We start from the raw sequence: 144,179 nt of genomic DNA on the forward strand, positions 1-144,179 counted from the left end.
AAATTATTGGAAATAACTGCAGCCTTGGGACTTGAAGCTTTTATAGATAGCCCTACTCATGTCAAAGGACATATGTTGGATGTACTTTTTTCTACGGCGCCGATAGCAGTTTCTCCGCCGCTTCCAGTCCTTTGGTCTGATCATTTTTTATTAAAATTTGTTATGTCGTATGAGACGAGGTCCAGACAAAGATCACAGAAGGAGGGGTCTCGCCAATCTAGAGCCTTCCACTTAGTGACAGCGGATATGTTATCCGATGCTCTTTGTCAATATCCTTGTAAGCTGACGGGGTCTTTAGAAACGGATCTAACCCTGGTTCAGGAATGGCTGCGATTGAGATTTATGGAGTTAGCTCCTGTGAAGCCCACGAGAATTGCTCCTCGCCACGACTCTGCTCCTTGGTTTACGGCTACACTACACTCCATGCGTCAAGACTGTAAAAAGGCGGAACGTCTTTGGCGCCGTAAATATGATCCACTGGAGAAATCTAAATATCGTGTGGCCATTAAAGGCTACCATAAAAAGATTGCGGAAGCCAAAAAGGAATACCTTGAGCGGAGGATCGATCGTGCGGACAATACTAGCAGGGAACTCTTTAGAATTGTTAAGGAGTTTTCAGATCCTGCTGCAGGAGCTTCTCCTCAATCTCACACCGAAGGGTGGATTCGACAGCTTGCTGACTTTTTTGTCACTAAGATTCAAACCATTCAGGACTCCTTTCCCCCTGGGGATGTATCTGGGGTAGGTGATGCTCTTGTCCAGAATGGACTGGTACCAGCCTCAGAGGCCGAAAGTCAACCCACACTATCGGTCTTTCCGCAAATGACTTGCACAACCTCCCTGGAGCTACTGACACGGCTGCAATCGGGCTCACCGTTGGATGTGTGTCCAGCGAGTTGTCTAGGCAGGGTGGCTCCGGCACTTAACAACTTGCTGAACCCCCTGCTTAATCTATCTTTGAGCTCCGGAGCGGTGCCGCGGGAGTGGAAACATGCACTCATTCTGCCGCTTATCAAAAGCCTCAGTTAGATCCGCTGCAATGGACTAACTATAGACCGATTTCCCTCCTCCCTGCTCTGGCGAAGGTAGTTGAGAAGCATGTACAACTCACTCTTACCACCTTTATTGAGAAGAATAATATTCTGCATGATTCTCAATCTGGTTTCCGTGCGAATTACAGCACGGAGACGGCCCTCGTGGAGGTAACCGACGCCATCAGGGAGACGCTCGACCGGGGGGGGAAGGCTATGTTAGTCCTGTTGGACTTGTCGGCGGCCTTTGACACCGTCCCTCATGCGGGTCTCCTTTTAAGACTCAGGGAGATCGGCCTGCGGGGGACGGTGTTGGACTGGTTTAAGTCTTTCCTATCGGGCCGCCGGCAGGTGATCTGGGCTCCTCCGTTCTCCGCGGAAATGCAAGCGCTAGAGGTTGGGGTTCCTCAAGGGTCCATTCTGAGCCCCACCATATTTAATATCTATATGGCTCCTCTGGCGCTTGTAGCGGAGACTTATGGGGCCCGGGTCATCTCATATGCTGATGACACCCAGCTTTTGTTCACTTGCAGCAAAGGTGAGGCTTTTGATGGCGACAGGATAAAGCGCTGTTTGAGTGCAGTATTCGCGTGGTTTCTGAGGCACAGCCTGAAGTGCAACTCAGATAAGTCTGAGTTGCTTTTCTTCGGCTGTGCTCCTGATCCGGACTGGAAGTCCTGGTGGCCCCAGGACATGTTTCCCCCTGAGCAATCATCTTCCCAAGCAAAAAATCTGGGAGTGCTGCTTGATGATGCGCTCTCGTTTAGTCCCCATGTTATGGGGCTATCTGGGAAATGTTTTGGCATCCTCAAGATGTTGAGGAAGTTTCTTCCTCTGCTGTCCGTACAATATCGGAAGACAGTAGTGCAGGCGTTGGTGGGATCTAGATTAGATTACGCCAATGCACTCTTTGCAGGTCTGCCCAAGTATCTTCTGGCCAGACTGCAAGTTGTGCAAAATTCGGCGGCCAGAGCTATCTTCGGCCTGCCAAGGAGAACAAGCGCACAACTGCTTTTGAATAGGCTGCATTGGCTGCCTATTTCGAAAAGAATTAGATTTAAAATTCTGACGCTGGCCTTCAAAGCCCTTCATTCCATCGGTCCTAATTATATTAGGAAGCGGATTGCTTTCTATGTGCCTCGGAGGGTGTTACGATCTGCCGATCTGGCCAAATTGGAGGTGCCTCTGGCTAAGCGTGTTCGGATGGGAGAACGAGCCTTTCAATTTGTGGCAGCCCGATGTTGGAATGAGCTCCCTCTCCCTCTACGCAAAGCTACGAACCTCCTGGCGTTTAGGAAAGAGTTGAAGACTCTCCTCTTTTCTGCGTAATTCTTTTGACAACTGTGCTGCTCCTCTATGTGTCTGTAGATCTCAGGCCTCTTTGCAAAAGCGCCGGGACGCCCCCTTGGGCAGCCGTGCGCTCAAAAAATAGGCCCTTAACATAACATAACATAACACACAGATATAATCCCCCAAATAACCAGCTGGTCTCCTTGACCTAACTGTCTTGACAACCGACAAACACCACGTCACAGACACTTGCACCCCCTCAAGCTGGTCCACAGTCACCTTTACTTCTCTGGAAATCACAATCCTTCGTGAGCAACCACCCAGAGCTGTGTTCCACTCAAGGGGAATAAGTTCAAATTACCACCCTTCTGATACAACATCATCCATTTCATATTCCATGTTTGACCATTCTCAAACTTATCCCAATTACTTCCCACTTCCATAACCATAATCAGGCCGCGAAACTGGACAAGCCACTTCTAACACCTCCTGGTTTAACTTTCACCCAATCTCCCTTATTCACAAGCCTAGAGGGTTCTTCTTGTGAGACTCTGACTGCCCTCTTGTTAACATCAACCACTCGCATACAGGCGGGAACCAACTTAGAACCAGGTGCAGCATTTTTATACTAATGCTGTGAATTTTGCACTCTGTGAAGTATTACTTCTGTGGAAATATTGTGTATTTGATAATGTGTGAAAATACACTGCTACATATTGAGCATCATATAGTGCTGTTTCATGTTGTAAAGCCGTTGAATTACAACACCAAAGAGACTGTTTTCATTGCCATGCTCTTGATTGTCCCCACTCTGTCTGTCCTGTAACTTTTGGTAGGGTTTTGAGGGATAATGGTAAACGTATAAAACTGTGGAATATTAAGTTCTGTGTGCTGTTGTAAGTGTAGTACCTTACGGTGCAAAATTCCAGTGTAATGCAGCTGTTTGGCAGATTTGGCACGTTACAGTGCAATATTACTGTGCATTTGATGGATATGGCATATAAAAGAGATCTCAGGACATCATGGTAGGTCTAGCATTAGGACTGAGAATTTGTGGCAGTTGTTACATGTTGGAACAGGTACTTTCTGGTTCTTTGAGGCAGTCCCCAAGCCAGGCAGAACCTACCACTCCCGTCAGGGGTGGGAGATTACACTCACTGTATAACCTGTGATAACCCTTGGGTAGCTTGGCACTGAGCAGTCAGGCCTATCACAGAGCCAATGTGTAAAGCATTGGCACAGCACTCTCACACCATCAATCAATATGGTTTCTTATAAAGCGTGACCACTCACCCGTGAGGGTCTCAAGGCGCTGAGTGGGGGGTCGGCAATAAATACATGGAGTGTCACAAAAGAGACTTTACTCGTGCTGTATGTAAATAAAGATTGTATTCAACACACATTAATTCACACAACATGGACATCAAGTACTTCTAGGCATAAATCACACTTAGAAAAATGAGTAGCTTTACTAGGCCCAACAGTGTTAAAAGTAATTCATTAATATGCACACTTGGGAAAAATCTTACTTTACCCCAGCATTCTTATGCGGTTTGATACGTTGCCAGAACTGGGCCTCCATGGTAAATAACACAATTCAAATCCACATTCTAGGGTACATCCTAGGTCACAATGATATCAGGAATGTGTACACACAGGAATTTATAACACTTTTCAGCAGTACTGTAGGCCATAGCTGCACAGGTGAAACCAATGTCAAAATGGAGTATTCGTTAGGTAATTTAAAAAATCAGTAAAACAACACTGCTGCATAGTGCAACTATTAGCAGGTTTCTCTCATGCAGCACACTCGCAATGGTAGACCAGTGAGTGCACACTGGCATCTATTGTGATTAAATGTATGAGCAACCTTCCCTTGCAGGATGCTGTATGTGCTCACCCGCACCTATGGTGCCCGTGCCTATGGTGCCCATGATTGCGTGTGCAGCCTGCTACTGCAGGCCTGTGCATGCATACTGAGCCCCATATTAGTTTAACCCATTTCAAGTCTGCTATTGTAGACTCGGGAGCGCACACTTGCACCCCTGGTGCTGGGGACTATGTGTCCAACCTGCCATTGCAGGTCTGTGTGCGTAATAGCAGACGTGTGCCCAGGTAGTGAGGAATCCTGTGGGTGTTTCCACTACCTATGAGGCTTGCTCTTCCCATAGGTTAACATGGGGATGTGGGTGACATTACTTCAGGTCAGCAATAGTGGATGGATTGTAGCAATGCAGCTTCATGATTCTTCCTATTAATGGATTCTTCATGACAGTGGTCAAGGGGGTTTTGGTATAACTCACTTAGAAATACCACATACAGAATATGGGCATTTCTATCCAATAGAAGTCTTGTGTGCTGCGGTGCCTGGCTCCGGTGCACACCAAGGGTCAGGGAGCACATCTGTGCATCCCCCAAGCGAGAGCCATAAACCATGGGCATACCACCAGAATGACAGACCTCTGCCATCTGAGGGCCGGATGGAATAGATTGGAGAGAGAGGTTTTGGCACTTAGCCTCTCTGGGCCAGATCATGGCCCCCTGAAGATTAAGATCTGGATTCCATGGCCCAATGGCAGACAGGCCTACAATTTACTGGAAACATCTGTGGTTGAAAGGGAAACTCATTAAATCACCCCTAACTTCAAAGACACATGATAGTATAACTACTGGTGCCATCCTTCAGCGCATGGTGAGATACTAATGTGAAACTAATAGTGTGAAAATTGTGATTTCTGCAATATTCTGCCGATCTACCATAGGCTTGCATTTACTGACCGATTTACCTGGTCTCCGCACTCTCTCGCCCCATTGCAGCCGACTAGGAGCTGCCGGGGGGCCTATCCTTGCAGCCACCATCTTGGGTGAGGAGCAGGCGAGCTGACTAGTGCTCGGCCCTCCCGCCCTTGTTGCTATAAAATGGCTCCTCCCACAAGTGAGCGCAGCGATTGGGCGCAGCGGGCGGGCCAACGGGGCGCCGAAGGTGACCCAAAGGTAAGCCCGTCTGCGCCCGTCCTCACCAGTCCACCGCCTCCCGCCAGGGATGCTGCTCCAGGCATCTTGGCGCGGACTACCTACTCGAGAAACCTTTTGCTGAACATTAGCCAGCAAGCCTGCTATTGTGATTCCTCGCCCCTGCACCCGCTATGTGGCCCGTTCAGGTGCCCTTGCGGGAAATTGGTACTTGACTCTCCATTACATATAAATGTACCCCTTGAGTCCCTGCCCCAGCGACATCTTAAGATCCTACAACTTAATGTCAGATCGCTTGTCAAACACCATACCGAAATACGTGACCTCATCTCTGACGAGGCACCGGATATCTTTTTTATGACAGAGACCTGGCTCCACGAAGAAGTAACGGTCGAGCTTAACCTAGCCCTCCCCCAGAATACTCTATTTATACGAGTAACCGTAACAACTGAGGTGGTGGCATAGCTGTAATAGTAAAATCCTGCTATCCGTGTAAATGGAATAGAAGGCTGATAGAAGGCTGTGAAAGCGCTCACTTCAGCATCTCGGTTAGCCATCACTTTACCCTTACAGGGCTACTGATTTACAGACCCCCAGGAAATGACGTTACTTTTAGGAAAGCCCTGCCAGAGGCCGTTGGCTCTCTTGCGATGGGATCGGCTAACTTTAACATCTTCGGCGACCTAAATCTTCATTTTGACCTTTCCCAGACCCCGACCATCGGTAGCCTGCTCGCCGACCTAGCGGCGTTCCAGCTCCGCCAGGTGATTACCAGCTCCACTCATGCGGGAGGCCATATATTGGATCCCATATTCACCAACATAGTAATGGCCACTATCCAGCCGCCGATCCCGGTGGCATGGTCGGATCACTTACTGGTGGAACTATCCCTCCAAGTCCCGGCCCCTTCTAATAAGAATATTGATAGAGTCGTTCTTAAACGTCCCTGGAGGAAGCTGAAGCTCGAGGACTTCCATTGACTCCTCAAAGAAAGCCCCTTTGGCCCTTTCAATGATGTCGAGTCTGGCTATGACTTCTTCTGTGATTGGATCACCCGGGCATTGGACTCACTAGTTCCTGTCACCTGGAGCAAATGCCGCACACTCGAACCCAGTCCTTGGTATAATGACGCCTTGACAGTTTTGAAGAAATCCTATAAAAAGGCTGAGAGAGACTGGAGAAAAAATTATGACTCAGGGAAAAAAAGCACTGTATATAGCCGAGGTAAAAATATATCATAGAGCTATATGCAGGGCACGGGCTGCATATTATTCCAATGAGATCAAATGCAGTTCCAACCCGACTAAGCTGGTCTTTAAGATTCTTAAAGACCTTACTGCCAAAAGAGCCCCATTTTCTGAGGTTTCTTCAAATTCGCACTGTGAGGATCTCGCTACCTTTTTCTTGGACAAGGTACGCGTCATCTATCGTACATTCTCATGTCTAAATCCCCCGAATGAGTCGACATTGGCCAGCCCCATCACCAACATCAGCCTCACTATTCTCCCTGAGATCCCGGAGGACAAATTTAATAAACTAGCGGCCAAAGTTAAATCAGGCTCCCCCGCCGATCCGCTCAGGCCCGCACAGTTCAGAGACTCTGCCTCACTGTGCCTCCCCTCCTTGCGCCAACTTATTAATGCCTCATTCACCCCTGCCATAGTCCCCACCGAATGGAAACAAGCCTTTGTAACCCCGATCCTGAAGAAGCCTTCACTGGTCCCGAGTAAACCGGAGAATTACCGGCCTATCTCCCTGCTCCCTTGGGCTGCTAAGGTGGCTGAAGCTCATGTCAACAGCATACTCACTAAACATCTCCAGACTAACAACTCTCTGGATGCCTCCCAGAACGGGTTCCTGGCAGGCCACAGTACCGAAACCGCCCTCCTTGCCATGACAGAACATCTGCGATCCGTGCTTGACTCCGGTCAAACAGCGGCACTGGTTCTTCTAGATCTTAGTGCCGCCTTTGGCACGGTTTCACACGTGGTCTTGCTTCATCGCTTGGAGGAGGCTGGGATCGCGGGCCTTGCCATTGAATGGTTTAGATCGTTCCTGGCAGGAAGATCATTCCGGGTAGCTACACCTCCCTTCCAGTCCCAGGATTATCCTGTTGAGCAGGGAGTGCCTCAGGGGTCGGCGCTGTGCCCCACGCTCTTCAATCGTTATGTGCAGCCGTTAGCTGCTGTCGCCAAGCAGTGGGGCCTGACTATGGTCTAATATGCTGCTGACATGCAGCTGGTGGTTGCACTCTCTGGGGACTCAGACCATGAGGCCTTAAGGTTCAGGGATGGTTTGGCGGCTGTGGCAGGTTGGATGTCAGCTAATTATCTCGAGCTGAATGCCGACAAAACGGAGATCATGATCGTTGGCAAGAACAGCCAACTGTGGGGAGAACAGTGGTGCCCCTCGATGTTGGGTCCGACACCCATACCGGTGACTGAGGTGAAAAATCTGGGAGTCTGGTTTGACCCCACCCTCAGTTTCTCCAGCCACACTAAAAAAGTGGCAGCAACTTGTTTTGGCATTTTGCGCGGTCTTCGACCAATCTTGAAATTTTTCAATGCGTCCACTAGACAGCTTATAATCCAGGCCACTATAATGTCCCGGCTGGACTATGCCAGCTCCCTCCTGCTGGGGGCTAACCTAGCGGAAGTCACCCGGTTGCAGCGCATACAGAATGCTGCGGCTAGGGCTTTGGTAGGCCTACCCAGGTCCTGCTCCGCGAGGGAGACCATTCGGAAACTTCATTGGCTCCCAATGATCCAAAGGATTCAGTTTAAGACGCTATGCCTGTCCTTCAAAATCCTTAAGCAGGGCACCCCTAAAATCCTTGAGACCCTACTGACCCCTTATGTCCCTTCCCGCTCTTTGAGATCCAAAGGACAAGGCTTGGTTGCGGTGCCATGCTTCAAATTCTGTAGAATAGGAGGGCGGTCCTTCCGCTATTTAGCGGCGAAACTCTGGAACTCACTACCCAGCCACATCCGTGCCTTGAATGACCTTATCTCTTTCAGGAGGTCGATCAAGACCCACCTCTTTCCACCCAGAATCTAGGTTCTGTCACTGCTTTGCAACTTTTTTCAGCTGCCGCCTACTCTCTCTGACAGTTGGTTCTCTGTTGATCACAGCGCCGGGACGCCCCTTTCCTGGGGCAGCTGTGAGCTATAGAAGTCCGATTAACATAACATAACATAACATACTCTTGTGGGGGCGCGGGACTGGAGAACCCGGACTGCGTGGTTCACATTGCCAGAGAACTCTGCTGTGCATATGGAGGATAAATTCCCGGAAAGGGGGCCTTGTGACCTTTCTGAATATTGGCTGGCCTATGCCAAAGACCTGCTGAAGTGTTTCACCCTGAAGTGTGCTCTCCAAGGGCCCTTCTGCAGATCTCCTGTTCTCCTGCAGATCTCAGGGATATCAAGATCTCCCGTGAGGGACCTACACCATCTGCCTGTGACATCTGGAGAGTGGTGCCCTCTCAAGTGCCCATTGGCTTCTGAATCCCAACTGGCAGTGCAGTGTGAGCGTGGAACTAAGACTAGTGCCTGGAGACCGGATTGTCTAGTACGGAGCCCCAGAACAAGACTCTTCCCTTAAAGGGGTCCTACCATGGCTGTATCCATTGCCAGGAGTGAGGACGCCAATGCAGGCAGCAGATAACATGTGCAGTAGAGTTTAGGGTAATGAGGAGTATAATTCTTACCCTTAGCCAGAGTTAATACCCAGAAAGTTGTGCAGACAAAGAAGAACTGCAGCAGGAGAGACCATGGGAAGCAGCCGGTAAGGGAATTTATACAGAATTTCCATGCCTGTTCTCCTGTGCTGCAATGTAGAGAAGTGAAGTGAGAAAGACCTGCTGCTCTCAACTCCTGGAAGACCCCATCCCCCCAGTCAGGCCTTCCATAGGGAGGGGGCTGAAGGTAAGGGGGTAGCAGTCCATTAAGTGAAAACTATTCTCAGGATCTCACAGGGGGAAAACTAATATGCTCGTGCTCTGCTGCCTTCAAGTTCCAAGAGGCGGCCATCTTAAAAGCAAGCACACACCACACAATCTTGTGCAGCTTTTGGCAGGCGCTGCACAGAGTATGGGGTTTTTTGCTGAAAATCTATGCTCAAAGTGGAGCACGGAGTTCAGCAAAGGTCCGTGAAAGCAGCCAGAAAATTGGAGTCCACCACCACCCACTAAGCAGGACCCCACGTGGCCTGTTTTGCCGATAATGCAGCATCTCTTTCGTTCGACACTCCAACTGCATGCTCATTGCATGTGGTGTCCGATTCACAGGGTGAAAACCTGGGGGTCGCCCAGTAGTAGGACATCATTATACCTCATGTGGCTATGCTGAACTTGCGCCTATGTGTGTGACCAGACTGGTCTGGTGCAACCCGTATTATAGTGCACCGAACGCTATGCCTCATTTCCAGGCAGGTGCGGCATTGAAACTCTTTGCTGTGTGTAACCAGAATGGCCTGGTGCAACCCATCGCAACATGCACCTGTCATAGTGCTTCATTTCCTGGGGAAGTACAAGATTTGCAACTCTTCGTATTTGAGACCCGAATTGGCTGCTGTGACCCATACCCTTTGCCTGGGCACGACCCTGAGCAATGTGTTATAGACAGGGTACCTGCTTCCACAGAGAGAATCCTCTGGGTTACTCCCCAATCATCTGCTGTTTCCCTTTGGCCCTCATTGCGGCGGACCAACTGCCCTCTCCACATCTGGCACTCCACAAAGACATCTAGGCACTAGGTAGTAGAGAGATTAACTGGATGGAAGGATCGCTTCAGTTTGGAAGCGAGTCTATTGTGTTTTGAGACCTGTGGGTGAACTTCATTAGTGGCTGCTAATCTCCTCCTGTTTACCTCTGCCTCCTAATTAAAACTTGCTACATATCCCCACCTGCTTCCAGAATACCCAAACTAAGTGGGACTTTGTCCGTGTGCAACCTACTATCCAGCAGGAGGGGCTGGTTATCTTCCATCGGGGGTATAGGACAATCGGGGTGACTTAGAGGGTGGTGGGAGGCTGGGGCCACGGATTCTGCATGGTGTTATCCATTGACATGCTGGGTACCAGTGGCTCTACATTAGGGTGCTGAGTTTGTATGTGTGCAAGAGCATTCCGTACAGACTCGGCTGGTACCGGTTGCTCAGTGTAGTAGTGCTGAGTGGGAGTGATCATCTGTGGAGTGTCTGTGATAAATGACACTGGCCGTCAGTGACGCTTTATACATTGATTTCATGCCAAAAGCACAATACATTTGACATTGGATTGACCCGTGAGGCTCCGGCCCACATTGCTGCTAAAACGTGTTCTAGTTTCATGTATATACATATCTTTTGATATTGTTGTGACCCAGGCTCTACCCTATTACTGTGTGTGATTGTGTTATCAGGAGTGCCAAGGTAGGTCTGCAGTGCACAGCGTGTCGCACTACATAACAGTGCTTTCTCTCTGTAGGGGAGGTGCTTAGATTTGGAATTGCCCACACTGTGCATACTATTGATGTCATAGCAATAGGACTGGGCCTAGTACTGCTAGTAATATTTTCAAACGTGTTTTGTGCCCAAAAGTATATGATTGTCAGCTTATAATGGTTAAATACGTGTTGAATATAAATGTTATTTACATACATCCTGTGTGAAGTCTTTTTTGTTATGCTCAGTATATTTATTGTGAGTAACTGCTGTGCCTTTGCTTTAAACATTGCCTCTGAAATTAGCCTGGCTGCTCAGTGCCAAACTCCCCAAGGGTGAGCACAGAATATACAGCGAGTGTATTCACCCACCCTTGACAGGAGAAGTAGGTTCTGCCTGGCTGGGGGCATCCTTTCAGCCAATCAGAAAGTGCCAGTTCCAACAAAAGGTTATTGGCAAGTCTGTATGAAGCACACTCGCACGCAGATTAGTTGATATTATCCACAATCCCACCCAGTCCTCTCATTTATTGCCCACTACTCTGCCCACAGGTTAGAGTAAATAAAAAACACCCCTTACAATACTGGTTTGAGGCCGGAGTCACACTTAGTCAGGGGCCCAGGGGAGAGGCCTGGAATAACTATCAGGGTACACAGGCAACAGTCGACAATGGGGGGGTCGGCCAGGGAAATTCACCCACCTAATGCATTACAGAAACAGGCTAGAGGCTATCCCAGTTCAATCAAAAGGTCCCTCAATTCACCTTCTGACACCAGGGTGGGGAGTCATGCAGCCTCTTGACCTGCTTTTGATTGCCATCAGACATTTTCCTCAGCCCAGTCACTTACCCTCACCACCAAGGCCCGATATGGGTGATACTACCTCCTGGTAGCAAAAAGTTGTCAGGCAGGGTGAGGAGAGTGCAGCTGATTCGCCATACTGAGGGCAAGACAGAAGACTCTGTGAATGGGGTGGGGGTCAGATGTTCCCCGACCCCACAGGAAGTGATAAAAAATATCTGGTGCACTTCGCAGCAGACACTCCGGTTACAATAAACCACAAGTCAGGTTCTCCGTACTTCCCTGGAAATGAGGCACAACGTCTGATGCGCAATGAAGTAAAGGGATGGTTTAGGGACTGGCAAGTGGGTGCACTTGCCCAGTCAGCATGACAGTACCAGACTGCACGCAGGTTCTGCAATGGCAGACCTTGGACACATTTTACCAGGACGCTTCTGTGGGTGGCACAACCAGTGCTGCAAGCCCATTAGCAGCATTTGGCTTTACAAGCCTGGGGCACTCCTGGTGCACCGTACTGGGGTCTGACAAAAAACCAAATAAGCCAATCATGGAATCCAATCAATATATACATTTTATACAGGGAGCACTTGCACTGTGGCACTGATTGGCAGTGGCACAGTGCTCTGAGCAGCTAACACCGACAAAAACACATGAGGCAACAGCAACAAAATGGAAGGGAGACCCACGCCAATGGTGCCAGGTCAAACAGGCATGCACACTTTCACACTGCATTACAGTGGGAAAGTGTCCATAGTCCTAAGGCCAAAAAATGCAAATCAGCAAAAACCAGGAGGAAAAAGCAAAAGATTTAGGGAAACACTACCTCAAGATTATCAGATCTAACATAGCAAATTAAAGCGAGCTAAGCACATTATGGTGGGCTGGCGTTAATACTGTGCATTTGTGGCAGATGTAGCATATTAAAGAGAACCAGGCACATCATGGAGTGCATTAGTGGTAGATTTGGCATACTGTAACCAATTTCCCTTGGACATTGAAATGTTGCTGGAGCGCTAGAATCCCTGTATATTGGAGTAGATTTCACATGCCCCAGTGCAGTGTGCCTGTGCAATGGGGTGATTGCATCACACTCTATGGAAGATTTCCTAGGGCAGTGCTGCAATATTTCTGAATTCTCATACTGGATAGATGTAATGAGAATGCTCCAATTGTTAGAGGTGTGATGATGCTTGCGAAGCTAGCCACACCTCACCTGCTTGTCTGGTCCTCTCTGTTGACTTCTCAGGCATGATGGTAGCAAGCGCCAGAGACAGCGACCCAACCCTAGCCTCTGGTAGCGAGACTGGGAGGGAACTCCACCCTGCCTGACCCAGATCCCTCTTCCAGTCTGAGCTCACTTGTGTCTACGTCTTTGCAGACTGGAGAGCTTCAACCCTGCACATTATCACCCAAGCCTCAGAGCAACAAGCTGCAGAGGGGAGTGCCTGGAAGATGCCATCGACTGTGGGTCTTCTGTGGACCAGCGTGGTGGTCTTCCTTTGCTGCCTGAGGTCAACAGTAGGCACAGGTAGGACTGTAACGGTGCAGTGGTGAGGTTGTTCTGCTACAATTTCTCCCCCTGGGTGTTTCTCTGGTCCATGCATTAGAATGTCGGCTTTATATCGCTATCCATCATCAATGGTGCTCAAAGGCAAGCGGCGCCCTCCTCTATATGCTATGTCTTGTCTGTGCAGTGTGGAGCAAGCAGTGCTGATCTTCCGCTAGAGTCTGCCTGTGGCCATGGGCTGGAGTGGTGGCCCGCATTGTATAGAAAGGTGTCCTTTGGCATTGCCCTTCAGTGTGTGTGCAGTACACCTTCACAAAAAGATGAAATAGCATCATAATCAAATTTCCAAAGTCCATGTCAAAGACAAAAGTCCTAAAGCAGACTGGGTTCCCACAGTTATGCAGCCAGTGGGCACAGTTTTGCTGGGAATTAGAGTTTTTTGCAGGGTGCTGGACACTGACGTCCGATGGGTTTTGGACTCCACAGGACTTCCGTTGACTTTTGGCTCAAACAACTGAATCAAGGCTAGAGAACAAGTGTCTTTAACAAGTGTCTTTAAATAGATGCTACATTGTGTGGTTATAAATCTTGCTCACGCGGTTAATACGTTTCTCAGAGGTTTGCAAGCAATAGGCCTTCAGCAGGGCTATGCACTCCCTCGGGTCCTTGAGCAGTGAGCAAGCTGGGGGACACGTTGGACTATCGGTTACAGGCAGGGACTTTTATGGGTCATAAGCATTCTGCATTATGCATGGAGGTTCCGCTCTTAAGGCCAGGAGCATTATTTAGGTCAGCAGATGTCACACTGAGCGTCTAGAACAAGCTGTGGCCTTCTAGTGAAGAATCTGAAGTGATTAATGTTCAGAGGAATTTCTTGTTATCCGGTGTGTTTCATAAATGTTCTAGCGAGCATGGAGTCTCCTGCCAGGAGCTGATTATTACCAAGTCTGAGAATTTTTTGTGAAAGTTCCCTTACAGGGCATTACTGGTGATATTCAAGGGCAGTCGTCGTTCTTCTCAGCTGGATCTGGATGGAAATGGGTTCTTCTGAAGCAGTCCAATTCCTTGCTCCTGAATTCATATTTTTTTTCATTTACTTCTGTTTGTCGTGACCCTGGAGTATTGCTAGTTCACAAAGGGTTTTTTATTGGATAAGGTGCATTCCTTCACTACTGATGTCAGGGAACTACTTTTTTCTTTTGAATGTTTCTGGGACAATTGCCTTTTGGCACTCCGTAGGTGTGCACAGGGTACCTCTTTTTCCCTGGTATATTGTCCTCTCCCCCTCCATTTCGGTCATGTCCCACTGCCATCTCCCTGTCACGTTACCCTTCTCACTGCTTTTCCCAGGTACTCCCTCTTCCCATCATTTTCCAGCACGTTGAAGCCCCGGTACAAGATCCGCCACCCGCTGCTACTGGGATAAACCCTGCAAATGCTTGTGGTGCATTGATTGGCAAAACCAATAGCGTCACGAACAACATGGAATGTAATTGGCTGATTTTCTTTACGATAGTCATTCCTATTAATGATGTCTGTCTCATTGGTTCTAGGGGGTAGATTTATAACCCCCATGCAACACTTTTCTGCAGCTGTTGCATCACTTTTGTGACATAGCAGTGGCATAAACAATGCGGCCAACTTACAACGTGATGCATCTAGGTGGATGCCTCACTTTGTAAATCCTTGCGTCAGGTATAATGTTTACAGGGTGGGTGTTCCCACACAGGAAAGCCTTGTAAAAGTGACTCAGTGAAATCTAGATTTCACGGCGCCACTTTTAGGATGCCACTGCGTCAAAAGCTTACACCTGTTCCAGCTGCTCGAGGCAGGCATGTGAAGTGACGCAGTACAATAAGTATAGGCCTCAACATGCATAGCTGGAGTTGCGTTGTGATTGCGACATGACTCGGTACAAAAGGAGGTGGTGATGGACGGAGCATCTGAACCAATCAAACACTCACACCCAGTCAAAAGATCTGGGTGTGATCCAACACCGTTCTTTAGCCCACTCTGCCACCCCAGTTCAGACATGGCTATATGCAAATCAGTCTGACCCTGTGCCTCATGGGAACAGTCCAGCCCGAACTGCGAAGCCATGCCTTCCCTGGACCGGAAACAAGCTTCCGAGAACCGGTTTCTGGCATTACAGCCGTCTTCAGCCCGGCTTGCTTGAATCCAGTGGCAAAGTGAGCAAGGGACTCACATCTGAGCATCCCTGCCACACTTATGGCGGCCAAAGCGATACAAAAGGGGGCGGTGATGGACGGAGCATCTGAACCAATCAAACACTCACACCCAGTCAAAAGATCTGGGTTTGATCCAACACCGACTCTAGCAATGCGTGACTTTTGGGCCAACAGATGCGTCAGAATTTCTGATGCATCTGTCAATCCCTATGCCATGGTGCTCCATATTGTAAATATGGCGCATCCATGTTGGCCCAAGGGTATCGCAGGCTGGCGCAGGGAAACTGACGCATCTCTACAGATGCGTTCGTTTTTTATAAATCTGCTCCAAGATGTCTACGCTCACCATGCGGGTCATCCTAGAATAGCTCTGGATAGGGAGTTTTTTGATAGGCTTCTGACATAGGCCAGTCTTCTTCCTTCTGACTAGTTAACATGATTGTACATGTTATAGCCACAACAGATTATAATGTTTGACATCACAGTGTTTCTGGAGAGCAAGTCCTTCATATGGTGCTCCTGAGGCGTAATCCACTTCCCGCCCCTTGGTGGTCTAGAAATGCCTTGATTTGCCAGCAGGTTGGTCTTCAGTGCCCCTAGATCGTGCCACTGTTGATGTTCAGATCTAAGGTGGCATCAAGGTTAGACTGGGCTACCAGGATGTCCCTTAAACCTCCAAACATGATGCTGTTTATTACATCTATCAAATTACCAACTGCATAAAAATGTGGCTTTTCCGATTAATATAGTTCAGTAATGCTGATGACTAATTAAAAAAAGATGAACATACGTTCCTGCTTCTTCTCTCATACTCTCTGCAACACATCACGCTTACGCAGGGCACACTATGTCTGAAGTATGCATTTAAACCGCACCCAACACCGCCCATGTTGGCTAAACTCCATCCAGCATCCTATTAGCGCCACACTCTGAAAGGACATCAAGAACCTCTTGCAAACTGAGGCACTCAGTGGCATCGTCAGCGGTATTAAAAGGGATATAAACTCTAGAATAGGGAATAAGACAATGGTACCTCTGAGGGATGGAAGACTGAGGTGGTGCCGCTGGGGTCCATGCTCTTGTCCTACAGATCACGGTAGACTTCAGCATCAAACATTAACTCAATGGGCCACTTAAAACGTGTTAAACGACAAGTAATCAACATCCCCACAGCTCACGCTTGGACATTAGATGAAAGAGGAACCTATTGATGAAATTTTTCAGTGTGCCATGCTCTCTCTATTTTTCTGCTTTGAACATCTGATGATTAGAGTCTCTTCAGTGGGCATATCACCTGAAGGAGCTCTGATGCTGGTGCTCTGTTTACTGCTTTTACTCCAAAATTTTGATAAATCAGCTGTGCATAGATGGTTGGTATGCAGTGCAGATGTGTAAGGCACCTTAACCTGTAACATATGATTTTTAAAGCACATGTTTTCTGCAGCCAGGGTGCAGATCAAATCCCCAAAGTGGAAGATAGACATTTGTGGTTCCCTTGCCCCTTCAGCGTGGAGGGTAGAGACAGATCTTCAAATGAGGGAAGGGGTGGAATCAGAGCTGGGCTTGGAGATGTCCTTGGCTGGTGCAGGGTGAGGTCTGACAACTCTAGTCTTTTCCCATGCAGGCTGGATTAACCTTTTAAAATGCCCTCCTTCGCCTATTCCCTGGGGAGATCTGCCTGGAATAGATGAGTAATGGAAAGCCTCCAAGTTTGCAGCAGTGGAGTAATTAAGATCTAGCTCCTAGAGGTCCAAGGGTAAGATCACCCAATGCACTGTCTTAAGTTTGAGACCAGCACCTTAATTCAAGGGCTAGTGGTGATAGTTTCCTAATGACAATATAGGTGTTCAGATCCTGGGGAAGAGAAAAGTTTTGCCTGCCTGGAATGAATCCAGTAAACCAGTTTCAACTAGGCATTTCAGCTGATGTGCAACTTCCTTCAAGCGCCTAGAGATATTTTCGAGATAGAACTGTTGCTGCTTCATAAAGCTGAGCCAAAGACTCGCACGTCAAAGGAGAGCGCCAGAAGGTCAACAGTGAAAAGTCTGAAAATAGTACCCAGGGAAGGGAGATAGTGTGTGTGTGACACTTACAGATAATATAGAGAAATCCAGATATTAGATGGGAGTGCAACAAAAGTCAACGGAGAAAGAGTAAAATGTGGTTAGATGGGGGTGGCAAAACAGTTGAGCGATGGAGTGAAAAGCGAATAAAGACTTAAAGGGCCAATAGGAAGAGGAATAAGTAAGGAACAGCAAGGGCCAACAAGAAGTGGAAGAAGTAAAGAACAGCGAGGGCCAACAGGAAGAGGAAGAAGTAAGGAATAGGAAGGACCAACAGGAAGAGGAAGAAGTAAGTGACAGCAAAGGCCAACATGAAGAGGAAGAAGTAAGGAACAGCAAGGGCCAATAAGAAGAGGAAGAAGTAAAGAACAGCAAGGGCCAACAGGAAGTGGGAGAAGTAAGGAACAGTAAGGGCCAATAGGAAGAAGAAGAAGTAAGGAACAGCAAGATCCAACAAGAAGAGGAAGAAGTAACAAACAGCAAGGGCCAACAGGAAGAGGAAGAAGTAAAGAACAGCAAGGGCTAACAGGAAGAGGAAGAAGTAAGGAACAGTAAAGGCCAAGAGGAAGAATTAAGGACCAGCAAGGACACACAGGAAGTAGAAGGAGTAAGGAATAGCAAGGGCCAACAGGAAGAGGAAGAAGAGAGGAACAGCAAGGGCCAACAAGAAGAGGAAGAAGTAAAGAACAACAAGGGCCAACAGGAAGAGGAAGAAGTAAGGAATAACAAGGGCCAACAGAAAGAGGAAGAAGTAAGGAGAAGCAAGGGGAAACAGGAAGAGGAAGAAGTAAGGAACAACAAGGGCCTACAGGCAGAGGAAGAAGTAAAGAATAGCAGGAGCCAACAGGAAGAGGATGAAGTAAGGAACAGTAAGGGCCAACAAGAAGTGGAAGAAGTAAGGAACAGCTGCGATCAAAGAGTAAAATAAATGTATAATGAGAGCTTTGATCTGCACTCTACGTTTTACCAGCAATCGGAGGAGAGTTCTCCAGGCAGCCGAGGGAGGGGTCCTAGTACTTGTGAATATCTATTTCAGCAGCAAACCCTGCCTGCTTTCACTTCACTGAGGCACTCTGATCTGTTTCACATAATGGAGCCCAGCTCCAAACTTTGTGACCCATTGTCACACGAGAGCATTCATTGAAAAGTGTTTTATCGTGGACTCTCAGAACTCAGGAAGATGAACTGGTCGCGCTTCCAAACCAGATAACAGATTAATTTTCAGAATTGTGCACAGAATTATGTACATCAGAGGCCAGCGACAAGCACCTGGTGCAAAAGGACAGCTTTTTTAAGACTTTACATGTACCCATAATGTGCAGTGAAGTGGCTCTCCAGCTGGAGATGGAAACCACTGCAGCAGAAGGAGCAGAAGCTATGAAATCCATGTCATCAGGGAAAGCCCCCTTGGAGGATGGATTCCTACTGAGTTTTGGGAGTTGAATGTGGAACACATTGACTCATTATTGTGTAAAGTCTTCAAACATGCAGGCAAGCCTTGCGGGCTGCTGCCGGAGTTTAATCAGGCAACAATACTCTTCCTTCAAAAGCCAGATGAAGACCTGTTGAAATGTGGTAGGTACAGGTCAACCTCATATATCCCATCCGCTGAAATCTAAATCCCATGGGGAAAAATCCAGATCAGGCTCTTAGACCAGCACTAATCAACAGGAAGCAAGGTCCTCGAGCCATCATATGAGACTTCCTTTCCATCTCTTTGTCAGATCAGAGATAAGCTTGCCAGCCCTATAGCTGTGTCACTAAATGCAGAAAAGGCCTTTGACTGAGTTAAATGGTCTTATCTCTTCCGTTCCTTAGCTAGAGCTGGCTTTAGAAAGAGGTTTCTACAAAATATCCGATACGTAGCCGATTGCTTTGCTATTGGAGGGGGCACAAGGCAAGGGTGCCCCTATCACTCCTTCTTTTCCGCCTGGCGTTTGAACCATTGGCAGCAAAAATAAGATCATCCTTACAGGTGTGTGCCATAAAAACAGCAGTCGATGAAGTAAAACTGGTTCATTTCCAGCCAGGAATTGCCAGGAGTTCTCTATATTGTGTCCAAATTTAATGGGCTTTCTGGGTATAGAATTAATAAGACAAGAGAGAAGCCTTATCTTTGAAGGCCTATACTGGATGCTCTTCTATAGCAGGCCTACCCTTCAAATGTACTCCACAGCTGGCCAAGTACTTCAGAGTCTATATTGGTACAGATACGTGGGCCGAAGTACTGAAAAATGAGACAGCGCTCATTACTAAGACAGTCTCTGACTTTGCCAGATGGTCAGGCCTTAAGCTGTTGATCTGGGGCAGAGAACAGATTATTAAGAGGTTAACTGTTCTTACTTTTCCCAAATCTTCACTGCAACCTGTTGATAAAATGATTAAAGACTATGGGCCATATGTAGGTAGCCCCACTGCGTTCGCAAATGCTGATGTTGGCAGAACTTCAGCGTTTGCGATTGCAATTTGGGCACACAAAAAGCCACACGCAAAATAAGGAATCGCAAAATTTGCGATTCCTTATTTTTCGATTGCATTTAAGGAATTGCAAATTGCGATTCCTTTAATGCAATGTATGAAGCACCCAAGTTGTGCGAATTGTGGCTTAAGGAATCGCAAAATACCATCAACTTCAGGTTGGTGGTAAAGGGTGATTTCTTTGAAAAATTCACTTTTTGGCATTTTTTCAAAGTGCCTTTAGGGCATGTATGTGAGCCACATGTGCACACATGTAAATTTCAGGGGTGCAGCAGGGTATCTTATTGACACCCTTGCAACCCTGAAATTGCATTCTCAATTTGCGAATCTCTAATTGAGAATCACAAATTGCGAATGTATTCCAATTCATTCCTGTGGGCCCTCTAGCCCATAGGAATGAATGAGAAGGTAGTCCTTATTTGCGAATCTCAATTTGCGATTCGCAAATATGGAATAATTGGGATTCGCAAAAAAATTGCTAATCCTGCCTACATTTTGTTTTTTTCGATTCTCTAATTGCGATTCCCAAAAAATCGCAATTTGAGAATCGCAAAACAAACATTACCTACATATGGCCCTATGCCTGGTGCTCCAAGAGGGCCCATCTTTGGATTTCAAAATTGCAAGCAGCGCCATCATCAAGAGGACTCGGCTTGCCCCACATGGACTTATATTACAAGGCGCATAACCTGGCCCACCCAGCCAATCTTTTCTCTACTATCAAGGAGACACCAGATTGCGTAAAGATGGAGCAGTGTATGATGGAAACTGACTCAAGCTCTGCCTTATTATACAAAGATGCAGCAACCTCAGAAGATCCCTTGAACCCACTGCTACGGAAGACACAAACTCATAACCAGCTGCAAGTTCAAGGGATCCTACAAGCACACCGCTGGATGATGTGCCACTGAGGACAGGACCCCACATGATGCACTGTGCGGAATGGTGCAAAAGTGGGATCAATTGCCCGGATCATGTTTTAGCAGACGGCAGATTAAAGACATTTGAAGAACTATACACAGAATTTAATGTGGACAGAAAAAGGGAGACACTTACGATTCAAACATAGTATCCACTCATGGCTCTCCTCACTTCTGGACCCTGTACCCCTGTACCCCAGTCACCTGTCACTGTCCTTACTGTATATGCACATTTTCAGCAACTCTAAAGGAGTGATCTTTGTCCTGAATACTGAATCTAAGTAGCAGTGGCACCACTTCAGACAATGATGGCAGATAAAACTCGATAAAAAACTACTCAAAAGGGGATTTGACCCTTCTATTGGAGAGACTTCCAGGGGGCTTCGAGAGGCATAGTTGAAATCTAGCTAGTTTAAGTATTGCATGCTTGCCATTGGTCCCTGTAGCATCTGGGGCTCTTTACCTTCTCACAGTCTTCATACTTCTGGAGATGCAGAGACAGAACTTGATATGGCCTTGTGGATCTTTGCAAATCTTTATGGTCTGGTACTCCCTAGGACCCCTCTCAACACTTCAAAACCCCTGGTGCAAGGTAGACCCCTCCCTTCCAGCTTGCCCCAGGTACTTGGACAACCAGACTAAGATTTGGTAGTTATTTGGATTAGGGGGGAGCGACCCCCCCCCCCCCGGCCGTATTTATTAACAAACAAAACAATAATTCAAAACAATTTTTGTTACAGAAAAAATGTAACGCAGAAAGTACAGTTTACATTGATAGACACATGATGTTGCCAAAGCTAACCTTAACACGAGCTAATACAGAAGGCACTCCTATCGTAAATCTAGCAATGGACAATATGACTTTCTGCGTGTCCCTTTGAGCCTGACGGCAAAGTCAACGTCTGGCAAGTTTCTCTCCCCTCCCTCCTTCAGTCCTAGGGGTACTGCCATTATTACTCTTGGAGCAAGGTTGCGCAGGGGGTCCAGCTTATCGGACGGATCTTTTTCCCCCGGGCCCCCCCTTCGCCCGGTCCTTGAACTCCATAAAAGGGGAGCGCAGACTGCTGCACATGCGCGTACAGGGGTGGCCCCAGGCCCATTGGGAAGGATGACTCCCCCGGCCCCCATACCCCGACAGCCTACTTACCGGCTGTCACTACCCCGGAGTTAGATGGTGCTGACCGCTAAGACCGCAGACTATGCTTACCAGTGTTGACCTTACCGCCTGAACAAGGACACCCAAATACGACAATAGAATAGCTGAAAGCATGCAAATTACCGTTCACTTATTTACATCATTACATTTACACAGCACAACTTGTGAACAGACCTTATTTGTTCGAAAATTAGCTATGTACAACTAGGAATAAAACAATTTCCCAAACTTGAATTCCTGCTTTAGGGGATGGTGGGTGGGCAAAAGATTAAAAGGGACGGGTGGGGTGACGGCCAGCCGGCCCACGCGTGGATGAGACGAGGGGGGCAGCCGGGTCACCAAGAGGCTGACTTCTACGCAGGCTCCCTCCTTTAAGGGCTGGGGAGCCAGGGGGCATTTCCGGGGGTTGGTTGTTCTTGAACCGGAAGCATTGAAGTGCTTCCGGTTCGGTAGGACTATGCGCGCACCGATTGGCTGCCGGCCCATGATGCGAGGAAGGTCGAGGGCAGCGTCATGGATGACGCGTTCCCCCACCCACCTCGCAAATCTTCCCGGGGCTAGGGCGACCGCCATAATGGCGGCCCGTCCCATTCTGTTCCTGGCTCGCCTAATATGGTCTGGTACTCCCTAGGACCCCCTCTCAACAGTTCAAAACCCCTGGTGCAAGGTAGACCCCCCCTTCCAGCTTGCCCCAGGTACTTGGACAACCAGACTAAGATTTGGTAGTTATTTGGATTAGGGGGGAGTGACCCCCCCTGGCCGTATTTATTAACAAACAAAACAATAATTCAAAACAATTTTTGTTACAGAAAAAATTTAACGCAGAAAGTACAGTTTACATTGATAGACACATGATGTTGCCAAAGCTAACCTTAACACGTGCTAATACAGAAGGCACTCCTATCATAAATCTAGCAATGGACAATATGACTTTCTGCGTGTCCCTTTGAGCCTGACGGCAAAGTCAACGTCTGGCAAGTTTCTCTCCCCTCACTCCTTCAGTCCCAGGGGTACTGCCATTATTACTCCTGGAGCAAGGTTGCGCAGGGGGTCCAGCTTATCGGACAAATCTTTTTCCCCCGGGCCCCCCCTTCGCCCGGTCCTTGAACTCCATAAAAGGGGAGCGCAGACTGCTGCGCATGCGCGTACAGGGGTGGCCCCAGGCCCATTAGGAAGGATGATTCCCCCGGCCCCCATACCCCGACAGCCTACTTACCGGCTGTCACTACCCCGGAGTTAAATGGTGCTGACCGCTAAGACCACAGACTATGCTTACCAGTGTTGACCTTACCGCCACAGGCCAGCATAGTTGACCGACTATCTGGCCCACCCTTCCTAGCACTAGAAAGGTCCTGTACTTTGTTTCAACACCCTGAACCAGGCTATGATGTCATCCATAAATGCATGATTCCCTTTATGTGAAAGTAGCACCCCGTCCTTAAGAAAAAACTGCTCACCCCGGATATACCTGTGCGATATTGTCTTTAACCTAGGGGTCCTAAACAGTTTGTCAAACTTGTTGTTGAGTCGCTTTACCGCATGATTCAATGCCCTCACTGATTCGCCCCCCCTCCACTGAAACCTAGGTATCATATGGGACCATGCTATTATGGACTGTGGACACTGCTTCGCTAGACACCCCACCTCTTTGAGTAATTCTTCAATCAAGTTCCTCCTACCTAATCTTGCAAGGTCGTTACCCCCCAAGTGCAGGATCCAGATTGCGGGTGGTCCCGAGCTTGTGCATAAAGCATGGTTCACCAGTTCTCTGAATTGTCCCACGCACATCCCCCCCCGCCCAAAAAATAACATCTTTGCCCCTAAACTTGCCACCTCGTCTTTAATGGCTCCTGTAAAGAAAGCATTCAAACGGCGAACATATGAGTATCCTACCACCCAAATTTCTTCGGTCTTCTGGTGCGAAGAGTAAACTTGCGTCACCTCTTTAGTTGCTTCGCTGTGAACAGCCACCATTTGACCCGCCACATATTTCTCCCCTGAGTCACAGGATGAAGAAACTGCAAGTAACGTAAAAAGAGCAAAAGGGTCAGTGCACCGCCACGCCGGCATGTCATGCAAATATACACAGAAACCTCTCGTCCAAACGACCTCCCCTACCTCTTGAGTCACAAGAATAGGGTATGGGGCAAGCGTGTCTAAATGCAAAATTGCTACCTAGATCCAACAGCAAATGCAGCCGCACATATCGCTTATAGCAATTGGAGGACCACCTGCCAATCTTTTTAACGCGCTCTTGTCCCAAGCCGTTCGCTGCCGCCTCTGAGGCTGCGCCTATCCTGAAGGAATGGGTCCCAAAATTGGCTGGATCCACACCCGCTTCCTCAAGTGCTTTGACCATCACTCTTCTAAACTGAAACACTGTGAGGGGTGTTCTATCATCGTGTATAAACAGTGGACCGTCTAATACTAGAGCCCTTTGAGACAAGAATGCCTCCAACCTCGCCACCGGGCAGCATGCCACACTCCCTGCCCAGACTACGGATTCCCCCCTACCCTCTTGATCTGTCTTAGATTTTGGTATAGTAATCATCACCGAGCCTATACCCATATTTACGTGTCCTGCTTGGATCCCTCCCGACCAATCGTGTTTGTTCCTTGCGACTAGCTCACCTACCCTGAAAGCGCCGTAAAATGCTAAGCAGAACGCAGCTTGGAAGAGGACGGCCTCGCTACGTGAGGTACAGACCCTTGGCAAGACCACTACCAGCTTTCCCAGTATCTCTAGGCTAACAGGCCTCCTCACATCGGGCTCCGCCTTTCGCAAGCGTTGCCACCCTTTCAAAACCTGCTGTGCCACAAAGCGTTTCGTGGGGTCACCTCTCCCTTGTAACTTCGCAAAATAAGAAATCGCTGCGACGTGTCTCCTTGCGGCTGCCACTGTGCGCCCCTCTTCCCACATGAAGGAAAGGTAAGCCAATACTGACTCGTGTTCTAGCCAACTGTCGCCCCACTGTTCCCCTAGGAAATAACAAAATTCACCAAACGCCCCTTCGTATGCACCCCTCGTCCTAGGCGCTAGGCTTGCCGCCAAGAGGTGTGGTATTCCAGGGCACCGAGTTGCCATAGACGTTCTGGGAAAGGTGTCTGGTGGGGCGCTGCCTCTGGGATGTTTGCCCTGAACTCCTGCATTTTAAAACGAGACAATGCGTCACCTGCGTGGTTCAACACCCCTGGCACATGTTTCACTCTGAATAGGACATTCAACCTCATGCATTGCAACACAATTTCTTTTAACAGGCGTACCAACATCCCACATTTTGCCGATTGATTATTTATGCATTCAACCACGCCCATGTTGTCCGACTAAAATATGACAGACTGATCTCTCAAGGCGTCCGCCCACACAACCAAAGCTACCAGAATCGGGAAAAGCTCTAGGAAAGTGATGTCGCTGGTGAGCCCCGACTGTTGCCACCATATCGGCCAACGTTCTGCCACCCACTCATGTCCCAGAATTGCTCCAAAGCCCTCGCTGCCTGCCGCGTCGGTCATTAAACCTAGTTCTGGGCTAGACAAGGGCGGGCTAGGCCACACCACCTTGCCATTGAAATCCTGCAGGAAAGTCTTCCATATCTGCATGTCCTGCCTGACTTCTTTCGTAAGCCTGGTGTGGTGATGCTTCTCTTTGAGACCGGATATAGCGTGAGCAATGGTGCGGGAGAAAGGACGCGCCATAGGAATGATGCGCAACGCAAAATTAAGTTGGCCCACCACTTGCTGTAATTGATGTAGTGTAACCTTCTCTCTGCCAATGCAGCACTCCAATGCGCGCCCAAATTCCCTCACCTTGTCACGTGGCAGTCTGGACACCCCTTGGACTGAATCTAACTCGATCCCTAGAAATTCAAGTCTGGTTGCGGGGCCCACTGTTTTATCAGGTGCCAATGGTGCACCAAACTCCTGCATGAGGTCGCAAAATTGCTGCAAGGCTGCCTTGCAGTCCACAGAACCTGGTGCCCCTAGGAAAAGAAAATAGTCCAGGTAATGGAGGACCCACTGATGCCCCGACTTGTCCCTGAATGACCATTCCAAAAAGGAGCTGAATTTCTCAAAATAAGCGCACAACACTGAACATCCCATCGGCATGCACTTGTCCACATAGTACTTGTCCTCAAACTGAAATTCTAGGAGGTGGCAATCAGCGGGGTGAACGGGTAGCAAGCGGAAAGCAGATTGAATGTCAGATTTTGCGAGCAGAGCCCCTCGACCTAAGGTCCTCAACATGGTCACTGCCTGATTAAAAGATGTGTACTTGACACTACATAGTGCATCTGCGATAGCATCATTCACCGAGCAACCCTTGGGTGCGGACAGGTTGTGGATTAATCTGAATTCGCCCGGTGCCTTCTTCAGTACCACCCCTAGGGGTGAGCACACAAAATTCACCATCGGGATCTAACTGACACTTGGTTCTTACAAAATGTCACCCTGCCGTGCCCCTGTGCAGGTATCCTGAAACCCTCCACAAAACCGTCCCTAATGACCCTCGCTGAGGCAGTGCAAGTGTACCGTTCCAACCAAGGAATCATAGCGCCAATGTTCACTGGAGATCTGGCCTTTCCTAACAAGCTTGCCTCATTCCTGTTTCTTGCCCCCTTTGTCTCTAGCTTTTTTGTTGCACTTGGACTCGGGGTGAGAGGTGTTGCCACAATATCCACAGGCGTGCCTGAACTTACACGTGCCTGAGGCCCTAGCACAGGTACGCCTGTTGAAATCGAAGCAAACCCCTTTTTTGTTACTGCCCCCTGACCTGACTGCACTACCCCCCACATTCCCAGCGGGGCTTGTCTTAAAGGGCGTGAAGCGGCCCGTGTCCGGAATAGGAACCCGGGTAGTATCCTGTGATGCCACCACCAAATATTTCAGGTGGAGGAACATATCGGTCTGATCCCACCTCAGGGAAGGGTCCTCGGCCTTTGCTCGCCTAAATGCCTTGTCATAATCTTTCCACCCATCGCCCCCCTTTTCTGATTGGGCGAGGGTGATCCTGTTCTGGTAGATTGCCATCTCTGACCCAACCTCTGGGAATCTTTCAAGCATTACGGACATGTATGTGGAGAAACCCTGTATCCAATTTGCCAAGTTCTCTTCCACCCTGTACTTTAGTAGAATGGTAGACCATTCTCTAGGGTGAGTCCATTCCTTATTTTTTCTAGCCTCTTCCCTGTCCGCTTCGTCAATTAACAGGAAAAACATATTCACATATTCCCCCTTCCAAATCCTCTCTTTCATCTCCTTAGACAGATGCCGACCCAAACGCTCCCTCTCAGAACGCATTTCCCCCACTCCCAGAGGCGTGAAATGTTTTGTACCTGCTGATGCTGCTACATCAGCCTTCTTTGGGATCTCCGTCTCCCCGCCGTTGTTTGTCCCCGGCAGACTGCCGCTACTTGTGCCTGACACCTGTTCCCGTGGCGCCACGGTAGCCTCATTAGGGGTTGGGCCAGCAGGTACCTGCTGTGGGCTCCCTGCCGGTCGTGCCGGCCCCTCCTTTGGTTTGCCAACTCCGAGTTCTGCGATCAACTTTTTTGCCCGCTCCATTGCGTCACCCGCGCCAGCTGATGCCCCCGCTGCATGTGACCAGTTGCCTATTGAATCCAGCCATGGCAGAACCGCCGCCAAACTAGCTGTCATATCGGGCTGACCGGGTATTTCCACTGCTACATTATTCTGAGGTCTGGGCGTGGCCAACGGTACCTCAGGCTGCCCCGTACCCCCCACAGGAACCTCAGGCTCTGGCACTACCACTGGACTCACGGGCTCCCTTGCACCCTGCCCTCTCCCTTTTCCACCCTGTCTGGACCTGTTCCGTTTTGGTGGGGGGGGGGAGTAATTTCTCGGGGGCACAACAGGCCGTCTAGGCCTTCCTCCCACTACAGCTTCTGGGCCCTCCACTTTGTCCTGCAGTCTATTGAGCGTTTGCCCCATGGCCTGTACTTGCTGCACCAATGCTTCCAGCATGACTTATGTGTGAGACCGCTTCTCGGGCCGCCGTGCCTTAGGGGCCATCGTGATAATGTGCCCCCCCTATGTACAACTGCCTGCGGGAATCTATACCACGTGACAGTTCCCCACCAGGGTACCGTGTTCCCTCTCACCGTCTGTTGTAGCGACACCGACCAACCGGCGCAGTCACGCAACCAGAGCCAAGACCTACTGGCTAACCCAGTAAGCTCAGGCGAGCCGCCCGCTAAGCCTTCTATGGCTCCCAGAAGCGATGTACTGCTGGCCGATGCCGCCGCTGCTCCTTCCAGTGCGCGCCAACCGACTGCCGTCCTTGCAGGTGGATGGTTGTCCTCTCAGAGACACGAGCTGGTGCTGTTGATAAAAATCAAAAAATTGCGGTTTTCGCTGCGCTGCACCTGGCTATCCAACTGGGCTCCCTAATTGCAATGAGCCCCCTATTGTAACATATGCCCCTCCAGCCCAGCAGGAAAAAAGGTGAAAAAACCTCGCAAATGTGCCACAAAAAACAGCTCCCTTTCTGACAAAATTAAACACCTGCGCAGAAATACCGGTTGCCACTACCCCCTTGTTTCTTAATTCACTGGGCAAGCACTAAAGAGGCTGAAAATAAACCTTAAAAACGATCCTGGTCAACTATCCAGGCGCGCTGACAAACAAAGCCACCAAACAGCCACGATCCGCCGCCTTCGAGTCCCACTCTCGGTCCGTTACACTCGGAATGCGTGCAGCTAAAAAATGCCCCCAGAAACACTCACCCCAATTCGGGCGTCTATAGCGGTATTCTCCTTTAAACCCCCACTGCGCAAATGTAATGAGGCTGCTACGGGGCCGCACACACACTCGGACGAACTGAGCCCACCGGTCGGCACTTCCCCCCGGGCTCTTCGCTGAGGAAAGAAAAGAGGACCGGTACCACAGCAGCCGCAGCCCTTCGCGCTACCACTCGCCTCTAGGCGCTTACGCTACAGGATGTGGAATCGCCCAGGAATAACACCGCACTCCGTTGCTGCCCCGGCGCCGCTCTTGATGCCGCCGTCGCCGGATGCCGGGAACGCTGCTCTTGCGATGCCGCTTCCCCCGTCTCTACGAACCTGAAAAACAAACAGAACAAAAGATTAAAAGGGACGGGTGGGGTGACGGCCAGCCGGCCCGCGCGTGGATGAGACGAGGGGGGCAGCCGGGTCACCAAGAGGCTGACTTCTACGCAGGCTCCCTCCTTTAAGGGCTGGGGAACCAGGGGGCATTTCCGGGGGTTGGTTGTTCTTGAACCGGAAGCATTGAAGTGCTTCCGGTTCGGTAGGACTATGCGCGGCGCCGATTGGCTGCCGGCCCATGATGCGAGGAAGGTCGAGGGCAGCGTCATGGATGACGCGTTTCCCCCCCCCACCCACCTCGCAAATCTTCCCGGGGCTAGGGCGACCGCCATAATGGCGGCCCGTCCCATTCTGTTCCTGGCTCGCATAATTGGAGAGAGGAAGCCAGCACTATGAATGCCGCATCGAATGTTCCTCTGGGCTTTTCCTCAGCACTGCCATTTTTGCCTTATACAATACAACTTCTGGAACAGGCTTGCCGCAGGAAAGGTGGACAGATACTGCACTGGCCTTGGCAAAGATGTGCACTTTGAAAAGATGAAGAGAAGGTAATTGCCCAACTCATGCCAACTGGCTGCAGGGAATGAAAATGAGAGCGACTCATGGAAAAATAACTGATAGCTTAGGGGATCAGGCTCAAATACATGTATCCATATGGGTTCCTTTCCTGTCTACCTGATTCTAACTGATCCGTAGGTACTGTAATTCGGACATGCTTGCTGTTGAGGTTCGCATTGTGGAGTCTAATTTCTCCTTTTATGCTATCTTTCTGTATTTGCTGCAGTGGTTTCATTATCTTCTGGATGACACATCTCACTCTGGTCTCCTTATGAGAGTGCCAACTTCCACAGCTACAGAATATCATGTAGAGTTTTTATGTAGCAGGTACGATATGAACTAGGCTGCCAGAATATCGCCTGCGTTTGTGACTATTGTACTATGACCTGCCTCTCTTTTAATGTTTGTTTATTTTATTTTAGTTTGTAGACCTGATTCTCTTTTAATGTGTGTTTCTTTTATTTTAGTTTGTACACCTGCTTCTCTTTTAATATTTTTTTCTTTTTTTAGTTTGTAGATCTGTTCTCTTTTAATGTGGGTTTCTTTTTTTTTATTTTGTAGATCTGCTTCTCTTTTAATCTTTGTTTCTATTTTTTAGTCTGTAGATCTGCTTCTCTTTTAATGTGTGTTTCTTTTTTTTTAGGTTGTAGACCTGCCTCTCTTTTAATGTGTGTTTCTTCTTTTTCGTTTATAGACTTGCTCCTCTTTTAATTTTTGTTTCTTTTATTTTAGTTTGTAGGCTTGCGTCTCTTATGTGTGTTTCTTTTTTAGATTGTACATAATAGGAAGTGTTCATGTGCCAGTTTTTGAAAACCTAACCAAGAGATTGTGATATGTTTATTTGCTATGGTCTTATTTCCCCCAAAAAATACACACTACAAACAACTAGAAATAATCCTCTGCTCAAACTCAAGAATCTGTACTCTTGCATCTACCTATGCATAAACCTGCCCTTTAGTGGGTGGCGGTCTGTCCACCGATGTACAGATTAATCCCATCTCTGTTTTAAGACGTCCACATCCCTATAAATACACCACAGGAGTCTGAACAAATGATAAGGCTTTTCTCTCTGCTTAAAAACTATTCTTAAACCCACATGCTAATAATCTAATTAACAAAGACACTACCTGGAACATATTCAGAACTGTAGAATTGTAAAGGAAGTCTTGTATTCTCCCAGCTGTCGGATCTTATCCCAATAGAGAGAAAGAGAGAGTGATAATAGGTCTGCTCATCCTAGCCGTTGGTTGCTGTAATGGTCACTTACATTTCAGCATCAAAACAACCTTATTTACGCGCTAGGCCATAAAAGCAGTATAAATAGCAAAAGTACATACATCATATAAAAGAGAATACAATTTTCGTCTGGAAAAGCTATACATAGATTCTTATGTGAATACATCACAACATACTTACAACTAGAAGTGCTTGATGATGAGCCAAAGTCTATATGCATCACCTGTGATTTATAAAATGCAATCCTATTTTTTAAATCTTGTATCAAACAAACAGAGACCATAAAGAAGCAATCAAAAAAGCTAAAATAAGATATGCTGTAAAACGTCTTGACTATAAAAGATATAAATGTATTCTTGTATGAGAGCCAAGGCGTGGCAGCATACATAGAAATGCAAACTTTAATTATGCTCATAATCAAAATAGGTCTTTCAGGCTCTGTAGTTGAAAAAAAGAAAAAGAAGTAGATCATGTGGTGTACAAACAGAGCATAACAGCGAGACAACCAAATGAAATACAAAAAAACCCATAGAAAATAAGCACAAATAACGAAATGCAGTCAAATTAGTGAAACTTCAATATATGATGGGGCGTTCTTAATAGCTGTGAGTGGCCAAGAAACTTGGCGACGGAGCAGGCATACAGGGGTGGGGGTCCGACCAGAGGATTCTTACTGCTGTAGAGCTGCACCGAGTCCCCAGGAGCTTGCAGTGGGGTTTGATCCATCCCTGGCGTAGGCTGGCAGTGCCCTGGCAGACAATAGGACATGTGCTATAGTTTCTATTGAGGGTTGGCACGCAGAGCCGAACAGGTTTACATTTTATATCAGGCGGTAACACCCTTATTGGATGTTCGAACTCTAACTCGTCCATTATGGAGTTTTCCTCTTTATAGCAGGAATCCCTACAGGGAGGGGAGGCAGAGAGGGTCAAAGCAGTAAGGTTTTGGGGCTGGTTTCGCAGCTGCGGTGAATGCTAATGCATGAGGACAGAAGACACAGTCCTGCAGCCTGAACAGGAGACACCGCTTGAGAACATCTAGACCTTGACCTCCGAACATCACACCACCAAGGTCAACAAGCCTCCCTCCTGGGAAATCATCTTTCTACCAAAAACAATAAGGCTCCCGTGCAGCTATCGTACCACCAAGAGTGGCAAACCTCCTGTGCAGCCATCATACCACAGAGAACAACAAGTCTCCTGTGCAGCCATGATACCACTGAGAACAACAAGCCTCCTGGGCAGCCATCATACCACTGAGAACAACAAGTCTCCTGTGCAGCCATGATACCACTGAGAACAACAAGCCTCCTGGGCAGCCATCATACCACTGAGAGCAACAAGTCTCCCTCCTGGGAAATCATCTTTCTACCAAAAACAATAAGGCTCCCGTGCAGCTATCGTACCACCAAGAGTGGCAAACCTCCTGTGCAGCCATCATACCACAGAGAACAACAAGTCTCCTGTGCAGCCATGATACCACTGAGAACAACAAGCCTCCTGGGCAGCCATCATACCACTGAGAACAACAAGCCTCCTGTGCAACTATCATACCACAGAGAACTACAAGTCTCCTGTGCAGCCATGATACCACTGAGAACAACAAGTCTCCTGGGCAGCCATCATACCACTGAGAACAACAAGCCTCCTGTGCAACTATCATACCACTGAGAACAACAAGTCTCCTGTGCAGCCATGATACCACTGAGAACAACAAGCCTCCTGGGCAGCCATCATACCACTGAGAACAACATGTCTCCTGTGCAGCCATGATACCACTGAGAACAGCAAGCCTCCTGTGCAGCCATGATACCACTGAGAACAACAAGTCTCCTGTGCAGCCATGATACCACTGAGAACAACAAGTCTCCTGTGCAGCCATGATACCACTGAGAACAGCAAGCCTCCTGGGCAGCCATCATACCACTGAGAACAACAAATCTCCTGTGCAGCCATGATACCACTGAGAACAACAAGTCTCCTGTGCAGCCATCATACCACTGAGAACAACAAGTCTCCTGTGCAGCCATGATACCACTGAGAACAACAAGCCTCCTGTGCAGCCATGATACCACTGAGAACAACAAGCCTCCTGGGCAGCCATCATACCACTGAGAACAACAAGTCTCCTGTGCAGCCATGATACCACTGAGAACAGCAAGCCTCCTGTGCAGCCATCATACCACTGAGAACAACAAGCCTCCTGTGCAGCCATCATACCACTGAGAACAACAAGCCTCCTGGGCAGCCAGCATACCACTGAGAACAACAAGTCTCCTGGGCAGCCATGATACCACTGAGAACAACAAGCCTCCTGTGCAGCCATCATACCACTGAGAACAACAAGCCTCCTGGGCAGCCATCATACCACTGAGAACAACAAGTCTCCTGGGCAGCCATCATACCACTGAGAACAACAAGTCTCCTGTGCAGCCATCATACCACTGAGAACAACAAGTCTCCTGGGCAATGACCATAGAGCTGAAAAGAACAAGCCTCTTGTGCAACCATCGTACCACCAAGAGTGACAACCTTCCTGTGGTGCTCTGACAGGAGGTGCTCCCTCTAGCAGCACCCTGAAAGGATGCATTCTCCCTAGCAGTGCACTGACAGGATGTCCTCCCTCTTGCAGTGATAGAGCACGCAGGTCACCCAACCATAATTTTACCATATACGTATTGGGCCCATACAAAAATTCAATTTACCATATTTATTAATCGGGTAACCTTGCACTCTACTATCAGTAACCCTGTTCCTTCCTATTGTATTTCAAATGTACCCGACTTACCATTCCACTGTTACGGGTACCTAATGACCACAATGGATCAGGGAGCTATCTGTAAAAGAAAGGCAGACACCAAAATACTCTATTTTCTCAATTTGCACTCATATAATAACCACAAACTCAGGACGTTTTAAAAACCTTTATCTAAAGTTCATCGTTTTCAAAAAGCATAAGGTTTACAGCAATTAAACTGTCAATAACTAGAATTATAAAGAGCACATATCCATATAGAAAATAAATCAGACCAACCATTTAAAATTCTAAAGGAAGGTAAGAACAGGGAACATGCTATTAAAAATTTCAGGAATTTTGGCTAAACGAAGAGTGACTAAAGGACAGGGGAAAAATAAGGAACATACTAGAATGTATTCTCTAAGTGGGCACAGTATAAGAATTTAGTCAATCTATGGAAACTTGAGGGTACCATATAACTATGGGGAAGGTAAAAGTGGAACACGCTAATATTTCAGAGAAATCAATTCATTTAGCTAAAAGAAGGTAAAGAAAAGGAACATCTATATTTCATGAATTGTATGAAGGTCCGTGCTTAAAGGATAGGGAAAAATTGGAACATGCTAGTATAATAACTATAATGGATGACTTTTTCATTTGGTACTGTAAAAGTGAAAACATGGAAAATCAATATGCAAGAGTACGTCTTTATTAAAGCAAGGGAAAGAATGAAAGATGCAGAATAGATTCCCAGCACTATATTTACCTAGAGCGGTGTGAAGACCAACCCTGGCCACGGGTAAGTTAAGGACAAGAGAAACCCTAAGGAAGGACAGTCGCCAGTAGGCCAGCAGGTGCAGAATGGACACCCCAGGACAGGACAGGAAAACCAGATTAGGATCAGGACAGGACCATCAAGGAAAAGACCAGCACCTGCAGTTCGGAAGCTACGCCTGCGCTACACCCTCTCTGCAGCTAACAGTCAGAACCCCGATTGGGTTATCGAATTCTCCAGCAAAGTGCTCCGCCAGCACTTAAGGTTCTTAAAACCCCTCTTGGGTCTGTGGAAATTACGGACAGAGTGCTCCACAGCTCTCTGTATCAGTCACCTATTGAGTGCGTTGGGTCAGTGACAGGTCAGCTATTCGGACAAGTCGGACAAATTCTCTAGCTAAACCTAGGCTAGTTATACTGTTTTGGGTCAGTGTACCACCCCCCAAATGTTGCAAGTGTAAGAATCCCCAATTTCGACGGGTCAACACACCAACCAGGATTAACTTCTACAAGTCCCAATTTCCATCTTTTGGGACTGCGTATTGAAATTGGGGTTCCCATGACCTATTCTACAAAATACAATGGAGAATACAAAGAGAATACAAAGATTATATACAATTGTGTCAACTGCAGGACAGTTCAGCTTCTTCTACTAGGCGAAGGTGCATCTTCCCAGGCGCATCTTGGCGGGGACCTCTGGGTTGGCGCACGTTCAATGTCACAGAGTTCATCCTCTGGCGGAAGACTGTCATGCGCAGAAAGACTATTCAATATGAAGTATTCCCATCCCTCATGCCCAAGGATTACGATACATGAAAAGTAAAGGAAAACAATTTAGAACATAGAAATAAATGAATACACTGTATACCAGGAATCCCTATATGACTCCCCTTACTTTATATTAACTATAGCATTAAAATTAGTGCAAAACGAACAGCAATGCAGAAAGCGGCAGAGAAAGCTTCAGCATGTGAGAACACAAAGCCGCCATCTTAAAGCTAGTGCGCAAGTGCAAAGATTCCCGCCAGAAGTGCGAGTACGTCACGTCACGTGAGTGTGACCGACGCATGCGCAGACGAGCTCCCGCCAAGCAGCAGCCATTTTAACGGCAAGCGTATTAAGGTTAAAAAACACATAGGCAAGCATCACTGGGACACCCAAAATGTCAGAATAAATGGGAAATTAGTGAGACAAACAGATTGATTTAATTAATTAAGGTTACTCGAGGTTCTTGAATACGAGCAAGTCGCTTTACGTGCGAATCCTTGCTCCATCAGCAGTGGTCTGACAGGATGTGCTCCTTCTAGCAGTGCCCTGACAGGCTATCCTCCCTCTTGCAGTGGTCTGACAGGATGTGCTCCTTCTAGCAGTGCCCTGACAGGCTATGCTCCCTCTTGCAGTGGTCTGGCAGGATGTGCTCCCTCTAGCGGTGCTCTGACAGAATGTGCTCCCTCTAGCAGTGCCCTGACAGAATGTGCTCCCTCTAGCAGTGCTCTGACAGGATGTGCCCCCTCCAGCAGTGCTCTGACAGGATGTGCTGCCTCTAGCGGTGCCCTGACAGGCTGTGTTCCGTCTAGCGGTGCTCTGCCAGGATGTTCTACCTCTAGCAGTGCCCTGACAGGATGTTCTACCTCTAGCAGTGCCCTGACAGGATGTGCTCCCTCTAGCAGTGCTCTGACAGGATGTGCCCCCTCCAGCAGTGCTCTGACAGGATGTGCTGCCTCTAGCGGTGCCCTGACAGGCTGTGTTCCGTCTAGCGGTGCTCTGCCAGGATGTTCTACCTCTAGCAGTGCCCTGACAGGATGTTCTACCTCTAGCAGTGCCCTGACAAGATGTGCCCCCCCTAGCGGTGCTCTCACAGGATGAGCTCCCTTTAGTGGTGCCCTGACAGGCTGTGCTCCCTAGCGGTGCTTTGAAAGGATGTGCCCCCCTCTAGCAGTGCTGTGACATGATGTGCTCGCTGTAGCGGTGCTCTGACAGGATGTGCTCCCTCTAGCAGGGCCCTGACAGGATGTGCTCCCTAGTGGTGCTCTGACAGGATGTGCTCCCTCTAGCAGTGCCCTAACATGCTGTGCTCCCTCTTGCTGTGCTCTGACAGGATGTGCTCCCTCTAGTGGTGCCCTGACAGGATGTGGTCCCCCTAGTGGTGCTCTGACAGGATGTGCTCCCTCTCTAGCGGTGCTCTGATGGGATGTGCCCCCTCTACCAGTGCTCTGACAGAATGTGCTCCCTCTAGCAGTACCCTGACAGGATATGCGCTCTCTAGCGGTGCTCTGACAGCATGTGCCCACTCTAGTGGTGCGTTGATAGGATGTGTCTCCTCTAGCAGTGCCCTGACAGGATGTGCTCTGTCTAGTGGTGCTCTGACAGAATTTACTCCCTCTAGCGGTGCTCTGACAGGATGTGCTCCCTCTAGCAGTGCCCTACCAGGATGTGCTCCCTCTAGCAGCGCCCTGACAGGATGTTCTCTCTCTAGTGGTGCTCTGACGGGATGTGCTTCCTCTAGCAGTGCATTGACAGGATATGCTCTCTCTAGCAGTGCCCTGACAGGCTGTGTTCCGTCTAGCGGTGCTCTGCCAGAATGTTCTACCTCTAGCAGTGCCCTGACAGATGTTCTACCTCTATCAGTACCCTGATAAGATGCGCTTCCCCTAGTGGTGCTCTGACAGGATGAGCTCGCTGTAATGATGCCCTGACAGGCTGTGCTCCCTCTAGTGGTGCTCTGAAAGGATGTGCCCCCTCTAGCAGTGCTGTGACATGATGTGCTCCCTCTAGCAGTACCCTTACAGAATGGGCTCCATCTTGCAGTGCCCTGACAGGATGTGCTACCTCTAGAGGTGCTCTGACAGGCTGTGCTCCTTCTAGCAGTGGTCTGACAGGCTGTGCTCCCTCTTGCAGTGGTCTGGCAGGATGTGCTCCCTCTAGCGGTGCTCTGGCAGAATGTGCTCCCTCTAGCAGTGCTCTGACAGGATGTGCTCCCTCTAGCAGTGCCCTGCCAGGATGTGCTCCCTCTAGCAGTGCCCTGACTGGATGTTCTCTCTCTAGTGGTGCTCTGACAGGAGGTGCCCCCTCTAGCAGTGCCCTGACAGGATGTGCTCTCTCTAGCGGTGCTCTAACAGGATGTGCTCCCTCTATCAGTGCCCTGACAGGATGTGCTCCTTCTAGAGTTGCTCTGACAGGCTGTTCTCCTTCTAGCAGTGCCCTGACAGGCTATGCTCCCTCTTGCAGTGGTCTGACAGGATGTGTTCCCTCTAGCGGCGCTCTGACAGAATGTGCTCCCTCTAGCAGTGCCCTGACAGAATGTGCTATCTCTAGCAGTGCCCTGACAGGATGTGCCCCCTCCAGCAGTGCTCTGACAGGATGTGCTGCCTCTAGCGTTGCCCTGACAAGCTGTGTTCCGTCTAGCGGTGCTCTGCCAGGATGTTCTGCCTCTAGCAGTGCCCTGACAGGATATTCTACCTCTAGCAGTGCCCTGACAAGATGTGCCCCCCCCCCCTAGTGGTGCTCTTACAGGATGAGCTACCTTTAGCGGTGCCCTGACAGGATGTGCTCTCTCTAGCGGTGCTCTGACAGGATTTGCCCCCTCTAGCAGTGCCCTGACAGGATGTGATCTCTCTAGCGGTGCTCTGGCAGGATGTGCCCCCTCTAGCAGTGCCCTGACAGGATGTGATCTCTCTAGCGGTGCTCTAACAGGATGTGCTCCCTCTAGCAGTGCCCTGACAGAATGTGCTCCTTCTAGAGTTGCTCTGACAGGCTGTGCTCCTTCTAGCAGTGCCCTGACAGGCTATGCTCCCTCTTGCAGTGGTCTGACAGGATGTGCTCCCTCTAGCGGTGCTCTGACAGAATGTGCTCCCTCTAGCAGTGCCCTGACAGGATGTGCTATCTCTAGCAGTGCCCTGACAGGATGTGCTCCCTCTAGCAGTGCTCTAACAGGATGTGCCCCCTCCAGCAGTGCTCTGACAGGATGTGCTGCCACTTGCGGTGCCCTGACAAGCTGTGTTCCGTTTAGCGGTGCTCTGCCAGGATGTTCTACCTCTAGCAGTGCCCTGACAGGATGTTCTACCTCTGGCAGTGCCCTGACAAGATGTGCCCCCCCCCCTAGTGGTGCTCTTACAGGATGAGCTCCCTTTAGCGGTGCCCTGACAGGATGTGCTCTCTCTAGTGGTGCTCTGACAGGATGTGTCCCCTCTAGTGGTGCACTGACAGGCTGTGGTCCCTCCAGCAGAGCCCTGACAGGATATGCTCTCTCTAGTGGTGCTCTGACAGGATGTGTCCCCTCTAGTGGTGCACTGACAGGCTGTGGTCCCTCCAGCAGAGCCCTGACAGGATATGCTCTCTCTAGTGGTGCTCTGGCAGGATGTGCCCCCTCTAGCAGTGCCCTGACAGGATGTGATCTCTCTAGCGGTGCTCTGGCAGGATGTGCCCCCTCTAGCAGTGCCCTGACAGGATATGCTCTCTCTAGAGGTGCTCTGACAGGATGTGCCCCCTCTAGCGGTGCCCTGACAGTATGTGCTCCCTCTAGCGGTGCTTTGATGGGATGTGCTCCCTCTAGCAGTGCCCTAACAGGATGTGCTCCCTCTAGCGGTGCCCTGACAGGATGTTCTACCTCTAGTGGTGCTCTCACACGATGTGCCCCCCTCTAACGGTGCACTGACAGGATTTGCTTCCTCCTGCGGTGCACTGACAGGATGTGCTCCCTCCATCAGTGCCCTGACAAGATGTGCTCCCTCTAATGGGGCTCTGACAGGATGTGCTCCCACTAACAGTGCCCTGACAGGATGTGCTCTCTCTAGTGGTGCCCTGACAGGATGTGCTCCCTCTAGCGGTGCTCTGACAGGATGTCCTCCGTACCACAGTTCCCTGACAGGGTATGCCCCCTCTAATTGTGCTCTGACAGGCTGTGCTCCCTCTAGCATTACCCTGACAGGATGTGCTCCCTCTAGCATTACCCTGACAGGATGTGCTCCCTCCAGCAGAGCCCTGACAGTATATGCTCTCTCTAGTGGTGCTCTGACAGGATGTGTCCCCTCTAGTGGTGCACTGACAGGCTGTGGTCCCTCCAGCAGAGCCCTGACAGGATATGCTCTCTCTAGTGGTGCTCTGGCAGGATGTGCCCCCTCTAGCAGTGCCCTGACAGGATGTGATCTCTCTAGTGGTGCTCTGACAGGATGTGTCCCCTCTAGTGGTGCACTGACAGGCTGTGGTCCCTCCAGCAGAGCCCTGACAGGATATGCTCTCTCTAGTGGTGCTCTGAGAGGATGTGTCCCCTCTAGTGGTGCACTGACAGGCTGTGCTCTCTCTAGTGGTGCTCTGACAGGCTGTGCTCCCTCTAGCAGTGCCCTGACAGGCTGTGCTCCCTCTAGTGGTGCTCTGACAGGATGTGCCCCCTCTAGCTGAGCCTGACAGGATGTGCCCCCTCTAGTTGTGCTATGACAGGCTGTGCTCCCTCTAGCAGTGCTCTGTCAGCATAAGGATCCACAGTATAGCCCTATGAATAGGTCCAGCCCAGTCAAATACACAAGATTTCAGGGATTGAAGGTGAACGGCAGGGGCTCCTCGATCCAGCGAGGTGGCTATTGAACAGGTGGCAGGTCTCTTGCTGCAAATGTCAGTTGCATGACAGCAAACGAAAAACAATAGCTAAAATAATGGTAAGAGGTAGAAAGAAGGGTGTTCACTGCTCGCTGAGTCACATTCATTCCAGCTACACTTGCTCAGCCAGTTTGCTTTGTGGGTAGGAATTGGTGGGCTCAGCAGATATTTGCACATCAGCATTATTCTGTAGAGACTTGCAACATATATGCAAAGTCATCGTCAACACTCCAGGCTGAACAATCTATACAGTAACATGCAGCCAGCTGATCAATCTGCATACTAATGGTTGTAAACGTTGGGCAGGTGCCAGTTCACATCAAATCAGTTGTTCAGCCTGCCAGGCTGATGCAATGTTTCTTTTCTTACAGAGGAGTTTGGGATGGCTCCAAGTAGGGAATCCAAGTGATTCTGGAATCTCTCCAGACTACTAAAACAAAGGAATAATAAATCTTTCAATCCCCATTCCTTTTTTATGACAAATATTTCCAAACCTTTGAGTGCACCTGTAACTGAGGCAATCTAGTAAGGTTTGTGATGTATATTTGTAAAGGTCACACAACCTCCCACACCCCCTTCCTCCTCCCCTGAAAGGTATCCTGGTGCTGGAGCAGTTGTCTGTGCCTTGCCCTTCCTATTGTAGCTTGGTTAATTGAAAAGCCACGTCTTCAACTTCTTGTGGAATTAAAAAGAGAGGAGGAGGCCCCGAAGTGGAGTGGGAGCTGATTCCAAGCTTTAGGAGTGATGTAAGAGATCGCTTGTCCTCCTGACCTGATTCGGTTTATGCATGGGATGCGTACAAGTAGGAGTCCTGCGGAATGGATGTCTCTCGGTGGTTGGTTGAAGGTGATGTGACTGTTCAGGTAGGTGGGGCCTGAACTGTGTAGTGCCTTGAATGTGTGTGTGTGTGCAGTTTTAATTGAGCGTATTTGTGCATTGGAAGCGAGTTCAGATACCTGAGTTGTGTTGTAATGTGATGTGGGTTTTGTGTGAGGGGTTAAGGATGAATCTGGCTGCCAAGTCCTGGATGGTCTGTAGTCTTCTAGTGAGTTGATTGGTCAACCTGGCTTAAAGGGTGTTCCCACAGTTCAACATGTGGATGACTAGGTCATGAGTGACAGTTCTTCTACAGTTGTTTGGGAGCCGTTTGAAGATCTTCCTCAGCATCTTCAGGGTGTGGAAGCAGGAAGCAGTGACAGTGTTGACCTGGGCAGTCATGTCTATTTTGCCACTAGGGATTATTCCAAGAGTGATGGTTAGGGTGTTAGGTGTGGGTCTAAATTTAGCCGGCTACCAGTTGGAGTTCTGTGGTGAGGTATTCTTGCCAAAGATCAGTACGTCTGTGTTGTTGTTGAGCGTGAGAAACTTGACTTTCATTTAGCTAGCGACTTTGGTCAGGCAGGCATTGAACTTGTTTCTTATGTTGGGGGTTTACTGTGAGATGTAGAGTATGCGTTGCATTTCATCATCATTGGAGAGGATGTTGATGATGTATGTGTGGATGACGTATGAGTTGAAGATAGGTTTGTGGCCTGCTGAAGGGTAAGGTGCCAGGCAGACAACTTATGTTCTCCAATCGTTAAGAAGGAGCAAATCCAGCAGAGAGTGGGTTCTTCGATTGCCGGGTATGGTATGAGGGAGATGGGTCTGTATTTGGAAGGCATGGCAGGGTCCATGGATGATTTGTTGAGTAGGGATATGAATATAGCATGTATCCAGGTGTCTAGGAATGTGCCTGAGGTGATGGAGGCATTGAGGATTGGTGCAAGTACTTCAGTGATCAGTTGGAGTCCTATGGTGAAAGAGTGGGGGGGACAAGTGTCAGATGGGGACCCTAGTAGATCATCTTCATGGTAGCAGTAATTCTGATAGTGGTTATGGCAGGCCATGAGTTCAGGGTTCTTTTATCTGCCATGATGAGAAGTTGAGTTGCAATGGTGACGTGGTCCAGGTGAGGGTCGAAGTTGCTGTTTATGAAGGTGTTTTTGTTACAGAACAATTCTCAGAGTTTTTTGCAAAGGTCTTGTGAGGTGGATATATTACTGGAGGTGGCATAAGGGACAGTGTAGTCTTTGCTGATAGCAAAGTTTTTCTTGCTGCTGTAAGTGCTTGAGTTCTGTATCTTCTGGTGGTCGTATCTAAAGATTATCTGAAGATGCCTTCATCTGTGGTGTCTTGACTTTTCTCCATTTGCGTTACAGTTGCTTGCAGCAGTGTTTTGTCAGCCCAAGTTCTTCTATGTAAAAACTGGCCTGTGGTCAAACTCTTGCCTTTGATTTGAGGTTGAGGGTGAAAAGGTTACCAGTACATGCAGTGTTCCAGGTGTTAAGGTTCTTATTGGCTTTCAGCAAGTCACTGGTTTGATCAGGACGGTTCTGGGAGAAGACAGAAGTCCACTTCTCTTCAGAGATGCTTTTCCAGCTGTGGTGGGCGGTTCTGGTATTGGTAGATCTGTGATGGTGTGGGATGGGTTTGCTGATTAAGTGTTGTGCAGAGCACTAGAAAACATGGCTTAAATTAAGACTAGGATCTGGACTAGGGTGCTGCTTTGGTATGTTTGATGGGCTCCTAATAATTAAGAATATGGTCATACTACCCTACAATGCAATCTGGCAGTGCCGGAAGAGCTAGTCTCACACATCAGGTTTAGGGTTATTTTTTACCAGTTTGCTTGCTAGTTTGATGGTCTGCTGAGCCCATTTTTACTGTTGATTCCTCTGATGTTACCAGAAAAAATTGCCTGTGGTGCACAATTGCATGCAGTCAACCATGCCTTGCTAACCACCCACACAAAATGTGTCCATATCAGATTTGTTGGAGAGGACACTTTTTAACTTGGTGCCTGGGCCAATCTTCGTCACATAAGCAGGATTGATATTGCAGCAGTTTGACGCCTGCCCGTCAAACATAGGGAATTAATGAATATGATATATTTATGTGGAAACCTTTATCCTTGCTATATAACACATTTCCATTGACTATTGCAAGGCTCTACTTATCTCTGCCAAGGAATCCTCCCTTAGTAAACTGCGAGTAGTTCAAAAAACCACGGCTCAATTGGTGAATAATACCCCTCCCAGCGACTCTGTTACTTCGAGAACTCACTGGCTTCCAGTGAAACAAAGAGTAAAATTCAAAATATGCTGCATGGTTCACAAATCCCTGAACAGCATGGGATCCAGCTACCGGAACAAAAAATTGGTCAGATTTATGCCACCCAGAACCTTGTGAACAAGTAACCACGGATTCCTCCATGTCCCGCGCTTTAAGCTAGCCCGCATGGGCGGTAAAGCATTCTCCCACCTTGCCCCGCGTTATTGGAACCAGCTCCCTCCTCAGCTGGGTCAATGCCCCAACTTCCTGGCCTTCAGAAAACTACTGAAAACGACACAGTTCTAACTCTCCTTTGGTTGGCCACTAGCAGTCACAGCTCTGAGATACCCCGATGGGGGTGATTCGGACGCTAAATAATTCAGAAATCAAATCAAATCAAATCATATAAAATGCTAATCATAACACGCATTGGCAAAGCCAATAGGTCTGGCCTCGATATATATATCTGTGGATTATTATTTTTTTTTATGTAAGATAGGCACCTGCAGAACAAGTATAGCAGAAACTAAGAACGTCAAGCCTGCTGAAAATTTTTGTATTTCACAATCTCTGTATGAAAATGTTCCAGGTGTTTAATACAGATTAAATGCTGATGATCAGGTTAATTCCAGTTCAAACAAGTTCTGGAAGCCATGTCACATTCACAGGTGCAATTAAGTGTTTATTGCTCATAGCTCAAGGAAAACCTGCAAGTGTCTGCTGTAACAGAATTGGCATGAGACACACATTAGCAGCACATATATGGATCAAACATACTGGAATGGAAGGTGAAGGAAAGAAAAGAGATTTTTTTTTTTACTGAAGACTGGCTTATGTATTGGAAGATAAAACAATCCGAAAATTACCATGAAGAGAAATTGTGCAGAATACAATAGTGTTTCTCAGAATAAGCAGGTCACCAAACAATTTGTGAGAACATTAATACAGAAAGTAAAAGTACTGGATTTGGATGAACCAGTCAAGCATCAGATGATTCCTGCAGACCGGAAAACAAAAAATGCTCCATGAAAAGAAGTGACTGTTATCTCGAAAACCAGAGGAGGAGTTTGAGAAGTAATTACTTTTTAGCACACATTGGGGCATATTACCAAGCTATAGCGATAATTATCGCTAAGCTTGGCTAGCGGGCATTTAAATATCGCCGCGCTCCGACGATTTTTATCGCTTAGGAGCCTTGATATTATCAAGGTTTATCTCCTAAGCGATAAAAATCGGCCGAAATGCATGAATATCGCTGAAAAGTCAGCGATATTCATGCATTGGCGAGCAAATGCTCTTAGCCATGTTATCCACCTACCATTGGATAACATGGCTAAGAACTGCTCTGGGCAGGCGTTAGCTTTTGGAGATAATTTCCAAAAGTTGGTAATAGGGGATAGCGATGTTAGCGACTGTTTCCAGTCGCTAACATCTTGGCACGCCCACTCTGCATGTCATTAGCGATAATCCTCGCTGACATGCAGAGTTGGCCCCTAAATGCCCGCTATCGCCTATTAGCGACAGCTAGGGAATAGGGCGATAAAATTATTGCCGCTTTAGCAGGAATTTTTCCCGCTAAAGCGGCGATATTGCCCTTGGTAATATGCCCCATTATTCTCAAACAGCTAACATGCAAAATAGGGGCAATATTTATCAAACATTCATGCAACACAACGCAGCAAGCCACCCTGCCCTGCTGCACTGCGTGAAAGGGCAGGAATGCTCCATATTTACATGTATACGGTGCATTCCTGTCCTTTCCAAGTGCTGGCATACTTTTGGATGGGTACAATTCTGACGTATTCTCAGCTCTACCAATGCTGGAAATCTGGGATGTTTCAGAATCCAAGGGTGGATGCGTGGGAACACCCACGCTCCACCCATGGTGCGCCTCCTTGCCGTAGAGTAATGCAGTGCAGCGATTTGCGCGGCCACGTATTACTCTAGATTTATCAAGCCATTCAGGGCTTGATAAGTTTTACTTAGGGCCACGCAAAGGGATTCACTGGCAATGCAAAACCTTGATAAATATGCCCCTAAGCGTTTAGTCCTGAAAAATACAGGGGGGGTGGATTTACTAGCTGAACCAACTAAGATTAGAGGATCTTTTCACAGATCTTCGAGCTTCCATTATATGTTAACAGTATCTTGTAAAGCGCACGTACACCGTAAGGTTTCATGGCGCTGAGTCAGGTGTGAGCAGGGACCGCAGAGGACTATAAGTGGGCCTGTGTGAGCAGCCACGTTTTTAGCACTCTTCTAAAATCTAAGAGTTTGCTACAGGCCCGGATTTCCAAAGGGAAGGAGTTCCAAAGTCTGGGTGCCAATATTGCAAATCTGCGGCCTCCTTGGCGGTGAAGTTTAAAGGGGGGGATAATCAGAAGATGATGGTTGATAGAGCGAAGATTGCGAGAGGGTGAATAGATTTAAAAAGGATGCAGGCCGTTTTGTCTAAGCCTAAGCCCTCACCCACCAAGGTGGCAAGCTTTATAACTGGGCGGTGTTCCTCAATGGGAGGGCGATGCAATGCCCAATGGCCCCCTCGAGGGTGCTCTTTCACAAATATCTTTTTGGTCTGTCTTTATGACTGAAAATATTCAATCCTCAGACTTATGCCCAGTAAAGTTCCTGGGGAACACCTGAAGGTAGACCAAAGAAAAAGAAAAGAGCAATTAAAATTATCTAAGGGAATCCTAAAATAAGTTTTATTATCCCTAGATACCCATGTGAAGGTTAAAAACAGAAGACTGAACTTGGCCAGAAATAGTTTTTCTTGACTTTAAACAGAGATTGTCTTGGTTCTTGCTTGAGTGTCCCCACCTGGGATCAATGGCAATTGATTGGTACCTTAACAATGGGGGTTCTAACCTACTTAGCGAGCCCCCTATATTGTCCTGGTGGCGATCACCCTATGTGTTCTATATGGGAAAGTGTTATCCTACAAAGGAAAGTAATCCTGATACTTGCATGAGATCTTGTTATTCCCAATTTTGGCATTCTGACTAATTGGGTGAAAAAGAAACTTGTGACCTGGGAGGACAAACAGTATGTAAAAATATGACTTATAATGTACACATGTAATAGATGAGATTTTTCGTATCTGATCACCCAATTTTTCGTGTTCTGGCATTATACAAAAGTGCAACCTCTGATGTATGACATGCATGTACATGCTTTGCTAAATCACATCATTCTTCTGCCATACCCACACTGAAAAGTGAAAAGAAAATGTTTCCTCAGAAACATAATTTCATAAACATAATGTATGGTTACCCATAACCCACAAAAAATGGACCCCTTGAGGTATGGTGGAAATAACAGTTCCCTAAATAGGCATCTCAAGGGTAAGTCGATTAAAATATTAGAATATCAGTATCGTGCGAAATGCACCCACTAAGAAAAACGATTCTTAGTGGGCTAGCTCTGCCCCCTGAGCACGTAGAAAGACAGGAGAGGTATCATTGGAAAGGGTAGAATCCCCAAGAAGGGATCCACCCACTAGACACCAGGGAGGGGGGACCGGCCTCTTGGGCAAGCCTCTTTGCTCCCCCCAAAAAATGGCTAAATTCAGTCTTTCTGCCCCCGCTGGGCAGATGGGGGAGGTAGCCCCAATCTTCCATCCTGGGGGGGCATAAAGCCCACTAGACAGCAGGGAGTTTGTTTGCTAATTTGAATTAGGGGTGGGGGCTAGCCAAAATGGGCATGCCAATGCTCCTAGCCCCCCCCCACAAAAATGACAACCTTTCTGTTGCTCCTGGGGGGCAGATGGAGGCAGCAGCCCACAATCTGCCCCCCCCCCGAGGGAGCAAAAAGCCCGGTAAACGCCAGGGATTTTTTTGGGCAATTTGAATTGGGGGTGGGGGCTGACTGAAACGGGCATGCCAATGCCCCCACCCCACCCCCGCAGGAATTCCAGACCACTAGAAACCAGGGATTCTTTTTTTGGTATTCATGTAGTGGTGAGGGCTGCCCAAAATGGGCATGACAATACCCTCAAACCCCCAGAGAAATTCCAGTCTTTCTACCCCCCCAGGGGAGCAGATGGGGGAAATGGCCTCTGATCTGCCCCTGGGGCGGAGGAAACCCCACTAGGCACCAGCGATTACGCTGGGTTTTTTCATGCGTAGGGGTGGGGGCTGCCCAGAATGGGCATATAAAAGCCCCCACCCCCCAAAAAAATAGCCACAGGCTTTTTTCCCCCCTTGGGGGCATATCAGCGCAGCACCCCCCCCCCCCCCTTGAATCTCCCCAGGGCGGCAGAAAGCCCACTAGGTATAGACTTGTTTTTAGCAATATGCCTACCTGTGGATTTTGGGCCCTAGCGCTGCCGACACATAGGGAAAAGTAGCAAACCTGAACATATTTTAAAACTAGACACCAAGGGAAGTCCAGAATGGGGTGACTTGTGTGCCTCTCACCAGTTCTGTTACCCAGAAACCCTTGCAAACCTCAAACTTAGTTTAAAAATAAAACACATTTTCCTCACATTTCAATGATGGAAAGCTCTGGGATCTGCGTGGATCCACAGAATTCCACCCACCCCACATTCCCGAAGTCTTCCAAGAAAAGTGAGGTATCATTTTACTCAGGAAAACAAGGGAAACGCTGGGTGGTAGGACATTTGTTCTGGCACAGTGAGTCGAACAAAAATGTAAGGAAAAAGTGAATTCTTCAGCTAAATGTGAGGTTTGCAGGGTATTCTGGGTATGGAAACGTTGGGCGATCCATGCAAGCCATACCTCATTGGACTCCCCAGGGTGCCTAGGTTTTAGAAATATGTGCGTTACATAGGTTTCCCTAGATGGTGGCGAGCCCGGGGCCAAAAATTCAGCTGCACCCCCCAAAACCACGTAGTTTTATTATAGATAATATTGAAGTCTCCACAGTACAATTTGGGCCATTTCATGTTGCAGCCACTATGCCTACCCACACAAGTGAGGTACAATTTTTATTGGGAGACATGGGGCAATACTGGGTGGTAGGAAATGTGTATCTCCCAGGTGATCCTACAACTTTTCCACACAGAAATGTGTGAACAATTAGATTTTTTCAGCAATATTTGAGGTTTGCAGGGCATTTTGGGTAGGGAAACGTTGTGGAATCCATACAAGCCATACCTTCCTATACTCCCCCAGGTTTCTAGTTTTCAATGTGTGGGTTTGGTAGGTTTCCCTAGATGGCCATCAAGCCTGGGCCAAAAACTCATGGGACCTCCTTGCAAAACCAGGTTGTTTAGTAATAGGTCATTTTGATGTTGCCTCAATAGGTTTGGGGGCTTTGCTTGTCGCAGGTACTTGACTCTCCATCATGATTGAGGTACCGTTTTTATAGGGGACCAAGGGGAACACTGGGTGGTAGGAAATTTGTAGATCCATGCATATTCCCAAACTTTCAACCACAGAAATGTAAGGAAAATGTATTTTTTTCAGCCAAATTCGAGGTTTGCAGGGAATTCTGGGTCAGAAAACGTTAGGGGACCCATGCAAGCCATACCTCGCTGGACTCCCCCAGGTATCTAGTTTTTATAAATATATGGGTTGGTAGGTTTACCAAGATGGCCGCAGAGGCCGGGGGCCAAAAACCCAGGTGACCCCCCTTGCAAACCAAGGTTGTTTTGCGATAGGCCATTTTGATGTCTCCTCAATACGTTTTGGGGCCTTGCCTGTCGCAGGTACTTCCCCAGCCTATGCTTGTGAGGTACCATTTTTATTGGGAGACCTGAAGGAATGCTGGGTGGTAGGAAATGTGTGGATCCACACTGATTCCAGAACTTTCCACAACAGAAATGTGAGGAAAATGTGTTTCTTTGGACACATTCTGAGGTTTGCAAAGGATTCTGGGTACAGAACCTGGTGAAAGCCAAACAAATCACCCTATCCTGGATTTCCCTGGGTGTCTAGTTTTAAAAATTGTATAGGTTTGCTAGGTTTCCCTAGGTGCCGGCAGAGCTAGGGTTTAAAATCTACAGCTAGGCACTTTCCAAAAAAAGGGTCAGTTTTCAATGTGAAAATGTGGTGTGTCCACGTTGCGTTTTGGGGTATTTCCTGTCACAAGCACTAGGCATACCCACACAAGTGAGATACCATTTTTCTTGTAAGACTTTGGGAAATGCGGGGTGGGTGAAATTTTGTGGAGCCACCCAGATTTCAGAACTTTCTACCAGAGAAATGTGAGGGAAATGTGTTTTTTGGACAGATTTTGAGGTTTGTAAAGGACTCTGGGTAACAGATCCTGGTAGGAGCCAGACAAGTCACCCCATACCAGTTTCCCCTGGGTCTCTAGTTAAAAAAAATATATAGGTTTGCTAGGTTTCCCTTGGTGCCAGCAGAGCTAGGGTTCAAAATCTACAGCAATGCACTTTGCAAAAAAATGGTCAGTTTTCACTGTGAAAATAAAGTGGGTCCACATTGCATTTTGGGCTGCTTCCTGTTGTGGGCACTAGGCTTAGCCACACAAGTGAGGTACCTTTTTTATCGGGAGACTTAGGATAACCCAGAAATGGGTAGCAACTGTTATTACCTATTGACTATCTATGCATTTCTGCCTTCCAAATGAAAGACAATGTGTAACAATGAAGTCACTTAAAAAAATGTCCTATAATTCTCATGCTTGTATGGGTACTCATAATTTCGGAAATGTACAAATAGCTCCTGTTTATAAACTTTATATTTGGGTCCAATTTCAGAAAAACATAGGTGTCTTTCATCCCAATTTTTCACTGTATATATTTTCCTAAATTCTATACCCGGTACATAAAAAAAAAACATTGCAAGACGCTTCTCATTTATTGGCTTTCGGTTCATCGTGTTCGTAGTGAACCTACAAGTCCTATATATCCCCACAACCAGAACGGTCCAGCAGACGTAATTAGAAGAAGTTACAGGCGAAAACGTTGCCACAAATAGCTGATTTTTTCAACTCAATTTCAATTTTTCCTATTTTCAACTGTTAGTTTCTATAACGAAACCTTGAAGGATCTACACAAATGATCCCTTGTTGAATTTAGAAATGTGCCTCCTTTTCTAAAATGTATAGCTTTCCAGGATTCATTATTGCTTTCATACTCATTTCTACCATTAACTGGAAGAAGGTTGAAAGCACAAAATATAGCAAAAATAGGCTATGTCCCAGTAAAATGTCAAAACTGTGTAAAATTTTTTGGTTTTCTGACAAAAGTCCCTGAAAGCTGCGAAATTGATTAATTCAGCCTCACAACCCTTTGTTGATACCATTTGCAGAGAAAAACAAGACGCTTTCATTTGCAGCACTTTTTTACCATTTAAAAAAAAAATATTTAGCTGTATTTGGCTAATTTCTGTGTCCACTCAAAGGGAATCCACAAACCCTGGGTACCTTTAGAATACTAAGTGTGAACTAACCCAAATACCCCAAATAAAGATTAGCCCAGTAAGGGAAAAGGCAGAGCAGTGAAGGGGTTAATTTCCTATACTTCCTGCAGGTAAGCTTGCCTACCAGGGCTCGATTGTGGAAGGCTGGGAAGTGTTTAGATCCATTCCAGCTGGCAAGGGGGGGGAGGTGCCAAGGTTGCTTACTGGCCCCTTTACTTTTTGTGGTTTATATCAACAAGCTGTGACCCTCCCTGGCTACCCTTATAAGCGATATTCCAAAAGTGAAGACAGCTTTTGTGCCAGCACTGCTCTACGTAGATCATGCAGATTTAATGGCAAGGACCCTGGTGGCCCTTCGTTTACTTGTTGAAGGTTTGGCCACTCTAATCAGCGAACTGACTTTGATCACAAATTCCCGCAAATTGCTTATAATGGCTTGTGGACCGGGAAAGAAACTCCAGGCAAATGTATTGGTCAGGAGACAAACCCTAAGTGCCATGAGTGATTTCAATTATTCCAGGGTTACCTTCTGCAATGCGGGGGCGCAGCACGCACAGATCAAAAACATGCAAGGAAAGCTTAGTAGAGCTGCTTGAGCAAGTCTTAATGTACCTTTTGGGGGATGGTAGGAGCACCATTGCCCCTATTTTTTATATTTGTAACTCTCAATGTGTCTTCAACACTCATTATGGGGGTGAGATCTGTGGCCATGGTAACACTGATGCCTCACAGGTTGAAGAAAATTGTATCTGTAGATGGATTATACATTTGCACCTTAGAGTTCTCATTTCATTTTGCATACAGATCTCAAACTTCTGGATATTAGTGATCTGATCAAGCAGGTGCCCCTTTTATTATGGATCAATATCTGGTCCAATAAAGAGTCTAAGATAAATAGGGAAATTATTTTGGACTGTTTGGATTCAGACAACAGATCTGCCATCCCATGGCTATTTTAGGTACGTCAAATGAGTGATGCTTTAAATTTGTCAATTTTGTTTGAAACCCAAAAATGCACCGTATTAGGGTGAATGCACTGCCCCCAGGGCAGCTGTGAACATGCTCTGTCCGCATGGCACCGCATTCATGTAGAAAACAGAGCAACTGCTTTAAAGCCGCTCTGTGTTTTCACAAGGCAGACAGCAACCGGCCTGCACTGTGAAGGGGTAATAGAGATCTCCTTGCAGGCGGATGCAGTGAGTGAGTGCACGGGCTGAAAGGGGATGATCCATGGGACCCACAGTACCCTCTCTAGAGGGCTGCAATCGGAGAGAGCGCACTGACAGTGCGCTCCCTTTTGGTGGCACACCATTAGAGTGCCTCCTGAGAGCTACTTTGCCTCTCTGCCCACGTCTGTAATACGGCACGAATGCAGATGCAATGGCATTCTCTCATTTGCATAGGGCTAAGGTCCATGAAAGAACGCCTTCTACGGGAAGAGCTGGCGTGGTTTGTGCTTCAATGCTATCAGTATTACAGAAGGAGAGGCACTAGCGTCTGCAGCCTCTTCTGTAATTCCAAATTCCCCCAAGGCACACAAAGCGGGCTCAAACGCCCTTTGAGCCCCCAGGGCACTTGTATAATATGGTCCCAGTAGCATTACACAAGAATTATGGCAAGTTTGTCTAACACACTTAAATAAGGAACAGGATGGCAGCAACATTGAAAACTTCTGATATGCACAGAGAATAAGCACAGGAAGTAGGGCATCTGCCCCTGACACACGTATGTACAAGGTACGCACACACACATTGGACATGCTGCAGCAGTGCAAGCTTGACTCACACTCATAACAGCAAGCTCCGCAGCAGGTCAGCCTTCGCATATTTATGGCACTGCACAGCCTGCATCAGTGCACCCTTACCCCAGAGGCCGAGTATAGCACATGCTGCAACAGTGCAAGCTTCACTTGCACTCATAGCAGCAAACCCTGCGCCAGAGCAATCTTCACATGCTCATAGCACTAGAAGGGCTGCAGTAGTGCACCCTTACCCCTGAGAAGAGCAAATGCTGCAACAGTGCAAGCTTCACTCACACTCATAACAGCAAGCCCCGCAGCAGTGCAGTCTTCGCATACTTATGTCACTGCACAGCCTGCAGCCGTGCACCCTTACCCCAGATGAAAAGAGGCAGAGAATAGCAGATGATGCAACACTGCCAGCTTCACTTGCACTCATAGCAGCAAACCTTGCAGCAGTACAGTCTTCACATACTTATGGCACTGCACCGCCTGCAGCAGTGCACCCTTACTCCAGAGGGAGAGAATAGCTCATACTGCAGCACTGCAAGCTTCACTCACACTCAAAACAGAAAACCCCTCAGGCGTGCAGTCTTCATATACTTATAAAGCCCTGCACAGCCTGCAGCAGTGCACCCTTACCCCAGAGGCAGAGTATAGCACATGCTGCAACAGTGCAAGCTTCACTTGCACTCATAGCAGCAAACCCCTGCGCCAGAGCAATCTTCACATGCTCATAGCACTACAAGGGCTGCAGTAGTGCACCCTTACCTCAGAGAAGAGCAAATGCTGCAACAGTGCAAGCTTCACTCACACTCATAACAGCAAACCCCGCAGCAGAGCAGTCTTCACATACTTATGTCACTGCACAGCCTGCAACCGTGCACCCTTACCCCAGATGAAAAGAATAGCAGATGCTGCAGCACTGAAAGCTTCACTCACTCCGAACAGCAAACAACACAGCGATGCAGTCTTCACATGCTTATAGCACTACAAGGACTGCAGCAGTGCACCCTCACCCCAGAGACAGAGACGTGCAAATGCTGCAACAGTGCAAGCTTCACTCACATTCATAACAGCAAGCCCTGTGGGTGTGCAGTCTTCACATACTTATGGCACTGAACAGCCTGCAGCAGTGCACCCTTACCCCAGAGGCAGAGAATAGCAGATGATGCAACACTGCAAGCTTCACTTGCACTCATAGCAGCAAACCTTGCAGCAGTACAGTCTTCATCTACTTATGGCACTGCACCGCCTGCAGCAGTGCACCCTTACTTCAGAGGGAGAGAATAGCTCATACTGCAGCACTGCAAGCTTCACTCACACTCAAAACAGAAAACAGGCACCACAGCCAAACTTCAGAAACGACTTCAGAGCGCATACAGAACGCCTCCGCATGACTCATCCTCAACATCCCTCGCCACAGCCACATATCCGCCCACCTGAGAAACCTGCACTGGCTCCCCGTCAGCAAGAGGATAAAGTTCAGGCTCCTCACCCACGCACACAAAGCACTCCTCGACATGGGCCCTGAATACCTCAACAACCGTCTCTCGTTCTACACTCCCGCCCGTCGGCTCCGCTCCGCCAGCCTCGCCCTCGTCACCGTCCCACGGATTCGCAGAACCACCACCGGAGGAAGATCGTTCTCCTACCTGGCGGCCAAAACATGGAACTCAATCCCCGCACACCTATGACTGACCCAGGACCATCTCACCTTCAGGAAGAACCTCAAGACCTGGCTATTCGAGCAGTAGCGACACCCCCCCCCACCTCTTCAGTGCCTTGAGACCCACACGGGTGAGTAGCGCGCTCTATAAATGTACTGATTGATTGATTACTCACACTAAGAACAGTAACCCCTGCAGCAGTGCAGTCTTCACATACTTTTAACACTGCACAGGCAGTAACAGGGCACCCTTACGCCCGAGGCACAGAACAGCACATGCTGAAGCACTGCAAGCTTCACTCACACTCAGTACAGAAACCCCCGCAGCAATGCAGCCTTCACACACGTATATAGTACTGCAGAGATTGCAGCAGTGTACTCTTACCCCCGAGGCAGAGAACAGCACGTGCTGCAGCACTGCAAGCTTCACTCACACTCTGAAGAACAAACTCGGCAGCAGTACAGTCTTCACATACTTGGAGCCCTGCATTGGCTGCAGCAGCATACCCTCACCCCAAAGATGGAGAACAGCACATGCTGCAGCACTGCATGCTTCACTCAGTACAGCAAACCCCGCTGCAGTGCAGTCTTCCCATCCTTATAAAGCACTGCACAGCCTGCAGTGGTGCACCCTCACCCCAGATGCTGAAAATAGCACATTCTGCTGCACTGCATGCTTCACTCAGAACAGCAAACCCACAGCTGTGCAGTCTTCCCATCCTTATAAAGCACTGCACAGCCTGCAGTGGTGCACCCTCACACCCAGATGCAGAAAATAGCACATTCTGCTGCACTGCATGCTTCACTGACGCTCAAAACAGCAAGCCCTGCAGCAGTGCAACCTTCACAGCTTTATAAAGCACTGCACAGCTGTTGGACAGGCCACATGAAGGGCTCGCTCCCTCCCCGCAGGACAGGGCCCGGGCCACCGTCAGCACCATTGCCCGGCCCAGCCGCCATCTTGGACACGGCACCACGCGGCCGCGCGGCCTCAGCCCGACCCCAACCCTGGGCCTGGCCAGGCCCCGACATCCCGGCACCACCCTCCACCCAGGAGGTGAACGGCCCACTTGGCAGGTCAATGGGAGTACGAAGTGTCGATGGCTCTCCCCCGCCAGGTGCCGAGCACCCCCAGCCTCCTCGGGCGCTGGCTCCACCCCCCTGCTGGGTGTCTGGACTCCCTCATCCCAGACCTCCCGACCTCCAAGAGCGAGGGTCCGGACATCAAAGGGCGCCAGACCTATAACTGAGGCAGCCCCAGGACAGGAAGGCAGTTGTATCCTGGAGTCGAGAGACACCGCGACGAACTCATCCTTGACGGACTGTTGGCGCTGCCACAGCCCTGCCTTGTGAACTATTACCCTGCCTGCTGGCGCTGCCGCGGCCCTCTGCAACCTTCATCCTCGTGGGACCTGCTGGCGCTGCCGCGGCCCTCTGCAACCTTCATCCTCGTGGGACCTGCTGGCGCTGCCGCGGCCCTCTGCAACCTGCATTCTCGTGGGACCTGCTGGCGCTGCCGCGGCCCTCTACAACCTGCACTCTCGTGGGACCTGCTGGCGCTGCCGCGGCCCGTAGTAACCTTCATCCTCGTGGGACCTGCTGGCGCTGCCGCGGCCGTTGCAACCTGCATTCTCGTGGGACCTGCTGGCGCTGCCGCGGCCCGTTGTGACCTTCATCCTCGTTGGGACCTGCCGGCGCTGCCGCGGCCCGTTGCCACCTACGACCTCTTCGGGACCTGCCGGCGCTGCCGCGGTCCGACCCATCCGAACACCGAGCTCGAGGATTGTGAGCTATCACCGTTACACACCCGTACCCGTGGGTACCAAGACTGTCCCGCTACCCCCTTCCCTTACTAGAGACTAGAATTGAGAGGATCATCGTGTCCTGAACGCCTTGTATCGTACCACTCCACTACCAGAAGTGCCTATAAAAGGTGTTACCCTAATCCTTGTGTGGTGTCCATCTGTGGGGGGGAAGTTACCTGTCTGTGCGATCACTGTGCTCGGCCGACCCTCCAGGTCCCCGTCTAACATTGGTGGCTAGCGGCGCGATCCGAACCAACGCGTACCGTACAGACAGTAACTCACCCTACGACTAAAACCACAATGACGACCAAAGAGAGCGGATCGGCGGAGAAGTTCCAGATGGAAAAGCTGGAAGAATACAACCACCGAGAGCTCAAACAATTTTGCATGGACTTAGGCATTGCTACCACCGGGCTAAGCACAAAAGAAGACTTCAAAAACGCCCTAGAGGCCTGGACAGAGACAAATACCGCAACGCCCCGGGACCCCGCAGCCCCGGAAGCCAACACCACCCGGACGGAGGAACGGAGAACAGGCCCCTCCCACGAAGAGATCCAAGAGCGGGAAAAAAATAGATTACACGAGTTAGACTTGGCACGACTCAGATTAGACGGAGAATTGAAACTGGCGGAACAAAAAATAAACCTAGAACACTTACGGCTCAGAGAAGAGCGAGAGGAAAAACAGAGACAGAGAGACCTCGAAGAAAAAAGACTGGCATACGAGCACGAGTGCAAACTAGCGGAGATAGAAATACGCAAACTGAACAAAAACCTAGGGGTGCCCGAGCAACCGCACTCCCCGGGTCCTACCGAGCAGAAGGTCCACATCCCCAAGGATGTGGTCCGAGAATATCACCGGAACGACGACATACAGCAGTGGTTCAAGGCCTATGAGATTGCCATGACCGCCCACCGGGTCGCTCGAAGTGACTGGGGAGCCGGTCTATGGGGGAGATTCGTCAACGAGGGTCGTGATGCCCTGCTGCAGCTTCCGGACCATCAAATGACGTCCTATGACCACATGAAGGCCGCCCTCCTCAGTCGATATGGACTTACACCCGAAATGTACCGCCAGAGGTTCCGCAACTGCACCCGGATCCCAGGTACGACGTGGTTGGAATACGTGAACTATTTCAGCCGAGCCTTCGAGGGGTGGATCAAGGGTAACAACGTAACCACTTACGAACAACTCTTCAATCTCATTGTGTGGGAGCACCTCTCCAACAACTGCTTTGTCGAGCTCAGGCAGCACCTCCTCGACAGTAAATTGACTGAACCCCGGCAGCTCGCCACCGAGGCTGACCGGTGGGAGAGCACCCGAGTGGCCCGGAGTGGGCCGAATGAGCAGAACAGAACCAACCAAGGTCACCATCGTCCCCGAGGAGGAGGAGGAGGCCCGGGCCGGGGCAGAGACGCCGCCCCGGCCGCACCCACTAACGCCACCCCGGCCCCAGCAGGCCGGGGAAACCCCCCGATGCGCCCGGGGTTCCGAGCTAACGTGACGTGTCACCGATGCCAGCGAGTCGGCCACTATGCCAGTGACCCGACCTGCCCGAAGAACCAGGCCCCCGGGCCCCGCCAGATGGCGGCCGCCTCCCTGGGAGAAGAACAAGTCTCCGAAGACACGGAGACCTATGAGTCGGAGCAGTTCGAGTGGGAACCCGCCGCCATGACCCTGGCATGCCTAGGAGGAAGAGACATGGTCCCGCGGACTCCCCTGCCCGCCAACACTCGGAAGTACAGCCAATGGGTGAGCATCAATGGGCGCAAGGCCGAGGCCCTGCGTGACACCGGGGCCAGTGTGACGGCCGTCCGCTGTCACCTGGTGACTCCAGAACAAATCCTACCAAACGTACTTTGCCCCGTCCGATCGGCAGATAACTCGGAGAGCCTGTGTCGGATGGCCTGCGTCCCCTTCGAATGGGGAGGAGTGTCCGGCATGCTGAAAGTAACTGTCCGTGACGATGCCCCCGTAGACTGCCTCCTGGGGAACGATCTCGAGAGCTCCCCGTGGGCCGCTGTGGAAAGAAGAGAGCATCTGGGGATGTTGGGTCTCCCGGACTGGGCGTGCGTAACCACCCGGTCCATGGCCACCCGCACCATCCCTAGACCAGAAGAACCAGAATGGGCAGCACCTCCGCCCTCGATCACTCCAGAAGAAAACTTCCTCCAGACCGACCACCCGGACCCCACCCCAGAGGGGTCCACACAGCCCCCCGCGCTTCCCGACCTGGCTCAGTGGCGTCAAGAAGGGGGGCCCACCCAGGAACAATTCCGGCAGGAGCAAAAGACCTGCCCCTCCCTCGAGGGATTGCGACAGCAAGCGCTCGCCCAGAGCCAAGGAGACACCACCGGGGCCCACTGGGTTTATTGGGACAATGATCTCTTGTACAGCGAACAGAAAATCGCAGAACTGGGGGCCGGGCGAGTGCTGGTGGTGCCCCTCCACTTCAGAGACTTCCTGTTGAACCTAGCCCATGATGTCCCCCTGGCCGGGCACCTGGGCCAAGACAAGACCTACCACCGCCTGGTGACTCACTTTTTTTGGCCCAAAATGAGAAATGACGTATCCAACCATTGCCGGTCCTGCCCGACCTGCCAGGCCAGTGGGAAGAGCGGCCGCAAACTCAAGGCACCCCTACAACCATTCCCCGTGGTGACCACCCCGTTCGAAAGGGTGGGAATAGACATTGTGGGGCCCCTGGACCCCCGAACAGCACAGGGACATCGCTTCATCCTGGTCCTGGTGGATCACGCTACCCGCTATCCTGAGGCGGTCCCCCTTCGTACGATAACAGCCCCAGTAGTGGGTCGAGCCTTGATGGGGATCTTCTCTCGAGTGGGCTTCCCCGGGAAGTCGTCAGCGACAGGGGTACGAACTTTATTTCAAAGTATATGAAATCCCTCTGGCAGCAGTGCGGAGTCACTTACCGATTCACCACCCCCTATCACCCCCAGGGGAACGGACTGGTCGAGCGGTTCAACCGCACCCTCAAGAGGATGATCATGGGGCTGGAAGAACCCCTACGCCGCCAGTGGGACGTGCTACTGCCGTGCCTCCTCTTCGCCTACCGAGAAGTCCCCCAGAAGTCCCTCGGCTTCAGCCCCTTCGAACTCCTGTACGGACACCCCGTTCGCGGGCCTCTCAGCCTAGTGAAGGAGGAATGGGAAATGGCCCCCCTAAAGACCCCTCCGGACGTCTACAAATACCTCCTGACCCTCCGTAATCAGACCCGGAAATTCAGGGAGATCGCTAAAGCCAATCTGGAGGCCAGTCAAGAGGACATGAAGAAGTGGTACGACCAACATGCCTCCTCCATCGAGTTTGAACCGGGTCAGCAGGTATGGGTGATGTCCCCCATCGAACCGTGTGCCTTGCAGGACAAATGGACGGGGCCCTTCAAGGTGATCGAGCGCAGGAGCCCCGTCACCTATCTCATCGACCTGGAGTCCCCCCGGAACCCCCTCCGGGTCCTCCACGCCAACCGACTCAAACCCCACTTCGTGCGCTCAGAGCTCAGCCTGCTGATGGCTACCGACAGTGGCACAGAAGGAGACTCCGAGCCCCTCCCTGACCTACTGAGGACCCGGGAAAGAGATGGTTCGGTGGACGGGGTCCGACTCTCCGAGGCCCTGACCCCAGAGCAGCGTCAAGATTGCCGGGCCCTCCTGCTGCCGTTCGCAAACCTGTTCTCTCTTGCACCCGGAGTCACCTCCTGGTGCCGGCACGACGTGGACACGGGGGACAGTCCTCCTGTTCGACACCGGGCGTACCGAGTACCGGATCGGGTACGTACATGCATCCAAGAAGAAGTCTCCAAGATGCTCGCCCTCGGAGTCATCGAACCTTCGGACAGTCCCTGGGCCAGCCCGGTCGTCCTGGTCCCCAAGGCCGCGGCCCCGGGCACCACCCCTGAACTCCGGTTCTGCATTGACTATCGGAGTCTGAACGCGGTCACCCGAACCGACGCTCACCCTATCCCCCGAGCAGATGAACTAGTCGACCGCATGGGGGCAGCCCGCTACCTAAGCATCTTCGACCTGACAGCGGGCTACTGGCAGATCGGCCTCACCCCCAGAGCCCAAGAACGTTCCGCTCTCTCCACCCCGGATGGGCACTACCATTTCAGAGTGATGCCCTTCGGCATGAAGAACGCTCCAGCCACTTTTCAAAGACTGGTGAACCAGGTATTGGCGGGCCTCGAAGAATTCAGCGCCGCCTACCTGGACGACATCGCGGTATACAGCCGCCACTGGACGGATCACCTCCACCACCTCAGAGAGGTCCTGCAGGCCCTCCAACAGGCCGGCCGCACCATAAAGGCCAGCAAGTGCCAAATCGGCCAGGGGTCCGTGACCTACCTCGGACACCAAGTGGGGAGCGGTCTGGTGGCCCCCCTCCAACTCAAGGTAGCTGCCATTCAGTCCTGGCAACCCCCCGAGACACAAACCGAGGTCCGAGCCTTCCTGGGGCTCACCGGATACTACCGGCGGTTTGTAAGGGACTATGGCAGCATTGTGGGGCCCCTCACGGAGCTCACGTCTAAGAACCACCCAAAAAGAGTCAACTGGACTCCTGACTGTCAAGCAGCCTTCGAGACGCTGAAGGCCGCCATGTGCACCGCTCCTGTGCTCCAGGCCCCCGACTACAGCCGCGAGTTCATCGTGCAGACCGATGCCTCCGACCATGGTATTGGGGCCGTCCTCTCCCAACTGAACCCCGAAGGAGTGGACCAACCAGTGGCCTTCATCAGCAGACGCCTACTGCCCCGAGAACAGCGCTGGAGCACCATTGAGCGAGAGGCCTTCGCGGTGGTATGGGCCCTCAAGAAGCTCCGGCTGTACCTCTTCGGAACCCATTTCCGGGTACAGACGGACCATCGGCCCCTGCAATGGCTCATGCAGATGCGGGGGGAGAACCCCAAACTATTGCGATGGTCCATCTCCCTGCAGGGGATGGACTTCACTGTGGAACATCGCCCTGGCCAAGACCACGCCAACGCGGATGGCCTGTCCCGCTTTTTCCGCCTCGACGAGGAAAGTCCCCAAGAAGATGGGTGACTCTCCCCGCCTTCAGCTGGGGGGGACGCATGTTGGACAGGCCACATGAAGGGCTCGCTCCCTCCCCGCAGGACAGGGCCCGGGCCACCGTCAGCACCATTGCCCGGCCCAGCCGCCATCTTGGACACGGCACCACGCGGCCGCGCGGCCTCAGCCCGACCCCAACCCTGGGCCTGGCCAGGCCCCGACATCCCGGCACCACCCTCCACCCAGGAGGTGAACGGCCCACTTGGCAGGTCAATGGGAGTACGAAGTGTCGATGGCTCTCCCCCGCCAGGTGCCGAGCACCCCCAGCCTCCTCGGGCGCTGGCTCCACCCCCCTGCTGGGTGTCTGGACTCCCTCATCCCAGACCTCCCGACCTCCAAGAGCGAGGGTCCGGACATCAAAGGGCGCCAGACCTATAACTGAGGCAGCCCCAGGACAGGAAGGCAGTTGTATCCTGGAGTCGAGAGACACCGCGACGAACTCATCCTTGACGGACTGTTGGCGCTGCCACAGCCCTGCCTTGTGAACTATTACCCTGCCTGCTGGCGCTGCCGCGGCCCTCTGCAACCTTCATCCTCGTGGGACCTGCTGGCGCTGCCGCGGCCCACTGCAACCTTCATCCTCGTGGGACCTGCTGGCGCTGCCGCGGCCCTCTGCAACCTGCATTCTCGTGGGACCTGCTGGCGCTGCCGCGGCCCTCTGCAACCTGCACTCTCGTGGGACCTGCTGGCGCTGCCGCGGCCCGTAGTAACCTTCATCCTCGTGGGACCTGCTGGCGCTGCCGCGGCCCGTTGCAACCTGCATTCTCGTGGGACCTGCTGGCGCTGCCGCGGCCCGTTGTGACCTTCAATCTCGTTGGGACCTGCCGGCGCTGCCGCGGCCCGTTGCCACCTACGACCTCTTCGGGACCTGCCGGCGCTGCCGCGGTCCGACCCATCCGAACACCGAGCTCGAGGATTGTGAGCTATCACCGTTACACACCCGTACCCGTGGGTACCAAGACTGTCCCGCTACCCCCTTCCCTTACTAGAGACTAGAATTGAGAGGATCATCGTGTCCTGATCGCCTTGTATCGTACCACTCCACTACCAGAAGTGCCTATAAAAGGTGTTACCCTAATCCTTGTGTGGTGTCCATCTGTGGGGGGGAAGTTACCTGTCTGTGCGATCACTGTGCTCGGCCGACCCTCCAGGTCCCCGTCTAACAACAGCCTGCAGCAGTACACTCTCACCCAGAGACAGAGAAGAGCAAATGCTGAAGCACTGCAAGCTTCGCTTATGCTCAGAATAACACTGAAGGCTTTAAACATATGTATATTGCACTGCACAACCTGCAGCAGTGCGCCCTCACACCAGAGACAGAGAAGAGCAAATGCTGCAACAGTGCACGCTTCACTCACACTCATAACAGCAAGCTCTGCAGCAGTGCAGTCTGTGCATACTTATGTCACTGCACAGCCTGCAGCAGTGCACCCTTACCCCAGATGAAGAGAATAGCACATGCTGCAGCACTGCAAGCGTCACACACTCAGACCAGCACACACCACAGTGATGCAGTCTTCACATGCTTATAGCACTACAAAGGCTGCAGCAGTGCGCCCTCACCCCAGAGACAGAGAAGAGCAAATGCTGCAGCACTGCAAGCTTCGCTTATGCTCAGAATAACACTGAAGGCTTTAAACATATGTATATTGCATTGCACGACCAGCAGCAGTGCGCCCTCACCCCAGAGACAGAGAGGAGCAAATGCTGTAACAGTGCAAGCTTAACTCACACTCATAACAGCAAGCCCCGCAGCAGTGCAGTCTTCGCATACTTATGTCACTGCACAGCCTGCAGCAGTGCACCCTTACCCCAGATGAAGAGAATAGCACATGCTGCAGCACTGCAAGCGTCACTCACTCAGACCAGCACACACCACAGTGATGCAGTCTTCACATGCTTATAGCACTACAAAGGCTGCAGCAGTGCGCCCTCACCCCAGAGACAGAGAAGAGCAAATGCTGCAACAGTGCAAGCTACACTCACGCTCAGAACAGCAAACCTCGCTGCATTGCAGTCTTCGCATACTTATGTCACTGCACAGCCTGCAGCAGTGCACCCTCACCCGAATGCAGAGAATAGCATATTCTGCAGCACTTTAGGTAGGGGAACAGTCAAAATATTGAATTTATAATATCAACCTACACTAATATCGTAGGACAGAATATTGAAGTCAAGAATATCGTTGACCAGAATATCAACTGCAAGGTAAGTAATATACATTTTTTTAATATTGAAGTAAGTAATATCAAAGTAAATAATATTGTTAGCAAAAATATTGTTGTAAATTATATCGATTATTTTTAGTGTTATGTATTTTAGTATGTATTTTATATGTATGTTTAACATTTTTTTCATGTTTTTACATTATTTTTAAATATATGTATTAAATGTTTAGAAAATAGCAAAAAAAATTCTATTTTGCGTTTAAGTATTAGAGCGGGTTGTGGGTTTATAGGGGAATAGGGTGGGAAGTAATTTAATTATAATTAATTAATTAATATGTTTATATTTGTTGTTATTGATTGTTAATTTATTGTGAATTAATTAGTAATTGGTAATTATTTTTTATTAATTGGTTACTTTATAGTTATATTAATTATAATTATGTTATATTAATTTTTATTTATTGCTGTTAATTAATTTATTGTAAATTAATTATTAATTGGTAATTACTTTTTATTAATTGATTAATTGATAATTAAATTAAATATGCTATTTTTAATGTGTAGTGGGTTGTGGGTTTATAGGGGAATGGGGTGAGAAGTAATTTAAATATAATGAATATGTTTTTATTTATTGTTATTGATTATGAATGTATTGTCAATTAATTATTAATTGGTAATTAATTTTTATTAAGTAATTAATTGATAATTAAATTAATTGTGTTATTTTTTATGTGTAACACGTTGTGTGTTTATAGGAATAGTAATTTTTACCCCTCCGCTATCCAACACATTCCCTACTGTTGCACTCACTGGAGTGGGAATAGTAATTTGTACCCCTACCTACACAATCCAACTCTTTCCCTACTGGTGCACTAACTGGAGTGGGAATAGAAATGTTAACCCTATGCTATCCAACACTTTCCCTACTGTTGCACACACTGGAGTGGGAATAGTAATTTTGACCCCTACGCTATTCAACATTTCCCCTACTGTTGCAGTCACTGGAGTTGGAATAGTAATTTTATTTTCTCTGCTATCAAATATTGTTTGTATTATTTTAGCTAATGTAGTGCATAATTAATTTTAAAAAGATTAAAAGTAATTTTTATTTTTTTAATTTGTTACATATAATTATTTAATTTTTATTTATATTATTGTTTTATGTGTATAGATGTATTTATAATTTATTTAAAAAATAAGCAATTTATAAGTTATTAAAATAAATATTAACACATATTAACAAGTAAGTATATATATTATATACTATATGTGTATGTTTAATGTCTTTTTTATGTATATGTATTACTTATAATTTCAAAGCATTTTTTAATATATTTAACTATGTTTATTTTAATTATATGTATTATATACTTTATTTCACATTACTTGTTTAACTTAAATACAAAACGATATTTTTAACAACGATATTTTTGACATCGATATTTTTTTTCGATATTTTTGTACTTACCATAATTTTGATAGGATGTCGATATTCTTGTCTTCGATATTTTTGCTGCGATATTTTTGTATGTCGATATTGCGACCTTCGATATTTTGTCAGTGATTCCTTTAGGCCATACATAGAAAACTCTGTGAATTACAGCAGTGCATGCCCATCATGGACTCTTCCTTCTCTTCACACTCTTCATCAACTGCAGATGATGATGGGGGGCTCCTTTGTCACCTGATGATCTCCCCTCTTCCAATAGACAGGGGCCCAGGCGTCTCTCTAGGCAACAATAGGACACCATATATTTCCTATGCGAGCTCAACACATGTACACTCGGAACACAACAATACTCTGGACTGATGCACAACTTAAGCCCAACTGTTGATCTATGTGTAATACTTGCTGTTCAGCGACTGGCTTCAGCAACAGCACAGAGATCTACAAAATAATGGCTATGTAAGTAGGCCATGGACTAGAGGATTGTGATCAATATCCCATTTTGAATAGCCAACTGGCAATGGTGCTTATCCAAGAAAGTAAAAAGTTTATAATGCACCTCGGAATTGGACTACACAAACCATTCCTTCATTGAAACTCCTAGACATAGAGCAACTCCGCTGCTTAACTGCGCTTGTGCGCATGGTCGAAGGAGCATACCCTGATTCACACTTGGAATACAAGATTGTGTTGATTACATCAGCAGCGTGTGACAAACCCAGTACAGGACCCGCAAACACATGGGCCTTTTTAGCCTGTTTCGGTGTTGGATGACATGGGTACATGGCACTCTGTTGGAGCGATGTTAGATCTTCCAACCCTCTAAGAACAGAGCGACTCTAGTCATCATATGTGAATGGTCTTTTTTGTCAAGGCGATTGGTTTGTTGGAGAGGGTGTGGTACCTGGAAGGCTTGGTAAGGAGGGCTGTTCAGGAGCACTTGTTATAGAGATGACATGCAGCTTTGATTCGGTGTTGGACAAATATTTAAAGATTGATGGAAAACGTTCACATTGGTCTTCAACAAACAAGTTTAGGCTACTCAAGATCAAGTGGGAGAATCCACTACTGTGGAACATTCAATTATCAGGGGTTGACTTTATGGTGTCTGACGTCACAAGTCCCATGGCATTTGATGGAGAAGGCCCTTTTTAGCCTAGCCATCTGCAGATGAATAAGGAGAAACCAGACTCCAGGATGACAGTGTTCCAGTTATATCCTGTCTTACCTGAACCCAGGTGTTTAATTTATAGATGCTTCTGCGTCTTGGAAGGATCTTAGAAAAGATTATGAGTCCCTAGCTAAAAGTGATCAGACATGCAAAAAAAGGTAATGAACGGTGGAAGACACTTTAGTGAATTATAATGTGATTTCAACAGTGCTCACCATAGCAACACATGCATTTAAAGTAATCGACACAATCACTAGTTCCTGAATTGAATTTTTGTATATTTTGTTCCAAATAGAAACCTAGTTGTACTCAGGATCGTATGAAGGCTGTGGGTGTGGGAGCTAAGGGCAGTAAAAAAATATTCTGGTGCAATAGTTTCAAAGTAAGTTATTGCACACCAGAGGAGCAGCCAGCAATCACAGTCAAAAACAGAGCACTCTCTGTCCAACCGCCTTTTTGGAACCACCTTAACATTGTATCCCACAGCATTCCACCTGCACCATTCCACCCACATCCTGCCCCTCACAGGTACCAAGATGTAGGATATAAACCAAGCACCCTTTTGAAAGAAAAACACAACACTCGGGATAGGCTATAAAGTCTAACATGAGTTTAATAAAAAATAGCCGTTATGCAAGCAAATTACGGCATGGTAATTACCGTTTCAATCAACCAGATTCTCTCCTAAATCAGTTGGAGCATAAAATGCACAAATCCTTACATTAGCTGGTCATGTTTATACAGTTTTTTCCAAAACAAGTGAAAGGAAGCGGGGACACGTGATTGATACTGTGACTAACCGATAGGCCTGGGCGTGAAATTCCGATACGCTCGCAAAGTTTGCTGAGGTTTTCCCACTCCACGTAACGTGCAAAGTTCTGGAAGAAAACTCTGCTCCTCTCTGTGGAATTGTTTCCTTGCTTGTGCTTGCTAATGTTAAGTTGAAGAGCGTGGAAAATCTTAATCCAAGCCACCTCTCAGTGAGATTTATCAACATGTAGGGTAGGCCCTACAGAGCCCAGAGGGTAGGGTACGGTGTATTAAAAAAGTTGGATGTGTACTTTTACGTTTTACATGTCCTGGTAATGAAAATCTCCTGAAATAGTTTTTACTACTGTAAAATAACATTAGGTTGCCTCAGTACTTTTAATATGTGCTAACATATGATTGGGAACAGGTGAACCTTTCATATTTGGTGTCCAAGAAATTGTAATTAAGTAATACTCCTTAATTGTAAAGTCAGATTTTAAGTAATACTTTTGAAAATGCTACTTTTAGCAGTTGGTATTTTCCTGCCCCTTTCTATTTTGTGCCTGCAGCCTGTTCCTTGGTCACAGGACTGGGTGTAGTCTGCAGATGGACTTTGTTTTTTCCCCCTAGACAGACACACCAAGAGGGATTGGGTGTGCCTGGATGGACAATCAACCAGTGGGATGGGAGGGGCGGAGTTTGGCACAACCCCACTTACAACTGAATAGGCCTTGCCCTGCCTTCACACAAAGGAATTGTCACCACTACATCTTTTGTGCATCCAGATAGGATCCAGCACAAAGGAGGCAGGGTACTTCAAGGACTTCCACAGGGATTCGGTCGAAATATCTCCTACTTCAAAGCTGGCAGCAACTGGACCCCCTTTGTGCAGGACTTGGAAGGTAACTCTTTCAGGAGGATTAACCAGTCACTGTGTCCTGACGCATTCCATCGTGCATGGCATGAACTTGTGACTTTCATCCGGTCACGACCAGAACCATGAGTGGTGCTTTTGTGCTTTTAGGTGCTTAACGTACCTAATATCTTTAAAATTACATATCTCCGGTTCTACTGATTAGATTTTTGTTGTGTTAGAGTAAAATGATCTATTACATTTTGCCCTATTTTTCCAAATTGATGTAGAGTTTTTCTTGTGTTGTGTTTTTATTTCATTACTGTTTGAAGGGTGGCATAAATATTTTACACATTGCGTCTAAGTCAAGCCTGACTGCTTTTGTGCTAAATTACGAGAGGGTTAAGCGCAGGTTAATTTGTAGTTTGCTTGTATTTTACCATGACAAAAACTGTGGATGCTTCTTGAGTATGATTTACTGCTCCTCAACCAGTAACCCAATTTCTAAGAATTATGCATCTGAATCTGTTAATGCAAGAATTCAAAGTTGGACATTTGTTTCTGTAGGACTTCTCGTATGTTTGGAGAAAATGTACAACTTTTACAGGAATAAAATCGGACCCAGGAGTGATCAAGTAAATTAATAAGAGTCAAAAACTTCTAATGCATAATATGTAAGGTTGAAGACTTTACAGCAGGTGTAAATTTTAGCATGAGTAAATCTAACATGCAAATGTAATATTTACATGTTTCTTATTGGGTTAATAATTACATGGTCCTTCCTCCTGTGATCTTTACAGGTAAGACTTACCCCAACCAGACAGCCATGCCACAGCCGTTGGAGTGCTACAGCTGCATTGACAGGGGTGATAATGGCTGCGCTACAGAAAAGCTGGAGGTTGTGCAATGCGTGAAAGAACATGACGTCTGCATTGAGGCCGTGATGGGCGTCCAGTCCAGTAAGTGGTTTTAAAGGATAACTTTGGGAGTTGGGCTTCTGATATCTAGAGGGATGGTTGCGAGAATGCACTTCTCATCAGACCATCACAAGAATATAGGGCTCTTTGAGACCTGGCCAAAACATTGAGCTGAATCTCTCACCACAAGCCTGTCGCCAAGAAGTAGGAGCTCTAGGATACGGGGAAGATATTGATCTACCAACCACTAGAGCCTGTTAGCGTCATTTTAGGGACCAACAACCATATCCAGAAGCTACAAGTGTGTCCTTAACAATTAATCACAAAGCTATGTATGACCTGGCACGCTTCAGTACTTACGGCATGATGTAGATCTTGGCGGACTGTTTACTCCATCACAACAATGACAGATCTCCCGTCCAATGAGATATAAATCATATAGAAAATATTGGGATTTGTATTCCAGCTGATGGAATATCCGTCACCGCTGAGGCAGAGTAACCCTTTCGCCAAGATTTAAATAACGCACTTCACAAGCTGCTATACATACTGTGTGTAAAAAGTGCACACATTGGTCCATCTCTTTGCTTTGCAAACTTTGGATCTCCGTAGACCTATTCCCAGAGGAAAAGTACAATTTCCTGCAGTTCACGAGATTGAGTAAGGCCTTCTCATTCGAACTTATCGGTCTGCTCTTAACTTATTGCAGCAGTTGGATGCCCATATTGGGTTATGTTACCACTGTATAATAATGGAATAAAAATGAAAACGAACAAGATGGCCTCCAAATCTTAGAAAGTGAAAAATAGCCAATCTAAATAGGTCTTGGATCCAGTGAAGATATGGATGGCCGGAATCTTGAAAATGTATCCATTTATTCATTTACAGCTCGTACATAGTGCTACACCACCCATACGGTATTAAAGCGCTTTGTAGCAAAGATCAACAGTTAAATGGTCAAATCAACAAGAGGGATTTCAAGCGATGCATCAGAGGTGAGGGTGCAGATGATGGATGGTGAAACGACAAGAGGGCAGGGTTTATGCACAAGGGCATTTAGTTCTGTTTCAAACAGGCGCCTCCTCAAGAGTGGCGATAGTTCAAAGGGGTGGGGTGAATTTGTACAGTGGGATTGAAGGAGGGGTAGAGTTCAGCCATGAGTACGTCCAGGAACTTCAGCTTACACTCATAAAGGTTGTTTAAAGAGAAAGGATTTAGAGTGGTGTTATTCAAATGTCTGTACCTAAACACCAGGTCCATGGTAAAACACTACCTGGACATCTTCCTTCTGCTCCAGGCCGAACAACCAGATCTTTTATGTCTATCTGAGACTTGGTTAAATGAGGCATCCTTACCTGACATCTTGGCGGCAGTCCCTGCTGAGTACTACATACTGCATGTTGACAGGCCACTTGGTAAAAGGGGCGGAGGGGTCGCTGCGATCATTCGCAAAAACCTTAAAGCCTCCCTCTTACCTTCCTGTGATCTGATTGGCTCAGACAACTTAATTTTTAAAATGGATTTGGACACGGGATCACTTCTTGTAATCCTCATATATCGGCCCCCTCAAAACATGGCCACTTTTGTTGCATCCCTAGCGGGATAACTTGCCCCCCTAATTATCACCCATGACAAAATTGTACTATTGGGGGATTTTAATCTTTGGCTGGACTCTGTGGAATCTGACTCTCAGGCAGCCACACTGAAAGAGTCTTTTTTGGACCTCAATCTCATTCAACACATTCACCTCCCTACCCATGAGAAAGGACATAGCCTTGACCAAATTTGGTCTCAAAACATCCCTCCGGCAGTGAATTCCATCTTGCCGTGCATTTGGTCGGATCATTTCCTGATCAACTTCAGCATTTCCATCGCAAAAAACAACAAACCTAAGTCACATCAAGGTGGGAAGGCAAGAATGTGGAAGAATGTAGTTATTCCAGCATTCCTTGATTCATTAACCTCTACCTGTCCATCATTCGATCAGGACATCGATGAATCAGAAGTAGCTTTTACTGAGTGGCTGCTTCTTGGAGCTGATGCTCATGCACCCTATATCGACTTCTCCCGCTCTCGCCCCAATGACGCTCACAGATGGTATACACCTCACCTGAAAAGCCTTAAACTTAAGGCTCGTCAAATGGAGCGTAAGTGGCGTGTAGCCTATTTAGAAGACGATAGGGTCAATTTTCGCAGAGCTCGTAGGGACTATCAAAATCTTATTCTTAAATGCAAAACTGACTATTTTTCAGATAAAATCTTTAAAGCTCAAAATAAGTCAAAAGAGCTATTCAATATTGTGGAGAATCTTAGCTCTAATGATAGAACTTCTCTTCCGATAGTCCCCACCCAAGAACTCTGTAACACACTGAACTCTTTTTTCCATGATAAAATCTGTTCTATCAAGCAAAGTATCCCCATCACTCAGTGTCCTCTTGTGTTTGATGACACACTGCACAACCCTACCACCTTAGATTCCTTTCCCCTCATAGATCAGACTAAACTACTTAAACTTCTCACCAAAGTGAAAACAGGTTCCCCCGATGACATTTGTCCCCCTTACATCTTGAAAGAAGTGGGCACCAATCTTCCTGAGTGTCTACTTTCTTTAATGAATGGATCTCTTTCACAGGGCAAAGTTCCATGTGGTCTGAAAAAAGCTCTTCTTGTCCCCCTCCTAAAAAAGGCAGGAGCAAACCCATTAGATCCTATTAACTACAGACCTATATCGCTGCTGCCATACTGTGCTAAACTTTTGGAGTCACATGTCTGTGAAAGCATCTCCAGCTTTTTGGAAAAAACCGAGTACTTGGCACCTAATCAAGCAGGGTTCCGACCCTGCCATTCCACCGAGGCGGTCATCCTCTCGGTGCTAAACACTCTAAGGCGGAACGCAGATGCAGGAACCCATCAGGCGCTTGTGCTTTTGGACCTCTCTGCTGCATTCGACACGGTCGACCACACCATCTTGGTCGACCGTGTCGAACAGGCAGGTCTCAGGGGTCCTGCATTGAGCTGGATCCGCTCCTTTCTCACGGGCCGCACTCAATCGGTCAGATTGGGCTCTTTCTCTGCTCCCATTCTATCTACCACCTGTGGGGTACCACAAGGTTCCTCATTGTCCCCCCTGCTCTTTAATGTGTACCTACGCCCTCTTTTGCACTCGCTCCGTAATGCAAATGTAACCATCTTCAACTATGCGGATGACTTGCAGCTCATCTTTCCTCTTAACACCCAGGACTCAGTGGTTGAATTCCAAAGAACTATGTCCCACATACTGAGTTGGATGAGCTGCAGCCATCTGAAGCTCAATCCGGGCAAGACCGAGTTGATCTTGCCCGGACAGAGCTCGCTTAGTTGGAACTCCAGCTTCTGGCCCATTAGTATGGGAGTCCCCCCATCTAAATCAACGGTGGTCAAGAGCCTAGGTATCCTTATCAGCGAGGATCTCTCGCTAAAAAGACAGGTTGGAGCGGTGGTATCCTCCAGCATCTTCCAACTGCAGAAAATAAAAAAAATCGCTCGTTTTTTTTCCTCAGCAGCTCTCACACAGATTGTCATCTCCTTGGTTCTGTCCAGGCTTGACTTCTCCAACAGTCTCTATCTCGGCCTACAAATTGGAGAGCTAAAACGTCTCCAGCTTGTTCAGAACCAAGCCGCCAGGCTTCTTCTGAATATACCTAGGAGGCAATCTATCAGACCTGGCCTTAAACAGCTCCACTGGTTGCCAGTTGAGCAGCGTGTGGCCTTCAAGGCCGGGTGCATACTGTTCAGGTCTTTGAATGACTCTGGCCCTCTATTCATCAGAGATCTATTCAAAAAATACTGCCCTTCCCGTCATCTTCGTTCGACCTATAAATCACTCCTGATCGTACCCCCATTTAAAAGGAAACGCCTTGGAGGCAGCTGTTTCGACCACCTCGCTGCAGGTCTTTGGAACTCTCTCCCTCTCAACATAAAACTCAACGATAACATCCTCAGTTTCAGACATTCTCTGAAAACCTGGCTCTTCACTCAAGCTCACTACTGATAGCACTGCTCTTTCTATTATCTGCCTGCTTGGTTTATTTTCTATAGCGCCATGAAGCCTCCGGGCGTACGAGCGCTCAATAAATTCCCAATTAACATTAACATTAACATTAACATTCGTCATGGTAGTCAAAAGATAGGAATGTACATCCTTCGGGCTCATATTGAGTGACTGGTCCAGTTTTAAAGAAAAACTGGAAGTAGCAAAAATGAAGGACCATACTCCAGTATTCTGCCAATGAGAAAGCACGCCTCCTACAGGAAGTGTGGGGAGTTCTGGACAGGATGGTGACTGCCTCTTTGTTGCCAAGATTGTTCAAGGTAAGTCAGTCACATGCAGGCAAGCACCTGACATGCGACTGACCTCCCCCACCAGTACCAGCCTTTCATTCTAGTCCTGATGTCCTGGAAGGGCAGTCAGCGTTTGTAGCCCACATATGTTGCAAATTCCTAGTGGAGTTTTTTTTGTTTTTGTTTTTTGTTTTTTTTTACAATGAACAAGCTGTCACTTTTTATGACTCCTTATTTTTAACCAAAGAGATTCACATGTTTCCAGTTGTTTCCTTATGTTTGCCTTTTAAAAAACATCCTTCATTCCATGTCAACGTGAAAATACAATTAATTATGTCTGCTCATTGGCCAGGCAGCTTCTTCTCCATTTGTTCCTGTGGGTAGCAAGAGGACAGCAGGTTCATTCGAAAGTAATGGCACCATGTGGGGGAGGGGTGTCCTAGAGTGTATCTGCAGTGAGGGTCTCCCAAGTGGTGCTTCCCCAACAGATTACCTCTCATCAGTGGTTGTACCTGTGACCCTGACCTCTGGTTTCCTCTTCCAGGTCATGACCATTTCAGCACCGTCATCAAGCACTGTGGCCTGGGCGGAGCCGGCAGGGTGGACAAGGCGTTGCCCTATAACGGACTGACGGTCTTCATACAGGTGCAGCAATGCAACACGAGCCGCTGCAACAACATGATCGACCTGGCCAAGTACAGGCTCATTCCCATCGGTGAGTGCTGCCCGCTCGCGCCTCCTTGTAGGCTGGTCCTGCTGCTGGTATTACCAGTCAAACCCTCAAGGTCTCTGTTTCACTGGTAACTCCAGAGTATTCTAGGGGCGGGAGGGCAAAAGTCTTCTTAATCCTACTCAGAGTTCTGTGAATTAACTGGATTCACTTATACACCTGAAACCTATCACTGTGGCCTAAACTAAACTCTGCCCATTCACTGTGTGCTGCCAATGCTATCCTCTGCTCAGTGGGTGTCTCTGCTGCCAGTGCCATCCTCTGCCCTCTAGGTATATCTGCTGCCAGTGCCATCCTCTGCCCACTGAGTGTCTCTACTACCAGTGCCATCCTCTGCTCTCTAGATGTCTCTGCTATCAGTACCATCCTCTGCCCTCTAGGTGTCTCTGCTGTTAATGCCATCCTTTGCCCTCTTGGTGTCTATTAGGCCCTCTACTACCAGTGCCATCCTCTGCCCTTTTCTGCTATCAGTACCATCCTCTGCCCACTGGGTGTCTCTACCACCATCGCCATCCTCTGCCCGTCTCTGCTATCAGTGCCATCCTCTGCCCTCTAGGTGTCTCTGCTACCAGTGCGATCCTCTGCCCTCTAGGTGTCTCTGCTGGCAGTGCCATCCTCTGCCCTCTAGGTGTCTCTGCTACCAGTGCGATCCTCTGCCCTCTAGGTGTCTCTGCTGGCAGTGCCATCCTCTGCCCACTGGGTGTCTCTACCACCTTCGCCATCCTCTGCCCGTCTCTGCTATCAGTGCCATCCTCTGCCCTCTAGGTGTCTCTGCTGGCAATTTCATCCTCTGCCCTCTAGGTATATCTGCTTCCAGTGCCATCCTATGCCCACTGGGTGTCTCTACTACCAGTGCCATCCTCTGCCCTCTAGGTGTCTACTAGGCCACCCTCTGCCCTTCTCTGCTATCAGTACCATCCTCTGCCCTCTAGGTGTCTCTACCACCAGTGCCATCCTCTGCCCGTCTCTGCTATCAGTACCATCCTCTGCCCTCTAGGTGTCTCTGCTCTCAATGCCATCCTCTGCCCTCTAGGTGTCTCTGCTCGCAGTGCCATCCCCTGCCCTCTAGGTGTCTCTGCTGCCAGTGTCATCCTCTGCCCGCTGGGTGTCTCTACTACCAGTGCCATCCTCTGCCCGTCTCTGCTATCAGTACCATCCTCTGCCCTCTAGGTGTCTCCGCTGGCAATGTCATCCTCTACCCTCTAGGTGTCTCTGCTACCAATGCCATCCTCTGTCGATTAGGTGGACTAAGTGTCTCTGCTGTCAGTGCCATCCTCTGCCCACTAGGTGTCTCTGCTGCCAGTGCCATCCTCTGCCGACTTGGTGTCTCCGCAGACTGACTGTTCAAATTGTGCTGCCAACACCATATTTAGTAGCATCATTTATTGGCTACTAGTACCTCAGTTACACCATCTCAGCTCTGTCTTTCATTCATTTATCGCTCATAGGGAATTAATGATTCCACATAAGCAGATAATGCATGTCTGCACTATTTGTTAAAAACAGCATTGTTTTGTAATTGGGTAGTATTATGTCGTACATGCAGGGACAACTTTATATGCCCAGTCTGTGGATTGTTTCTGTTTCCAGAGCTGAAAGCAAGAAGCATGCAAGTACATATGCTCCTGTACAGCTTTTTTTTGTGTTAGTCTTTGGGATACCTTTGCTGTTATGCCTGACTATTAGTCACCCAGAAAAATATACATAATATATCTACCACAGAGGGATTTTTTTTAAAGTGGAAATTATCCATTGGTCTGTTAAATTGTCATTCACATTTTACTTCCACCCACTACAACATAAAGTTGTTCAGGTCTAGACGCTTACCCGTATTCCGGTCCAGGTCTTCTCCTGTCTGATGGAAGGGTAAGTGTTTCCGGAACCCACAAAGTCGCCACATACTGGAATATCTGGTAGGGATGTGCCCTTGAGAAGCTGCCACCTTCTCAGGTGGAAAAATGCAAGGGTATGAAAAACTTCTTTGCTGGATGAAGGATTCAAAGGAATAAAGAAAACCAGGAATCCGGAATTCAACCGTGGAATTCTTCAGGAGCCGCGAATGAAGATCAGCAAGAGGAGGGAGCGAAGAAACAAGCGAAGGAACATGGGGCATATTACCAAGCAATAGCGATAATTATCGCTATTGCTTGGTTAGAGACAAAAATGTATCGCCGACCTGCGGCGATTTTTATCGCAGACAAACCTTGGTATTACCAAGGTTTATCGCAAATGCGATAAAAATCGGCCGCAATGCATGAATATCGCTGAAAAGTCCGCGATATTCAGGCATTACCGAGCTAATTCTCTTAGCCATGTTATCCACCTCCCATTGGATAACATGGCTAAGAACTGCTCAGGGCAGGTGTTAACTTTTAGAGATATTTGCGCTTAGAGCGAATATCTCCAAAAGTTGGTAATAGGAGATAGCGATGTTCGCGACTGTTTCCAGTCGCTAACATCTTGGCACGCCCACTTTGCATGTCATTAGTGATAAATTTCTCTGACATGCAAAGTGGGGCCCACAATGGTCGCTATCTCCTACTAGCTGTCGCTAACTGGTGTTAGCGACAGCTAGGTAACAGGGAGATAATTTTATCTCCGCTTTCTTGGTTTTTAAAGCCAAAAAAGCGGAGATAAACCCCCTTGATAATATGCCCCATGGCTTTGTAGCGACGCACCCTCTAACTTGATTGAAACCTTCAAAGACCATGAAAAGTAAATAAAACCAAACATCACATGACCAGAAACACAAACGGTTGGGAAAACCAGAGAGGAATCAATGAAGGAATAGAAACGGTAACCTGGTCAAGACCAGCTGTGGATCTGCTTTTAAAGGAAACTGGATAACCTCAGGCAGGAGATTGATATTTTGAGGCTCGGAGCACAAGGAGCAGCAACTATGAGCCCAGGAGCACGAGGAGAGGCAGCCCCGGGTGACTGAAACTCGGCCCAGAGTTGTGGACTTCATGGGAGATATGTAAAAGAAAATGTCGGAGCGTGGTGTAGCCCCAAACTTGGCAACACCAAGCTCTAACATTATCAAAATGAAGGGGCACCTTCCTGCACATAAACAATCTTTAAAGGCAATTTGCTGTTTCTATGAAAGAGCAAAATGCATGGAGAAATTAATAATTTCTCCTTGTATCTCCTTCCTAAGACCAGGTTTTACCTGGCTTAGTTTTTGGTGCTACCTCATCCTTGTAAATATGGGGCAGTGTCAAAAAGCAATTGGCACTGCGGTGGAAAGCCCACGGCAACACCCATTGCCCGCCCCTTTGCAGCAGCAGACTGCTGCTGAAAGGGGTATATTTACAAGGCCGAGTTAAGCCACATTAAGTGGCTTAACTCCACCTTGTAAATATGGGGTTTGGAGCATCTCCACCAGAGGGAGAGAAAAAGTGATGCCCCATCGGTGTTAGGGGCTTGTAAATATGTCTGTCTGTTTCTTGGATGCCAACAGCATGAAGCAGTGGGTCAGCTCACTTTATCTTTTGGCTCTCTTCACTCTTAGTGATTGCACACAGCCTTTGCACATTGTTTATATACGTCAAAAAAGGTCCTCGCTCTTTAGAGGCAAAGCTTCTTCAAAGTATTCTTTTTCTTATTTCAACTTCTGACATTTGCTTATTATTTTGCGTGCACCTGTTTTTTAAGTTTATGTTAAAAAGTGTACTTTTTTTTATCACTGTAGCTGCCTGTGAATTTTTTTATTGCAAGCCTAGGTAGCCCTGATTAAATTGACAGTATATTTTCTTTTTTTTTCTTCTACATATGCTTGCTGTATTTATTTTCTTAAGAATTAGACATTGCAGCATCTGGACAAGGCGAAACCGACCAGCTTTACCAGTGCTTGTTTTTCTTTGAACGCACGGAAGAAGGTTTGGGCATATTACCAAGCAATAGCGATAATTATCGCTATTGCTTGGTTAGAGACAAAAATTTACCTCTGAGCTGCAGCGATTTTTATCGCAAATAAACCTTGGTATTACCAAGGTTTATCGCAAATGCGATAAAAATCGGCCGCAATGCATGAATATCGCTGAAAAGTCAGCGATATTCATGCATTATCGAGCTAATGCTCTTAGCCATGTTATCCACCTCCCATTGGATAACATGGCTAAGAACTGCTCAGGGCAGGTGTTAGCTTTTGGAGATATTCGCGCTTAGCGCGAATATCTCCATACGTTGGTAATAGGAGATAGCGATGTTAGCGACTGTTTCCAGTCGCTAACATCTTGGCACGCCCACTTTGCATGTCATTAGTGATAAATATCACTGACATGCAAAGTGGGGCCCAAGATGGTCGCTATCTCCTACTAGCTGTCGCTAACTGGTGTTAGCGACAGCTAGGTAATAGGGAGATAATTTTATCTCCGCTTTCTTGGCTTTTAAAGCCAAAAAAGCGGAGATAAACCCCCTTGATAATATGCCCCGTTGATCTTTCTTCCGGTGGCCTGCATGATGAAAGATGCCGACCCTACATCAGAAGGGTACACGTATTTTTAACACCCATTCTGAATCATACAAAAGTCTATTTTCAGGCACTATGGATTTCCTAATAAAAATGATCTGCACCACTCTGTACATTCAAACCAAGGAGTGGAACAGGTTACAGCGCCTCGAAACCCTCACGGGTGAAGCAGCCACGCTATTTAAATCCTTATAGCTTGAACTGAATTTCCTACAGCTCCTATTGTACACTTCAGGTACATATAGCAATTCAGACACCTTCAATGCAGTATAAAAGAATCACAATTAAAAATTGCAAGACACTACTTTAAGTCTTGGAAAAGAACCCCATCTAGCCTCAGGCTAAACTCCAATGGCTTCCTCTCTGAAGAACTTACGGCTTCCTGCAACTATAATTCGGATAGTGGAATAAAATGTGTAAACAGAGCGAATTAGGAAAGTGCAGTTTTTGTACACACAAAGGCTGGATTTTCTTCTCTGATTTCTCCACCCTTTTTAGGTCAAGCCTAGAGTCAGCACCCATGCGCTGCTCTCTGAGACATGTAGTATCTCCTCTAGGGGCATTGATAACGCCTCCTGGCTTCCCATTGGCTCCTTTGTGTTCTTTTAGACATTCTCAACCTTTTATTGGCTAACTTTCACGTTTATCCTGCCTTTCGGTGGGTGGTTCCAGTCCCTGGCGACTGGTTCTGTTACGTGTGGTATTACCCCTCCGTTTTATTTGATCATGTTGTTGCAGGTCTTTTTGTGTTTTCTTGTTTTGAACAGCTCTTTGTGCACGTTTGTGCTCTTCCATTTATAACAGCGGTGCAACTCAATTCAACCTTAAATATGATGGCCGCTTCAGGAGGCCGGCTCCTGCAGGTAACATTTTAGTTATAATCAGTGCGACGTCTGCCCCGGCCTCATTTCTAAGTATTGCGGCTGCATGTATTTCTTTTGTCCATGTCAGTTTTCTCCTTCCCCACCCTGCTTACTCAGCATTGCAGCATGCGAATACTGTAAAGGACAGCATTCGCAGTAAGCAATAAGCAGGCCAAGGAGACTGCAGTCAGAAACAATATGAACATTAATTTACCGACTTTGTTCATCAGAGATAAAAAAAAATTAAAAAAACCTTAATGAAGACAAACCTTTTTTTAAGTTTAACGTAGCATTAGTAATGTGTAAGAATAACAAGTGTACAACTTACAGTATGGATCAAAAGTAACGAGAGAGACGTCGTACATATAGATAAGGGTCATAATAAGAATATGGTATACAATAGTGGAACTAATCAGCAAAAGAGTCAGAAAGTCAAAATGGAAAAATGTACCATATTAACTTAACATTTTTGATATTTCTATAAGAGGACAAAAGAAAAAGAAAAATAGAAAAGAAAAAAGTGGAGGGGGAAAAAGGGAACACACATAAGAAAAACCCAGCATTATTTACCGAAATAATAAAATTGAACAAAAAAATGTACCTTGGTGTTGAAATGAAGTGTCCTATGGCCACCCGCTGCCTGACAAGCAAGGGGTCAAGTCAACATTACCTAATAAGAGTCCGTTAAGATTCACGCATGAGGTCACTAATACACCAAGGCTCATGAAGCACATCTCTCTTTACACTTCAGATTAGTGCTTTTTGTTCATGGAAAAAAAGTTCAGAGAAGCTGTGTGCGGTGGGGCCAGTGCACCTATGGTGCGTGCAGCGTGCCTCTCGGACAGACTGTTCGAATCCCTGGATACCAGAGGCTTCGGAGATCTCCCTCCCTGGCATGGAACACTCATCCTGTAAACAGAGCATGTACTCCACCATATCATCACTCTTAAATGCTTCCATATTCTGAACAGAGGGCCGTTTCTAGGTGTTTTGCCGCCCTAGTCGAGAATTGAAAAATGCTGCCCCTTCCCTCTTTCTCCTAATTTGCTCAAATTTTCGCTGTTTGTTTTCAAATTTAAAACAATTCTCCTCCTTTTGCCACCCTAGGCGGCCGCCTAGACTTGCCTAATGGTAGAAACGGCCCTGTGTAAAGTAGCTGCTGTCGCTTAGGGTGTGGGAGGAAAGGGAGCAGAAGACATTGCCATATCTTTGTAACTGTGTTTGTGTGCTACACACAGTTACTGCAAAGAACATTGACAATGTACTAGAGATCTCATCCGATAGCGCGAGCCATAAATAGTTATGTTACTGCAAAATGAAAAGGAAGACTATTCGGTGTACGCATTCACTGAGCGTCATGAACATGGATATAAATACATTTTTAGTAGATCGCAACAATGAGCAAGTTTGCTGTAGACAAATATTTTCACCTGCTGAATTGAAATACTTAATTCAGGGTAACATGAATTCCGGTGGCTTTTGTGGCACTGACTACTGCAATCCGTTGATGAGACACAAGACTACAGGTACCAGCATGCAATGCTATAGAATTAAAGGGACAAAAGTACTGCGTTTTTAGTGATACACAGCAATTGGTAACCTGGCTAAAGTATACGTAGGAGACATGCCTCAAGGGTTAGTTAGTGTTCTTTAGCACTCGTTTGGCATAGCCAATCAATCAGCTATTTGTGTAATGTTTATTTAGTCCCCTGCCCTGGTAAGGGTTACGCGCGGATGGTCCTTAGGTTGTGTTACACGGTATGTGATTTATTGCAGAACACTGTTGTCCTGGTGCGGATGCACCTCTGTCCTTGTGAGCGTTTCTCACCATACGCTTTTTTCAATCCCACAGCAGCAAGTCAATATTTCTCCCCAGGGATCGGAATTGATATTATCAGCGACCAAATATAATATTTTTTTTAAAAACACAGGACAGTGCGTATTTGGGTATACCCTAACTGTTATTTTTGGCTCTGGAATGTTATCACAAACACCAGAATAAAGAAGCAGGAATAAAATACAAAACAATAGCCTGACTTCACATTTTAAGACAAAACAATATTTAAATGGTAAGTCTTGATTTCCCCTCCCGCCCTCCTCTTGCTGTCCCTTGGACAAGGCAAGCTTCTCAAACAAATCTCACGCCTGGATGACCCTTAACTCCTACAAATCTCTTCTCCCACAAACCTTCTTTAATCAGTGCCATCCTAAAAATGAACTTCTTAAGGCATAGACTGGGGATTTTTCCGTGTGCTCAGTATCTTCCACCATGGCTGAGGACAACAGCACAAGACACGTGCTGGCTGTACAACACCCAGAAATGCGACATTTTACAGTTAATCGGCTTATGTAAGGAACTGCACCAAGTACGGCAACAGCTTATAAAAGAACCTCTTAAACAGAAAGTCATCCGCACCAGGAGGCAAGAAGTGCTGGACTGATTAAACCCTAAAAATACACATTTGAACTGCAGATTGGTAAAAAGATTGGCTGAACAAAAAATTCCCAATATACCAAAAATTACTCCACAAAGCAGTGTCGCCGCAGGTTGTCTTGCAGACGGAAGGGGCCTTAGCCGGACCACATTAAGGTTAGACCATCAGCAGCACAGGGATTATCCTTGCAATAAGTCGAGACAATTTGAATAACACACTTAATACAATTTGATAAATGGGCAAGCATGGTTGGAGCAAAAAACTTGAGACTGCACTTTGCAGTATCCAGCAAGCTAATGACATTCATTAATGTCTACAATTAATTCTGATTTTAAACCGTACAGAATTTCCTACCTTTGGGTTTTAACTGTTGTATTCAAAGATTTTTTATTTTACAATTATAACAACCAAAAAGGCAGCAAGTGTGGATGAAATCATATCGAATGTCTGTCAAAATGTTATTCTTTTAAGTGTTAATATTGCAATGGTTTTAGTTAACTATGCAAAAATAAAGACACTTGAAACTTGAAACATCTCAGAGGATTTAACTCCGCTGCAAATTCAACCACTCACCATAATGTCTGTTAGAGGTACTGTGCCTGGCAAGAACCCAATGGTTCAGTCGTACAAAGGCTGACATCTCTGAAAGTCAACTAGTCGTGGCTAATGGGTACAAGTCCACTCTTGGGCCACAGACCATGAATCTTACATCTCCGTGTGGCCACACATTCCAAGAACAGAGAACAAAATGTTTTTACGTGCCAACTGGGAGTTCTTAAGGCGCTTTTATCCTTCTAACCTACATTTAAATTACTCCTGAAGGACCTGGAGCTGTGTAAATCATCTAAGGATTTTGTTGCTAATCAACTGGACCTGTCCAACAAAATTCAATGCAAATTATAATGTAAATACTAAAGCACTTCAGAATTTACAACTTATTTAAAATGAAATTATGAAGGTTTAATAAAGGATTCAAATTGGATACAGAATAAAAAGTGAAATGGTTTCCAATCCGTCAATTGGACAATTAAATCACGCAATAGTATGATGCTCAGAATAAAATGCAGGAAATTAACACACAGAAACAGGTTTAGTTCAGCTCTAAAGAATAAATCAAAGTTGTAAATGAGAGGTCTGATCAACATAGTATGGCGTCCTAAAGTTCAAGGAAAGGGAGTCGGCAACTGTCAAGAAGAGGCTTCTTTTATAATATAAAACACAATAAATCCCAGGCATGAATATATCATTGTGTAAGGGTCTCAAGATTTGGTCCATTCAAGTTAAAGAAAGAAAGATACTATTTTTTAAAATCACATAACACAATAGAAACATAACATTTTTTAAATCACATAATACAGCACTATACCACAGATTATCATAATGCAGTTGCCTGGTTCCCTCCAGACACATGAACTGTTAGTACAAATGTTAGAACTTTTTTATACATCAAGGGGCAGATTTATGTTAACTGGCGCATCCCCAGGGATGCGCCAGTTAACTAGCGCCACAGTGCGCCACTGCTCCGCCACCCACGGTGCGCCGCATTTATGATGCGGCGCACCATGGTGCAAGGCAGTGAGGATGCGTGACGCATCTCTCGACGCACGAGTGGCGCATTGCAGGAGTCATGTCGCAAGTGCGACATGACTCCTGCAATGCACAGGGGCCACCTATTCAATGTATGGTGCGTCACCCTTACGCCTGCTTCAAGCAGGCGTAAGGAATTGACGTAGAAAGTGACTGAGTGAAATCTCATAGATTTCACTCAGCCACTTTTAGGAGGCGTTCCTGCGCAGGAACGCCCCCCCCTGTGCAGGAACGCCTCCTTATGGCGCAGGGGTTTCCAACGTGACGCATCTCCTAGATGCGTCCTGTTGTAAATAGGGCGCATTGTTTGCGCCGCCGTTGCGTCACATTACGTGACGCAATTGCGGCGCAAGGAGGCGCAAGAGCCTCATAAATCTGCCCCCAAGTTCTCATTAGAACCCACCAGGGTCCCAATTCGAGAGGCCTTGGAACATGCACTATCTTTAGAGCATTGTACTATAGAACTCTAAAGAAAGAAACATCATTCTGCACCTGTGAAAGTGACATTGCATCTCAAAAGCAGTGTTTGCAAAGTTGCTCATATACGAAACGTCTGTGTAGAGTGGGACACAAACCAAAAGATGCCCCAATACTAAAAAGATGGCTGCATGGGGCAATAACCATTTTGAAATCTTTCCTCATGCAAGCCAATGTAAAGGTAGATGCAATGAGCTTCACATGTGCTATGTATTGCTGTATTGATACTAATATACATAAGAACCTTTCCCAACGCCATGTTGGATTTCTTTACAGACACCTCCACCACAGTGCCCAAAGAGCTGAAGTGCTACAGCTGCATGGGGAAGGCAGTGCAAGATAAGTGTCTCCCTTCGGACGCCCTTGAGGTCTCCTGCTTCAGTGGCCACACATCATGCTTCGATGGCAACACCACTGTGACTGTGGGTGAGTCAGTGCTGTGTACTGTCCATGCATGCCATTACATCACAATTATCCAACTCAAACAAGTCATTCTATCAGGAACAAATGAAAATATTACTCAGTAAGCAGTGGTGGCTCCTCTGCTAAGGTGGAGGATTATCTCCCACTGCTGCTGTGCAGCAGTAAAATAAAATAAAAATAAAATGATAATAGCACGACATTATTAGCATATTATTCTTTCCTGCTACGGCAGCATGAGGGCGGAGCTGCTCTGCTGACGGAGCAGGGGAGGAGTGGTGGGCACACTAAAGTGCGCATGATGCTTTAACTGGCACTCTCGGGCCGGACAAACAGTCATGCACACTTTAGCATGTTCTTCATGCAGGCTGCATTAAGATTATTATTATGCATTGTGATTGGTTTAAGGGAGCCAATCACAACGCTCCATTGCAGCATTGTGATTGGCTCTGGGGAGCCTGGCTGCTTCCTTTTTGTCACAGGAGAGACGATGTGGGACAGAGCGGTGAGGAGGTAAGAGAATTTTTCTTTTTTTTTTAATTATACCTCCTTATTGGCTGCCCCTCCCTGGCCCACCACCCCAGATTCAGGCTCAGATTCAGGCTGACCGCCACTGTCAGTAAGTTCTCTTTGGGTAAAGCCATTTCCTGGACTTCTAGGAAGCCAGCACCTTCTTTTAATTGAGGTATAAGGGCGATGGTGAAGAGTTCTTCTGACCGTTTTGTGTGGTTGGCATGGAGCGTGAATGAATATATTGTTGCTACGGAATGATCGTTTTTGAATTAAATATGCGCTGTTGTGATTTTGCCTTTAGGTAACTCCACAGTGTCCATACCCATCAAAAGCTGCTCCAAACGGTCCATCTGTGCCAAGGAGACCTTGAAACTGGGTGGGGCGACGTTCACTATTAAAGGTGCGTGCTGCTCCGGGGCTCTGTGCAACACGGACCTGTCCAACATAACTCAACAAGAATCCTTCCCTGTGCTGGAGATGTACCCTGGAGTTATCGAAGAAGCTACACCAGGACAACATTCAACCGGCCACAGTGCCACACAGGTCATGGCAAAGACCACCTCTAGCACCAACATGACCCTTAGCATGACCAGTGGGAACGCAGGAACAGTAACTTCCAACTCCCTTTACCATAAACCCACCTATGGAACAACACGCGCCGCAGACATAAGGGAGAAGAACTCCGCCTCCAAGGTCTTCAGCCCAGTCTGGGGACTCCTGTTTCTCGCCTCTTTCCATTTATAACTAAAAACCCATTTTTACTGTCCACAACTTCCTCTGGCTGTATTGAGTTACCCTCGTTTGTAGTTTCTGGTAGGCTTTGTTGAAGGACAGCAGCTTCCATGCTAGTTGAGTCAGAGTGTGAATTCTGCTGATTCATAACTTGTTGTGAACAATGTGAGGCCTTTACCATCTGTCGGTGGGCATCCAGGGGTAACAAGGCAGTATCAGTAATGGCTGTTGTTGTGTACCACTGGATCCCCTCAGTGCATGAGACTCTCAAAAGGGAGTCAGTACAATGGCTACCTCCAGGAGGAAGTAGAGGTCTGAAACAAGATACTATAAAACAAGCACATTCATAATGAGCTCATGTTGCATTCATGCTTTGGGTTGGTGGGGGGCACTAATGGGAAACTTGGGCAATCACTGGACCTACTAGATCAACAATTATGCCTAGATGTTTCTGTCAGGGCCCTACCACACATTCATGCCCCTACAAGAGGGAGAACTTAAAGAGTTTCTTGACCAGGAGAACCCTCTTCAGCTAAACAGCGTGAAGGTAAACATCGTTTACAACGCCGTGTTTACACCGCATGACCTTTACCACGCTGCCATTACAACGCAAGTCATTACTAAGACTTGCGCTGGATGGCGCTGTTGGTTAAGGAATATTGTAATTTTCTATGCCAACACCTGCCCTGCTGTTACGTGGGTTGGAGTTGTCAATAGAAAATTATAATAATCTTCAATCCGCGCCCTCCAACGCAAGTCGTTGTAACGACTTGCGTTGTAAAAACTGCGTTGTCAAGTACCACGATCATTTTGATGGCATTGTGCTGACATACATCCCAGCGTGAATGATGGCTCATCACATCCATGGTCACACCATGTCTCTATAGACCCATGACCCTCAGGCGGTGCACATGTTCTGGAGCTGCCTAGCTGGGATGAAAGTGCTCATGATTCCTGAGTAGCTCATGGACCCAACATGACCCCCCACAGGCGTTAGTCATTTAGCCTTGTTTGTGCTTCGGGTGAAGGGATGAGACACGTCACTGGGGCTAATATACTTTTACTTCCCTTCCAAGTAGTTCGTTGTTTCAAGGCTTCTCCAGAACCAAAGATTGCTGTCAGCTTTGACAGGTTAACAAAGTTTATGTTCCTGGCAAATGCCCCTCTGTGATGATGCAACAGTGATTAGATGAAGGAAAAGGTATTGACTCAAAGATTACATTTTTAAGGAACCATGGGGAGACTGACTAGAGGCCAGGGACGACCACAGTCTAAATTTCAATATTTGTATGTAAATCTCAGCCCTTTACAGCTGAAAGCATCTTTGTGGTTTTTGACTTCTTGGCAGGGAAAGCTGGAGGCACCAAACACTCTTGTCAGACTCTCACCTGTTTCTATTGCTAGATGATTCCCAGTACAATATTGTCAGCAGATTCAGTATCAGAAATGTAAACAAGCAAAATCTTCAGAAGTTAGGTCATGTACTATACTCTAGCTATTTGCACAATAAGTTAAATTTGAGAATTTTAAACATACTGAGGATCTCATTATGAGTGGTGGAATTCCGCTTAGAGAATTAACGCTGGGGGAGGGAATACCACCAGGGGCCAATGCATGCTGCTAGGTACTTGGGTCAGAGATTAATAGATCTGCAAATAGTGGACATTGTAATCCTGGACCCACACCCAGTCCAGTCCCTGGAGAGGCAAGCGGGGGGCTGATGACAGGATTTCAGTGTTCAACCTCCACCATCCTCTGCAGCACCACAGGATGAGTATACAATGTTGTCGGAACGAGTAAGGAGAGTAATCAAAAGATCCTGGAGTAAAAGCCAATTTATTGCTGTTGTGTATCATAGCCTTGTGAGAACATTTTGTAGCCAACACGTGTTTTGCTGATCTGCCGATTGACTGCAAGGGACGAGAATTTACATTGTCTAACTGAATACAAATAACTACTGGGAAAGGACAGTTTTTCCCTCCATTTTCCAGCCTACTTATACCAAACGCCCTTAGGAAGCCCCAGGCCAGACGGCCGATGTGAGGGAACGAAACACGTGTTGGCTACAAAATGTCTCACCAGGCTATTAAACACAACAATAAATTGGATTTTACTGCAGGAGCTTTTGATTACTATCCTTACTCATTCCGACATCTTCACTATAACTCTAACCAAAATGGGGAAGAGGTTTCCCATTATCACGAACTAGTAAAACTCACCAGATTAGCTCTATTATTATTGGTTTGCTGAGGCCTCGGACCCTTTACCCCCCAAAACGTTGAGTATAGAATGTTCCCCATGGACTGATGCTACCATGCTCTGGCCTGCAGACTGCCCAATCCTCAATAGCCACCATCTCTCTGCTGTCATTTTTCCTCCTGCTCTGAGCAGGGTGGAGATGTCATCAGATATATCCATGGAATTGGGGAAAACACTGGAAAAAGACCTGAATTCCCAGTTTGTGGTCAGTCCCTGTTCAGGGCACATAAAACTCTTAATGAAGACTTTAGAAAGTTGTGTTTAATTCTGCTGTTACTACTACTAATATAAAACTAAACCTTTGGGGTAATGTAGTGTTTGCCGGTGCTGGAGAGCTACACAAATCAACCCTTTTGCTGGCCCATTTACAGGTGTAGGAGTTGAAGACTGACTGCTGGTGGAGAATCCGCTGACTCTGCAAGCAGCCAGTCTTTGGCACTGGGCCATCTGCTGCACCACCGCTGTCTTTGATGTGCCAGAAGACCCACCCTATCCACCGGTTCTAAGGATGTTGATCCTGTAGTCATGATCTTCTTGCACTAAGTAGAATGTATTGATTTATTGACTTGTCAGATACCGGTAACATTAGCTTTAACATTGCTGCCACCCCCTTTTTTCACCAAATCGAGGTTAACTGTGTGGTTTGGAAGACTCCAAAATTTGTACTTGAAGTGTGTTTTCTAGAAAAAATTGAAATTTAGGTTCAGTGACATTTGACCCCTTTGAGGAAGCTGACTTTATTCCTGTAGACTTGCACATCTTGCAACCTTTTTAGCTTTAGATATTTATACCAATAAACAATATAGGAAAGGATTCTGGACTATAAACTTGCCATATATTCAACACTTTGCCTATGAGTGTTGAAGACCTTAGCGGTTTTCAGGAAGATGATGCTGTGGAGATGTTTCAGCAAAAAGTTGACTTTGAGGTTCGTACGCATGTGAAGTCATCAGAAAGTAGAGTTCTGTACAACATCCTTGTCTAGTACTCAACAAGATAAGGATGGGGACTGTGTGCCTTTTAAACCTCCGTGAATAAGACTTGTTTGATAATATGATAATTCGTGTTCAAGCGGGTAACTATGGAAAAATTTGTCGCAGAAGGCTTCTATGTTTATAAACCTCAGAACAAATTTCAATCATGATCCTCTGGAATCTGCTGAAATTTGAGCTCAGGTACATGGGTGTTGGTGACTCCTCAGTGGATACTTGTTAGACCTGGCACCTTGGCGTGAGTTTCCCTTCCACTTTTTGCTGTTGTGCCTCCAATGTTTTGATGGTGTCTGCTACTCAGGGCGCTGCGCCACGGCCAACCCGTGCCGCAGTGCAAGTGCTCCCTACTGTAAAGTGTACATGTGATTGATGTCCATGATTGGTTCATTGGATTTGCTGTTAGTCCCTAGTAAAGTGCACCAGGAGTGCCAGGGCTTGTGAAGGCCAATACTGCTAGTGGGCCTGCAGCGCTGGTTGCGCCACCCACAGAAGCAGCCTTAAAATGTGTCTAGGGTCTGCCATTGCAGAACCTGCGTGCAGTCTGGTACTGTCACCCTGGCTGGGCAAGTGCACACACTTGCCAGCCCCTAAACCTTCCCTTAACCTTCATATTAGTCACCCCTATGGTAGGCCAGAGGGCAGGGTGCATTGTAAGTGTAAGGTAGAACATGCCCTGATGTGTGTGGCATGTTCTAATAGTGAATTACTGCCAAAGTCGTTTTTCACTATTGTAAGGCTACCTGTTCCCTTCTAGGCCAGATGGGCTGCTGGAATTATTACACTCTATAATCCCAGCAGGCTCAGGGAACATGGTAGAAATTCGTGTTTAGTATGCCTGAACTCAGAATAATAAAATACTTCTTTTAGTAAAGTTTATTTTAATATCCTGTGTTTGCAAATGCTACTTTTAGAAAGTTAGCATTTGCTTGCCTAACCATTTCAGCCCGCCTCTGCTTGGATGTGGATCTGACTGTCTGGTGTGTGTGAGTGACAGGGCTGGGAGTTGACAGGTAGTGATTAGCAGGAGGACCCCTTAATGGGTGGTGGGAGTTTCCCCTGAATGATGCATCAGGCTGTGCCCCTGCCACCACAATGCTGGCTCCGCCCTCCTGGGGAGCGACTGATGACTCAGCCTGCACCTGGCCCAGGAAGGACCGAAGCTTGTAAACAAAGTGCTCAGGCCACTCCTGCCCTCTCAATGCCGGCTCCGCCCCCCTGGGGAGCGGCTGATGTGCCTGCCCTCACACTGAATGCAGAAGTCATAAGTACCCACAACAAGTACTCAGAGACTGGAGCAGTTATGCAGAGGCCCCCCTGGCTTGCTAGAACAAAAGAAACTGGGTATAAAAGTAGGAGCCCTGCTCCTTGTAAATTAGATCCTGTTTGTGCTACAAGAGAAACTCTGCCCGAAGAGAAGGACCTGGAAGGACTACAAGGAGGAGTGCTGACTCTGGCCTGTGTCTGGTGCCTTGCTGCCAAAGGAGAGGAGAAGAGAAAAGACTACAAGAGACTTTTGCTTTATTTTGAACTTTGTGCCAAACTCTGCTAAAAGATCTCCAAGGGCTTGCTGCTGAACTTGCCCCCTGACCAGCGCTCCAGGAACAGTGAGCGCTAACCCCTGACCAACGCATCTGCTGTGTGTGCTGCTTATCGCTGCAGCGCTGTCTGAGGAAGACGAGAGCATCAAGCCCCCCTGCACACCGTGACCGTGGGTGAGCAGATCGCCATAACAACGTGAAGCCCAGCCCGCCGCTGGCCTGAGCACCGTGACGGCATCTGCACCTGACCCCACGAGAGCAAAGTAACGGAGGACCCGTCCGGTCCAAGCACCGGAGTCTACTGGGCCCAAGCGCCGTAGATTCCCCCGCAAAGACGGACTGCCGCCCTTGTCATCTCCCTCGCTATCAGCGTCTGGCCTGTTGCCCCGCCGAAGGGACATCACCGCGACCGGCACTTTGGCTGGGTACGTCCCGCACTTGGGGACCGTACTGCCACTGCGCCACACCCAGCCGCCGCCGTCAGGAAGACAGAGAAGACGGAGTAAAAGGACCTGAGCCCCCATCGAGCACCGCCGCCCTGGGTGACCCGTGACCTGCTGCCTCGAGCCGCAGCTCGCATCGCCCGTCAAGGAAGCAACGCGACGTGGGACAGCTCCCCCTTCAGCCGCCCTCTCCGAGGATCACCACAAGAAGTGAAAGGTACTGTCTTTGCCCCTCCGCGGCGCGAGCGTCCTGCAATCTGAGCTCGCACCGCGCGGTCTGATCCCAGGCACCCCGGGAGCCTCGCAGCTGCTGTTTGCTTGGCAGCGCGAGCCGCCCCAGAGTCAGAGGCGCGCTCTGCTCTTGGCCCCCGAGGCTCCGCCTGACGCTTTCCGAGGCCCGCGGCCCCCTCTCCCCGAGTCGAGCCCCGAAGGGTGACTCATTTCGAGAGCGGAGACAGCGGGAAGCGCCTTGAAGCGCTCTAAGACACTGGAACCTTTCTAACGCTGGGCAGAAGGCCCAAAAGACCGCATTTATTCAAGAACTGTGCCTTTTTCATAAAGAGTAACTGGAACCTGCATTTGAAGTAACCAAGACTGTATTTACAAGCCTGCTTGAGATTTATATAAAGAACATATATTTTTACAAATACAGTTTGGTGTCATTGTGTGGTGGGTTGGTGGTGTTGGTGTAATATTGCAAATGTTTAACCCTACATGCCCCAGAGATTAGCCTAAGACTGCTTAAGCCACACTACCTAGAGGGTAAGCAGAGGTTGTCTTGAAGGTAACCCTCAGCCCTGACGAGGAAGAGAGAGGCCCTGCTTGTCGCCAGTGTTGCACTGCGCCAACCAGAGACTCCCCCTTCCTACATTGGTGGCAGCGGTGGGATTCGCGAATTTACATTTGCAGTGTTTTACCTTAGCTACTGACCATTGCATAGTGATTACAGTCCAGTAACTTAGCCACAGACTTGTTGATTTTTTAATTTTGCTAAAGAAGAAGATCCCTAGTGTTGCAAACATGCCTGGCACAAACAGCATTGATGGAGGAGAGTCCATAGCCTCTAGTGCGCAAGGGCTAGAATGGGACGCATCAAAGCTGGATGACTACACCAAGAAGCAGTTGAGTTATTTTTGCAGGAAACTCAAGGTTCCACACGCAGGATGCAGAAACAAACCTGAGTTCTACAAGGCCATGAGAGCCTGGATTGAATCTAGGAAGGCACCTGAGGATCAGAATGCACCTGTGGATCCTGTGGGTCTGGAAAAACCAGACAGCGTTCTTAGCTTTGGCAGAGGCCTGTCGCCAGAGGAGCTGGCAGACAGACAGGCAACCAGGGATCATGAGATCAAGATGGCAGAATTGAATCTGAAGGGCCAAATGGAGCTTGAAAGCAAAAAAATGGCTCTGGAAGAAAGAAAACTCCAGTTTGAGTATGATATGAAAATGAGGGAGATGAGTCTAAAAGAGAAAGCCTTGGATCATCCTCCCTCTGGTGGCAGCACAACGCCGGTGCAGGTAGAGTCAAGAGTGCACATCCCCAAAGATGTAGTTAAAGAGTTCTTTAAGGGGGATGACATAGGACAGTGGTTTAGGGCATATGAGGTAGCCATGCTTTCCCACCGGGTCCCTGAGAAGGATTGGGGAGCGGGGTTATGGGGAAGGTTCCTTAGCGAAGGAAGGGACACCCTGCTAGATTTGCCCACTGAAGACCAGAGATCCTATCCCCATATGAAAGAAGCTTTAATGACCAGGTATGGGCTTACCCCTGAAATGTATAGGCAGAAGTTTAGGGGGTGTAATAAGCGGCCTGGGAATACGTATGTGGAGTTTGTGACTTTTTTTTGCAGAGCACTGGATGGTTGGGTGAAGGGTAACAAAGTGAATGATTTTCAAGGTCTCTTTGATTTAATTGCATGGGAGCACTTGTCTGATCAATGTTTTCCTGAGTTACGCCAGCACCTGATTGATAGCAAGTTGTCCAACCCGAGGAAACTTGCTGAGGAGGCGGACCGCTGGCTCAGCACCAGGGTCCACAAGGGTCCAGTGGGAGACTCCGCCAAGGGTGGGCAGGGTCCCCAGCAGAAGAGTGGGGGGGACAAGGGAAAACAGAAAGGGTTCCAAAAAGGCCCCCAAAGTAATCCCCAAGGGGACCCGCAGAAAGGTTCTCAGCCTCCCCCACCCCCAAAGCAGAATGGGGCCCCGACAGGTAGACCTGTTCCAAAGGGGCCCTTCAATTGTTACAAATGTGGTGACCCGGGGCACATAGCCAGTGACCCCAAGTGTCGCCTGTTTGGAAAACCAGCACCCACTGGTGCTCCGCCCCGACAAGTGACCAGTGTTCACTTAGGAGAAGAAGTGATGGTCCCGGGGGGTGGAGATCCTGTTCAGATGACCCTAGTCTCACTAGGAGACAGTGAGATGGTCCCTACAAGCTACCTGCCCTCTAACACTAAAAAATATGGGCAGGTGGTTACCATCAATGGTAAGAAAGCTGAGGCTCTTAGAGACACAGGAGCCAGTGTGACTGCAGTGAGGCATCACCTGGTGTCTCAAGAGCAGGTTGTACCCCATGCCTACTGTAGGGTTGTCAACGCTGACAATTCAGAGAGTCAGTGTCCGATGGCTCAAGTTCCCTTCGAGTGGGGGGGGGTCTCTGGTACTCTGCAGGTCTGTGTGAGGAAAGCCATGCCTGTTGACTGTTTGCTAGGGAATGACTTGAAGGACTCCCCTTGGGAAAAGGTGGAGAAAACGACTCACCTGAAGATGGTGGGTCTACCTGACTGGGCGTGCGTGACCACCCGGTCAAGGGCAGCCAGTAGGGGTGATCAAGAGGTCCTGGGGCCTGACGGAGAGGCCCAGGAACCGGCCTTAGGGAGAAGGCGCAGGGCGCGCGGGAAACCGGCCCCTGAAGTTCCCACGGTCCAGGAGGAAGCAGACCTTGAGGGGGATGCCCTGGAGCCTACTGGGGAACAGATTGCCGAACTGGGGGACCTGCCTGAGCTGACCCATTGGCAGCAAGAAGGAGGCCCCTCCAGGGAGGAATTCTGCAGGGAGCAGAAAGAATGCCCTTCTCTCGTGGGTATGCGGCAGCAGGCTGCAGACCAGGCCAATGGTGTTCAGGCCAAAACACATTATGTGTACTGGGAGAATGACCTCCTGTACTCAGAGCCTAAGGCTGCTGAACCTGGGTCAGCCCGTGTGCTGGTGGTACCCCAGAAGTTCAGAGCCTTCCTACTGGGACTGGCTCATGATGTGCCTTTAGCAGGACATTTGGGGATGGACAAGACCTATGACAGGCTTGTCACCCACTTCTACTGGCCCCAAATGCACAAGAGCTCAGATGCTCATTGTAGGACCTGTCCAACTTGCCAGGCAAGTGGGAAGAGCGGAGGGAAGAACAAGGCTCCCCTCCAACCCTTCCCTGTGGTCAGTACGCCATTCCAACGAGTGGGTATTGATATTGTTGGGCCTCTGGACCCCAAGACAGCCATGGGCAACCGGTTCATCCTGGTCTTGGTGGATCATGCCACCCGGTACCCTGAAGCCATCCCTCTGAGGACAGTGACGGCCCCCGTGGTGGGGCGTGCACTAATGGGAATTTTCTCCAGAGTGGGGTTCCCTCTAGAGGTGGTGAGCGACAGGGGGACCAACTTTATATCCAAGTATATGAAGTCCCTTTGGCAAGAGTGTGGTGTAACCTACAAGTTCACCACACCTTACCATCCCCAAGGAAATGGGTTGGTTGAAAGATTCAACCGAACCCTGAAGGGCATGATCATGGGCCTGGAAGGTCCAATGAGGCGTAAGTGGGACGTCCTCTTACCATGCCTGCTCTTTGCATACCGCGAGGTGCCACAGAAGTCTCTAGGGTTCAGCCCCTTTGAGCTGCTGTATGGCCACCCCGTGAGAGGACCACTGAGTTTGGTAAAGGAAGGCTGGGAGCAATCTCCCAGGAAACCTCCCCAGAATGTATATAGCTACATGCTGGCCTTCAGAAACCAAACCAGGCGCTTCAGACAACTTGCTGAGGCAAATCTGGAAGCAAGCCAGGAGGAGATGAAGCGGTGGTACGACCAGAATGCCACTCTGGTAGAGCTTCAGCCTGGACAGGAGGTGTATGTCTTGGCCCCAGTGGAACCCTGTGCACTTCAGGATAAGTGGACAGGCCCATTTGAGGTTGTGGAGCGCAAGAGCTCAGTGACATACTTGGTGGACATGAAGACGCCCAGGAATCCTTTAAGGGTCTTACATGTCAACCGCCTCAAGCCCCACTTGAAAAGGTCCGAAGTGGGCATGCTGTTGGCCACTGATGATGGAATGGAAGAGGAGTCTGAGCCTCTTCCTGACCTCTTAGTGGCCTGTGAGAAAGATGGGTCAGTGGATGGAGTTAACCTCTCACCCACCCTGACCCCTGAGCAACAGGAAGACTGCCGCCAGTTGCTGGGGCAGTTTCCAGACCTGTTCTCCCTGGTTCCTAGTGTCACAGATTGGTGCGTCCATGATGTGGACACAGGAGACAGCTTACCTGTGAAGCATAAGGCTTACAGGGTAACTGACAGGGTCCGGGCCTGCATCAAGGAGGAGGTCTCCAAGATGCTTGCTCTTAGGGTGGTTGAGTCTTCCAGCAGTCCTTGGTCCAGCCCCGTGGTCTTGGTCCCAAAGGCTGCTGCGCCGGGAGCCACACCTGAACTCCGGTTCTGTGTGGACTACAGAGGACTCAATTCAGTCACCAAGACTGACGCGCACCCTATCCCCAGAGCTGATGAGCTCATTGATCGGCTAGGGGCTGCCCGGTTCCTCAGCACGTTTGATTTAACGTCTGGGTACTGGCAGATCGCCTTGACCGATGGGGCAAAGGAGAGGTCAGCATTCTCCACACCAGATGGGCATTTCCAGTTCCGGGTTATGCCATTTGGGATGAAGAATGCCCCTGCCACCTTTCAGAGGTTGGTCAACCAGGTGTTGGTCGGGCTGGATGAGTTCAGTGCCGCCTACCTGGATGACATCGCAGTGTTCAGTGGCACCTGGCCAGAACACCTGCGGCACCTCTGGGAAGTGTTGATGGCGCTGCGCAAGGCAGGCCTCACAATCAAGGCAAGCAAGTGCCAGATTGGGCAGGGTTCAGTGGTGTACTTGGGACACCAAGTGGGGAGTGGCAAGGTGGCACCCTTGCAACCCAAAATTGAGACCATCCTGGCTTGGGAACCCCCCAAGACCCAGACTGCAGTGAGAGCCTTCCTGGGGCTCACTGGGTATTACAGGAGGTTTGTCAAGGGCTATGGCACTATTGTGACCCCCTTGACAGAACTGACTTCTAAGAAGCAGCCCAGGAATGTGATTTGGACTGACACCTGTCAGAAGGCTTTTGACACCCTGAAGACTGCCATGTGCACGGCGCCCGTGCTCCTGGCTCCTGATTTCTCCAAGGAATTCATAGTGCAAACAGACGCTTCAGAGCATGGTGTAGGGGCTGTTCTCTCACAGATGACTGAGGAGGGCTGGGACCAACCCGTAGCCTTCATCAGTAGGAGGTTACTTCCACGGGAAAGTAGGTGGAGTGCAATAGAGCGAGAAGCATTTGCTGTGGTCTGGGCGCTGAAGAAGCTAAGACCCTACTTGTTTGGGTCTCACTTCCGGGTTCAGACGGACCACAGGCCCCTCAGATGGTTGATGCAAATGAGGGGTGAGAACCCAAAACTGTTGAGGTGGTCCATCTCCCTACAGGGTATGGACTTCACGGTGGAACACCGCCCTGGCACAGATCACGCCAACGCTGATGGTCTGTCCAGATTTTTCCGCCTTAGTGATGAGGAACTCCCTGGGGAAGGGTAGTTCTCCCCACATTTCAGCTGGAGGGGACACGTGTTAGACCTGGCACCTTGGCGTGAGTTTCCCTTCCACTTTTTGCTGTTGTGCCTCCAATGTTTTGATGGTGTCTGCTACTCAGGGCGCTGCGCCACGGCCAACCCGTGCCGCAGTGCAAGTGCTCCCTACTGTAAAGTGTACATGTGATTGATGTCCATGATTGGTTCATTGGATTTGCTGTTAGTCCCTAGTAAAGTGCACCAGGAGTGCCAGGGCTTGTGAAGGCCAATACTGCTAGTGGGCCTGCAGCGCTGGTTGCGCCACCCACAGAAGCAGCCTTAAAATGTGTCTAGGGTCTGCCATTGCAGAACCTGCGTGCAGTCTGGTACTGTCACCCTGGCTGGGCAAGTGCACACACTTGCCAGCCCCTAAACCTTCCCTTAACCTTCATATTAGTCACCCCTATGGTAGGCCAGAGGGCAGGGTGCATTGTAAGTGTAAGGTAGAACATGCCCTGATGTGTGTGGCATGTTCTAATAGTGAATTACTGCCAAAGTCGTTTTTCACTATTGTAAGGCTACCTGTTCCCTTCTAGGCCAGATGGGCTGCTGGAATTATTACACTCTATAATCCCAGCAGGCTCAGGGAACATGGTAGAAATTCGTGTTTAGTATGCCTGAACTCAGAATAATAAAATACTTCTTTTAGTAAAGTTTATTTTAATATCCTGTGTTTGCAAATGCTACTTTTAGAAAGTTAGCATTTGCTTGCCTAACCATTTCAGCCCGCCTCTGCTTGGATGTGGATCTGACTGTCTGGTGTGTGTGAGTGACAGGGCTGGGAGTTGACAGGTAGTGATTAGCAGGAGGACCCCTTAATGGGTGGTGGGAGTTTCCCCTGAATGATGCATCAGGCTGTGCCCCTGCCACCACAATGCTGGCTCCGCCCTCCTGGGGAGCGACTGATGACTCAGCCTGCACCTGGCCCAGGAAGGACCGAAGCTTGTAAACAAAGTGCTCAGGCCACTCCTGCCCTCTCAATGCCGGCTCCGCCCCCCTGGGGAGCGGCTGATGTGCCTGCCCTCACACTGAATGCAGAAGTCATAAGTACCCACAACAAGTACTCAGAGACTGGAGCAGTTATGCAGAGGCCCCCCTGGCTTGCTAGAACAAAAGAAACTGGGTATAAAAGTAGGAGCCCTGCTCCTTGTAAATTAGATCCTGTTTGTGCTACAAGAGAAACTCTGCCCGAAGAGAAGGACCTGGAAGGACTACAAGGAGGAGTGCTGACTCTGGCCTGTGTCTGGTGCCTTGCTGCCAAAGGAGAGGAGAAGAGAAAAGACTACAAGAGACTTTTGCTTTATTTTGAACTTTGTGCCAAACTCTGCTAAAAGATCTCCAAGGGCTTGCTGCTGAACTTGCCCCCTGACCAGCGCTCCAGGAACAGTGAGCGCTAACCCCTGACCAACGCATCTGCTGTGTGTGCTGCTTATCGCTGCAGCGCTGTCTGAGGAAGACGAGAGCATCAAGCCCCCCTGCACACCGTGACCGTGGGTGAGCAGATCGCCATAACAACGTGAAGCCCAGCCCGCCGCTGGCCTGAGCACCGTGACGGCATCTGCACCTGACCCCACGAGAGCAAAGTAACGGAGGACCCGTCCGGTCCAAGCACCGGAGTCTACTGGGCCCAAGCGCCGTAGATTCCCCCGCAAAGACGGACTGCCGCCCTTGTCATCTCCCTCGCTATCAGCGTCTGGCCTGTTGCCCCGCCGAAGGGACATCACCGCGACCGGCACTTTGGCTGGGTACGTCCCGCACTTGGGGACCGTACTGCCACTGCGCCACACCCAGCCGCCGCCGTCAGGAAGACAGAGAAGACGGAGTAAAAGGACCTGAGCCCCCATCGAGCACCGCCGCCCTGGGTGACCCGTGACCTGCTGCCTCGAGCCGCAGCTCGCATCGCCCGTCAAGGAAGCAACGCGACGTGGGACAGCTCCCCCTTCAGCCGCCCTCTCCGAGGATCACCACAAGAAGTGAAAGGTACTGTCTTTGCCCCTCCGCGGCGCGAGCGTCCTGCAATCTGAGCTCGCACCGCGCGGTCTGATCCCAGGCACCCCGGGAGCCTCGCAGCTGCTGTTTGCTTGGCAGCGCGAGCCGCCCCAGAGTCAGAGGCGCGCTCTGCTCTTGGCCCCCGAGGCCCCGCCTGACGCTTTCCGAGGCCCGCGGCCCCCTCTCCCCGAGTCGAGCCCCGAAGGGTGACTCATTTCGAGAGCGGAGACAGCGGGAAGCGCCTTGAAGCGCTCTAAGACACTGGAACCTTTCTAACGCTGGGCAGAAGGCCCAAAAGACCGCATTTATTCAAGAACTGTGCCTTTTTCATAAAGAGTAACTGGAACCTGCATTTGAAGTAACCAAGACTGTATTTACAAGCCTGCTTGAGATTTATATAAAGAACATATATTTTTACAAATACAGTTTGGTGTCATTGTGTGGTGGGTTGGTGGTGTTGGTGTAATATTGCAAATGTTTAACCCTACATGCCCCAGAGATTAGCCTAAGACTGCTTAAGCCACACTACCTAGAGGGTAAGCAGAGGTTGTCTTGAAGGTAACCCTCAGCCCTGACGAGGAAGAGAGAGGCCCTGCTTGTCGCCAGTGTTGCACTGCGCCAACCAGAGACTCCCCCTTCCTACAATACTTCATCCAGTTTAATATCTGAAGACATGGTAGTAACTCTAATGGGGTCAAGTTGTTAAACTTACACATCCACTGAGGTAAATTCTGTTGAAAGGAGGCTGTGGGAAAGCAAGATGAAATCCTAAAAAGGAACCCCAAGGTGAGGAGACATAAGTTTATTGCCAGACACCCCGGCCACAGCTGAGAGAACACAGATCAGAATGACGGTCAACGGCTGATTGAACAAGGGGACGGAACATACCATTCTACATGAGGGGGGCAGAAGGAGCAGGGGAGGAAACACTTGGAAGATACCACACATCTCCCTTTCTTCATAATACATGGAAGGAGGGAAGGGAGTGGTGTCACAAGAAAAGGAAAAGAAAAGGGTGCACTCTTATCATCAGGTGGTGATCATGCAGACTTTCAGAACAGTAAAAGACATTACTGGATTTATATTGCATTTACCTTTCATGAGTACAATTAGTACAAAATTAAAACCAGTGACTATGGATAAGAAAGAAGACAGCTCATTGACATTTCCTTTAACCCACAGTCTCCCATGTAACAGTGACCTGATGCAGGCCTAAATGTAAAAGGGTTTTTTATGCCCTGACATAATGTTTCAAGAACTCAGGTGGTCTAATGGGTCATGTCCGCACTCTATGCGGGGTTTCACCTGTGGGATGTTTGTTTGTGCCTCTACTCATCATGTGGGTCACATAATCTAGCATACTGTTATTGTTATTAATTTCTGCAACTACAGACTGACTTGAACTATCCTTGACAGCTGAGTAATTGAGCTTCGCTATCATGCCTAGAATCATATCCTGCCATCTTCCATTTTAATGGTGGTGCCACACAATTTTGTTAATCTCATGGCTTTTGAGAATTTAGAGCCTTCAACACCTCCGCAGGGACATTTTATTTTACCCAATCTCCCACATGAACATTAGACTCTCTGGTTTGGTAGTCTTGGTCACATCTTTCCTTTCTTACTTCCTGGAGTGCCTTCTCATGTTGGGCCATATGTATCAAGCAAAATTGCATTCGCAAACGCCGAAATTCTGCGAATTTCGGCGTTTGCGAATGCAATTTTGCCAAATGGTATGTATTAGGGCAAAATAAGGAATCGCAAAATTTGCGATTCCTTATTTTGCAATTGCATTTAAGGAATCGCAAATTTTGCAATTCCTTAAATGCAAGTAAGAAGCCCCAAAAAAATGCAATTTGGCCTTAAGGAATCGCAAATTACCACCAACTTCAAGTTGGTGGTAATTTGCGATTTCTATGAAAAATGCACTTTTTTGTATTTTTCAAAGTGCAATGTGAAGCACATACATGCCCTTAGGGCATGTATGTGCGCCACATGTGCACCCATGCTTATTTCAGGGGTGCATCAGGGTGTCCTTTTGACACCCCTGCACCCTTGAAATTATTCTCAATTTGCGATTCTCAAATTGCGAATCGTAAATTGAGAATAACTTCCCATTCATTCCTATGGGCCTCCTGGCCCCTAGAAATGAATGGGAAAGTATTCCTTAATTGTGATTCGCAATTTGCTAATCGCAATTAAGGAATATTAAGACATTTCTAAAAAAAATCGCTATTTGAGAATCGCAAATCAGGATGTTGATACATTTGGCCTCTAGTCTCCAGGTCTGCTTAGTATGGAGGTTTACCCAATATTTATGCCACTACATCCAAGCCGGAACCAATTGTGAGTGTGTCTGCCTGCCTTTTAACAGTTCGAATGAGGTTGTAGGGTGGTTTATTGTGGTCTAAGGTGGAATGCATTGAGTCTGTTGAATATTTTTATTTCTAACATACATTTTTCACTTTTGCTAATTGTATTATGGTTTTATTAAAATGTTCCATATTTCCTTTTGTTTCTCAGTGGTATAATACCGAACATAGGTGTGTGATTCAATTTTTCTTTCATAACCGTCTACGTTTCCTTCCAGCAGAATTGTATTCCATTGTCTGTCAGTACTGTAGATGATAGACCTCCTCTTGCAAAATTTCAGTTAGAAATTTCAGGATGCTTTTTGTGCTGGTGTCAAGAACAATCTTAATTTCAGGCCATCACAATTAGAACGCCATTAAAACTGTTATATAGTGTGTTGAGATTTCGCCCAATAAAGGACCATTATGTCCATGGTCAGATTGTTCCATGGTGTATCCATTCTTAGTCTTTGTTTTGTTTTAGAGACTCCAAAGTGGCCTTCATGTGCCATGTTTATGAGTTTGAGACGTACACCAACTGGAGGAATTAGCTTGGTTCCTCTAAACAAACATCCATCTATTTCTGATAGCTTGTCTTTCACATTTCAATATGCCCTGAAGTCACCCTTGACAGTGTCTTGTAGGGACAGCCTTCACCTACATATTCTCTCATCTTCTTAAGAATCTGCTCATCTTCTAATCTTTCTTCCCATTCACCCTCCGCAATCACACCATCAGATATTATGCAACCATTTTCTAGTGCTAAATCCTCTGCATCTTCCAGTATCCCCTTATCTTTCACATTCTCAGCATTGGCATTCAGCCTAGAAAGACAATCAGCTACTTTGTTTTTTATTCCCGGGATGTGTTTCAGGCTAAACGTAAACTCCTGTTGATTGAGGATCCATCTTCTGATGCTTCTGGAGATCGAGCCCAAGCTTTTTTCCCCAAATATCTCTTTCAATACTTTATTGTTGGACCTGACCTTTAATTCACTTCAAACACAACACCGATTTATTGGGGCCAAAGGGACTTTTTAAGACCAGGCTCTGACACGTTCCCTAATCAAACTTTACTATACAAAAGTGTCAAAGGGTCTAGAAAGAAGTAAATGTATATGCAAAAAGTGAAATAAAGAAGAAAACCTCCCACGTGTATCTCTATCTTGGGTCACCCCGCCTAAAACCCATATAAAGGTCAAATGAGGATGCCCATCAGTCACCACACAGAACCGCCCTTCATTATTTGGGGTTCCTTCATGACCATTTATGAAAGAGCCCCTAACTTTCACGGGGGGGGGCCCAGATGGTAACAGCCCTCGCCCGGTCAGACAGGTCTCACTGTGGTCAGCTACTCTGTTATGAGGGTGTTGATGAAACAGAGTGACTGATGTCGCAGTGCAGAAAAGGTGTGTAAAACAAGAAAAAGGTGTGATAAAATTGGATGAGGGAGTACTGAAAACAATCTTTATTCTGGTGCTACTCACTCCTCCAACATTAAAAAGTAGTCAGTGACAGTTTTCATGAAATAACTGCCCAGATGTAGTATGAGGTCAACATGTTTCAGCAATCCTCGACATATTGTGTCCTTGCTTTCTTCAGGACCTATGCGACTGATAGCTACTGCAACAAAGTGAAAATAAACCCAAAAGGTGTGATCAAAATAATAATAATAAAAGAGACGAGTACAGAGATCACCTGAATTCACTAGGTGTCCACATCATATCTTGTCTCTCGAATCGTGAATGGCACTACAGATATAGAAAAAAGGGAGATAAATGTGGGTACCTGTCAACCAACACCGCGTATACATTCAGACAATACAAGTTTCCTGTGCATGAACCCTAATATTATGTACCAATCCTATGTACATTAAGCACACACATTAACATAGTATGCTGTTATCTCATCACTGGATCAGTTTTAATATTCCAAAAATAGAGGTAAAAAAATCCATCTTACCAGATTCGTGAGAGATAGAGACCTCACCCCACCTGGCCACGGCTCAGGAAAAGAGTGAAGCACCGCTCTGTAGTAAGGGGGGCAAGTAGACAGAGAATATGAGAACAAGCCCCTCCCCATTTTCAGAAGAAACCGCTCAGCGCGAACTGCTAAGACCCCCGCTATGAATACCCTTGTTGTGACCATGACCCTTGCCTCAGAAGGCTCACAACCGATGTTAAAGAAATGTGGCTCAAATTGGTGAGAGCATAGCTGTTTCAAACATTGGTGCTCTGTGTTCGGCAAGGGCAAAAATATAAAGGTGCCTACCGGTCACAGAGATTCAGAGTTTCAATTTAAAACCGCATTAGTACACATGAAACTCACCTATACGTCGGTACTTCAAAGCCGACATCCGAGCCGACTGGGGAGGTACTGGGACCGGTAATCGTTCCAGTATATGACGGCATGCGCCATTGGTAGGAGTCGATCACGTGACCCATTACGAATGGATAACCGTAACAACGTTGGTGATTGGCTGTTGTTCTAAGGACCAGCCTATCATCAGCAACCCAAAGCGCAGTGCTGCCAATAGTGTAAGCGCTCTAGTCGAGAAAGCAAGATGCCAATACCGACCACGTGACAAGTTGCCTAGGAAACCTCATGCAACAACCACCTATGGTTCGCACTGCGTCTTACGTCAATAAAGATTCATTGACAATAACGTTTATTTCAATGGAGTATTTCAAAGTATATATATAGGCTAAATCGAAACATTTGCGAGGTTCACGTGGGTGATCACGACATTAATCATTATGTGTTGTCACCACGTGGACCGGCCTGCCATCATTAGTCGACATTTAAATACTCTCATAGCAAGAACAAAGTGCCGAAGTCTCACACAACTAACCCACGTTGTGGACAAGGCGACTAGCGTCAAACCAGAATTTTTCAGTAAACTATAAAATGATTATAAACTAACTAGCGTGGTATACGCGGTATCCAATGGCACCTTCAGGGAGATAGCCACATGCAGGGTAGCTTCGCCAGTTCAACCAGTCGAACTATAATCAGTTCAGTTTTCATTGTCCAGAGTATCTATGGCATGTCATGAGGATAGATGCATGAACCTCTCATACCGTAAATGGTGGCAAGGGAGATAAACTATAGTAGTGTGCTTTACAGTTTACAAGCTAGCCCAAGGTATCTCATCATTAAGGCCCACCCGATTGGTACCCAGTTTGAACACCCATTTCTGCTCTTTTAGTAAAAGATACTTAGACACATCAGTAACATGGGCGGGAACATAAGGCTGCTCAATCACTGTCCACTGAAAGGCAGTGGATGGTGACGTGCTTCCAAAAAATGATTAGTCAGTCTCATAGCCTGTCTCTTGCACCTAATGGTGCTCTTATGTTCGGATATTCTGACCCTAAATTTCCGAGTTGTCATCCCTACATATCTTAACCCGCAGGGACATGTAATTAGATAGATAAGTTTATCGATTCGGGAAAAACCGAATAGCCGTACGGAGCGTTTTTCCCGTACGAATTGTACCCTGCAACGTCCCCGTACGTACGACGAAGTACAATTCATACCAGGAGCTGGACTCCGTACGAATCGTACAGAGACCGTACGAATCAAACCCCCATATGAATCTCGCTTGGAACCCACTGTACGCGACATCCATACGGTTCGCGGCTGGTTTCTCCGACCCAGCAAGTACGATTCATGCCCGGTACGCACCGTACTATGCTTTTTTTACGGGAGCCGAAAATGTCCGGAGAAGCAGAGTTCACCTCGAAACAGGTACGGAATGGACCCCCCCGGGTACGGTGCATACACCCCATAATCGCAGGGGTATGGTGCGTACCCCTGCGATCATGGGGTATACGCACCGTACCCCATGTTCGCTGGGTGTACGTAGCGGGGTATGGTGCGTACACCCCATGATCGCAGGGGTACGCACCATACCCCTACGATAATGGGGTGTAAGGACCATACGGTGTGTATGTGATTGTGTGCTTTTCTGTACGAATCGGCCTTACCTGACGTGGACCGTACGAAACGCGTCCTCATACCCAGGTCCGGATCGTACTCGTCGGGACCGCCAGCATGTTTTACAATTCGTACAGAGAGGGCTCCGGATACGATTCGTACGGACGTTTTTTTTCCAGGATCAGAATCGACCCCTTTGTGTGTCAGGCTTGTCTCTCCTGAGGCAGAGATTTATCAATCAATGTGTTTACACGTTTTCAGTAGAGTTACATGGCAATCTAGCTTTTATAGCTAGCAGTAGGCTGATGATAAGTCTAGAGTTGAGAAATGTTCGGCCCTCATTTGAGCTGTTAACATTCCAGAAATGGTGGGTAAGGGAAATCTATCAACCGCAACCTCTTTATTTAGGACCTGAAATCCACACATTGCCTCACTTTATTATCAGCCCTACGTGCTACCACAATGGGTGCTAGCCACTTGTGCTCTTCCACTGGTTCAATACCATCTTGTTCCGACAAGTTTTCCAACTCTCTTTTGACAGCATCTTGGACATTCACCAGAAACCTATGGACCTTGGATACAACAGGAGTAGTGTTTTTGTTTAATTTTATTTTGTGAATGTATGTTTTAATGCACCCTAACTTCTCACTGCAAACTTCTGTGAATTTATTCACCAAGTTGTTTTCTTGAGTTGTTTGTATTTGGATTTGAGGACAAGCATTTTTAGTCAAGATATATTCCTAATATATTCTTTGGGCAGGCCAACCTAAAGTAGTATTCGCCTTCTCAGATGCATACATTTTTGTTTGGACTTCTTTTCCCTGGTACTGAATTCTTACTAAGAAGTAGCCTTTCATATTTATAGGTTGGCCTCCATACCCACCAGGCTGTATGTCCATTCATTTAGGGGATTCTATTTTGGACTTTTCTAGAACACCTTTTCAGAAATGATAGCTTGCCTAAAACATGAATCAATCATTGTCTCTACGTTTACTTCTTCAATTTTCTCTATATCTTTAGGATTGCATCTGCGTCACCCATCTGTAATACTATTTCATCACATATTTCTGATACGCAAGAGCTTCTGTTTTCTTTTTCATCCGTTCTTATTTTTACAATGTCCAATAAAGTGTCCCTTCTTGCCACAACAATTGCATATAGCCCTCCATCCAGGGCGATCTCCAATTAGCCAAATGGCCTGTCATTCCACATCTGTAACATTGCCCTTTCAATGTCTGGTCATTTGTTTTAAACAATTCTTTCCTTTACTCTTTCACAGCATTTGCCTCCCTCTTTTCTTCATGTGTGCTACATTTAGCTTCAACTTCCAGTACTTTAACACACAAAAACATATGTTCTTCTTCGAAACCTCATTTAAGGAGGGTAATCTTTGAGCCATAATTCTTCTCTTACCCTATTAATGCTACACGTTAACAAGAACTGGTCATGAATCTGTTCATTAAGTAATTCGCCAAACTTGCCTGTTATCGCTACTTTTATCAGGTCAGATACAAACTCATCCATACTTTTACCTTCCTTCTGTTTCCTTTCCCCAAAATTATATCTCTAGCATGGTGCTTATTCTGGGTGACAAAATGGTTATCTAGTTTCTTTAAACATATTTTAAAACTACTGAAATCCCTTGCATCATCCTCAGCTAGTTCCGGTAAGTGTTCTAATGTTTCTTGCCCCTCAGCACCCAAGCAATGTACCAACAATGCCACTTTTCTTTCAATGCTCACATTAGGATCACAAACCAAGACACAATTATTGAAAACGTTCTTCCATTTACTCCAAATTGTTTGTGGTTCCCTAAGAGTACTCATAAAGAAGGGTGGTGGTGTAATGCTTTGCATGGTGTGAGAGTTGTCTGTTGGTACTATGTGCTAAATCCACCCTAATAATTATTAAAAACACATTACTAATCAAAATTCCACTAAGATCAGTAACATGAATTGAATAACAGAAGGTGTCCAGTGGTCTATATCCCTATGGTTTATATGTGTGTGGAGCACGGTTCAACTTAGTGAAACTCTGTGTGTGAATCACTGTAAATGTAGACGTATTTGTAAAGCGCACTGATACCCCGGCAAGCAGTGTGTCCTGGCGCTGTACTCATACCGCTAGGGAACCCGTCCTGGCTTTTCCCCGTGAAATGTCCACTCCTGGGCATCCCCGGGGTGCAACCAGGCATCCCCAGCGCTGTAGGGGGCCGTTGTGGAGGTTAAGCAAGCTATTGCCCAGAGTTGCAGCGTGAGACTCATGCTCACAGTAGGCACCGAGGTGAGAAATCAGGTCCGAGGAATTATGAGCCCAAGATCCGCCAAATCAGCCGAGATCAGCCGAGGCAGGATTTGAACCCTGGTCCCGACCAGACCTCTGTACCAGGGACTGCCGCTCTAAGCAGTGAGCCACACTCCTCCACTGATTGGTGATCCTCTGTAAGTGTGTGAATCACTGATTGGTGATCCACTGTAGGTGTGTGGACCACTGATTGGTGATCCTCTGTAAGTGTGTGAACCACTGATTGGTGATCCCCTGTAGGTGTGTGGACCATTGATTGGTAATCCACTCTAGGTGTGTGGACCATTGATTGGTGATCCACTGTAGGTGTGTGGACCACTGATTAGTGACCCTCTGTAGGTGTGCGGATCACTACAGTTCACTTAACAACTGGGGGATAGAAGTGTGCCGATCACTGGTTTCACTAGGTGATCCACTGTCAATTTGTGGATCACTAATGGAGCAAATTCTTATCTTCACGTAAGCAAAGAAACAGTACAAAGCAGTACTTCAGATGTTATTTGGAGAACATCCAGTAGGGGGCGCAACAGTTAGATGCTGACGCAGAATTTTACCTGAGGCGACAGGAAGAGGAAACAATCACACGGGCAGGTGGGAAAGACGAAGCACCTCAATGTCAACCTCCTCGAATTTGAGGCAGAAAATTACATTTTTTCCATTAATGTTGTTCCAACTTCAATCACATGCGACCCTTCACACTGCTGAGGGGAGTAAGAGCACCAGAAGGAGCATGCCGAATCTCATGGAGAGGCAAGTGCGCTGTTCTTCGGAAGCGGGGGCGAATTTCATGAAGAGATGAAGGAACACAGATGAGAACCACGGTTAACCATTGATGGAATCCTGGCAATGGAACATTCCATTGTACATGGTGGGGGAGGAGCAGGGGAGGAAGGATTACGGAGATATTACAGAGGCGTGTACAAGTCATTTCCTTGTTAGATAATTCAGAGTTACAGGGTACAAATGGACATGCAGTTATTGACACCCACTTTTTGGTTAACAAATCATTACCTGTTTGTAATTTTTTTATATTTATTGTACGAATGAAATTAAGGGGGACAGGCAATACCCACTGATTATGATGTCAATGCAAGGTATACAGTATATCATTATGCACCACTGGTTAATAATCAATGCTCATTCCATTCCATTGTTTTGACCTTATTTGTGCTATTTCATACAGCGATCAAGCACATGCAAACCAGTCTCGAGCTCTCTTCAAAATGAACCCTCCAGCCCTAACCGTGAGGCCACATTTCCTTTAACACCGCAATAATTTTATTTTAACCTGCAGTTGTTTTTAATCACAGAGTAAAAGGCTGATGATGCATAGTCAGTGAAAAACAAGAACACGTTTGTGCTTGACTATGTTGTGTTGTGTCTTCATTGAATACACGCCGAGACAGGTTAGTGATCATGTGCTTGTTTATTTGGTTCCTTTGCCGTGCCCACATGCACGTCTGCTCTCGCTGCCCTTGCGTCCAGTAATGCTCTCCCCACTCCCTGACCGGATGTGATGTCCGGTTCCTGTCCCCTCCCCATGCTCGGGTGCAGGGTCCTAGCGCCCCTTGACCCAGGTCACTACATTAATTGATTTATTTTTATTTATTTAATGCATTTTTATAAAGCACAGACTTTACCTGAAGGTGTCAGAGCAATGTACAATAGAACTAGTTATGTTACATGAGAGAATTGTTACAGGAATGGAACAAACAAAAATAGCATGCCATAAGGACGTAACACATGGATACCAGACACAGGTGCCCTACCAGGGTAGGCGAGGTCACCAGATTGATCACCGACATACATTGTTTGTACATTGTTTGCCGTAGGGACAGATCTTGCAAGGCCTCCACACCCGCACCACATGAACTCTACCCAGGGGGGGACATATCAAGAGGCGCCATCTATACTATAGCCATATTGACGAAGCTATGATGGCCAGCGTTCGCTAATTAACAAATGTAATACAAGTTGTAAACATTGAGGATGCCTAAATATGATGTCTATATATACGAAAGCGAATTTTACGTGTACTGTTACACTGAAAAGCCAATAAAAATGTTTAAAAAAAATAAAAATAAAAAATAGCATGCCATAGACTCAAAGCAACGCAGGCATAAGGCACACAATCTCAAGCACAGCAAGCACAGACTGTACAAGCAAAAATATGAATATATATGACAAATTTTACAATGACTAAAGAACATCTTGGCGAAAAATATTAGGCCATAGAATCAAAACAACCCAGGCAAAAGGAACACAATATCAAATGCAGCAAGCACAGGATGTACAAACAAAAATATAAATATATGTGACAAATTTACAATGACTAAAGAACTTCCTGGGGGGGTCTGAGAAGGAGGGAATTAGTTCTGAAAGTGTCTTTGGAATAAAAGAGATTTGAGGTCCGCTTTGAAGATCTGGATGATCTGGATGGAGGTGATGGCACCGAGCGAAGGAGGAAGCGAGTTCCAGATTCTCACCACATTACCTGAGAATGATTGTGCCATCAATTTTTCCCTTTTGAAGGAGGGGGGCTCAAGAAGGAACTTTTCCGCATTCCGAGAAGGTCTTGAGCCTCCAGACAATTTCAGTTTATTCGTCAGATAGCGAGGGGAGGAAGAGTGCAAAGCTTTGTGGGTGAGGCACGCCATTTTGTAGATAGCTCTGGCCTCGATGGGAAGCCATCGGAGAGAAGACAGGATAGGAGTGATGTGGTCACTTCATTTGGACCCTGAAATGAAGCGAGCTGCTGAATGGAGGACGGATTTGAGGGGGGAGAGGTGAGATTTGGGAAGGCCAGTCAGAAGAGAATTACAATAATCCAGTCTGGAGAGAACTAGAGATTGGACCAAGGGTTTTAGGTCATTCTCCGGGAAGAACCGGCGAATCCCCCATAAAAGGTGCAGCTGATAACGTGCGCTCTTGGCCATGGAATTGATGTGTGAGATTAGGTTGAGTCTTTTGTCAAGTATGACACCTAAGGATTTAGAGCAGTCCTCAATGATGGGTTTACTGTTGAGTAGATTCAACTGAACCATCCAGGATTGAACAGGAGGCGGGGAGAGAGAGCTATATAAGAGAAGGAATTCCGTTTGGGAGGGATTGAGAATGAGTTTGTGCACTAACATCCAGTTGTGAATAGCGTTGAGAGTAGAGCTGAGTAGTGAGAGATCATGAGGGGAAGACACCTTGAGGTAGATTTGGGTGTCATCCGCATAGAGATGGTAGAGGATTCCAGATTTGCTTAGGAGGTTCCAGATAGAGATTAACCAGAGTGGGAGCAAGGATAGAACCTTGAGGGACACCTTGAACAACCACCAGTGGAGACGAGAGACTGTTCGCAATCTTAATCATTTGGGATCTGTCCGAGAGGAAAGAGGCAAATCATTTGAGTACTGTGCCTTCCACGTCCATTCTCTGTTGATGAATGTTAAGGAGGGTGTTGTGATTAACAGTGTCAAAAGCTGCAGAGAGGTCGAGAAGAATCAGAAGGCACGATTCCCCGGAATCGAGAATATACAGCACATCATCGATCACTTGCAGCAGGGCTGTTTCAGTTTTGCAAATATAGATAAAGCCCTACTGGAACATGTCGAGGAGATTATTGTCCATAATGTGTTGAGAAAGTTTTTTGCAACACATTTTTCTGTGATCCTTGAAAGAAAAGGGGGATTGATGATGGGACGGAAGTTATTGAGGTCATTTGCATCTGCACAGGGTTTTTTTAGAAGGGGGGTAACCTGTCCTGTTTTAGGACAACTGGGAGGGATCCTTGACTGAGGAAGAGATTGACTAGCCTGGTCCAGTAGGAGAGAGTGTTAGTATAGAAATCAATGGGGATGCCACTGGGTATGGGGTCAGAAGAATGGTTGAAGGGTTTGGTTTCGCGGATGCATTTGAGGAGATCATCCTCCAAGATTGCGGCAAAGTTCTGCCAAGTGACTAAGGATTTTCGCTCCTCGATGGGGGTGGGGTGGGTGACATGTTCCACCGGAGATTTTACCTTTTGATCAAAGAATATAGCAAACTCAGTTGCTTTCTTTGAAGCATCCTCAGGCGTGATGGTTTGGGGAGAACAATTTGGGTTTTTGATGAGGTCGAAAAAATGTTTGGGTCTGTTTTTAGCTGAATCGAGGAGGGATCTGAAATGTGATATTTCCTGGAAGATGTGCTTGTGGTATTTGGATCTTGCTGAACATAAAAGAGAGAGGTTAGGGGTGGACGGAGATTGTCTCCAGTGCTTCTACAAGATTCTAAGGTTTTTCCTTTTGTCATAGACAGCTTTGTTGAACCAAGGAGCTGATGGGATGGGTCTTTCCCTTTTGCTTTGGAGTGGAGCAACCTTGTCGATTTCGACTGCAAGGATTGAGAGGCAAAGGGGAGTGAGATCGTTGACATCCGTATTGGGTTCTAGACTAGGCAGAGACTGCATAGCAGAATCACATAGAGTCTCAAGATCAATGATTTTTGTGTTGCGGGACCACGTAGAGGCTCTTTTGGGTTGGCCGAGTGTTAAAATGTGAGAGAGGTGAAAGCAGAAGGGAATGAGGAAATGGTCAGACCAGTCAACATGGATGGGTGAAGCAGTGGTAATCTGGTCAGATTTGGAAATCACAAGGTCTAGAATTGAGCCCTTGGCATGTGTAATTTCCGAGCAGTGTTGTGCAAGATCGTTAGCGGAGAGAAAGGTTGCAAGCTTGTTGGCAGCCGAGTCTTCCACAGAGCCACAGTGGAGATTGAAATCACCTAGGAAGATCTGCTTGTCGCTCTGTGAATATTGGTCACTAATGAAGTCGATTAATTCCTCCATGAAGGAAGAGCAATTACCAGGCGGGTGGTGGATGGTATGGAACCTGAAGGGTGTGCCATGATGAACTTGGAATTCTAAGGAAAGGCATTCAAAGGTGCGAAAGAGGGTGGTGGGAGAGGCTTTGATTTGGAGGGTGTTTCTGAAGATAATCGCAACACCTCCCCCGATCTTGCCTGGTCTGTCATTTCTGAGAATAGAGTAGTCAATAGGTAACAAAAGATCAAATGAAGTGTAAGAGGAGTCATTAAACCAGATCTCAGTGAGAAAGAGCATGTCGAGATTGTGGTGAGTGATGGTGTCGGAGATTTCCAGTTTGTGTTTGGTTGCAGATCTGCAGTTATGGAGCATACAGTGTAGCTCTGACGCAACTGTTTTGGTGATGTGAGTGTCTGGACTGATGAGGGGGATAGGGATTAGATTCTTGAATGAGGGTGCCCCTTGAGCGGGAGGCTGGTAAGTTCTGATGGAAGAGATGGTCTGAATGGCAAATTGAGTAAAGTTGTTAGGAGAGGCGAGTGGAGAAAAATTGACATTGATGGTCTTGTAGGTAGCCAATAAGTTGGTGATGTCTGTGGAGGACAGATTGTGGTTTGTTCTATTGGGGCGTGGGAGCAAGGAACTCCTCGGGAGGTTATTCAGGGAGGGGGGATATCCTAGCACATAAGAGTGAAATGGACGCTTCAAGCTGGGAAATGGAAGAGATGAGAGAATCAAGTTTAGTTTCCAGAGAGAGGTGTGCTGAGCATGGAGCGAAGGGTGGCTCAATGGTTAAGGGAGAGAGTGGCCTAGGCGAAGGAGGACAGGAGGAAGTGGGGGACCGGAGATAGTGTTGTGGTGCGAGGGTCGAAGGTGGGGGAGGAAGTGCAGTAGGCGAAGGAGGACAGTGGGCTGTGGGGGACTGGGTAGAGAGATGTGAATCAAGGGTCTGAGGGGGGAAGAAGGTGATAGAAAGGAGTGAATGGAGTTACTGTGATATTTTTACTGGAGTTGAGCAGAGGTGAAGAATAGAGATCATACTTAGGGGGAGAAAGTTGAGAAGTAGAAATGGATGGCTGGAGGAGGAGGGGGACGGAGTGGGGTTATCGGAAGGCCATGGATACGGTGAGATGAGAGGAGAAGGGGCTTAACAGGTAGAGGAGGGAGGGAGGACAAAGGGAGGCCACAGGAGTGGGGAGAAGAGAGAGGGTGCAGGCCAGGTACCATGTGTAATGAAAGGTGAATGTAGGGGTAAAGGCACCAGGCAGAGTGCGGGGGGCGAGCAAAGTGAAAGTTGTGGGAGGTGTGAGGGACTGTGCAGTCAAAGGGAGGGAAGAGGGATGAATTACCAAGAGGGGAAACAGGGTTGTGAAGCATAGTGGGAATGTAAGATGTGGAGAGATAGGAGGTGTGAGATCAGCAGGAGGGAAGATGATGGGATTACCAATAGGGGAGGCAGGGATGTGAGGCATGGGAGGAGGGAGAGAAGGTTGAAGAGAGATGGGAGATGTAAGAACAGAATTGAGGGTACGAGGAAAGGGGAAGAGCGGAGAGGGGTGAGGAGAAGAGGGGAGGGAGGGGGGAGGGTAAGACGAGTTGATTGGTAGTTCAGATTGTAAGAAAGGTGGATTAATTGGGGGAAATGGGAAGGAATAGAGGAGTTAGGGGGTGGGAGAAGGCAGTGGAATAATGAGGAGATGCAGGATGTAGAGGTGAAGTGGGGTGTAAAGCAGATGAGGTAAGGGGGAGGTCCAGTTGGGAAGGTGGCAGAATGGGAGGGGAGTAAAAGAGAGAAGGGGGATAAAGGGTCGACCTGTGACTCCCGGGAGAGCGGTCTGAAGGAATGTGTGGGGGTCAAGGGGGAGAAAGGGAGAAAGTAGACAAGCTAGAAGAAGAAGAAGAAGAGCAAGAATTTAGAGAGATAGTAGTCGCTGGGGTGGGACGAAGGGAGTGGAAGATGTGGTCAAAGAGAGAGAGACAGGATTCAGAAGCTTGGATCATGACAGTGCCATTGTTATAAAGTGTAATGTGAGATAGCCATTAAAACGAGCAGAGGGAGACATTTTTAAACGCTTCCCATGCGGGAAGGAAGAGGAGGAGGAGGCGTTGAAGGAATTGAAGAAGCTGGAGGACCAGGAAGGGATGTCATTAGTGAAGAAAATTAAGTCATTTTTAATATTCCCTAGGCGCCCATTATGGAATTGGTCAACAAATAGGGAATCTGGAAATTGTTCAATGATGTTATGCTTGAACCGTTTAGCTTGTGCTTTGGACATATATGGGGTATAAATTACTTTGAAGCAATTGATTCCAGACTTAATTCGACTGGCAGCCATGATAAGGAGATGAGGTGAAGACGTGGTGTGGTGGACAGAAAAAGGGGCCACTGGGGTAGTGATGGCGCAAAAAGGTAAAATAGGAGGGGTGCGCAAATTCCGGAAATCAATGAGAATAAAACTAATAGGTATGAGGTCAAATTACGACCAAAGGTAGATACCCGACAAGGCTAGAAACAGGTAGAAAGGTACAGGGGAGAAGCAGCATTGAATCATGTGTGCATACCTCTTTTGTTTCTAATAGAGGAAGAGGAAGCACCAAAAGGGGGGTTGCCCAATCCAAGGTGGCCATCAAAGATTTGAAAGCATTCCTCTTTCTGTTCTAAGCACTGCCTGGTGGCAAAGGCCGCCATCTTAGGGTCAGGCATCCAGGTTCTGGGCATGGGGGGCCTGGGTGGGGGGAAATAACATGGATGGTTGGGGTGTGGAAGCACCACAGAGGGCACATCAGAAAGTAAGCGAGTAATCCACAGTAATTCAGTTTAAAATCCCCAACCACCCCCTCTGTGAACACATTGTCTGAAGGGACAGTAGAGCGCTGAATCTTCCCAAAGTACGCAGCCGACCCCTCAAAAAAGAATGGAAAGCCACGCAGACATTCCCATCCGGGAAAATATTAAGGCTCCTATGGATGATGTATCCAACTATCGCCCCATTTCTCTGCTCCCCCGTTTGGAAAAGCATATTAACAAACATCTATCCGAATTTGTTGAAGCCTCAAATTGTCTCGATGTCACTCAATCGGGCTTCCGGGCCAAACACAGCACTGCATATGCCCTGGTAGGTACTGTATTCACCGTCCATCGGCAGCGCTCCCCTACGACAGCCCCAATTGGCCCCACCAGCCGCAGGCACCTGCGCCACCCAGATGGCGCAGTCAGAAGGAGCGTGTTCCCTGTCCTGTATAGGCCGCGCAGTGTCCTTGGCCTACGGTGCTTCAAGATGGCAGCTCGTGGAGGGGGAGGGGCGGCAATTCTCCTTCACCGTGCCTGAGGCCCCCCAAGTGTCCCACGCCACCGTCCCGGGAGCGGGGGTGCGCCTCACCCCCAACACCCACGTCCAGGTGCCTCACTCACCAATGGAAGGGGGGAGAGGCACCGGTACACCAGCAGCAGTATCTCGGGCCGAATCGGATATGGACCCTGCACTCACCGACCCTAGGCCTCACACGCGGCTCCGGCACCTCTTTCTCATTGTACAGCCGAAAATGGGTCCTCAGGGCTCCGGCCGTGTCTCCCGAGCGGGCCCAGCACCACAGAGGGCGTTGGCCGGATCTCAATGGTGCGGGCAGTCAAGCTGTTGGACTATGGCGCGTGCTGTAGGCTGGTCCAGTAGGGCCTCAGGCCATGAGGATGGACAAAATGGCGGATCTCAAGGCAAGGGGGAGGGACGGCGGCGCCTCCACTCCAGGTCGGAATCCAGCTGTAGTTCTCACTTGGGGTCCCAGGTAGCCGCCGGTACGCTCTGCCAGCGCCTCTCCGGCTCTCCTGTCACTGTAAGAGCTCTTCCCCGATCCCGCCCCTTCATGACCCCTACGGGCAACGTTGACAATCTGCCTGCATCCCTCCACATCCACATTACAAGCCCGTTAGAGTTCCCCCAACAGCAAGCAGGGCTACTCTTCCCAGTGAGGCTCTCCCCTTCACTCCACAATGCCCCCTGAATGGCGGGCCCACCCCCGGACACAGCTTCCTGCTACCTCCACACCCCTGGCCCCCCACGTGGCTTACCTCCAGCCCGCATAGAGTACGGCGGGGCACCGGGTAAACGGGGGCATCTCCTGACAGTCTATCAACCTATCGCACATCTGGGGGTGCATGGAGCGTGGCACAGTCCCACGGTCAGCACATCCAAGCTCTGCTACTTCGTTAACAATTGGCAGCTCACCTACATCCGATTATTGCTCCGGGCACAGCACGATGTTCACTATCTTCTCCAGCTGGAGTACACATTGGGCGCCGCCATCTAGCGAAGCTCCGGCCATCGCCTCGCGTGTCTCTTTCACCCACAGTTTTCTCAGCGGCAGACATATAACTGGTGGTTTTAATCCACACTGAATGAGAGAGTAGATGCGATGCTTTAAAAGAAAAGGCAGACCTGCGAAAAGGCAGACCTCCTTGACCCCACCCTTTTGTCACACGCGGGCTGAAGCGGTCGCCATGGGGACCCGTCGCGCACGTTCAGCACTAAAGCAATAGTTCAAAATACAGCTTGAAAATTTGGAATTAAGTTAAAGTCCTCTCGCGGCTGCTGTACAAAGCTGAAAACATGCCCACATTATTAAACAACCTCAATAAATGATTGTATACTGGAATGACACTGTGCTCCCACAGTAGGGAGAAGGCACTCTCACTATGCTAGGTAGCCATGCATCAGGTTTTAGAGTAAATCTTTAGGGCCTTCAACATTGTAGTGTGTGGAAGCCAGAATTATATTTGCTATATTCCATGAATCTGTGGGCCATGGAAGGTGAGATATATTTTTTATCAAAAGCCTAGCCTCAGGTTAGGGAGAAGATCTACCGTCGTTGCAGATAAAAAAGATAATTTGTATTCAGAAATCATCGGATATTTGTAACTTTATTGGAATGGCCTTCAAACATTGGGCCATATTATCTAGAAAGGGCGATACATTATTGCCGCTTTTATCGGCAGGAAACTGCCGCTAAAGCGGCGATAATGGGCTTGATAATATGCCCTTGTGAATTCCCATAGAAGCCCAGGTTATGGTGTTAACCTGGGCTTCTATGGGAATTCACAAGGCCATATTATCAAGCCCAAAATCGCCGCTTTAGTGGCAGTTTCCTGCCGATAAAAGCCGCAATAACGTATCGCATTTTCTTGATAATATGGCCCCTAGTTTCCTGAAACGCCTTGAGTCACTCTTTCTAGTGCATCATCAAATACATACTACATCGAAAAGATGCTTTCCATGAAGAAGCAAAGCCCTACAGGTGGCCTTGGGAACTGCGTAGTTTTCAGTCATGTAGAGGGTAGCGCACACTTTTACGATATTTCATATGGAATGTGGAAAGTCAATTGTTGGTTCATTACGCTCCAAATCAAAGCAGTGCCATAACGTGCATTATATTACCCGGTCAAAATGTCAAAAGCAGATGATGGTCTGCTACTATGAGCCATATGTATCTTTGAAATTTGCATTCGCAAATGCTGAAATTCTCAGAATTTCGGCCTTTGCGAATGCGAATTTGCAAAATGATATGTATGAAGGAAATCCCGATGCAAAAGAAAAAAATTGCAAATTTTGCGATTCCTTATTTTGCAATTGCATTTAAGGAATCGCAAATTTTGCGATTCCTTAAATGCAATGTAAGAAGGCAAATAAATTTGCTAAATGGCCTTAAGGAATCGCAAACTACCACCAACTTCTTGTTGGTGGTAAGTTGCGAATTCCTTGAAAAATGCAATTTTTTGCATTTTTCAAAGTGCCATGTGACGCACATACATGCCCTTATGGCATGTATGTGCACCACATGTGCACCTATGCTTATTTCAGGGGTGCAACAGGGTGTCCTTTGGACACCCCTGCACCCTTGAAATTATTCGCAATTTGCGATTAGCAAATTGTGAATCGCAAATTGAGAGAAAATTCCCATTCCTTCCTATGGGCCTCCTGGCCCATAGAAATGAATGGAAAAGTATTCCTTAATTGCGAATTCACAATTTGCGAATTCACAATTAAGGAATGTCAAGAAATCGCTAACAAAATTGCATTTTTCTTGATATATACCATTTTGCGATTCTGAAATAGCGATTTCTTAAAAATCGCTATTACAGAATCGCAAAATGGTTCCTTGATACATATGGCCCTTAATTCTGAGGGTAAGCATATATGTAAGCAAATATATAGCTTTACTATTCATGAAGATATGAAATCAAGATATAAAAATCTATGCTTCATATATATGATTTCTTTCACAATGTAGTCACAGTCAATATTCTAGATACAACATGCTGGTTATAGGATTTTGGCAGGACAATATGAAATACATGTTCCAGCGGTAGAAAACCCAAAGAACAGCTCCTTGATTGGTCCTTGTTTTACATCTGTTTGTGGCCCATAAAGGACCCCTTAAGGGAGTAATCACTAGAAATACATGAGTCTTACTGTAAGGACCCCAACTGCACATGCAAACAAGTACTCTGGGGTTCACCCAGTTCCCTTCATTGTGCAAGGGAACAAGATGGAATCTTAGAGGGGCAATAAAGAGAAAACCTAGATCACTAATTGGTGATTCACTCCCTTCTGAGCTGGGTCTTTAGCAGCTCGAGTACTCTCTAGACCTATTGCTCAGTGCCCGGCAACAAACATGCAGTTGTATGGCTTCTGTGACTAGTTCATCAGCTGGCTGGCCATTGCACCGCTCTGTTATTTTCTCTTTAATTTCTTTGAGTTCCCCTTGATAGACAATAAGCCCTACTTCTCTGTTTGTGTGTTTGTCCATTCTGTATCATCAAGCTCCTGGTTTGCCAGTCTTTGGTATCCTGAGGCTCAATGCAAGCTCCTGATTGGTGCAAGGGCTCCTCACAGCATCACCCGCCTTGTAGTTTGAGCAGGTGTCAGATCATGCAGATGACCAGTTCCTGTGTCACACTCTTTATTTTCTCCCTTGCCCCTCTGTAGGCTACACTATTTATGCAAATGGCCAAAGTGAATGGGTGGCAGGACTGGAACTCTCAGTAGACCCATCTCCTTCAGTCCAGGTTAACCCTTACTTGATGTAGATACAATTTGCACAGATCACTGAAACAATGTCGATGAGTCAAATATAGAACTACCAAAATATCGAGTAAAAAATATAGAATGCAAAAATATCGACTTCCTATCTCCAAACAGGTAAGTATAAAAATATCGAATCAAAAATATCGTTGTAAACAATATAGTCAAACATCGAATTTTTTAAAATGCTTTAAAGAAGAAAGTGCAACAGTAGGGAAAGCGTTGGATGGCGTAGGGGTAAAAAATTACTGTTCCCACTCAAGAGAGTTCAACAGTAAGGAAAGTGTTGGATATAGTAGGGGTAAAAATTACTATTCCCACTCCAGAGAGTGCAACAGTAGGGAAAAGTGTTGGATAGCGTAGGGGTAAAAATTACTATTCCCACTCCAGAGAGTGCAACAGTAGGGAAAGCGTTGGATAGCGTAGGGGTAAAAATTACTATTCCCACTCCAGAGAGTGCAACAGTAGGGAAAGCGTTGGATAGTGGGAGGTTAAAAATGACTATTCCCACTCCAGAGAGTGCAACAGTATGGAAAGCGTTGGATAGCGTAGGGATAAAAATTACTATTCCCACTCCAGAGAGTGCAACAGTAGGAAAAGCGTTGGATAGCGGGAGGGTAAAAATTACTATTCCCACCCCAGAGAGTGCAACAGTAGGGAAAGCGTTGGATAGGGTAGGGATAAAAATTACTATTCCCACTCCAGAGAGTGCAACAGTAGGGAAAGCGTTGAATAGCGGGAGGGTAAAAATTACTATTCCCACTCCAGTGAGTGCAACAGTAGGGAAAGTAAATACTTCATATATTAATTTTAAAAAATTAAATATTAATACCAATTACAAATTAATTAAAAATAATTACCAATTTACTATAATATAATAATTAATATTATCAATTAAAAATAAAAATAAAAATTATTTAATAAAAATCATTACCTACTAATAAAAATGATTTACCAATTTACAATTAATTAATTAGCAATTGAAAAATAATTAACAATTAATTAAAAATAAATACAATAAATAAATTAAAAAATGCATTTAATTACAATTAAATTACTTCCCACCCTATTCCCCTATAAACCAACAACCCGCTACAGTAAATAAATTAATACAATTAACATAATTATCAATTAATCAATTAATAAAAATGAATTACCAATTATAATTTAATTAATTACCAATTAAAAAGTAATTAACAATTAATTCAAGATAAATACCAATACATAAATTAAAACATTTAATCAATTATAAATAAATTACTTCCCACCCTATTCACCTATAAACCCACAACCCGCTACAGAATTAAATTACGCAAAATGTAAATACCATAAAATTCATTACTTAAAATAAATTATAAACTAAATATACACTTTTCACACATATACTAACATAAAAAAACTTTAAAAATTCGATATTATTAAAAAATCTATATATTTAACATCTATATTATATACTTCGATATTTTGACTATCTATATTTATGTAAATTGATATTAACTTACTTACCTCAAATTCAATATTTTTGTTGTCTCTATTCTGTCCATTCGAAATTTTGTTCATTACATTCGATATTTTTGTTGTCTATATTCTGTCCATTCGATATTTTGTCTATTCTATATTTTTAATTCGATATTAATGCAATTCTATATGTTTTACTCGATATTTTGACTGTATACCAATTTGCACAATCATTGGCAAAGCCAATAATTCTGACCTTGGTCCCCAGATGTGAACACTTACTTGATGTAGATACAATGTACACAATCAGTGGCAAAGTCAATAAGTCTGACCTTGGGCCACCAGGTGTGATGGTACTTTATATTTTTATTTCCAGCATATGCAGGAGAAAAAACAAAACAAAAATAAACATAGACTGCCTAAATGTGGTGTCAATATGGTTATAATCAAAATTGCAAAATTAACAAATATTAATTATTGCATATAATGTTAATAGTACAGGTGCTGTCTTTCATGCAGGTGCACTTAGCGTAAAGTGAAGTTACGCATGAGTAAATCTACACACGAAAATGTACTCTTACACTTTATTGTAAATTTACTTCTTTGACTATTCACCATTTCCAGGCATGACTCACAAACTGCATTTTGTAGTAATATTACTGCTACAGTAGTGCTATGTACTTACTACAAAATGCAGTTCACAAACCTATGAGTGTAAATCTCCGCTTCTACCCCTCCCATATTGTGTTACTTTCAATATCCAATATCTCCCTTCCCTTCACATGGAGGAAGACTGCCTCTGCGGAACTGGCTTCACATTCAAGCTAGCCAACTGCTAGCGACAGATTGTAATATTATTATTCATCCCAATTAATTTATTTATTTTAAATCACACAATAACATTGTATTGGGCATGGATGGCACTATTCTGTAGTAGCCTGTTATCCTGTCCATGTTATGTTATACCATTCTCACCACCTGCTCAGCCCAATCTCAACTGTGACATGTCCTCACAGGCTCTCCCATCCTCATCGCCAAATAATTGTAGAAACGAGGTCATTCAGGATAATATATTGTAGTGAGTTACAGGATATGTAGATGAGCCCCACCAGGAGCAGCCAGCATGCTGCTCAACCCAATCTTAACTGTGACTTGTCCTCACAGGCTCTCTACATTCCAAAGCGCATCATCACTGCAACATTCCGCTGGCTGAGCAGGTGGTGAAAATGGCATAACATTAACATGGACAGGATAACAGGATACTACATATTCCCATATGCTTCCCTTACTATAAAAAGTAACTTCAGCCTACGTGGGGGTTTGACTTGCTGGGAAATGCCCCATCCTCGCATTATTAATAAAGAGGTGCTGGAAACCTGTACAAGGTGTCAACAGAGTCTCCCTCACTGAGAAAGCATTCCCAGGCTTACACCAGAGACCACTTAGGGCTGTGTAGTAACAGAAGCAAGGTAACTGGAACCGCTATGTATGTTTACATGAGACAAAGCGGCCACACTGGAATACTGCGACAGCTGGGGTATTACTCATTCGAAACATCTGCCATTCAGATTTGTCAAGCTAGAGCATTTTGGCAACGGGCACCAAATACCCCTTGGGTCTGCTGGCCCACACACATTAGACAGATTATCGCAATGACACACATACGGACTGAGGCACAGAATCCCACACACATAGACAGGTGTGACATAAGCACTGCAGGAGATGGAAAGAAAAAAGGGTCACAAACTCCTACATCAGGGTTCTCCAACCTTTTCTGTACTGAGAGCTACTTATGTTCAATGAAACGCTTTGAGAGCTACTCATATTATTAGTGTTGTATAATCTCAGTTTGTTTATATGTATATTACTTCAACCGATCAAAAGCTTTCTACTTTAATAAGCTGGGCTGCACACAGGTGAGCTACTCAGAGGTAGCTGGAAAGCCACAGCAGCTCCTGAGGTACTGGTTGGAGACCCCTGTCCTACATGGACAGCTATGATTAACACACTGTAGCAACATGGGTTCAGACACAGGAGTAAAAGGTTAACAAACAGAATCGCATAACAATGAACCACAACGTGAAAAGTGTGATATTCACAGTGGCGCACGATTACAGGTTTGCACACAACGTTTACAGCTTGTGCTGCCAATATCTGAAGGTTGCTGGCCCATCGCTCATGCTCTATATTGTGATGAGCGGAAGCAAAGTGTGAATCAAAACTGAGAAAAACGGTGGATGAACCCTGCTGACCAGAAGCTCCTACATGTAGGTATAAAATATAGTATATCCTTTTTGTTTTTTTAGAAACAATAATCGACGAGACCACTAAAGCTGTCTCAAAGGCCAGACCTAAAACATAATATAGGTGCTTAAATAAATGCATTATTTTCTCTGCTTAAACGTCAAGGTGTTGCCTCTTCACTATAGGAAATTCTGTACTCCATGCCAATAGAAGTGCCTTCCTAGTGTGTTCTTGTGTTTTGAGTGACTGACACTTATTGCAGTATTAGACCTCTACTTGTATGCTTATCTAACATGCACACTTGTCACTTTTTTCCTTTTGTAACATATCGTTTGCTACCTCTTCTTGTATCTTCTTTGCTTTTGTTACATGCACAATTGTCACTTTTTCCTTTTGTAACATATCGCGGCGGGATGCCTGGCTTCCACCTTGTGGACACCCTGCCGGGGTTTCTCACAGGGGAATACCAGGACGGGTTCCCTAAGCAAGCGCCGGGACGCTCACGGGCAGCTGTGCGCTTTACAAGTCCAGCACATTTACATTTACATTTACATCGTTTGCTACCTCTTCTTGTATCTTCTTTGCTTTTGTTACATGCACAATTGTCACTTTTTCCTCATGTAATGTAACGTTTGCTTTTGTAACATGCCCACTTGTAATTTTCTCCTCATGTAACTTTACTGTTCCTATAGTGAATTGCTCTAACAACTTCAGGGAAAAGTCCGCGCTATATAAAAACGCATAAAATAAATAAATAAATAAATAAATTTAGCCCTCACCATCTCACTCACTGCCACACCCAACACATCTCCCATTCCAATGCAGGATGAGGGTGGCACTTAAGAGACAAACGTGCAAAAAGGAAGGAGAAACAATGATTATATTATTCAAGTCAAAGGATAGTGTAGTTGGCCTATTTGTAGAAGAAATATTCTTTGAAACTTTTATTTTGGGGTCCACTACCCCACTCAAAACACGGACCCAAAATTCTGCAGCACACTTAGAAAGAAGGAAATCACCTTTGGTGATTGTTTATGTGCAGGAAGGTGACCCTTCCTGCACATAAACAATCCTTTAAATAAAGACGTTTTACAATTTCCTTGTGTGCTAATGCAGCATACATAGAAGTTGTAAAATACCATATCCGACGACTCAGGCACCCTTCACCTTGGTGCAAGGGTGCCTGCTTCGGCGCATGGTAGCAGTTTGAGCGCCAGTGCAGGGGGAAGCACAGAGCTGTGGCATATTGTTGTAAATATGTTGCATCCCTGTGCATCCACACTAATGCAGAGCGGCGCAGGAAAATGACGTGCGGCACCGCGCTGCGTTCCTTTATAGTAAATCTGCCCCCCTGTTTCTAGTCATAGTCTTCTGAAAATGACAAACATAAGACCACTTGAACAATACAGACACTTCGTTTCCCCTGATTGTGTAACAGGCATACATGTTAAATCTTCTGCAGTCAAAGGAGGAACAAGAAAACTTTTGACTTCCACACCATGAACCCAAACATAATCCAGTATAAACGTGAATTATACTGGTCTGTCAGTTCTGATGTGCAAAGCCCTCCTGTTGACTTCTGTTATGCAGTTCTCTCAAGGGTCAGGATTAGGGGCGTAGCAATCAAAAGTGTAGCTGGTGCAATGGCACCGAAGAGCAGGTGAATGAGAGGGCCCATTTCCTAGACGGCATTAGGGACTATTGTGCTCTTGCTACCCCACTGGCCAGCATCACCAAGGGTCCGGATGCAAGACTCTATCAAAGGCACTGTGTGCAGCCCTAGTAACAACTGCTGAAACTTGGTAAAGACAGACAAAATACACTAGCAATCAAAAAGTATTGTTGTTGCCCTTCGGAGGAGTACCTATTTCTCCCTCTTTCCTCCCTTTTTAAAAAAAATATTTTGTATTGATTTTTCCCAGAGCACATTGTAAACTGTACATAACAATCAGCATGACTATGATACAATATACACCCAAAAAAAGAATAAAGCAGAGAGGAAAATCACAAAAGCATAATGGGTACATACTAATTGTTAAAAAGACATGAAAAAGTAAGAGAACAAAACAACAATTAATTATAATAAAAAGGTAGGCAAGTAAACAAATTAAATGGCTATTAACCCATTTTTAACTGTATTTGTTGCTTTCCGACCCTTAGAGTATGTTTTAACTCCCTAACCACAACTAACCACTGTTTATCCCACCTTCCCCACCCAACATCCAATCTTGTATGGGTGCCCAGGTGATCTTTCATTCATTCACTTGAAGACCAGACGGAAGGAGACGCGCCGAATCTTGCTATCCTGAATACGACTCTTGAGCAAATACCACACCGTAACGGGTACCCGGCATAACGCAATTGATACCTTCGCGGGGACACCGTACAGCGATAAGACCCTGGAAAGCAAATAAACATAAAAACGCCTCCGTCTCCGTTCCTCAAATCGGATTGAATCCGACAGAATGGTTCTAGAAGAGTATAACAATCATTAGTTTTAACTTTGACCAAAATTGATCGTAAGACGCCGGGAACGGCGAAGCTGAACCACGCCCCCAAAGATCGCAGCTCCTGACAGATACCGAGTCTTCAACACGCACTGTCTGATTTAGAACAACTATATCTAACAAATAAGGAACTTTCCCGCTTGTAACGAATAAGTGGACTGTTACTTTACCTACGGCTACAGAAATCGACTTGTGGCCTTATTTAATGCTGAAGACTGATGAAAAGTTAACAGAGGTGGGAGTGAGAAGTTTGCAGTGAATACTGCTTTATCAGATATCACATACCGCCCACATCTAGTATAGAGAAGGTGCCTCACTCCCAACTCCTGTTTTCCGAATAGCTGCAACAAAACATGAAAAAAAGTGGCTGCATATTCTAAAAGTCCTGATGAAGACAAAAGATTTGTCGAAACGCGTTGACACAGCCCAAGTCTAACAAAAATTTGGAGAAATAACTTTGAAACTGAATTTTAATTGTTTTCTTTTCTGTTCTGATTTTATCAATATATCATGGAATTGTCATTTATAATCAATGTATCAAATTCATAAATATATACACCATATATAATCAAGTGATATTCACTAACCCTCCTTTTTATAAATGTTTTAAAAGAAATTGAAATTAAAAGTATATTTTTTGATATCATAACAGTCTGTTGTACTAATTGTTCTTTTTGTGTATTTATCATAATGTGTTCATACAAATATGTTGCGATTTAGCCAGTTCCTTGTAGCCTAAGTCTGCCTGGGTGTGTGCTTTTTCAAAATTCTCACAGGGGAATACCAGGACGGGTTCCCTAAGCAAGCGCCGGGACGCTCACGGGCAGCTGTGCGCTTTACAAGTCCAGCACATTTACATTTACATTTACATCGTTTGCTACCTCTTCTTGTATCTTCTTTGCTTTTGTTACATGCACAATTGTCACTTTTTCCTCATGTAATGTAACGTTTGCTTTTGTAACATGCCCACTTGTAATTTTCTCCTCATGTAACTTTACTGTTCCTATAGTGAATTGCTCTAACAACTTCAGGGAAAAGTCCGCGCTATATAAAAACGCATAAAATAAATAAATAAATAAATAAATTTAGCCCTCACCATCTCACTCACTGCCACACCCAACACATCTCCCATTCCAATGCAGGATGAGGGTGGCACTTAAGAGACAAACGTGCAAAAAGGAAGGAGAAACAATGATTATATTATTCAAGTCAAAGGATAGTGTAGTTGGCCTATTTGTAGAAGAAATATTCTTTGAAACTTTTATTTTGGGGTCCACTACCCCACTCAAAACACGGACCCAAAATTCTGCAGCACACTTAGAAAGAAGGAAATCACCTTTGGTGATTGTTTATGTGCAGGAAGGTGACCCTTCCTGCACATAAACAATCCTTTAAATAAAGACGTTTTACAATTTCCTTGTGTGCTAATGCAGCATACATAGAAGTTGTAAAATACCATATCCGACGACTCAGGCACCCTTCACCTTGGTGCAAGGGTGCCTGCTTCGGCGCATGGTAGCAGTTTGAGCGCCAGTGCAGAGGGAAGCACAGAGCTGTGGCATATTGTTGTAAATATGTTGCATCCCTGTGCATCCACACTAATGCAGAGCGGCGCAGGAAAATGACGTGCGGCACCGCGCTGCGTTCCTTTATAGTAAATCTGCCCCCCTGTTTCTAGTCATAGTCTTCTGAAAATGACAAACATAAGACCACTTGAACAATACAGACACTTCGTTTCCCCTGATTGTGTAACAGGCATACATGTTAAATCTTCTGCAGTCAAAGGAGGAACAAGAAAACTTTTGACTTCCACACCATGAACCCAAACATAATCCAGTATAAACGTGAATTATACTGGTCTGTCAGTTCTGATGTGCAAAGCCCTCCTGTTGACTTCTGTTATGCAGTTCTCTCAAGGGTCAGGATTAGGGGCGTAGCAATCAAAAGTGTAGCTGGTGCAATGGCACCGAAGAGCAGGTGAATGAGAGGGCCCATTTCCTAGACGGCATTAGGGACTATTGTGCTCTTGCTACCCCACTGGCCAGCATCACCAAGGGTCCGGATGCAAGACTCTATCAAAGGCACTGTGTGCAGCCCTAGTAACAACTGCTGAAACTTGGTAAAGACAGACAAAATACACTAGCAATCAAAAAGTATTGTTGTTGCCCCTCGGAGGAGTACCTATTTCTCCCTCTTTCCTCCCTTTTTAAAAAAAATATTTTGTATTGATTTTTCCCAGAGCACATTGTAAACTGTACATAACAATCAGCATGACTATGATACAATATACACCCAAAAAAAAGAATAAAGCAGAGAGGAAAATCACAAAAGCATAATGGGTACATACTAATTGTTAAAAAGACATGAAAAAGTAAGAGAACAAAACAACAATTAATTATAATAAAAAGGTAGGCAAGTAAACAAATTAAATGGCTATTAACCCATTTTTAACTGTATTTGTTGCTTTCCGACCCTTAGAGTATGTTTTAACTCCCTAACCACAACTAACCACTGTTTATCCCACCTTCCCCACCCAACATCCAATCTTGTATGGGTGCCCAGATTTTAGCCCCAAGTCTTCTCTTCCTACTCCCTTTATTTCTGTAAATTGCTGTCTCAAAGCTAAACATAGCCAACAATCTTGCTCTCCAATTCAAGAAGGTTGGAGGCTCAGAGCTAATCCATTCGCTAGTAATGCATGCTCTGACCACTGTCATCATCATAAACAGAAGTGCAATTTCAGCATTACTCATTAGGATGGGCCATGACTCCGGACCCACCCCCAGAATCACAAGTACACCCGTAATGGTCATCTGTTTTTTAAACAAATTATTTAAAAACTCTTCCAAATTCTGAAAAAACCCTGCCAATTTTGGGCAGGCAAAAAACATATGGATAGAATCAGCCGCTAGCAGCCCACAGCGGTTACACTTATCCCCACCTGTTTTTCCCCACCGAGACACTTTCCTAGGTGAATAATATTAGTCCCATAAAGCCATGTAATGCTGACTACGATGTCTGCCTGTCACCAAAACACTATTAGCAAGTTCCAAGGTACTATTAATATTAAGGCCACTTACTCCTAATTTTTGCTCCCACTTAAATTGACAATTAACCAAATCATCTGGAATGGTTGCAACCAATTGTTGATAAAATTGCCCTATCTGGGTCTTCTTCCTCATTTTCTCGATTAGCTCAATTTTACCACATTGAGATCTCATATCCGGACCAAATTTAGCCATAAAACTCCGAATTTGCAAATATTTAAAAAAGTCTCCCCTATCTAAGGCAAACTTGTCTCTGAGCTCTGAAAAGGCCATCAAGTGCCCTTGATCCATCAGATCACCTAAACAAGAAATACCTTGTCTGTCCCATTTAAAAATAACCTGATCCCTGAAGATTGGGGGAAGGAGCCCCGTGGCCTTAAACTTAGTAAAAAAATTCAATTTGGGGATTATACATACCCGTTTAATTTGTTCCCACACTCGACAAGCTGCTCATAGTCTCTTTTTTTTATTTTAAATATTTTTATTAACAACACGAGAAATTATTTCATAATGTTTACATCATAAATTTTGACAAAGAGAAACTAAAAAACTCGAAAATAGCAGCAGAAGAAAGAAAAATTACAAATCCAAACAAATATACAGTTCCATACAAATATACAGTTCTGGCCAAATTGGGAGAGGATCAGGACCGGACTGGCCGTTGCAGGCACCGGGCAATCCCCCGGTCGGCCGCGAGGGTGGGGGCCGGTTTTGGGCCCCAGGGGGCCGGTTTTGTTACAGGGTCGTTTTTTGCAGCATAGCTGCAAAAACGGCACTGTAACAAAATCAGCCGAAAACCGGCCCTAGCAAAGAGCGCGGTCGCACCCCCCAACCCCCCGGGGGGATGGGGGGGCCGGCCGAGCACTTTCCCAGGGCCGGTTTCGGTTCCCAGTCCGGCCCTGGAGAGGATAGTTGAATGTAGAACAGCATAAATGGGAAGAGTCAAAATACAATTTTAGAGTTTGCACTCCTTAGAAATCAGAATATTAAAAAGAGATTAGAGAAAAGTTCCCCAAATTCTATCCAATTTCATCAGTGATCGCACTCCTCTTATTTTAGCTAGTGCAGACTCAAAAGTGTACGTTTCTTTCACCAGAGACCACCATTCCATAATATGAGGTGGTTTCGGGGAAATCCATGCCCTGGCAATCGTCAGTCTGGCACACGAAAGTAAGATAGTTATTAAATCTTTATGCGAGTTGTTCAGTGGTTGAATGCCTAATAATACCATTGTTGCAGTAAAGGGAGAAAATTCAAACAATTTTTGATTCAGAATGTTTTCCAATTCAGACCAAAACACGGATAATACTGGGCATAGAAAAAGCATATGTTCTAGATCAGCCGCAAGTAAATCGCACTTGGGGCATTTGGACTGATCGTAGGTTTTACTGTTTTGGGACCATTTTGATATTCTTTCTAGGGTATAATATAAAAGACATATTGTTTTGTATAATTGAAGTCCTAAACTAGAAGACTGTACTAGATTATTAATACTGCAGAGTGAAACAGAAATCCTATTAGGAGTTAAATTAATACCCAATCTTGTGCTCCATTTCATAGCGAGTTTCACGCAGTCATCCGCTTTGTAAGAATTGAGGCATTTATAACCCTCGCTGATTAATGATTTAGGGCCAGATGTAGGTCACCAAATACCGGCCGGTAACGTTCGATTACTGCCGTTACCGACCGGTATTTGGTGATTGAGATGTAGGGGGCCTAAATTTTACAGAATCGGTAAATTTACCGATTCGGTAAATTTACCGATTCTGTAAAATACCGATTTGGTAAATCTACCAAATCGGTAAATCTATATGTAGGTGGCACTGGAAACAGTGACACAGGCCCCTAAGAATTTGTTATTTACCATGTAATACTATTGCATGGTAAATAACTAATTCCTGTGTACATGCACATCTGTGCATGTACACCTGTGCCATGTGACACACATACATGCCCTTAGGGTATGTATGTGTGCCACATGGCACACAAGCCTGAATCAGGGGTGCAACAGGGTGTCAAAGTGACACCCTGTCCCCCTTGTCAATTTGGTAATTTTACCGAATCAGTATTTACCGATTCGGTAATTGCCATAGGTTCCTGTGGGCCTCAAGGCCCATAGGAATCAATGGCAATTACCAAATCGGTAAATACCGTTTCGGTAATTACCGAATATTCCCGATTCGGTAATTAATTCGGTAAAAATACCTACATAGCATTTACCGTTTTGTAAATACCGAATCGGTAGAATTCGGTATTTACGAATCGGTAAATACTAATTACCTACATCGGGCCCTTAGTCTTTAGTGAATAGATGCAATTCCAGATGTCAGAATCTGAGAGTTCTGTCTCCAAACGAACTGTTGGACAAATCCCCTTATGCTAGCCTTGCAAGCATCCCAAACAAAGGTGTTTATGGTGGAATTAAGATTAATGTGATTAAACTCTATGATATGTTCTTTAAGTAGTAAAATAAATGAAGAATCGAATAATAGATACCTAGGAAATGAAAATAGCCTTGGGCCTTGTTTTTTTGTGAAATACTAAAGACAAGGAGGATGGGATTCAGAGACCCAGGCCATGGCAATACGAGAACAGAGTTTGTCAGGAGCAGAGTAGTAGGCATATCCCGCTACATTAGGATATATAGTTTGCCAGGCATCCTTTATATTATGTATGCACCCTACTTCTAGGATAGCAGCCCTTATCTTACGCATCCGTTGGAATGCTCCTCGCCTGGTCGTATCCATCTCATAGTTCATTTTTTTTTTTTTTTTTTTTTTTATTGAAAGTTCATGCCAATTTAATATACATCAAAGCATAAAAGTACAGAAACACAGAATGCATATATATTAATAAATATATAAATATACATAAACATACAATAAAGGCAGGCGGTGCTTAAAATATCGGAAAAAGAGGATGTTGCATGTAAAAAACAGAGATTTGGAAAAGCGATGATCGTTAAACATGAGACAATCAGGAGAGCATCACCTTTAAAGGGCCCCCAATCTTGACAACCGCCAAGTAGCCACTGGAGCCCAGACTTGCTTCCCCATTTCTCTGGATTTAAACCCCTTCACGGGGCATACAGTTCTGACTCGATATTGTGGATCCCTAGCATCCTACAGATCCACATTTGAAACGTTGGGACCTCGGCATCCTTCCAAGCAGCGGCAATTAAAATTCTCAAGACCGCTGCTGCTATAAAAATAAGCGCCTCACACTCTATAGTAAAACCCAGTTTAGCATCGCAACCAATTATTAAAAGTGTCGGGGATAGGTCTATTTTGACAGCTAGCAGCCCCTCTAAAAAAGCTGCAATTTCCTTCTTGATTGGACCTAGTTTCCCACAGCTTGAAAACATATGTACCACATCGGCTGGCCCGTTCCCACACTTTGGGCAGTTATTATCCAACCTTTTGCCCCAATCAAATAATTTCGCCGGTGTGTAGTATAAGTTAAAAAGCGTCTTAAAATGCTGTGCTCTTAAGTATGAGGATCGCAAAAATCTTTTATCCATAAGTAGGGCTTTATCCAGATCTATATCCGGATCCCCTAATTTAGAGGCCCAGGCTGTCTCCGTCTTAACCATGTCATGAGGGAGTTCTTGCAAAAGTAACCTGTATATTTCCCTGATTCTGCGGCCACCCCCTTCATATAATCTAGTAATGCACATCTTTTGGATAAATTTATACAGGGTCTTTTTAATTTTATTGTATTAACCAACTGTATATATTTGAACTCTTGGCACCCCTGAAGTGAGTAACGTGACCTCAGGAGTTCCAGGGGCCTACATACATCCTTTATCATTACTTGGCCTAATGTAGTGATTCCCTGTTTTCCCCAATGTCTCCATGAGCCATCACTGCTTAGATGCGGGAATAGTCCTGAATTCCAGATTGGAGTATATTGATTGTATCTTGGGATCCCTTGATTTTTCTGTACAGAAGACCAAAGCCCCCAGGCATCTTCCAGTATTTTATAGCCTGAAGTCTTAAAGAAACGTTTGTCATATCTCCTTAGCAATACCCCATACGTTTCCCTTCCTAGGGCCAGCTGAAAGAAGGAAGGGATATCTCCCTGAGTATATGTAATATCATTGGGGAAGAAAAGTAAGGCCATATCTGTCAGCAAACAGGACCAGCTATAACACCTCAGATTTGGTATTCCGAGCCCACCCCTTTCCTGAGGAAGAGACATGAGTTTACTTGATCTCCTCACTTTGCCATATTGCCAAATAAAATTCATAAATACTGCCTCCATTTCCTTGATCCATGAATCGTCTATCTTGAATGGGATGGACCTAAACTTATATAAAATTTTTGGGAACATCGTCATTTTGATAACGTTGGCCCTGCCTATTATTGACAAACGCAACGTATCTATCCTTTTTAAATCTTGTTTCATTTTTGCCAGTAGCGGTGTAAAGTTGTCTTTAATGATATCTCTTGGGTGAGCATTGATTATTATTCCCAGATAGACTACTGAGTCGACAAATCTATCATCGCGCTTTACTATATTTCGAGAACAGAGTACTTGCGTTTTTGCCACATTTAGGCGATATCCAGATAGTTTCCCAAAGTTGGAGGTGATACTGACTATTTCCCTCATGGCGCTGTCTGGCTCCGTGGTAGTTACGGCTAAGTCGTCCGCATATGCAAGGACTTTAGTGTGGTATCCATTGATGGTAATTGGCTTGATTCTGTTATTATTCATTATAAGGGTTATTAAGGGGTCTATATACAGTGCGAAGAGAATAGGTGAGCACGGACACCCTTGTCTCGTGCCCCTTGTTATTTGGATCTGTCCTGAACTCTCGCCCATAAGCTGGATACTTGCAGTGGGATTAAGATACATGGCCTGAATTCCCTGTAAAAATCTGGGACCAAATCCTCTATCTTCCATCACTCTCCACAAGAAGCTCCACCTAACCCGGTCGAAGGCTTTTTCAGCGTCGAGGAGGACCATTGCGGCCCCCCCCTCCCCGGCAGCATGGATGTCAAATAATGTGATTGCTCTTTTTATATGGTCAGTTGTGCCCCTACCTGGAACAAAGCCATGCTGCCAGGGAGATACTAGGGTCCCAATGATCCTCCCCAGACGCGTCGCAACAATTTTTGCGTATAATTTATTGTCGCTATTTCTTAACGATATTGGCCTATAAGAGCCTGGGATCTGTTCCGGTTTACCTTTCTTGTGGAATATCACAATATTAGTTTTGGTCCAAGATTCTGGTATAACTCCTGTGTTGATAACCCCATTAAATAGATCGAGAAGAAGAGGTGCCGTTTCTTTTTTCAGATATTTATATACCTCCAAGGGTATAGCATCTGGCCCTGCTGCCTTACCCGCTGCTAGATCTTGTAATGCTTCTAACAATTCGTCCATGGTAATTCCCTGTTCTAGGGTTTCCCTTTCTATAGAAGTGAGTTTAACACCACTTTCCGGCCAAATTACACCCGGTCCCCCAGTATCCAATGTTTCCTTATACAGATCTTGGTAGAATCTTCTAAAGACATCAAGGATTTCAGCTGGCTTGTTATAGGTTTTATCCCCCTCTTTGATTTCAGTGATAGTATTCTTAGATGTGGCCTGCCTTATACGTAAAGCCAATTCCCTACCTGCCTTTTCCCCGGTTTCATACACCCTTGCTCTTTGGGTTTGATATTCTGCAGCAGCTTTCTTGGCTAATTGCCTCTGTATTTCGGCCTTTAAGCTGTTGAGCCGATCCAAGCTTTGGATACCAGAGTTCCCCTGGCACACATCCTTCCTATGTTGTTCCTCTGCTTCTGCTAATTCTCCCAGCAAGCGTTTCCTTTCTTCCTTCACTCCTTTCCACTTTCGGGCGTTGTAACTGATTGTCTCCCCCCTAAAGCCTGCTTTGAAACTATCCCAGACAGCAATACGGGAGGCACTGTACCTATTTTCATCGAAAAAGGACTGGGACCAATTCTTTACATGCGCTATATAGTTGCTATCAGCTAATAGCTTTCTATCAAACGTCCAAGGTCTAGCTTTTTTTGTATACATATTAATAGCGATTGATAAAACTAGCGGGTTATGGTCTGATATTAACCTTGGAAGCATTTCAATCTCTACATTAGGGAGATAGGTAGCCGATACCAGAAAATAATCCAACTTTGTGTGCTTATTGTGTGGATATGAGAAATACGTATGCCCTGGATCATCTTTTTTTAAGCATCCCCATACATCCCTCAGCCCATGGGACTGGATTATGGAAGACACTGATCTGAATACCCGGGGTTTACGACCTGTATAAGGAGTGTTACTAGCAAAGTTTGCTGAGATATTGAAATCGCCCGATAATATTATCGGGGCTGGCCAGTTAATTAATTCCCTCTCTATATGATCCATCACCCCCGGGTCATCCAGATTAGAGCCGTATATCGAGCAAACAGTTATGCCTAAATTTAATTCGCATACTGCCCATCTTCCAAATGCGTCGGCCTTACTACTTTTTGCCCCCCCTAAACCAGTCCTGCCAATGATTGCTACCCCTTTTATCATTGAAGTCTGTGAAGAGCAGGGCAGGATTTCGAACCCCCTTAGATTAAGCCAATGCCTCTTTTTCCAAGGTAAGTGGGTTTCCTGTAGGCATACAATATCAGCACCTATTATTTTGATATACTCTTCTAGTCTACCCCTCTTTTTCCAATTATTCAGACCCCCTATATTCAGGCTTACCACCCTAAGCTTAGACATTACCCTGAGGGAATTTTGACCACCATGCTAGCCAGTCGAATGCCCTCCCAAGAATATCATAGATGTTCTGGTTTCCTTCAAGCTTTTTAATTGCATTAATGTATGTATTCATTACACGAACTTTCTTTTCTTTTGCTTTTCCCCCCCCTGCCCCCCCCACCCACCCCAAGCGAACCCCCCCCCTGAACCCCTCCCAAAACCCCACCCTTGTGGAGCGCGCAGACTAAGTCTGTGCGTGTGATGGATGCAGACGAGCGGTGGACTTACTGCATACTTTGGTGAACCCTACCTTTAAACAAACCTTGTGCCCACAATATACCACCCCCCAAGAAGAACACGAAAATCAGAGAGCAAAAAAAAAAAAAAAATAGGACAGAACTAAGCTACCAGCAGAATTCCTGCGTTGCCCTCATAGCCTGTGCTTTGCCTCTCATGAATTACATCATTCTTTTAGACAGAACATGGAACGGCTGAGATAGAAAAGGGGACAACAATGCTTGCCTTATGAGTTGAGTTGAGTTGAGTCAGATTCTATACTGTGTCCAGAAAATCTCGGGCTTTAATTTCAGAGGAAAAAAATATTGTTTTACCAAGATGGACTACCTTTAGCTGAGCTGGATTTATGAGATACACCTGTATTCTTTTGTCTTGAAAGGGCTTGATTAGCTGTCTCAATCTCCAGCGCCTTTCAACGGTGGTATGGCAAAAATCGGGCCTTACAAAGAAGAAGCCTCCCTCAAAAGCTCTTTTGGTATCCGGTCTTGCCTTCTCTGCGATGGATTGTCTCAGCAGAAAGTTCCCTATGTAAATCAAAATTGCTCTGGGCTTGTCTTCCGGTCTGGCATTCTGTCTTATTTTAAACGGTGTCCGATGAGCCCTCTGTATTTCGGTTGTCCAATTCCATCCGGCAATATCTGGAAAGGCTTTCTCGAAAATGTTGACGATAAAGGCTTTAACATCTTGCCCTTCGCACCCTTCCGGTATTCCGAGGACTCTAAGGTTATTCCTCCTTGACCTGTTCTCCAGATCTTCCAGCTTCCACTGGACATCCTGTGCTTGCGCTCCGAGGGATTCTACTCTGGAGGTGGCAGCCGCCGCCTCTGCTTCAGTGGCAACTATCCTCTCTTCCAGGTTTGAGACCCTGTCTCCTACTGTCACGCAAGCCTTTGAGAGTTTCCTGATCACTCCTTTCATTCTTCTCATAGCTGCTTGAGCCTTGAGATTATCTGATCTTGTCTCTTCCCGGTGTGCTGTGACCCCTTGATGAATTGATTCCATCATTGTCATCATCTGCGCTAATGAGACTTGTGTGGTCTCCTGGCTCCGTACCTCTCTCATCCCCAGGTTTGATTCCTCTTGTAGCGATGCTGTTGGAGAATGGTCCCATGTTAATACGGCTTGATTTTCATGAGCTGCAGCTTTGATAGCCGTTGATGGTAGACCCGATTCCGGGTCGCTATCTGTCTCTGGATTGCTGGCATCAATATCAGAGCTATGTTGATCATCGTCCTCCGACCAATCCGCCTCTTCTGCTACGGAGAAGAAGCTTTCGCTAGGGGTGTTTTCCTTCTCCTTCTCCTTCTCCTTTTCCTGCTCACTCATGCCCCTCAGACTAGCATTTGTTATTGACTTTGCTTGCTCTACTGACGTCACAATAGCCACAGCAGAGTCCTCCGTGAGATCCCCTGGAGCAGAGAGGATAGAGCCTTCTTTACATCCGCCTGCAGTATCCCCTCCTTGGTTAGACTGATCCTTTTCTGAGATAATATTTACAGTGGTAGAACCAACTGCCTCAACTGGCTCGACTCCCGAGGATACAGTCCCTTCTCCATTGACCTCAGTGGGGGATTGAACCTCCTTATCAGTATTGCTCTCAGCAACCATCAACTCCATAGTTGGGAGCACTGTCTCATCCTGCACACCGGTTGCGTCCGGATTCTCCCCTCCAGACTCATGGATTGTCTGTATTTGAGACTGTGACGGTAGATGTGGCACCGGAACCGATTCCTCAGTCACTTCCATAATCAATGGGGGAGTGGATGCCTCTGCTGGGGCAATAACTGGGGTAATATTCGTTTTGGGTCTCTTGTCCATGCGATTCATCATTTCAACCACACTGATAGTAGCTGTCACAGTGGCCGAGGCGGCAGCTTGCCTAGTCCTAACAGATGGTAGCCTTCTTTCTTTGAGGGTCTCCTGCCCCTGTCCCTGCCCCTGTGTAAGAACTTTTGCCCGACCTCCAGGCTCGACTTCGGGCTGCACTGCTGCTGTACTTACACCGTCCAGAGTAGCAGTCTCAGTATCTGCAGGGTCGCTACTCACACAAGTGTTCTCGGCCGCATTCTTTCTCTTTGTAGGCGGCTTACCTCCGGTGTTGGTTTTCGGCGCCATCCGTGGGGGAGATTGCCGCTTCCCCCTGCACTGCCTTCTGTCTCTGTAGTCTCTGTAGTCCAGGAGGAGCGTCCCCCTCCCTTCTCTCACTCCGCTATCTCGAACTCGGCTCCGCTCCGTCCGAGTTGCTGCACTACTCCTCCTACTCCGCCCCTGACTCTGCGAGCACCGCGAGCACCAGCGCCGAGTCTGTCAGCCAACCCGAGCCTCAGTAGCGCCGCAGCCGCCTTCCAAACTCCGAGAGGGAGTATCTTGAGAAACGGGGCGATCAGATGCATCCGGCACATTTAATTCATCGAGATCATCCCAGCGTTAAAGTAAGTTTTTTTTCGGATATTCGGGGGGTCTGTAAAGAGGTATTCCATGTACTCCGTGTCCACACCGCTTGCACTGCTACTCAGCCGCTACTCACGGCCGCCATCTTGCTCCCCATCTCATAGTTCATTATGCAATTAAAGTCTCCCATAATTAGTACCTCTCCTTTCCATTCCAGCAATTCCATATTTAACCGATCAAAAATTGTAGGATCATCAATGTTTGGTCCATATATAACACAAAATACATATTTACAGTTTTCCAAAACTAATTGAGCAATAGCCCATCTACCGCCCTTATCCAGAGCAGTTTCAACAGCTTCTAATCTTAGTTGCTTCTTTTTCAGAATGGCAACCCCCTAATTGAAGCATTTAGTGCTGAGCAGGTTATGACATCATAACCCAGTTGCCTAAGTAACTTCCTGTCTTTGTAACAGATATGAGTCTCTTATAGTAATACTAAATGTGGGTTATACATTTTAAGCTCCTCTTGAACTAGTTGCCTCTTATTCCTGCTGTTAAGGCCTGTAACGTTCCAGGCTAAACATCTCAACCGATACATTGCACTAAAATATAGCCCCCTTCCGCTCTGATCACAAATATTATTTTTCCCCTATTGTCACATTCAGCAAATCTCATTCTCGTGTTGTTATTTTTAAAATTGTCACCCCCTCCCAAAGCCAACCCCCCCTACACCCACCCATACCACCCCCCTCCCTCTTGTCCCTCAAGGGGAGCCACCCCTCCATGTCCAGCTGCCGTTGTTTGGACAGCCTTGCAGAGTGGCAGCATCGGAGTCTGCCCCCTGCAGTCCCATACTATTATGAGGAAAAGGGAAAAAAAAGGGGAAAAAAAGAGGAGCGAGAAGAAAAGGGTTTCTCTGATAATTTCAATAGATTACAGTTTATTACAGTCTATTCTAATCAGGAACTACTAAACAAAAAAGGAGAAAAACAGAATAAAAAAGAATAATAAGCAGACAGCCAGAATTCACCAGTAACGCATGGCAGATCTCCATTAACTAGAAAGTCACAGGCTATAATCCGAGTATCAGTTCTCTTCATATTACATTCTGACATCCCCTTTAATGCCCCTTTTTTAGTAAGTAACCAAGCTTGATCGGCATCAGTGTTCTTCACCTAAATTTAGAAATTGCTAGTTCAGCTTCTCTGTCATCTGTGAAGAAATAAGTATGGCCACCCTTATTTACTTTAAGACAAGCTGGCTCCTGTAGGAACACCTGTCCCCCCAGAGATTTGAAAGGATTTATAAGCTGGTGTAGCTTCCATCGTCTTTCCATAGTAGCCATGCTTAAATCGGATCAAACAAAAAAAGTAACATTCTCTATAGTGACAGGAGAGTTAGGCCTAGCTTTGAGTGATACTGCCTGTCTCAAAAGGAAATTCCCAAAATAAATCAAGAGGGGGACGGGGAAATGAACTTTCTCTATTTCTTTGAATTAGGGGTAGTCTATGGCTCTACGATAGTCACTAAGGAGCCATTAGCTTTCTCACCGATAATAAGCTCATAAATTGACCGTCTGTGAATCAAAGAGATAGGAGCATTGCAACCCAAAATCAATGGCCCCAGAATTTGTAACATGGCTGCCCAATAGTACATTATAAAGTGCGGAACTCCCCAGCCTCCCCGATTTCCTGGAATAATCATTTTCCTGTGGGCCCTTCTTGTTCTACGATACCCCCACAAACATCTTGCACAGACTCCATCTAATTTTAAAAACACTGAGTTTGAAAATTCCAAAGGGATAGTCCCAAATATGTACACAAATTTGGTAAGGACAAGCTTTTTGAGAACATTGCATCTCCCATGCAAAGAAAGATGCAAATGATTCAGCCGTTCCAGAGTAGTATTAAACTTTTCTATGACTGGTAAGATGTTCGGGGCTGGAATCTCCTCCACCTTAGGAGTCATTTTAATTCCCAGATAAGTTGCCTCTGGTGTGACTACTATGCCAGCCGGGGGATCTGGCCTGGAGTACAGCACTTGCTTCTTTCCAATATCGAACTTATACCGTGAAAAGCAGCCATACTGCTCTGCTAAGGTTCTGATTGCTGAGAGAGCCGTTGCTAGCTCCCCAGATACTACGAGTATGTCATCGGCATATGCTCGGTATTCTACTCCACTAAGACTGATTCATTTAATATCCTCATCACTGTTAACTTTACACAAAAAAAATCAATATATAAAGCAAATAGAGGGGGAGAACACGGGCACCCTTGGCGTGTGCCACGGCTAATCTTAAATTCATCAGGCAATAAGTTGAAATCCGTATTGAAGCCACTGGATTTATATATAAGCTCCTAATAGGTTGAATAAATGCTGGACAGAACCCTTTCCACCACAAGACCCTCCAAAAATAGCCCCAGGAAACCCTGTTGAACGCCTTTTCAGCGTACAAAAGGATCACCCCAAGCGCTGAGTCCAGTGCTTGTGCCCAATCCAGAAGGGTAATTACCCTTATGACATGGTCGGCAGTATCCCGTCCTGGAATAAAGCCGTGCTGCACACTAGCTACTAGAGGAGCAATGACCGAATGTTTGTATATATTTTGCTGTCAGAATTGATTAACGAAATAGGTCTGTACGAGGAGGGTGATAGCTCAGGCTTACGCTTTTTTAGAAACACAACTATCGTAGTTTTCCTCCATAACTCTGGTGCTATCCCTTGTTGCGCATTCAAAAACAAGGTCATAAGCTCAGACATCACAACACGGTGGAACGTTCTATAGAATTCAAGTGGGATTCCATCGGGACCAACTGCTTTGTCCCTAGCTAATGATAAAATCACTGCTTCCACCTCCTCCCATGTAACATCTGCTGCTAAGGCCGCGTTGTCTTCCTCAAAAACTTTATTGGTTCCTATATTCCCACATAATTCCTCCATATAACCTTCTGTATTTGTTACTACGTCCTCTGTATACAGCCCAGCATAAAATCTACCAATGACCCTCAAAATGTCAGTTGGCGACTCCACGACCTTATCATCATGGTCACATATCCTAAATATTCCATTGGCACTTTACCTTTGACGCAATCTTTTTGCTAATATCTTACCAGCATCTTCACCCAATTTGTAAACCTGAGCCCTATGGACAGATAGCTTACTAGCCATTTTTTCTACAAAGTGTTTGAGAATTTTCATTTTCATAATAGACATTGCCTTTAGTGTATCGTCTATGCTCAGCTGATGCGAGAGTTCAGCCGAGAGCTGAATATCCAAGAGCCTAAGTTGCCTCATTCGATCTTTAGTTTCTTTATTTGCTTTATGTTGCTTCCCAATCGAATAACTCATTGTAGCACCCCTAACACCTGCTTTAAATGCGTCCCAGACATTAGACTCTGGAGCTGTGCCCTGATTTAGCATAAAAAAGTCTGGGATCCAAGTACACATATATTCACAGTACTCCGGATCAAGCAGCAGATTGCGTTCAAAAGTCCATGGTCTATGCTGGTATTGAACTTTCAAGCCCCAGTCCATTACCACGGGATTGTGATCCGAGATGATCACCGGCATTATCTCTATTTTAGAATTCACCGCCACCTCCCTGGAAATAAAAAAATAATCTAAACGGACATGCTTCCTATGGGGAGCAGAATAGTACGTATACCATGAAGCACCCTTTGATTTACCCATACATCAACCAAGCTTAGCTCTCTAGTTAAGCCTTTAATGGCTTTGAAGACTTTGGGCTTTTTCCCCATATAGGGGTGATTGCTCCCAATATCTACATCCCCCTCCAAATGAATATTGAAGTCCCCACACAGAACTAAAGGGGCTGGCCACTCTGCTAGTTCAATACTTAAGTAATGTACAACTTCCGGATCATCCAGATTGGGTCCGTACACTGAACAAACTGTCACTGGGGAGCCATTGATAACCAGTTCCACAATAACCCAGCGACCATAACTGTCCTCTTTTACCCGCCTCCTCACTCCTAGGCCATATCTCATAAGAATTGCTACTCCCCTAATGTTAGAGCCTTGCTTAGTACAGCCTAACAATTTCATTCCCAAATCCCATAGCACTTTACAATTATTCCAGGCTATATGGGTTTCCTGTAAACATAACAAATCATACAGTTGAGTCGTAAGCATCTGAGCCAGCACCCCTCTTTTTCTTTTGTCATTTAACCCACAAATGTTTCATGAACAAAATAAGAATCGTCCCATCTTTATTCATTCAAGAAATGTTATCTACTTTTCCCAACCTAGTCAAACTAAAGCAAAGCGTTTCCTCTCTATAACAAAATAACTTCATAGTCATAATCACTCCATTCATCCTCACCCAACACCAGTCCACTGTGCCCACCTCCCCACCCTGCTTCCCCACCCCCCAAGACCCCACACCCCTTTCCCCCCTCCCCAATTGAGGCGTAAGGACCATGTCCTCAATGATGGGAAGAAAAGTGTGAAATGCACACCCTGCTACCCCCCATGACCTCCCATTAGCCCGCTTTCCTCACACTGACACATTACAAACAACACTAACAGTACTAAAATAAACACCAAAAATGATTAAATGCATGTTAACTTCACATTACCTTCAAGAATTCCTCTGCCACAATCTCTGATACAAAGTAATAAGTCTTCTCTTTATATATCACTTTTAACTTTGCAGGGTTCAAAAGGAACACCTGCCCCCCTTTAGCCAGAAAAGCTGAGATCAACTGGCGTAGTCTCCATCTCTGTTGGACTGTAGCCTGACAGAAGTCTGGGTGTAAAAAAAATCTCACCCCTTACCAGACTTCCTCCTGTCTGGCCTTGCCAGATCATATAAGGCTTCACGCAACAAGTAGTTATTCAGGCAGATCAGTATTGCCCTCGGTTTGTCATTAGAACCTCCTACTTTCCCTCTCTGAACAAAAGGAAATCTGTGTGCTCTAATAATCTCAATCTCCCAGTTCCACTGTTTTAGGTCAGGGAAGGCCTCAGAGAATAACTCTATAACATATTGCCTCACATCCTTCCCCTCCCTGCCTTCAGGAACCCCCAAAAAGTGAATATTGTTCCGTCTAGACCGAGTTTCAAGGTTAGTTAGATTCCAATCAGTGTCCTCCTCAATATTTTGTGGTGCTGTAATCGTCGTCTTCCGTTGAGCCAACTGATCTCCCAATACAGAAATCCTCTCTTCTGCCTCAACAATCCTTGTTGAAATTTCCGTGCCCGACTTAGCAATTCACCGCACAGTATTCTGCAGCTTGCGTACTGCACCTTGGGTCCACAAGCTTTCAGCCTTCGTTTCCTCCCTATGAGCCATTATCACCGTATATATTGTATTAAGCATGATTTCACTGTCACCATCGAGATTTAAGCCGGAACTAGAGCAGGCATCTCCGCCATCAAGCTGAGATGAAGGTGAGTGTTCAGTTCAGTTCATTTATTTGTTTCGAAGGTTAAAAACCATCATGAAAATACACAATAACAACAATACGATACATAATCTCGAATACAAAACTTTCTGAACGACATGACATTGTTTAAAAAGACATCAAATTTTTAAAAAAGGGATTTTTGTGAGTAGTAGGACCCAAGTGCAAATGTGATTCAAAACCCCATATAACCAATTAGATACCTCCCCGGCCCACCAATTTCATCAGCCCCTTGTATTTCTCAATTTAAAAGCAATTTTAAGAAAACTTATAATGGCACATAGAGTTCGCATTTCAGTGGCTCTTTGCAGAAACAGTAAAGCAGATTTGGCATGGATTATATTTGAGTCTTTCAAAACACCTACTAAGAATCTTTGACGCGGTGTTTTATAAAAAGGGCACAATAGTACAAAATGAAGGGTGTCCTGCGGAGACCTATTGTCGCAGCCGCAGGCACCCTTCTGCTCAATTGTTGGAGTAAACCCTAATGGATAGGCTAAAATATGGTGCAATAAATTGAGCCTAAAACGAGTCATTAAAAACATCTCATGCTGACTATACATTAAAAAGAGGTACGGTTCCATGCCTGCTTGATTAGATACTAGCAAATGAGCAACTGTCGAGGATTTAATGGAGTCAAGCTCCCTCCTCCTGCCATTATATTTATCCAACAGTTGCCCTTGTACTGAGTTTCTAGAATATATATCCACCGTGGAGGGGTCCAAGAATAGCCTTTGTTCATCTATTTCCCCCAAAGTATCTTTAACATATTTCAGCCAGGGGATTTGAAGACATTTCTCCTTCGTCAGGCAATCCTGGATGATCTGTCTGGAAAGTTCCGCATTGGGGTTTGTCCAAATTTTGATCCAGGCCAGTATAGGTCTCAGTCTAATCAGATCAGCTATATAAGTAATTCCCAGCTCTTTGTGTATTATTGCTGCGGGGATGCTCGGCGGAAGTTTTAACAGTTTTTTCAGAAATTTGTCTTCCTCACTTTGAACAAGTTGAGCATCTCTGAAGCCCCAAACTTCAGCTCCGTAGATGGTCTTTGAAATACTGACTGATCTATACAAAGTCAACACCTGCTCTGGGAACCAACGTCCCATTCGACGGGCAAAATTTAGTATAGATCCATTGGCTGAGACAAGTCTCCTCGCCCTCTCCTCTATCAGAGGGGAGAACTTTAGCTTCTCGTCGAGTAAAAGACCTAGATATGGAAATGTTTTAACACTGTCCAAGACATGAACCCCCAGTTTAAATACAAATTTCTTCTGCGGTTTCTTCCCTACTATCATGACGAAGGATTTTGTCATGTTGACGGAGAGATCCAGTTTCCTCATGAAATCCGCAAAACCCTTGATTAAGAGCTGCAGGCCAACAGCCGTTCGCGCTAGGAGGACCGCGTCATCGGCGTACAAAAGTACTGGCAGGTGACGCTTGCCCACCTTTGGGCAGTCAGTTCCCAATGCTGTCAGATCATTCTCCAGGCCATTTATATAGAGGGAGAACAGGAATGGCGCCAGGATACACCCCTGCCTCACCCCGCCCGAGCACAGGAAGGGATCAGTGCTCACCCCCCCCGCACTGTAGCGGACCTTGGCAGTGGTGTTCCAGTGAAGCTCTGGCTCTGTTGACATTGTCAAACGCCGCTGCTAAGTCCATGAACCCCATGTAGATGGTGCCATCAGACGCCATGATGTACTTGGCAGTAAGGAGGTATAGGTTGAGGCACTGATCGCTAGTTGACCTGCCAGTTCTGAACCCATACTGGGTGTCCACCAAGATGTTGTGGGTATCAGTCCATTCTAATAGGCGGTTGAGAAGTGCCCTCCCAAGCACCTTGGCAGAAACGTCAATAAGCGAGATAGGTCTGTAGCACTGCGGGCTGTCCCTACAGCCTTTCTTGTAAATCGGGACAATCACCGCGGTGGACCATGACCTCGGCAGACCTGTTTTAATAGCAGCATTCAGTACTCTCGTTACCATTGGGGCCCATAGCTCCGTATTGCTAAGAAATAGGTCGGGAGGGGTCCCGTCCGGGCCCGGGGCTTTATTTCGTGTTAGCCCTAGGATTGCTTTGAGAACTTCATCCAGGGATAATTCAAATTTTCCCACCCTTGGCCCCCTCCATTTTCCATCCCCAATGTCTAC

General features: G+C 46.8%; 1 protein-coding gene across 2 annotated transcripts; it reads left to right on the top strand.

The window, feature by feature from the left end:
• The first annotated feature begins 12,853 nt into the window (after positions 1-12,853).
• On the top strand, positions 12,854-87,478 carry LOC144770798 (ly6/PLAUR domain-containing protein 3-like). 2 transcript variants are annotated; one of them, XM_078655557.1, is made up of 5 exons: positions 12,854-13,045; positions 67,742-67,900; positions 72,723-72,893; positions 83,018-83,167; positions 83,976-84,563. In XM_078655557.1, exons 1-5 carry the CDS (start codon positions 12,970-12,972, stop codon positions 84,416-84,418), a joined length of 999 nt encoding a protein of 332 aa, XP_078511683.1. In that variant the 5' UTR covers positions 12,854-12,969; the 3' UTR covers positions 84,419-84,563. The 2 variants fall into 2 exon arrangements, with proteins under 2 accessions (XP_078511683.1, XP_078511684.1); XM_078655558.1 differs by lacking the exon at positions 12,854-13,045 and adding an exon at positions 53,485-53,788 and having other exon boundaries at positions 83,976-87,478.
• Positions 87,479-144,179: the final 56,701 nt, after the last annotated feature.

Source organism: Lissotriton helveticus, chromosome 7 (genome assembly GCF_964261635.1).
Source record: "Lissotriton helveticus chromosome 7, aLisHel1.1, whole genome shotgun sequence".
In the NCBI taxonomy this organism is placed as follows: Eukaryota; Metazoa; Chordata; class Amphibia; order Caudata; family Salamandridae; genus Lissotriton; species Lissotriton helveticus.

Bases quoted from the DNA above. Each gene is read 5' to 3' on its own strand.
- LOC144770798 (XM_078655557.1), top strand. From the start codon at position 12,970: ATGCCATCGACTGTGGGTCTTCTGTGGACCAGCGTGGTGGTCTTCCTT. The intron at 13,046-67,741 runs GTAGGACTGTAA...TGATCTTTACAG, and splicing joins GAGGTCAACAGTAGGCACAG to GTAAGACTTACCCCAACCAG. The intron at 67,901-72,722 runs GTAAGTGGTTTT...TTCCTCTTCCAG, and splicing joins CGTGATGGGCGTCCAGTCCA to GTCATGACCATTTCAGCACC.